The 144,179-nt window shown below is 46.5% G+C and overlaps 1 protein-coding gene across 2 annotated transcripts; it reads left to right on the top strand.

The window, feature by feature from the left end:
• Window positions 1-48,064: 48,064 nt before the first annotated feature.
• LOC148137391 (putative G protein-coupled receptor 139) lies at window positions 48,065-106,512 on the top strand. Of its 2 annotated transcripts, XM_087982720.1 has the most exons (3): window positions 48,065-48,274; window positions 94,397-94,403; window positions 105,605-106,512. In XM_087982720.1, exons 1-3 carry the CDS (start codon window positions 48,065-48,067, stop codon window positions 106,510-106,512), a joined length of 1,125 nt encoding a protein of 374 aa, XP_087838846.1. The 2 variants fall into 2 exon arrangements, with proteins under 2 accessions (XP_087838846.1, XP_087838845.1); XM_087982719.1 differs by lacking the exons at window positions 48,065-48,274; window positions 94,397-94,403 and adding an exon at window positions 65,148-65,412.
• Window positions 106,513-144,179: the final 37,667 nt, after the last annotated feature.

The following is a 144,179-nucleotide window of genomic DNA, read 5'->3' as shown; positions in this document are numbered from 1 at the left end:
CCCTACATTCTGATCCCCAGACCACTTCACCCTTCCTACCCAGGTCATTCCTACCAACACGGACATGACCTTTGACTGCTCACTGTACCCCAGACGAATGTCCTGCAGACACAGTGGCATTCTTAACCCCACTATCCTGGAATCACAGACACACTGACACCTTCTTCAATTTCCTGACTCCCCTGTGCCTATTGCTCCTTCTTCCTTCTCCCTCCCCTCCTGTTCAGTCAGGTTGGTTGTGGGGCCACAGACATGGCTCTGACTGCACTCCCCTGAGCAGTCCGCACCTTCATCAGCTTCCAAACTGGGAAACTGAATTTCGAGGGAGACATCAGGCTATTCCTGGATTCCCTGACTGTTTCTCTTCGATTGCCTAGTCCCCCATCCCTTACTTATTGCAAGTTAAAAATCACACAATACGGTTATAGTCCAACAGGTTGAACTGGAAGCACACTAGCTTTCGGAGCGACGCTCCTTCATCAGGTGATTGTGTAGGGCTCGATCGTAACATAGAATTTATAGAAAAATTTGCAGTGTGATGTAACTGAAATTATACATTGAAAAATCGATTGTCTGTTAAGCCTTTCAGCTGTTAGAACACAGTGATAGTTTCACTTCTTTCTTTCACAAAACCCATTTTTTTAAAAAGTTGCATTCTCGGATTAGCTGTTAACAATGATGATAGCTAGACAATATGTTGAAAATGTTATCCCCCTGTGTTCTCTGTCTATGACCTGATGTTTAGATTGATTCTAATCTAAAAAGTGAGATAACCGAGTTTTACATAAATTCAAGCAGTTTTTGAGCTCAGAGTTCTACATGAATGTATGCAGTTTTTGAGCAAAGTGCAATGTAACTCTGCATGCACAAATTCACCACACAAAATATATGTGGGCATGTGGGTCTTTGTCTGTCTGTGTGTGTCTGTCTGGGGTGGGGGTTTTGAGTGTGAGAAAGTGTGTGTGTGTGTGTAGTGAGCGTAGAGTGTCTTACGTCTGTGAGTGGGTGCATGTGTGGGAGTGTGTGTGTCTATAAGGGTGTGTGTAGGTATCTGTGTGCGCGTCTGTGTGTACCTGTGTCCGTGTGTATGTGAGAGAGTGTGTGTGTAGGAATATCCGTGGTGTGTGTGTGTGTGTGTGTGTAGTGCAATGGTGATCACCTGTAATGTGACATGAACCCAAGGTCCCGGTTGAGGCCCTCCCTATGGGTACCGAACTTAGCTCTCAGCCTCTGCTCGGCCACTTTCCTCTGCTGCCTGTCCCGAAGTCCACCTTGGAGGATGGTCACCCGAAGGTCTGAGGCTGAATGTACTGGACCACTGAAGTGTTCCCCAACTGGGAGGGAACCCTCCTGTCTGTTGATTGTTGTGAGATTCCCATTCATTCGTTGTCGTAGCCTTTGCTCGGTTTCCCCAATGTACCATGCCTCCGGGCATCCTTGCCTGCAACTTATATGATAGACAACATTGGCTGAGTCACATGAGCACCTGCCATGTAAAAGGTGGGAGATGTTCCCACGCGTAATACTGGTATCTAGGTCCACAATCTGACACATCTTGCAGCGTCCACCGTGACAGGGTTGTATGGAGTTGTCCTGAGAGCCGGGCAGCTTGCTACAAACAAAGATCTGTTTGAGGTTTGGCGGTTGTTTAAAGGCAAGAAGTGGAGGTGTGGGGAAGGTCTTGGTGAGGTGCTCATCCTCATTAATAATGTGTTGCAGGTCACGAAGAATATTCCTACACACACACACACATACACACTCACATACACACGGATACAGGTACACACAGACGCGCGCACAGACACCCACACACACTCTTATAGACACCCACACATGCGCGCCCTCACAGACTTAAGGCACTCTGCACTCACTACACACACACACACACACACTTTCTCACACTCACAACCCCCACCCCAGACAGACACACACACACAGACAGACAAAGACCCACATGCACATATATATTTTGTGTGGTCAATTTGTACTTGCAGAGTTACATTGCACTTTGCTCAAAAACTGCATACATTCATGTAGAACTCTGAGCTCAAAAACTGCATACATTCATGTAGAACTCTGAGCTCAAAAACTGCATGAATTTATGTAAAACTCGGTTATCTCACTGTTTAGATTATAATCAATCTAAACATCAGGTCATAGACAGAGAACACAGGGGGCTAACATTTTCAACATATTGTCTAGCTATCACCATTGTTAACAACTAACCCAAGAACGCAACTTAAAAAAAAGGGGTTTTGTGATTTACACATGAAAGAAGTGAAACTTTCACTGTATCCTAACAGATGAAAGGCTTAACAGACAATCAATTTTCAATGTATAATTTCAGTTACATCAAATATTTGCTATAAATTCTGTGTTCCGATCGAGCCCTCCACAATCACATGATGAAGGAGCGTCGCTCCGAAAGCTAGTGTGCTTCCAATTAAACCTGTTGGACTATAACATGGTGTTGTTTGATTTTTAACCCCAGCCCAACACCGGCATCTCCAAATCATTACTTATTCCAGGCTGTCATGTCTGCAGGGTGATTTCTTCTGTGTGTGTGCGCTATCCCCCTAACTCTCAGCATAACAGAGTCTCTAGTCACTGTCTGATCTCCAATACCTCGTGTTCATCTAGAACACATTTTCCATCTGACAAACATGTGCTGCCATGTCGTAAAATGCAACATGTCTAGAGTAACTTACTTAATGACTTAGAATGAAGTTAACATTCGGGACAAAACAATACGGTTAAGTCCCTTATTCAACTGTGGCTTACTGAGGGTACTTTATAATACTGGCTCAGAACTTCACAACTCCCTCATATTTCTGAGTTCAATCCTTACTTCAGAAGTTGAAAACAGATTTGCTGACTTAGAGCAATTAACTGACAGTCACTATTAACGGTTTATTATCAGCCAATGAACTTATAGCCTTTTCTGTGATGGCTCTTGCATTTCTTTCAAACAGGTCCCAGCAGCAGAAGGTTATCTCCGTGACTCTGAGGTACGTGTAATCCTCCAGCTCCCACTTCTCTCTGCTCCCTCACAGGGTCACCGTTCCTCCGACTCCCAGGTGCATGTAATCCTCCAGCTCGCACTCCACTCTGCTCCCTCACAGCGTCACCGTCTCTGTAACTCCCAAGTACGTGTAATCCTCCAGCTCCCACTCCACACTGCTCTCTCACAGGGTCACCGTCTCTGTGACTTCCAGGTACGTGTAATCCTCCAACTCGCACTCCACCCTACTCTCTCACAGAGTCACCGTCTCTGTGACTCCCAGGTACGTGTAATCCTCCAGCTCTAACTGCACTCTGCTCCCTCACAGGGTCACCGTCTCTGTAACTCCGAAGTACGTGTAATCCTCCAGCTCGCTCACAGCGTCACCGTCTCTGTGACTCCCAGGTACGTGTAATCCTGAAGCTCCCTCACAGTGTCATAGTCTCTGTGACTCGCAGGGACGACTAGGCCTCGATCTTCAGTGCTGATTTGTATCCTCTCAATTGCTGCCTATGTAGCTCCCAAGTGTGACTCGATCCTGATTTCGAGCCTCCTGCCCTGCTGCTCCTCCTACTCCAAGTCCCAGTCGGCCATGGTCCTCGTTGCTGATTTATATCCTCCAGCTCTGTGCTGCTCTCTCTCAGGTTCTCTCCCCTTGTGACTCCCAGGTAATGTTAGACCGCAAGCCTCAGCAGAGGTTTATAACATCCCATTCCGAACTGCTCTCTTACAGAATCGCTGTTGTGCCTGGAAGACAGTGGAAAAGAGAAGGATTAGACAGAGCAGAGGGTGTTACAGTGATTGAGCGAGCTGTATGTGATGGAACAGGTTATCTGGGGAGCTAGGCAGACCTGCAGCAATTGAAGCAGGTTACTGGAAGATACAGGGAGAGTTACAGACAGTGAAGAAGGCAAAGGAAATAGAGAGTTAGTAGCTTGTTCATGATGGAGCTTTGTAGAGTCTAAAGGGCTTTTTCTGAGCTGCTTACAGAGATATGTAGACTTCAACAAATGCAAATTGACAGCCAGCAAGTGTTGTATGGTACTGGAGACTTTTGGATGTTACAGAGTTAGAAGACTTGCCGTAGCTGGGGGGAATATAAACTTTTGGAGCACTGGTGGTGTACAAGGACCCCCAGGACACGAGGATGTGCAAATAATGGGAGCATTCAAAATAGTGGGATTGTGGGGGCTGGAAGTCCTGAGATGGATAAAGAGGAAGAAACGTGCCAATTTAGCACACACAACCATTGTAATGATAGAGGTTTAGGAAGGGAAACTGTGCTGTCATTGATTACAGTTATATTGAGAGTAACAGAAGCTGAAGCGGTTACAAATTTAAAAAGGGAGAGATGTTAGGTGATCAGAAGCTTAAACAAGAATAAATAAATTTTAGAGCTCTCTAACACAGTTGGGAATGGAGGAGGTGAGATATCGTGAGGAACTCTAAGAGTTATAAATCGGGGAGGATGTCAGATATGAAAGGGAGAGCTGGATTGTCTGTATGCAGTTACAGACATGAGGAGTGTTCTAGCGCCTGCTGGAGGGTACACAGATAACAACAGTTCCAATGGCTGGTGCAGTGGCTTCGGAAGGCAGCTCATCACCACCTTCTCAGTGACACCTCAAACTCAACAATAAATGCTGGCTCAGCCAACAAAGCTCATGTTCATGAAGGAATGAATGAATAAAAAATCTACAAGTAGCACAGAGGTCACTGTTTCAACAGCACTTCATAAACCCGGAACCACTATACCCTGGAAAGACAGGAGCTCCAGGTGTATGGGAACGCCAGCATTTCCATGGTGCCCTCCAAGCCACGCTCCATCCTTCCAGCACTGTGTCTGTCCCTACACCGAAGTGACAGCAGTGGGTCAGGAAGGCAGCTCACTACCACCTTCTCCAGGGAATTACAGATGGGAAGGTAATGGTGAAACTCTGCAGCCAGACAGGAAAATAAATCCAGTAGTGTGTGAAATGAAAGTTCCGTTTCAGAACAACATGCTTAGCATGGATAGAGGATTTGTCTGATTGGCATACGGCAGAGAGTGTGAAGAAAGGGGTCTTTTTCATGATGGGAACTGGTGATGAGGGGAGCTCCGCAGGGGTCAGTGTTGGGACCACATTTTACACGCTATACATTAAGAGTCTGGATAAAGGATGTGAAGGGGTACGAGAAATGGATTTCCAAGAAAGATCCCAGGGATGCAATTCGTGTCATATGTGGAGCAGGTGACGTCTCTGGGTCGCACTTGATGAAGTTTCAGAGGCGGCGGTAGAATCACATTCAATCTTACAGAATACTGAGGCACCTGGATAGAGTGGACATGGGCAAATTGCTTCCACGAGCAGGGGAGACTAGGGACCAAGGGCACAGCTTCAGAGTGAAGGGACCACCTTTTAGAATGGAGATGTGGAGGAATTTATTCAGCCAAAGTGTGATGGATCTGTGGAACTCACTGCCTCGTGGGGCATTGGATGCTAAGTGATTCAGTGTATCTAACTCCGAGATAGCTCAGTTCTTGATGAGTAAGGAGATCAAGGGTGACAGGGAGTAATTGAGAGAATGGGGGAGAAACAATTCAGCCATAATCGAAGAGTGGAATAGACCCAATGGAACGAATGGCCTAATTCTGCTCCTATACATGATGGTCTTACGGACTGCGCTTTTTCCATAAGTTTCTAACTGTGCAGTTAGCATTTCTGGCAAATCGCTTACCATACATTCCAACACATTCCTGATTCTTGCTTTCACCTCTTGGTTTCAGATCAACTGCAGAAATCTACATCACAGAGTGACTTGGGAATCCTTGTGTATAAATCTCAGAAAGGCAGCAAACAGGGCCAGCAGGACATAGAGAAGGTAAATGGAATGCTGGCATTGATTCCAAAGGGAATGGAGAATAAAAATAGGGAAGGCTAAAAACAACTATAGAGGACTCCAATCAGCCCACACTGAGAATACTGTGATCAGGTTTGGTGTCCTATCTGGAGGGAAAATGCCCTTGCATTAGAGGCAGCCCAGAGAAAGTTCACCAGGCTGATCATCAAAATGGAGGGATAGTAATGAGAAGAAGTAGAGAAAGTTGAACTTGCGCTCGTTAAAATTTAGAAAATGAGGCAAATTTATTGATACACCGAAGATTCTTGTGTTCTTTCAGATTCGATACTGAGACATTGTTTCGCTGAGCAAGGATCTGTAACTGGAGATAAAGAGGAATACAGACACCAGAGAAGCTAACAGAGAAAAACTGGGTTGTAGAGACTGGAGGATGTTACAGAGTTCGGGTTATTTTAGATCACTGTTGGTGGTTACAGATCAGATAGGTTGTCGGGCTGAAAGATGTCAGGGAGATTTACAGGGTTATCAATCCTGAAGGAGTTACAGAGATCGGGAGGAATATAGGGACCAGAGATTACACAGATAGGGGTGGTCGTTGGAGCTTCAGGAGATACAGAGACTGGGAGCATTGTCGGGACTGGAGATTACACAAATATTGGTGATAGGGCGACAGAAGTTTTAGGAGAAAGGGACGATTCAAGGCACTGGGGATTAGACAGAGTGAGTGGTATTTGGAGCTACAGGAGTTTATAAAGAAAGGGAGCATTGCATGGACTGGAGATTACAAAGATTGGGATGGTAGTTGGAGCTGCAGGAGTTATAGAGACCGGGAAGATTGTTGCTGCTGGAAATTACACTGACGTGGACAATAGTTGGAGCTGCAGGAGTGAGTGAGATAGGGAGGGGTGAAGGGGCTGAATCAGTTCACACAGCTACGGAGAAGTGTAGAGATTGGAGAAGCCAGAGATACTGAGGATTGTCGGGCTGCAGGAGTTCAGGGAGCTAATGAAGACTGTGAAGGGAGGTTTGCAGCATTCCCATCAGTTACACAGAGATGTGGATTGCTGTTCTGGAGGAGGTTACAGAAATCAAAAGGGTTGCAGATACTGGAAGATATTACAAAGACAGTGAAATGTAGTATTTGCGGAGGTAACAGCGACAGGATGCATTGAGGAGTTGGAGGCTGCTACAGGTGTTAAACATGCTGTAAGGGATCAATAACCTTACGTCGATCAGGGGGATTGGAAGCTCTGGAAATAAAGAATGAGAATAGCAGCAACTGAAGAATATCACAGAGATGGGGAGTAACATATGAGTTAGAGGAGTTGTAACATGAGATGAGCTGTATTCAATGGATCAATGGTGCTGAAAGAGCACAGCAGTTCAGGCAGCATCCCGCACCTCCGCCCTCAGACCCCACCCCTCCAACCGTAACAAGGACAGAACGCCCCTGGTGCTCACTTTCCACCCTACAAACCTCCGCATAAACCAAATCATCCGCCGACATTTCCGCCACCTCCAAAAAGACCCCACCACCAGGGATATATTTCCCTCCCAACCCATTTCCACCTTCCGCAAAGACCGTTCCCTCCGTGACTACCTGGTCACGTCCACGCCCCCCTACGACCCATCCTCCCATCCTGGCACTTTCCCCTGCCACCGCAGGAACTGTAAAACCTGTGCCCACACCTCCTCCCTCACCTCTATCCAAGGCCCTAAAGGAGCCTTCCATATCCATCAAACTTTTACCTGCACATCCACTAATATCATTTATTGTATCCGTTGCTCCCGTTGCGGTCTCCTCTATATCGGGGAGACTGGGCGCCTCCTAACTTTAGAAAACATATCCGAGACAACCGCAGCCATCACCCAAACCGCCCGGTGGCCCAACATTTCAACGCCCCCTCCCACTCTGCCGAGGATATTGAGGTGCTGGGCCTCCTCCACCGCCGCTCCCTCACCACCAGACGCATGGAGGAAGAATGTCTCATCTTCCGCCTCGGAACACTTCAACCCCCGGGCATCAATATGGACTTCAACACCTTCCTCATTTCCCCTTCCCCCACCTCATCCTAGTTTCAAACCTCCAGCTCAACACTGTCCCCTTGTCTTGTCCGGACTTGTCCGACCTGCCCAGCTCCTTTTCCACCTATCAACTCCACTCTCTCCTCCCTGACCTATCACCTTCATCCCCTCCCCCACTGACCTATTGTACTCTATGCTACTCTCTCCCCACCCCCACCCTCCTCTAGCTTATCTCTCCACGCTTCAGGCTCTCTGCCTTTATTCCTGATGAAGGGCTTTTGCCCGAAACGTCGATTTTGCTGAAACTCCTCGGATGCTGCCTGAACTGCTGTGCTCTTCCAACACCATTGATCCAGAATCTGGTTTCCAGCATCTGCAGTCATTGTTTTTACCTTGTATTCAATAGAGTCAGGAAAGATACAGGGTTATCTGAAGGGACCACAGGTGATCAAAAGGACAGTGAGGCTTCTCAGTGCAGGTGATCAAAAGGACAGTGAGGCTTCTCAGTGCAGGATTGGGGCAGATAGGGAGGATTGCAGGATGTCCACATTTTCAGAGTGTTTCAGTACTGGAAAAGGTTACACAGTTAAGGAGGGATGTTGGGATTGTGGGAGTTCACAGAGACTTGGAGGTTTGAAGGGTTTGGGGCTGTTTATGGATAGAGGGATATATTTAGGGACAGTAATATGGAAAGCAGAGAGAGAGAGTTTGGATTAGATTCCCTATAGCATGGGGACAGGTACTTCGGCCCAACAGGTCCACTCCAACTCTCCAAAGAGTAACCCACTTCTCTCTGACAATGTATCACAAGTTAGAATGGCCAATCCACCTGACCTGCACACCCTTGGACTGTGGGAGGTAACCGGAACACCCGGAGGAAACCCACGCAGAAACATGGAGAAAGTGCAACTCCACAAGACAGTCACCCAACGCTGTGAGACACCATTACTCACCACTGAGCCACCGTGTTGCCCCAAATTGCAGAATTACACAAAGAGAGAATGTTTGAGGTGCTGGGAGGGCTGTAGGGATTGGAGGAGCAAACAGAGATGTGGAATGCTGCTGTAGCTTGAAAAGTGTCTGGAGATGTTTATATAGATAAGAAGCTCGGTAGGGATGGGAGAAGGTTACTGAGGTCGTGTGGTGCATTGAGCTAGGAGGCAGGAGTGTTATAGGGCCTGCAGATGGTTACAGAGATATCATGTTCTTCTGGGGATTGAGGAAGGTACACAGGTGAGTATTTTGGCCCAGGCTGGAGAACGTTACAGAGATGGGGGCACTGTAAGTATTGGGCAAGACTACAGAAATATGGATTATTGTACGGAGGCAGGATGAGATTATGGAGATTGGGCATTTTATCGAGATTGGAGCAATTTACACATTGGGAGAGTCGTCTGCATTGGACTTTGTTTCAAATATACTGCGGGAATATGGGAGGGGTGGAACTTACAGAAATAGGAAATTTTCTGGGAATTACAAACATTCATTGGCACAAGTGAGTTGGACCGAAAGGTATGTCTCCTTGCTGTATGATTGTATCACATGACAAAAGACAGTGTGAAAGGCAGAACATAGAACAGAAAGATCCCAGGTTTCAATGCGATCTCCTTGAGGGAGGTCTGCTTTCCCCTTTGTTGTATTGATCCTCACTAAGACAGCAAAGGCCTGGATAGATAATTGTCAACTTCCTATATTGACACAGGAAGGCTCAGTACAGCAGAGATGAAAGTAAGCAAAAGGCTGGGGTTTGAGCCTGGGACCATCATGCTCTGTGTTTAACCTTTTAGCACTGTATCTATGTCATGTCTTCTGGACCAAAGTTCGATCCCTTAAATACACTCTGTTCTGTTCACTGTGAGTGATCTTACCTCGCTGTAGGGTTTACTGAAGGCTCCAGATCTCATTCTCCATCTCTCTGGCTGACCAACTGTCTTCAATGTGGTGATGAACGAAACAGGAATTGGGATTTCTGCTGAGTCAGGAGCATCCTGAGTACCTACAGGAGATAGAGAAACAGACAGAATGGGAAATTAGACTAATGCAGCAAGGGTTATACATGGAGAATGGCACAGCGTCCCACAGAGATCTGGAAAATCCCAGTCTCCATCCCTGGCCAGTGCTGCTGCGTCTCCCTGGAGTGGAAAATTCTGTTGGCTCAGGATCTGGAGTAGCTGCAAAAGGTGGAGTCACCGGCATCAATTAAACCCTCACAGTGACAGATATCACATGGAGTGAGACTGTGTGATAGCACCAGAGTGCAGGAAGGTATCAGAATAAAATCACGGTCAGGAAGAAGGTGCATTGGGATAAGTACTTAAAGATGAGGGAGCAAAAACTGGACCAGGCAATGACCTCGTGTTACTCTCACTAGACTGTTCATCCAGAATTTAATGCCGGTAACAGGGATACCCATCCAACCGCTTAATACCCTTTCAGTAAGCAAATCTGTTATAGGCTGCCAGTCTGGCCCACATTTGAATCCAGACCCAGAGCAATGGGATTGACGCTCAAATGCCCACTGGGAAATTAGCAACCACTGGCAAACCATTCAGCTTTGAGGGTGGTCAGGGTGGGCCTGCGATGCTGGCCATCCAGAAACAGCAACATGCCATGAGTGATTTAAAATCACTGCTGGGAGCAGTGTCCTGGCCAATCATGTCGGTTGGTTTATGGACAGGGCTTTAAGCTGACATGGAGGATGCAGGGACAGAGTTCAGGTGAAAGGAGCTTTCCAAATACAAAGAGAAAAGCTGAAGCCTCGGAGCAGCATGGGGATGTGGCTGAAGACAAGCAGAAAGGAATAGGAAGGGACACAGTTTAACGAAAATTGTACATCAGCAAATAGGATTGGGGCAGGACATTGTTGGAAAGAGAAAATTATAATATTAGTCTTTTTTGGAATGGACAAAGGATCTACAATATGGTAATAGACTTGGGACACAGAGACAAATGAGATTTGGTCACCAGACAAACGTGATTACAGGTTGAACAAATGTGGAATATAAATATTCACCAGTAAACAACCTTACAGATCGCAGGCAGTATCGAAAAGCAAGATGGGAAACTTGACACTGATGGATAACCAAGGCATTACAGAGAAAGCATTTGGCCTTAGATTATGCAGCTGAATCATCCTGAATGCAACCTCTGGGTGCTATGTGTCAAAAACACAAGCAGGAGAACAGGAATTCATTAGAAATTGTCGCAATGGTGGTATGATAATTTTTGGAGACTTTACTCTTTGTATAATCTGGGACAGACACATTGGCAAGAGTGATATTATCCGAGATCCTCCTTGAATATTTTTGTTAGTGTTTCTTTGAATAACACATTGTGCAAATAGCTAGGGATGTAACTATCTCAGATCGAAGGTTGGGTGATGAAGCTGAGTGAATAAGTATTATCGCACCGAGATCCTGAAAGAAATTATACCGGAATTCAAAGAGATTATGACATTTCAAAGTCACCATAAAGCACACCCGAGCATCAGTAACAAAGCCAATTACATGATTTTGAGAGAGAACTGACCAAGGTGAACAGGGGAAACAGACATGAAATGTCAGTCTGTAAAGGAACAGTGGAAAACATTTACAGCTAGAGAGTCCTAGAGACGTACAGCACATAAACGGACCCTTCAGTCCAACTCGGCCACGCCGACCAGACATCCTTTCCTAATCTCGTCCCATCTGCCAGCACTTGGCCCATATCCCACTAAACCCCTTCCTCTGGCAGTACATTCCATACATACACCACACTCTGCGTGAAAAGCTTGCCCCTTAGGTCCCTTTTAAATCTTTCATCTCTCACCTTAAACCAACTCCCTCCATTTCTGGTCTCCACTACCCCAGGGAAAAAACCTTGTCTGTTTATCCTCTCCATGCCCCTCATGATTTTATAAACCTCAAGAATGTCACCCCTTAGCCTCTGACGCTCCAGGGAAAGTAGTCCCAGTCGGTTCAGCCTCCCCCGATAGCTCAAATCCTCCAATCCTGGCAACATTGTAAAACTTTTCTAAACACATTCAAGTTTCACAACATCCTTCCAATAGGAAAAAGACCAGGCTTGCACGCAATATCCCAAAGGTGCCCTAACCAGTGTTCTGTACAGCTGCAACATGACCTCCAAACCCCTGTACTCAATGATCTGACCAATAAAGGAAAGCATACCAAACACCTTCTTCACTATCCGCTTACCTGCGACTCAACTTTCAAGGAGCTGTCAACTCCAAGATCTCTTTGTTCATCAACACTCCCTAGAATCTTCCCATTAATGTATAATTCCTGCTCAGATGTGCTTTCCTAAAATGCAGCACCTCACATTTATCTAAATCAAACTCCATCTGTCACTCGTCAGCCCATTTGCACATCTGATCCAGATCCCTTTGTAATCTGAGGTAACCTTCTTCACTGTCCACTATATCTCAAGTTTTGGCGTCATCTGCAAACTGTACCTCCTATGTTCATGTCCAAATCATTTATAAAATGACGAAATGTAGTGGAACCAGCACCGATCTTTGTGGCACACCATCGGCCTCCAGTGTGAAAAACAACCGTCCGCCACCACCCTCTGTCTTCTACCTTCGAGCCAGCTGTATCGAAACAGCTAGTTCTCCCTGTATTCCATGAGATCTAACCTTGCTAACTAATCTCCCAAGAGGAACCATTTCAAACACCTCACTGAAGTCCATAGAAATCACATGCAATGATTGGTTTCATCAATCCTTTTTGTTACTTCTTCAAAAAACGCAGTCAATTTCTTGAGACATGATTTCCCACACACAAACCCATGCTGACTATCCCTAGTCACTCCTTGTCTTTCTAAATACATGTAAATCCTATGTCGCAGGATTCCCTTCAACTATTTACCCACTACTTATGACAGGCTCACTGATCTATTGTTCGCTAGCTTTCCCTCACCACCTATCTTAAATGGTGGCACAACGTTAGCCAACCTCCAGACTTCTAGCACTTCACCTGTGGTGGTCGATGATACAAATTTCTCAGTAAGGTGCCCATCAATCACTTCCCTAGCTTCCCACAGATTCCAAGGTACACCTGATCAGACCCTGGGCATTTATGCACTTTTATGCATTTCAAGACATCCAGCACCCCCTCCTCGTTAATATGGACTCTTTTCAAGATGTCACCATCTATTTCCCCACATTCTATATCTTGCATTTCCTTCGCCACAGTCAACACTCATGTAAAAATGGGTGCTCCGGTTTCCTCCCACAGTCCAAAAAGGTGCAGGTTAGGTGAATTGGCCATGCTAAATTGCCCGTAGTGTTTGGTGAAGGAGTAAAGGTAGGGGTATGGGTGGGTTGTGCTTCGGCGGGTCGGTGTGGTCTTGTTGGGCCGAAGGGCTGTTTCCACACTGTAAGGAATCTAATCTAATCTAATCTAATCTAATCTAATCTAATCTAATCTAATCTAATCTAATCTAATCTAATACTCGTAGAGTATCGCCCCCATCTCCTCCGGCTGCACACAATGGCTGCCTTGCTGATCTTTGAGGGGCCCTATTTTTCCCTAGTTACCCTCTTGTCCTTTATGTAATTATAAAAAACACTTTGGATTCTCCTTAACACTATTTGTCAAAGCTATCTCATGTCCCCTTTATACCCTCCTGATTTCCCACTTAAATATACTCCTCCTGCCTTTACAGTCTGAGGATTCACTTGATTTCTCGTGTCTATACCTGACAATTTTTTCCTTCTTTTTCTTAAACAAATCCTTCGTTCTCTCGTCATCCAGCATACCGTACACCCACCAGCATTTCCTTCCACCGGAAAAGGAATACTATATATTGTCTCTGGAGAGCCGTTATCTCAGTTTGGAAGGCTTCCCAATCTCCAATGATAAAGGTTTCATTCTCTTAAAATGGTATCACCCCAACTCCTGCATCTCACGAAACTCTCACTTGAAAATAATAATAAAAAAATTCTAAATGAAGGCTTTGATGAGGTGAGATCTGGTCAGTCCTGTCGATCTGGAGGTTACCACATGCGCGGAGTGTGTTTTCTCCCTGAGCAGCACCAGGTCATTGTCAGGCACACAGACAGAATGGGCAAATAGATTCACATCTGACCTCACATTTCCCAGCCTGGGAATCTGAAGCTGTGCACAGCCAATTCTGGTAAACATCTGCAAACTTCGGTCATCAAGATCAGCCCAATAGTCTAATTAAAAGCAAATGAGGCATTCAGACTAAAATATCTTTCAGGTTCCACAACGCAGTCTCGGTCCCATCCTGCAGGTTATATGAATCCCGCTCCCTCTAACCTCCTGCAGGATGCCCGTCCCTTCCTATATTTGTACCATCCTCCAGGTTCTGCAGCCCATCCTACCTCCGTAACATGACCGGGACTCTACAACTCTTCCTTCCTCTGCAATGTTTCCCAGAAGGGTACTGGAGGATGATTAGAGAGGAATATCAGGCTTGGAGGACTTTGCAGTTATTAGTAATATTGAAGTGGCTAAAATTCGCTTTGGTAGTTTTGAGGGTTCACGTCAATAAAGGAGGTTACAGAACTAAGGAAGATTGTAGGGACGGGTAGACGTTTCACAGTTTATGAGTTTTGTGGGGACTGGAGGAAGGTACCAAAATACGAAGGGTTTAAGATTGAAGGATTCTGCAGAAAACCTCTACTGGGTTAAAGGCAGGATTCTTCGTAGTGTGGAGAAACAGAAGAACCTTGGGGTCCACGTCCATAGATTCTGCAAAGATGCCGGCCAAGTTGATAGGGGTGGTAAGAAGGCGTGTGATGTGTTAGTTTTCATTTGCATGGGAATTGTATTTAAGACCTGTGAGGTTATGCTGCTGGTTAGTCCACACTTGGAATATTGTGTTATGTTCTGATCGCCTCATTATAGGAAAGATGTGGAAGCTTTGGAGAGGGTGCAGAGATTTATCAGGATGTTTTCTGGATTGGAGGGCAGGTCTAATGAAGAAATGTTGGGGAAGCCAGGGCTTTTCTCATTGGAATGAAAAAGGAGGAGAGCTGACTTGATAGAGGTGTACGAGATGAAGAGAGACGTACGAGATGATGAGAGGCATACACAGAGTGGATGGCCCGAGAATTTGCCCATTGTGAAAATTGCTATAACGAGGGGGACATAATTTTAAGGTACTTGGAGGAAGGATTATGGGAGATATCAGAGAGAGGTACGTTACACAGAGCGTGGTGGGTATGTGGAATGCACTATCAGTGTTGGTGGTAGAGAGAGCAACATTAGGGACATTTAATTAACTTTTCGATATGCACATGGATTACAGTAAAATTAATTTATCCAAATGGGGACCTGTGACCTGTGATGTTCCACGGGGATCCGTGCAGGGACCACTGTTGTTTGTGATATACATAAATGATTTGGAGGAAGGTATCAGTTGCCTGATTAGCAAGTTTGCAGATGACACTAAGATTGGGGGAGTAGCAGATAGTGATGGGGACAGTCAGAGAATACAGCAGTGTACAGATCGATTGGAGAGATGGGCAGAGAAATGACAGATGGGGAGTTCAATCCGGGCAAATGCGAGGTGATGCATTTCAGAAGATCCAATTTAAGAGAAAACTAAATAGCAAAGTCCTGTGGAGAATTGAGGTATAGAGAGATCTGGGTATTCAGGTCCATTGTTCCTTGAAGGTGGCAACGCAGGATAGTAAAGTGGTTAAGGCGGTATAGAGCATGCTTTCCTTCACTGGACGGGATATTGAGTAAAAGAGTTGACAGGTAATGTTACAGTTGTATTGGACTTTGGTTCGATCACATTTGGAATGTTACGGACAGTTCTGCTCACCACATTACCAAAAGGATGTGGATGCTTTGGAGAGGGTGCAGAGGATGTTCACCAGGATGTTGTCTGGTATGGCAGGGGCTAGCTATGAACAAAGTTTGAAAAGATTCAGATTATTTTCATTTGAAAGACAAAGATCTACTGGGGACCTGATTGAGGTCTGCAAAATCATGGGAGGTACAGACAGGGTGGATCGCAAGAAGCAGTTTTCCACAGATTGTGGAACTCAATTACTAGGGGCCATGAGTTCAAAGTGAGAGGGGAAAGGTTTAGGGCAGATAAACGTTGAACAGTCTTTATGCAGACGGCGCTGCGGGCCTGGAACGCGTTGCCAGCGGAGGTGGTAGAGGCGGGAACGATGACGTCGTTTGAGATGTATCTAGACAGATGCATGAATGAGCATGGAGCAAAAAGATACAGATCCGTAGAAAATAGGCAGCAGGTTTAGACAGAGGATCTGGATCGACACAGGCGTGGAGGGCCGGAGGGTCTTTTCCTGTGCTGGAATTTTCATTGTTCTTTTCTTGTTTGAATGGTCTGCAGGTTAGTTTGATCTTAGAGTAGGATAAAAGATTCGCACATAATCAAGGGCCTAAGGGTCTGTGCTGTGCTGTACTGTTCTGTGTTCTGAATAGGGAGGGTTATAATGAGAGGAAGTGGATTCGGGAGGCTGGAGAGGATGGGATCTGAATGAATAGATACATGAGGAAGAGTTTGCTGGGATTGTCGGAGGTAACAGAGACAGCAATGGTCTTATCTGAATTGGATGACACAGACTGGGAGGGTTGTGGGGACTGGCGGTGGTTTCACAGGGAGGGAGGACCATAGAGCCATAGGGTATTACAGAAATGTGGAGAGCTAAAAGGCGTGCAGTTGTTCACGGAGATGGGGAGGTTGGGAGGGAGGGAGCAGCTTACAGGGATAATGATGTTGATAGGATGGAACAGTTTACACAGACAGGGAGGGTTTTCGGTGAATGGAGCAGATTACAGAGATAAAGTGAGTTGTACAGACTGGAGGACCTGAGATATGGAGGGTAGTCGTGACTGAAGATGTTTATAGATATAGGAAGGTTTACTTCTGCAGATTGTCAGAACTGGATCGAGAGAATCACAGGCTTTCAGCGGGTTCTGCAGATCTGGAGTGCCGCAGGGACCTGACAGGATTGCCGAGTATTCACTGAGTGATCGTGTCCTTAGAACTGGAAGAGGTTATGTAGATACAGAAACATTGAAGACAATTTGTGCCTTATTCTTTTTCTTGAACAGAGCCCCATTATCCCTCATCAGCCAGGGATCCCTAAACCTGCCAGCTTTTCCCGTCACTCTAACAGAGACATATTGGATTCTGGAGATTACACTTTTCAAAGCCTCCCATTTGCCAGTCATTCCTTACGGAGAATCCAAAGAGATCAAACAAATATACCACAAATAAAATATTAACTAGACCAGCGAATAGGACACCTTTACGATCAACAAGGCTGACTATGGCACTACGGGGGTGGGAAAGATATGCGAGTATTTCACGGCATTTTTTAAATGGAGATGGATATGGAAGCTCGAGAGTTTGGAGAAACAAACAGTGATAACTTGAAAAGTGTCCATGTTACAGAGGATGTGGTACTAGATGTGTTAAGTCGCATCAAGGTGAATGAAGTCCTGGGACATGATCAGGTGTATCCAAGAAATTTCTGGAAAGCTATGGAAGTGATTCTTCGGCTCCTCTGCAAGATATTTGTATCATTGATAGCAACAGGTGAGGTACCATTATTTTTAAAAAGGTTGTAAGGAGAGGCCATGGAACAAGAGAAAAGTGAGGCTGAAGTCAGTGGCAGACAAGTTGTTGGAAGGGATATTGAGGGACGGGATATACATGTATTTGGAAAGACAAGGAATGATTAGGGAGAGTAAATGTGGCTTTGTGCGTGCACAATCGTGTCTTACTAACTTGTTGAAGTGACAAAGAAGATTGATAAATGCAGACTGTGGATGTTGTCTATATAGATATTGAACAAGGTTCCACAAAGCAGACTGATTAGCAAGGTTAGATAACATGGGATCTCGGGAGAAATAGCCATTTGGACACAAAATTGGCTTGCAGGTATGAGACAAAGGGGGATGATGGAGGGTTGCTTTGTGGACTGGAGACCTGTGAGCAGCAGTGGGCTGCAAGGATGGATATTAAGTCCTTATGTAAATTACTTGGATGTGAATATATGAGGTATGGTCAGTAGGTTTACGGAAGACACTAAAATTGGAGGTATATTGGACAGTGAAGAAAGTCAGTTCAGAATACAACAGGATCTTCATGAGATGGGACAATGGAGAGAAGAATGGCTGATGTAGATAACTGTGAGCTGGTGGATTTTGGAAATGGAAATCAGGCTCGATCAGGCCGAGTGATATACACAGACTCGGTGCGTTGGCAAAGGTCTGGCAATGGGAGTACGCTGTTGTGTTATCCATCTTTGGAGGATTAAGCGTAAAAGGAACTATTTTTAAATGGTGAAAAGGTTGCAGCATTCTGTTGTGCAGAGGAAGCTCAGTATCGTTGTGCAGGGCTCACAAAACATTGTTTTGCAAATAATTAAGAAGGCAAATTGAATATTATCCTTCATTGCTTCAGGGATGCACTTCATAAACAGGAGGTTATGTTGTAGCTTGATATTGTGCTGGTGAGGCCACACCTGGTGTCCGTTGTACAGATTTGGCCTATTTACTTGAGACATAACGTGCTGGCACTGTCTTGGGTGCAGCAGAGTTTCACTATTTTGATTCTAGATTTGAGAGCATTGAATAATGAGGAGAGATTAAGTAGACTGGGACTATACTCATTGAAATTTAGAAGAATGAGTGGCGGGCTTATGGAAAAATAAAATTATGAAGGGAATAGATAAGAAAGAAGCAGGGAGGTTGTTTCCATTGTTGGGTGAAACTAGAACTAAGGGGAATGCCTCAAAATGAGGGGGAGCAGATTTAGGACTGAGTTGAGAAGGAACATCTTGTCCTGAATCTTGGAATTCCCTGCTGAGTGAAGTAGTTGAGTCTACTTCGCTGAATGTTTTTAAGGTAAAAGTAGATTTTGGCACAGTAAATGAATTATCGGTAATGGTGAGAGGGCGAGTAAGTGGCGCTGAGTCTATGAAAAGATCCACACTGATCTTATTAAATGGTGGGGTCAGATGGCGTACTCCTGCTTCTAGTCCTTGTGTTCTTATGGATTAATTTTAATAATTCATCTTGTCTGTATTTAAAGTGCTAGTTGAGTTGAGTTTGGGGAGCAATTCCCACTGTGTGGCTGAATGGATTTTACAAACTCCCCACATTAATTAGTGTTCGATCCCACACAGTTAGAGATAAGTTGGTTTCCCCCCCACATTTACAGCACACCATTCCCACACCACCTCTCAGCTCGCCAGAGATCTAGGAAGTAAATAGCATCCCGAGAACAAGTGCCATCTTTGAAAGCCCACAGTGCACTGAAACAAGCACAGTCCGTATGGAGCTATCCTGCACACCTCCTGATATTGACCCGATACATCGCTGGCAGGGGGACATTACTGCCCTCCTCAAACCCATATTGTGGGCAGGGGCATGGAGCTCCTCCTTGGTGAGGAGAGTCACAGGCAGGAATTCCACTTCCCTCAGGACCAGTAGTGGTGGCCATGACACCAGATCATGCCTGCCTGCTCTAAGGTTGCCCCCTCCAGGTTAGAGCAGACTTAGCCAAAGGGCCGAATGGACCGCATTGAATGGAGATCAATGTCTTTCTCCACTCCGTCAGCGGAAGGGGAGACCCAGGGAGAATCTCATCATTCCCATTGAAAATGACAAACAAGAGGCAGCGAGATTGTATTAACTTCAAGAAAGGCCTCAGGGAACAACTAACTGAATGTACCATTTATCACACCACAGCCCACGGTGCTCAGATTGCTCAGGAACAGTTTGGGTGGAGATTGGAAACAGCAAGGTGAAACAAATCAAAGGCAAAACTGCAGGGCAAATCTTGCACACGATATAAACAGGGAATTAGATACGCAAGAAATTTCTGGCAGAACTCAGCGAGTCTCGTAGCATCCGTAAGAAGAAAGCAGAGTTAGCACATAAAATCTGGGGACTCTTCATCAGAACAGATTTTGTTTCAGGTCTCCAGCATCCGCAGCTCTTTGTTTTATTTTAGCTCAGCAAGTATTGTGCATACTGCAGTATTAATGGATAAATTGATCTTGGAAGAAGGGGAAGAAGTGAGGGCTGAAGTGCAGGAGATGGGTCAGTTACAGCGGAATGCCCTGACCATCAGAGTTTGGGAGGGGGTGAATCCTCGGCTGAGGGTAAAGTAGGGCATATTGGAGGTCCCCACTGGAATTCAGCAACATCTGAAGAGATGTGTAGGTTCCAGAGAAAGTGAGAGAATGCAGTAGCTCTGAGCAGATCACTGAGAGGGCATGGTGGCTCAGTGGTCAGCACTGCTGGCTCACAGCATCAAAGACTCGGGTTCAGTCCAACCCACTGGTGACGGTGTGTAATTTGTAGATTGTCCCTGTGTCAGCGTGGGTTTCCTCCTGGAGCTTGGCTTTCCTCCCACAGTCCAATAATGCGCAGTTTCTGTGCAGTGGCGTTGCTTAGTTGCTCTGCAGTATCCAGGGAATGTGTAGATTAGGTGAATTAGCTGTGGGAAATGTTGAGTTACCGGGGTAATGTATGGGTGTGTCTGGTGGTATACTATTTGGAGTGTCAGTGTAGACATGATGGACTGAAGAACCTGTTTCCACATTGTAGGACTTCAATAATTTCTATTAACATATGTGTTTGTCACTCCTTCCCAGGTTCCTACCTGTAAGTGCTGCCTTGATTTGACTTACTGAATGTTGCACCTTCTGTTTGTCTAAAATAAACTCCGTCTGCCACTCCTCAGCCCTTTCGCCCATCTGATCAGGATCCCGTTGTACTCTGACTGAACCATCTTCACTGACCACGACACCCCTCAGTGTGGAACATTCTCATGTGGAGAAATGTCTGTGCCCCCTCTACAATGAGGGAATGATTTGCCTTTATCAGTATTTTGGTGTTTGTCTACAAACTCACTTACCATTCCTATTAAACTCACATACAAATAATTTCTGTGAATGGCAAAGTCCATGGGATCCTTGTGCACACTGCGGGGCACAGGCCTCCACCACCATCTCTGTCTCCTACCTTAAAGCCAATTGTCCTCAGCTCTCCCTGGATTCTGTGATGTAACTTTGCTAACCAGTTTGTCGAATGCCTTACTGAAGTCCATGTAGCCAACCTCCACTGCTGTATCATCATCAATCTTCGTTATCACATCTTCAAAAGACTTGTTCATGTTAATGAGACACGATTTCCCATGCATAAAGCCATGTCGAATATCTCTAATCAATCCTTGCTCTTCCACCTACAATGATCAGGTCACAGGGATTTATCTACCTTTACGCATTTTAAGAATTCCAGCCCTTCCACTTCTGTAATATGGACACGTTTGAAGATGTCACTGTTTATTCCCCAAGTTCTCTAACTTCCATATTCTTCTTCAGGGTAAATACTGAATTATTCATTTAGTACCTCACCCATCTCCTATGGTTCCACAAATAGGTGGCCTTGCTGACCTTTAAACAGACCTGTTCTCTCCCGAGTTGCTCATTTGACCTTCACGTATTTGCAGAATCTCTTTGCAGAATCTATTTGCTGAAGATATCGCATGTCCCCATGTTGCCCTTTTGATTTCTATCTTGTGTATAATCTTTCTCCCCTTGTACTCCTCGAAGGATTTACTCGATCCCTGCTATCTACACCTATTGTATGCTTCCTTCTCTTCCTTGACCATCGCCTCAATTTCGCTAGCCATCTAGCATACTCTACACCTACCAGTCATACCCTGCTCATGAATAGGAACGTACTGTCGCTAGACTCTCTAATTTCATTGGTGAATGCCTCCCACTTTCCTGCCATGAGCCGTGGAATCCTATCTCACTCTAACAGGCCCGAAAGGCTGAATGGTTTCTTCCTATCTCTCTAACAGGCACAGTGGGGGCAGAATCGCATCTTCCCGTTCCTGAGCAGCAGTCCCGATGCTCTGAATGATGTCTCACATTCATGGAAAAAGAAACGAAGGTGCACGTTAAACCAGTTGCAGCACTACACAAAGTCAATGGGCAATAAATATTGAACCCTAGATTAAGGTCTCTGGGAAGCTGCCCACCCATCATCATATGCAGCTGGTCTGTTATTTTATTCCTATCACCTTTTATAAACAGGGTGGAACATACATAACCCTGCAGTGTTCTGCCAATACTTACACATACAAGGAGGAAAGATTAAAAAGACTCGAAGACTGATGGTCTATCTCTCAGAAACTCTCATCGGTTCCGCCAGACTGAGTAAATATTCCCTTTTATTGTGAAAAGAAAAGTGGTGTAAGGAAGCGGTTAACTGAGCCTGTTCGTTCAGTGACTGTGATTAATGTCAGTCTCCATGGATTGTAATTATCCCAGTGGAGGGTTTCCAGTTTGTAATGATAAATGGGCTCCGTTCAATGTGTTATCCCATAGTATGAGTGGAAGCATCATCGATAGCACTAACAGGGATCAGCAGCTCCAGAGTGGGGGAAGAAAGATCAGGATCTGGGAGCCTTAGACAAAATGTTCCAACAATGGATCAGAATCTGAGAACAATGGATTGGCAAGTTCAAATAATGGACAGGAGTTTGTCCTGGCATGTTTGGTATCTTTCTACATATTACGATCAATTATCATTACCACTTAAGATCAAATGGGTAGTTCGCATTATTGAATTTCTTTATTATCCAATCCTGGCTATCATTGGTGCCCCTGGTAAGTCTCGTTCAATCATTAAATCTATCAATCGGGTTTGATTGTAACACTGTTCTTTTCATGACTCTACTCCGCTTATTGCTGTTATTATTCCTGCTGAGACTGTCAATGCAGATATTCTAACTGCATCAGGGAGCTTGTTTCTTCACTCACTCCCTCTTTGATTCTCGCAGTGTCCCTCATAGACTTCTGTGTTGACTTACTTAATTTCAGCTGTGAACCTTGATTCATGATACTACTACCGTTTTTACATAAGTTTTCAGAGCAGGGTGATCGCCATCTTCTGTTCTAGTTATAAACTCAATTTCCTTCCTCCGGCTCCATCTCATCCCTGGCCAATATCGAAGTGTGAAGCAGACGAGTGTCAACTATAATGTTTCTTTTGGCCATGACCTGATCTCTGACACCAGACCCTGACCATTCCTATTTTCAACTACTATCACCTTCAGAATGTACTTCATTGGTTCGTCCCATCTGCTCTTAGAAGGTTGAGCAATTAAATACAGTCTTAATGAAGCCAATGATCTGCTGCTGACCCTCCCCGCTTTCAACCTTCAGAATCAAATCGGAGTCAATACTCCATAGCTTGTATATGAACTCACACCAAAATCCCATACAACCTATCATTCCTGTGCACTCTGATCTATATTATTATCGGGTCCTGCAATGCAGTTACTTTAATATTCTCAAGCATTTCCTCATATCTGTCCATGAACGTTCCTCCGTCTCTCACTACCCAGGATTCCAATGTCTAACAGTTGTTCATATTGAAACTGAGTTTTTCCATGTGTATTCTCTCTCAGACAATGATTTTCACATCTACCACCACCCCAGACCCCAACACGCATGCGTACATAAAACCCCTTTCTCTTGAGCTGCAGCATGGAGATGCAGGGACATTAATTTGTGGGAGTCTCACTTACTGTCACTTGCAGTATGGGCTGCAAATCTTCCCATGCTTGGCAGACATCCAGTGCAAGTGGAGCAGCAATATACTGACAAAGGTTTGCAATAATTCCCATGCTAGGCAGATAGTCCAGCCTACTGAGCAATACATTGGCATAGTCTGCACAGTTCTGCATGCTGGGTTGTTACCTTGCCTCAGATTATCGTGTCTGGGCTGTTTCTGGAGATTCTGGTCTGGCGATTCAACATTAGATGTCACAGACGTTTTCGACTCACCCAGCAATGATTTATTCATGTTCTCATTCTTGTGATTGAACGCACCAAGGACTAACTCCTCCAGTTAGACACACTCCTCTGTCTTGTCTTTCCTCTCCATGTTTGCAGCATCTGAGTCTGTAATATGAACAATGAATGGAGCAGAGGCTGCAGGGAGGGGAAGCTCTGAAACCACGGATTGGTGTGTCTGGGGAAAGGGATCTGTCATATGGGCGGCACGGTGGCACAGTGGTTAGTACTGTTGCCTCACAGTGCCAGAGACCCGAGTTCCATTCCCACCTGTTACTAATTCCTTCATAACAGATTCTAAAAATTTATCTTCAATACTACCAGTTTGATCAAATCTTTCCACCCCCTAGTATGGTTTTTATTCTAATTTCTTTCTTTTCTATAACCTCTACACTCCCTTTCAATTCCTGTGTAACAGGAACAATGCTGTAAAAGATTTGCTCCAATTGCGGTGTAAGAGCCATGAGTCGCTGATTGGACACATTCTGTTCCTGCTTTACACACAGGATGGGCTGAATGGCCTCCTGGTGTGCCTACATTATAGTCTCGATGAGCTGAATGTCCTCCTGGTGTTCCAACATTACAGTCTCAATGGGCTGAAAGGCTTCTTTATAGTCTCGATTGGCTGATTACCCGCCTTGTGCTCCAACATTATGGTTTTTATGGTTGAGGGTCCAACTCCTGTTCCTGAACAAGCCGCTCAATATCACAATGTATTCCTCCTGTTGTTCATTGAAGGGTTGGGGACTTATGGAATCACCCTGCTGTTATGTCGCATTTCGAGGACTGAATTGTGCAGGCAACTTGTGTTACTCGTACTGGATAATTGAGTCGTTAGCAGTGCATCCTCACAGCGCCACCGATCCAGGTTCAATTCCAGCCTCAGTTGACTGTCCATGTGCAGTTTGCACATTCTCCAAATGTCAACGTGGGTTTTCTCCGGTTACGCCAGTTTCCTCCCACAATCCCAAGATGTGAAGGTTAGATGGAGTGGCCATGATAAATTACTCATCACGTCCTGGGATGTGCAGGCTACGTTCATCAGTCATACAGGTAAAAGGGATAGGTGAGTGGTGGGGGTTGGGGGAGGTTGTGTGGTTGGATGGGATGATCTTCGAAGGATCAGTGTGGAGTCGATGGGTCAAATGACCTGTTTATACACTGTAGCGATTCAATGATTAACCCCTTCATTGCAGAAATAAGTTGAGCGAATAATCTCTGAGTTAATCTCAATATCCTTTCCTCAGTGAGGAGATTAAATCTGTGCCCACTACACCAGATATGATACCATTAATATCGTGTACAGCAGCAGCAACACTTTACCAGCCTGCTGTAAGGTTCCCACCCAGGTTAGAGTCGTCTCAGCTCTCTGGGGGAACACATAGCAATGCTGAAAGATCATTGTCCTTCTCTACTCTACAGCATAACGGGAGATCTGGTGATAATGTCACAATGACACTTGAGAAGAACTGGTAAGGTGTGGTGAGATAACATCAATGTTGAGACCTGCCTCGCCAAACATCTCGCCTGAGTCTACCATTAATCTCCCTAGAGCCCACGTTACTCAGATTCCGTAGAATCTGGTAAGATGGTAGTTAGAAACAGCAAGGAGAAGAAAACATTGATAGGAGCTATATTTCAAAGTGAAAACTGCAATGTGAATGTTGTGTATGTTACAAAATAGGAAATTAGCTGCACACGTTTGTGGGTACTGCAGTAATAAATGACAGCTTCAAATTACATCTGAACAGTATTACCCCAAGTGCATGTTAATGCTGGGAAAATGGATTTCATGAACGTGTATGAGATGGATTACTTTAATGGATTAGGTTGAGCACCCAGTTAGAGATCAGGTGATTTTGGAATTGTTGTTGTATGACCAGGAGAGCTAATTGAAAACTTTGGTGTTAAGGAGCTTTATGGAATTGGGATCCGAAAAAAAAATAATTTTACACGACATCTGAATACAAAGTAGTTTTTATTTCTTAAATGACGTGTATATTTCTGAGTCATGCAAGCCATGAACGTATGGGGATAGGTTGGCTTCAGTAAATTTGAGAAGTACATGAAAAAGACTTAATGAAAGACAGACAATGTCTGTGACTTATAGAAACCTGCAAGGTGCACAATATGCATATGTCCCTCCCAGATGGAAATAGCACAAGGGAATGGTGACTCAACCAAGGGGGCAATCTGTATGTGAAGCTGGAGAACATTGGTAGATTGTGACATGAGAGCTTCTCATCCGTTTTACTTGGAAGAAGGAGGAGGCAGGTAATTGTTTCAAGAAGACTGGACGGGAAAGCTCTTGAGCTGGTTGATATAAGATGCGAGCAGGGAATGATGGTTTTGGCAGGTATAAAATTCGAGAGGTCCCAAGGTCTGGATGAGTTGTAACACAGGTTGAAGTGGGAGACAAGGGATGAAAGGATCTGACTCAAATGTTTCAGTAGATTCTGGTCAAAGGAGAAGGGCCAGGGGACTGGGGAGAGGGAGGTGGGTGGGAATCCTTTACAGGAAGGCTGGTGGAGCTAGACAAAGCAACTCTAGATCAGTGGGTATCAGATCAGGTCACGGAAACTATTTTTTAAAATACTGAAGAAGAAAATTGATCTTAATTTAGAAAGAGCTGAAAATGTGTTGCTGGAAAAGCGCAGCAGGTCAGGCAGCATCCAAGGAGCAGGAGAATTGACGTTTCCGGCATAAGCCAATCTTAGAAAGGCATTTTTTGATCAGGGATAGTTAGCATGCAGTTATCAGAGGGAAGTCATTCTGAACAAGTTTTATTGATTTATTCTGAAGAGGACATTTATATGGTTTCGCAGCCAGGCCTTTCACAAAGCCCACAGGAGAAACTGATAAAGAAATTACAATCTCATGATTTCAAGGGTAACTTGGTAAGTGACAGTCATATTGTCTTCGTGGCAGGAGACAGAGGGTTGTGGGAGAAGGCTGTTTGTGTGTCCGTAGACCAGTGTTCCCTGGTGTACTACAGGGATCAGTGCTGAGTCCCTTATTACTTGTGGTATTTATAAATGATATAGACATGAATATGGAGAGGGGTGGTGGGGAGAGTGAAAAATAAATGTGTGTTTGGCATACGATTGGCTGGGTGGTTGGCAGTGAGGAGGAAGTATTTATGTTAGAGGAAGGTGTGGATGGAATGGTCAGATGGGCAGATCAATGGCAGATGGAATGTAATCCTGATAAATATGAGGTGATGCACTTTGGAAGAAGGGGAATACTCAATGAATGACAACACACTAGGAAGCTCAGAGGGTGCTTCTCCACGCATCCCTGAATGGGACTGGACAGGATAATAGGTTATTTAGGAAATCACAAGCGACTGTCAGCATAGCCATTATTCATCGAGACACAGACTGTAAAAGCTATACAGGACTTTTCTTAGGCTAATATGGAATACTGTGTGCAGTCCTGGGAGCCACATTACAGGAAGGATGTGATTGCACTGTGGGTAGTGCAGAGGAGATTCACCAGGATATACCCTGGGATGGAGAATATCAGCTATGGAGAGAGGTTGAATAAACTCGGCTTGTTTAGTTTTCTGCAGATAAGGCTGAGGGGAATATGATTCGGTAGGATAACATTACGTGGGGAATGGACAGGGTGGATCGACATCAGATATTCATTTTACTCAGAGGGTCAATAACAGGGGAGCACACTTTTAAAGTGAAGTGTTTGAGGTTCGGGGAGGATTCAAAGATTGTTTTTCACCCAGAGGGTGTTGGGGTCAGGAATAAACTTCCTGAGAGGGGAATTCTGATGGGTAACCTCACAACCATTAAAATGTAATTGAGCCAGCTCTTGAAGTATCATAACGGTTGCGCTATGGATTTCATGTAAAAAAGTAGGACGAATGTAGTTGGTGCTCCTCTTCTGACAGTGCGGAGTCTATGCTTCTGCGATTGTTTGGTTGTGATCACAGAAAGTAGTTAGGAAGGTAAATGGATTGTTGACCTTCATTTCAAGGGGATTTGAGGAAAGGAGAAAGCATGTCTTACTGCAGCTATACAGGGCGTTGGTGAGACCCCATCTCGAACATCGTGCAGTATTGTGTGTAGTTTTGGTATCCTTATCTAATAAAGGACAAACCTGACATTGAGGGAGAGCAACGAAGGACGACCAGATGATCTCTGGAATGACAGGCTTGCTGTGGAACCAGAGTTTGGGGTGACTGGGCCTGTGTTTCATGAGGTTTAGGAAAATGAGTGGAGATCTTAGCGAAATATATAAAATTCCGATAGGGCGAGACAGTATGGAAGCAGGGATGTCTAAATCAAGGGGCCACCGTATTAGCTACAGACAGGCCACTGCGCATTAAGATGAGAATAAATCTCTGTACTCAAAGACTGGCGAACCTCAAGAATTCTTGACAACACAAGACTGTGGAAGACAAGGCAATGAATATAAATAAGGATTTCAAGACACTAAAGGAATGGGAACAGCGCAGGAATATGGTGTGGAATTGCAGGATCAGCGATTATTCCAAGTCGTCCTCTGTTAACAGGGAGGCTGTGTTAATGTGGAACACCATCTTATAGAAAATGGTGCAATATAAATAATGGGGCCTGTGGGAAAAAGAAGGTAAGATCGAACCCCAATAATATCAGTAAAAGTCAATAAAAAAAAGCTGAAAATGTGTTGCTGGAAAAGCTCAGCAGGTCAGGCAGCATCTGACCTGCTGCGCTTTTCCAGCAACACATTTTCAGCTCTGATCTCCAGCATCTGCAGTCCTCACTTTCTCCCCAATAAAAAAAATAGCCTGTCACAAATGATAGCACAGTTCATTTAAGTCTTTAACTCTTATATTTTAATGACATCGTGCTGTGAATGTAGCACTTTAACACAACAGTCACTGACTACAGCACTCTAACTTTGACCAAGCTCTTCACAAGAAAGCACGCGACACGACTGACCACGTGATGCTGACACGGAATTCCAGTTCTCCCCAAATTTCTCCCCTGGTTTGAAATAAAATTCCTTCTAAGTATAGACTACAATTCCCAGTCTGATGCTCAGTTTCAAGGCTTGCAGAGTGGATTACATTTCTGTTTTAGCTGAACACACTGAGGCTGCATTTTGCAGACAGAGGATCCTGAGGCTGGGATTTTCAGTTCAGCGGGTGCCCAGTCAGGAATCACATCATAGTGAACAGGAGCTCGCTATATAAAGAAAGGGGCGCCATTCACGAATTGTGTTGCAGCCAAATCATGTTTAATAAACACGCATTATTGGAGAACTACCTGTATATTGAATGGAGGAGCAAAATTGTTGGACCAAAGCGATTACTGCAGTTCCTATTTTATATGTTCGGATGTTTGAACATACCAAGGAATATGAACACACTGTGGGGAAAACTGCATTGGGAAGATTTTTTCCATGAGCTAGAATGGGGAAGGCTCGATGTGTTGTGTGACCTCCTCTTTTCCTGCTGTTGCTGTGCAGTCTGTGGGACAGCTCTGTAAATGTTGTCACAAGCTCTCAGATGTTAGGAAGGAGGCCTCTGCAGAATCAACAGGACTGTGTTTCCATTCCCTTTTCCAATACCGAGTCTAGTGCCGGCTGTTCTGTCCGGGTTATCCTTTAATATCTCGGAGCGGTTTGATACAATTGAGTGTCTTGCTCGACCGTTTCACAGACTATTGAAGAGTTTATCACATGTCTGTGTGTCTGGAGTAAGTTTTAGGTCATACCAGGAAAGCACGCATGACTCACTTCCTGAAAGTAAATTGGGGAAGTAATTTGGTGTTTACAATCTATACTGGCTTCAAGGTCACTGTTACTCATACCAGATGTTAGATCTCGATATTTTATTAATTGTTTTTAACTTCCACCAGTTGACAGAGCATTAGCCTGGCCTGCGTTAATACTCCAGTGACATTTCCACAACAGCACCATCTCCACATGGGGACCTATCAGATACCACACTGGCCTGATTATTTCGGTACTATTTTACAGCTCTGTCAAAAAGAATTCCCACCAATTGATTATCGTGATGGTACTGAGGGGGTGGCAATTGGTCAGATTGTAATTATTCTCCTCTCAGGGGACTGGACATAGCTGAGTAATTTTCCACATTGCGAGGGAGATGTCAGAGTTGGAGCTGGAATGCAACAGCTTCCCCAGGGACACGGCTTGTTGTGCAGCACAAGTCTTCAGTCCCATTGCAGGACTGGTGTCAGGGCCCATTGCCTTTGTCGTATCTACTGTGTTCAGCTGTTTCTTCTTGTCACGTGCAGCGAATAGCATCGGTTGAAGACTGGCATCTGTGATTCTGTGGGCGTCATGGTGGAGGTTGAGGTGGATCACCTACGCAACACCTCTGACTGAGAATGGTGCAAACACTGCATCCTTGTCTTTTGCACTGATGTACAGGGCAGTTCTCTTCTGTAGTATGGGGATATTTGTGGAGTTGTCTCCTCTAGTGAGTTTTTTAACAGTTCGTCAACACTTATGTCTGGATGATGCAGGACGGCAGAGCTGAGATGCGATCTGCTTGTATCAGGATCATTGCACCCTCTACATTAGATGTTAGTTCTGCTGTTTAGAATGTAACTAGCCAAGTGCGGTAGTTTCAACGGGTTGTCATCAGGTTTAGGTCCACATGGTTCTGACTCTGGCATGTTCACCCACACTCGTCACTGAACCATAGATCGGCTTGATGGTTATGGCAGATTGAGGGATTATCCCAGAGAAAAAGTTACAGATTATGTTTGAATACAATTCTGCTGCTGCTGCTGAGATCTAGAGCACCACATGAATGCCCAGTTTGAGCTGCAATATCTGTAATTCAATTCTACTGGCTGTCCTCCAGTTCGCACCAATTCTCATTCACTCATTAGCCTTGTACTCAGTGACCTAACCTGTTTTCTGATTTGGTAAGGCTTCAATTTTCATATTATCATTCTTCAGGGTCTCTCCCAAGTGTCACACCTCTAATTTGTTACATTACTCAAACACTTTAACATATTCATTTGAATCTTTTCCATTCCCATAATACCATCATCTGTGTTTGATGTGAATGTGTTTCCCTCTGGTTTTGTCCCTGCCCATAAGGAAGAGTGCTGTCGTGTCAGTGATGCCAGTCTTATATAGTTTCAGAGCCAATGGATTTGTGCACGTGCTGTGATCGTTTAATTCCGGGTATATGGTGCACCATGTTGGACAGGGCTTTTAAGAATCTTTGGCACACGTCTGTGGAACTTGATCAAAAGCAGAAATTGCTGAAGAAACTTAGCAGCCGTGGCAGCATTTTCTGGAGTGAAAGAAGAGTTGATTTTTCATGAACAGTGACCCTTCTACAAAGCTCCCGCAGTTTCTCCAGCAATATTTGTATCTTTGTTTTCAGTGTCCATAGTTATTTGTTTAATTGAAAATTTGTGATGTGCCTATTCAATTCGGGAGAAAGTAAACAGGTGTGGCCGCATCTATAGACCCAGTGAAACAGAGTTAACGTTTCAAGTCCAGTGTGACACTTCTTCAGAACTAAAAAGAATTTTAAAATTGGCTTTTTAATACCTTGACAGAGGTGGGGTGTTTGTGACGGGTGAAACAAGGATGTGGTAGAAGATAAATGGGCTTTTAAAAGTGGTGAACGAGAGGATGATGTGAAACGGCTTTAAATTAAGATGTGATGGATCAAAGCTATTTTCTCTATTAGATGCTCGATAAGGAAGACACAACCAGCAAGATCATAGGAAGACCAGGAGGGAGAACGCATGAAAAATGGAGAACAGCCATAATGGGGTCATGCTGTGAAGTTATGAATTTGTATATTAACTCCTACAGGCTGTAACGTACAAAAGTGTAAAGTGGGGTGTTAGTCAAGCTTGGGTTGTGCTTCATTTGAACATTGCAGTAGCCCAGGACTGAAATGTTAGCATGAGATCAAGGAAAGTTCTTGAAATGGGAAACAACTTGAGAGTTAGAGTTATTCCAACAGACAGGGTGGAAGTGTTCCTCAGTGCAGTTTCTGTTCGGTTCCCCTCAGTGTAAAGGAGCATTGTGAGCAGCAATGACAGGAGACCGGATTGAAACAGTACAAGTGAAATGCTGCTTCACCTGGTAGGTGTGATTGGGGCCTTGGACAGTGAGGAGGGAAGAGGTGAATTGGCAAGTTTTTCAGCTTTTCATTTGCATGGGAAGGTGCCATGGGGGAGTGCGGAAATATTCGGGGTGATGGAGGGTTCCCGTGTGAAATGCTGACAGTGGAGGGGAGGGGAAGATGTGTTTGATGGTGCTGTCCTGTTGGAGGTGGTGGAACTGGCGGAAGTTGGTTATGTGAATGTGGATTCTATTGCAGTGGGAAGTGAGGACACAGGGAGGTCTATCATTGCTCTGGGAATAAGGGGCTGGGAGAAACACGGGAGATGGGACAGTGACAGCTGAAGACCCGGTCCACCAGAGTTAGGGGATTTCTGATTTGAGGGAAAAGGCGGTCACGTCAGCGGCAGATCATTGGAATGAGGTATCATCAACTAGAAACAACAGAGATGGAGAAACTGGGAGAATGGAGTCAGCCTCCGCTGATCATGTGTTCATCCACATGCAGAAGTTCCTCCTGAATAATTGTAATGAACCAGACATTTAAATTGAAGATTTCTGTTTCACATCTGTTCTGAAGCGGGATTTGGAAATTGACCCAGAGGAAGGTCAGTGGGTGTTCAAAAAGAAGGACTCGATAAGAAGATGAACTAAAAGCTGTAAAGGATACTATTCAATCATTAGTTCATACACAGGAACACTCCAATCCCTTTAGTTTTGGAGTCCTCTTCATTAAATAACAGCCTGATTTTTGGTTCTCAGTGTCATCCCCAAACTCGGATGTATATTGCACTCATTGATGAGCATTAATGTAGAGCCTGATTTCAGAAGTTTGTTTCAGGGACCATAAACAGATGCTAGGCATGAATTTCAACTGTGCTTCCAGAATTACCCCCAGAAACGCCGGCCATTGCTGCTCTATCCTCTTCCCTTCTCATCACTCCTTCTGATTCCAGGTTCCCCCTTTCCAATTAGAGAACACATTCTCTCACATTATAGGAAAAGGGGAGAAAATGCATGATGTAGTAAATTGGCAAGAAACATAAAAGCAAGCATCCTGAGCTTTTCCGTGTATATGAAACAAAATGTCCAAGATGAGTGTGTGACATTTGGGAGAAAGAAAATGAGGAATGTATATTGAGGACATTTGGAGGGTCTGGATTGGGAACTGGCTACTGGGAACAGGCAGGTAATTTACACCAGTATTTTACATCATTCCTCAAAAGGGTAGGTGCTGTAAATATGGCAATGATATAAACAAAATGATAATAGGAGGGAAGTTCTTGAACTGTCTCTAACAAAAGAAAGAAGGTTTTTAACAAACAGATAAGGCTAAGGGTAGCCAGGTCAACAGTAATTCATAGCTGATTTTAAAGGCAGCACTTACAGAGTGGCTGGTGGCACCGTGCGAAATATTCCACAACTGTCTGGATTACAGAGGTGTTCCAGTGAAACTGGAGACCCAACAATGTGACGCCTGTCTTCAAGAAACGAACGAGACAGAAAGCTGGAACCATTTAGCCTAACTATTATTGCTGGGCATCTGCGAGTCTGTTCGTACAGAAGGAATTGCAGGGCATTTAGAAAAGCTTCACACAGAGTCAGCATGGTTCTGTGAAAGGGAAACTATATTTTGTCTGTAAAATCATGCAACGTTTTTCTGGAGATCCCTGAGAATGTAACAATCGGACATGATGAAAGGGGGACTCGTAGACATGAGGGTTTCCAAAGATTTTCCACGAGGTATCACAAAATGAAGGTTCGTACACAAGACAGAATCTCATAGTATAGTAGATACTATATTAGCATAGGATGAAGGTTGGTTAACACAGAAAAGTCGGAGAGTCAGGATTAATCGATCTTGATGTCAAAGATGTGTCCACTGGATTGCTACAATTATCAGTCCAACGGCTTCAGTTATTGACAATCTATCCTGATAGCCTGATGGAGAGAGCTGAGTGCAATATACATCCGAGTTTGGGGATGACACTGCGAAGCAAAAGGCAGGCTGTTATTTAATGAAGAGTACTCCCAAACTAAAGGGATTGGAGTGTTCCTGTATATGAACCATAAAGTCAGCATGTTGATGCAGCAAGGAATTAGTTTAGTTCATTAGGCAGGTTCCTGGGATGAAAGGGTTCAATTATTGAGTACATCAAAAATGGTGAGGCGTTTATTCAATGTGGTTGAAATGAATGAGGGTGATATTACTGAAACGTACAAGATACAGAGGGGGCTTAACAAGGTCGATGTTGAGAATATGGTTCCACACCTGGGCAGAGTCTCGAACTTGAGGGCATAGATACAGAATAAGGGATGTCGATTTCAAACTGGGATGTAATTAACTGCTTTCTCTCAGAAGATAGTGAATATCCAGAATTTGCTAACGCAGAGAGTTGTGGAGGCTGGCACACTGAATGTATTTATAGACAGGATGGATTGGTTTTTGACATATCAGCGAGTTGAGGGATACAAGGGATGAGCAGGAAAGTGGAGTTGAACCGTGGAGTAGATCGGCCATGCTCTTATTGAATGACAGTAGGCTCGAGGGCCCGAATGGCCTACTCCTGTTCCCATTTCTTACGTTATTATATTATGCTTTTGGAAAATAACTGGTTATTTCCCTGGAAGTCGTGTTGTACAATGTTGCATTCAAGGAGAGCAGAGGATTTGTTTCAGTTAACTCTGGGTGAGGTAAGGAGGTCGTATTTGCAGCGAATCTGGGTCTGTAACATGACGCATATCTGGAGCAGAAGTTACAGTGAGGGGAAGCATGTAAAGAAGGATTGGGGGGTGGGGGCTTACTTCCTGTCCAGTCTGGAGTTTCCAAGTATTTGTCCGAGACTACACCTAACCATCGGAGTAGCCTCGATCTGTTCCTGTGTAGCAGGTCCGAAGGATTGAATGGAACTTCAGAATACAGTGCTGAGGGACAAGAGGGGGCCATTCGGTCTTTTGACAGTACTCCACCAGCAAGTAAGGTCGTGGATCATCTCATTGTGGTCCCAGGTGCACTTTTCCCTCCATGCACCATTATCCCTGATTCACCTGTCTATGGAAAATCAGACAAAGCCAGCCTCGATACAATATAAAGATCTGGCCATCCCAAACATCTGGGAAACAGACTTTACACTTGAATGAAATCCCACTTTGTGAATTTCTCTTCACACCGGTTATGGAGGGTATCACATTTCCTTTTCTTGTCCCAATCCTGCACTGCTCACAACAAATTTTAAATGTAGCCAGGTTGGTGATATGGCCAATGATAAAGGTCTCAGACTAGGTCAGGTTCAGTGATAGAACAAGTCAGGCAGATTCCTTTAGTCAGCCACAAGTAAGTAATAGAAATAATGGAGGAGCATGGTGGATCTGTGGTTTGCACTGCTACCTCACATCCCGAAGGAGCTGAGTTCAATTCCAACCTTGGGCGTCCCTCTATGTGGAGTTTGAACATTCTCCCCGTGTCTGTGTGGGTTTCATCCCAGTACTCCAGTTTCCTCCAACATCCAAAGATTTCCAGCTTGGGGTGGATTGGCCATGACGGATTGGGTGGGATGCCGCTTGATGGGTCGGTGTGGATTCGATGGGCAGAATGTCCTGCTTCCACACTGTCGAGGTTCTATAACAATGGCAACAAGTTTGGACCACAAAAACACCCAGTGGGTATCTACCTGATCCACTCTGCTGAATGAATTATAAGATTCAATAAGATCATCTCTCTTTCTATGAGTAACCTGTTAAAGTATCCATAATATAAGGTTTTCATCCCTGTAATATATGAAGCGAAACATCTCTGAAATGCTTCCAATGTAATTATATCCATTCTCATGTAAGTCGACAAAAAGTAACCTTTCACTCCAGGTGATTTTTTTTTTCTCAGAGTGCTGTGAGTCTTTGGAACTATCTTCCCTACAGAGCATGAGAGGCAGAGATATGGAATATTTTTTGTGGCGCCGACAGCAAGGTTCACAAGAAACAATGTAGTCAAGGATTGTCGGGAAATAGGCAGGAATAGAACGTAGAACATAGAAAAGTACAGCGCAGAACAGGCCCTTTGGCCCACGATGTTGTGCCGAGCTTTCATCCTAATGTCAAATATAGTAATTTAACCTATGCACCCCTCAACTCACTGCTATCCATCTGCATGTCCAGCAGTCGCTTAAATGTCCCCAATGACTCTGCTTCCACCACCACAACTGGCAATGTGTTCCATGCATTCATCACTCTCTGCATAAAGAATCTGACTCTGACGTTTTCTTTATACTGGTTCTGTTCGCCGAGCTGGGAATTTGTGTTGCAGACGTTTCCTCCCCTGTCTAGGTGACATCCTCAGTGCTTGGGAGCCTACGGTGAAGCGCTTCTGTGACGATTCCTCCTCCATTTATAGTGGTTTGTCTCTGCCACTTCCGGTTGTCAGTTCCAGCTGTCCGCTGCAGTGGCCGGTATATTGGGTCCAAGTCGATGTGTTTGTTGATAACCGAGCACCCGAGCTACAAATCTTCTCACAAACTTTGTTTCCTTTATACCTTCCTCCTAATATCTTCAAACTATGACTTCTCGCACCAGTCAATCCTGCCCCGGGGAAACGTCTCTGGCTATTGACTTTATCTATTCCTCTCATTATGTTGTTCACCTCGATCAGGTCTCCTCTCTTTCTCCTTCTCTCCAGAGAGAAAAGTCCGCGCATATTCAAACCTTCTTCATAAGGCAAGCCCCCCAGTCCAGGCAGCATCCTGGTGAACCTTCGTTGCACCCTCTTCAAAGCCTCTGTATCTTTCCTTTAGTAGGGCGACCAGAACTGGACACAACATTCCAAGCGTGGTCTCACCAGGGACTTGTAGAGATGCAGCAAAACCTCGCGGCTCAGAAACTCGATCCCCCGTTAATAAAAGACAAAACACCATATGCTTTCTTAGCAACCCTATCCACTTGGGTGGCAACTTTGAGGGATCTATATACTTTCACACCCAAATCCCTCTGTTCCTCCACAATGCCAAAAATTCAGTCTTTAATCCTATATTCAGCATTCCAGTTCGACCTTTCAAAATGCATCACGTCGCATTTATCCAGGTTGAACTCCATCTGCCATTTCTCAGCCCAGCTCTGCATCCTGTTTATGTCGCACTGCAGCCTGCAGTAGCCCTCCATACTATCAATGACACCTCCAACCTTTGTGTCATCTGCAAAGTTACTAATCCACCCCTCAACCTCCTCATCCAAGTCATGTATAAAATCTACAAAGAACAGAGGTCCAAGAACAGAGCCCTGCACTTAACACTGACCTCCAGGCAGAATACCTCTCATCCACAACCACTCTCTGCCTTCTGTCAGCCAGCCAATTCTGAATCCAGATAGCCAAATCTCCCTGCATCCCATACTTTCTGGCTTTATGAATGAGTCCACCATGGGGAACCCTATCAAATGCCTCACTGAAGTCCACATACACCACACCTACTGTTCGACCTGTCTTGACATCTCTTCAAGAACCCAATAAGATTTGTGAGGCATGACCTGCGACTCACAAAGCCATGCTGACTGCTTTAATCACACTATGCTTTGCCAAATAGTCATAAATCATATCCCTCAGAATTCTTTCCAAAACCTTGCTCACCACAGTCGAAAGACTGACTGATCTGTAATTGCCAGGGATTTCCCTATTACCCTTCTTGAAAAAAGGAACATTTGCTTCCTCCAATCCTCCGTTACGACTCCTGTGGAGAGCGAGGAGTCAAATATCCTCGCCAGCGACTTAACAACCTCATTCCTCGCTTCCCGGAGAAGGCTAGGATAAATCTGCTCTGGCCCTGGAGACTTTTAATCTTAATGTTTTCCAAAATTTCTGGCACATCAACTTCATCAATCTTGATCTGGTCAAGACTGTATTCCAGCTCCTCGAAGTTTTCATTTACAACAAGTTCCCTTTCCTTGGTGAAAACCGAAGCAAAAAACTCATTTAGGGCTTCCACTATCTGCTCAGACTCCAGGCAAAAGTTCCTTACGCTATCCCTGATCGGCCCTACCTTCTCCCTTATCATTCTGTTACTCCTCACGTATGAGGAAAATGCCTTTGGGTTCTCTCTAATCCTTCTTTCCAAGCCTTGTTCGTGCCCTCTCCTGGCTCTCCTCAGTCCAATTCTGAGTTCCTTTCTAGCAAGCCAGTAATCTTCTAAAGCTGTGCTAGACCCTTGCTGCCTTCTTCCTTTTCATGAAAAGTTCCTCTGTTCTTATCATCCAAGGTTCCTTAATCTTACCTCTTCTTATCTGTCTCAGAGGAACAAATATGTACATCACTCGCAACAACTGCACCTAACAGTCTCCACTTTTCTGCTGTGCTCTTTCTCAGGAACAATTGCTCCCAGTCTGTACTTCACAACTCCTGCATGACAGCGTAATAATTTCATTTTTCTCAATTAAATATCATCCTTCGGTAACTGTTGCTTTCACTCTATAAGGCTATGCTAAATGTGAGGCGGTTGTGATCACTCTCAGCAAAGTGTTCTCCAACCACGAGATCTGACACCTGTCCTGGCTCGTTGCAGACCGCCAAATCCAAAGTGGCCTCTTCCCTCGTCGGTCTGGCCACATACTGAGTAATGAAACCCTCCGGAACACACCTGAAAAAAAAAAACGGATCCATCCAAACCATCTACACTTAGGAGGTCCCAGTCGATTTTGGGAAAGTTGAAATCACCCATAACAATAACCCTGCTACTTTTGCATTTTTCCAGAATCGGCTCACCTATGAGATCTTCAATCTCTCTGCTGCTGTTAGGTGGTCTGTAAAAAGCCCTCAATGAGGTGGCTGTTCCCTTGCTATTCCTAACTTCCACCCAATACTGACTCAGTAGACAAACCTTCCTCAACAACCTTCGTTTCTGTAGCTGTGATGCACTCTCTCATTAGCAATGCTACACGCCTCCTCTTTTTCCAACCTCCTTGTTCTTTCTAAATGTTCTAAACCCTGGACCATCAAGCAACCATCCCTGCCCCAGTGAAACCCACGTCTCTGTTATGGCCACGACATCGCAGCCTCAAGTACTGATCCATGCTCTAAGTTCGTCACCGTTATTTCGGACACTCCTTGCATTAAAGCAGACACACTTTAACCGATCCCTTTGTTTCATCGCGTGAGAAACCTTCCTGATAGATTCAATATATCCTGTCCCTGTCTCGTCTGAAACTGACCCCCTCTCAGACATATGGCTCTGATTCCCAATCACTCCCTGCCAAACGAGATTAAATCCTCCCGAATCACACGAGCAAATCTCCCACCCAGGCCATTTGTGCCCCTCCAGTTCGGGTGCAACCCGTCCTTCATGTTCAGGTTTCAACATCCCTAGAAGGTATCCCAATGGTCAAGGTACCTGAAGCCCTTCCTCCTGCACCAGTCTCACAGCCACATGTTAAGCTGCATTCTCTGACTGTTCCTCATCTCACTATCTCGGGTGGCACCGTAAGCAAACCTGAGACCACTACTCAATTTGTCCTGTTCTTCAGTTTCCAACCTTACTCTCTGCAGTCACTTTTCAAATCATCAATCCCTTTCCTCACCCACTTACAAACATCCCAGAATTCCTTCGCTCCTCCCTCGCACTTCTTGGCAAATGTTGCAGTCTGGAGGAATGTGCAGCATGGGGAAAGGCTGACAGTGGTACAAAATGACACTGCTCCAGAACATTCGGCAAAATGAAATGATAATCCAGAAAACACTTTACAAAGCTAACAATGATAGAATAAAGTTCCAAAGGATCATGCAGCTGCTCTGTCATTCGAGGGAGACCACTCGTGGTGGTTTATCCTGACAGTCACCACATCTCGGGTGATGGGGTGAGGTTGAAAGAGCATCCCCTTCATGGTAACCTCTGACAGTGTGGGGAACCGAACATGCCAATGCATCACAATCCAGCCGTACAGCCAACTGAGTGGGAGATGGTGTAACTGTTACAGACAGAAACAGGCACACGCAAAGGAAAGAAAATTTCATAACAAGGAAAAAGGTAAAATTCAGATAATGGTCAAGATAATGGCTGAGGATAAAAGCGTTCACTGCTATACATTGTATTTTATAATGAGACAAGTGTTGAGAAGCTGGCTTTGGTTGAATCCAATAAGGTGAAACAAGTGAATTAACCAGAATGACTGTTATTTGATATCGTCAAACTTAAATAAGTGCATATTTTTATTGGTCTGTGTAAAATGTGTTTACCATTACATAGAAGTATAAAGCTGATGGAATATATTGCTCACAGATTCTGTTCCCATGGGAAATGCCCTCGAACAGGCGCTTGAAGAAAACCGGGATTAAAGTGCCCGAGTGTCATCTGGATCAGCCACGATCGTATTAAATGCTGGAGCATGTTTGAAGGGCTGAATGATCTCATAATGGATTTTAGCTGAATATGATTCAAAAAACGTACATCTCTACTCCTTCCCATTATTTGTAACTTACTGGGGCACTGACGTTTTCCTGAAAATGGGAATTATTTAGAACATTTTCTGGAACATTTTATAATCGGCGTTCTCCACAACATTCTATCACTATTGTGGGTGTTGAAAGGGAGTTAGAGAGAGATGGGGAAGGTTTGGTATGCCGCAGTTAGAGTGGTGGAGCATGAGCCTTGTTTGGGGGTAGGCGCTATAACAGATATACAGTGACGGTGAGGGAGCAGAGAGAAGAAAGTGACCCTTATCCTGAAAGAGCAAGGAAGGTTATTGATGCTTATCCTATATTGCTGGACATTTTGTCAAATGACAGATACCGCACTGATCTGTGTGATGAGCTCAGACCATGCTCGGTGGGTCTGGTGGTATGGCCCACTCTGGGAAGAGAATGGTCCCCCTCTGTACTAGCTCATCCACCAGGACCTCCGTGTCTCGGTCGACAAACTGTGGTATAATTGCCCCTTATCAGCCATGCTCAGGGTAAAATGTACTGGGCAGCTCCACATTGAGAAAGCTCAACCATGTGCCCATTGGCCTTTTCAAGATGGCACAAGTACCAGGGATCACGGAATATCAAGGACTATCAGGGCCTTGGTAAGTACTTCCAGCCAAGATAGGTGGGAGAATCGCACTGGTATTGAATGAGTGAAACCATGGGGTGGGGTAGTTAGTTAATGAGGTGAGTCCGATAAGATAGCACCAGGAAACTAGCTCGGCTTTACACAGACAATCCCTCTGTCACAGTCAATGAAAATGGCACTGAGACAAATTATTCTTACTTTCAGCCCAGTGAATGGAAGACTCTGCTGACCTCAGTCGCAGTTACAAAGCTGCTGAACAAATGCTCAGATAATATTTTCTAGCATTTGAAAAGACACCAGCATCTCCTTTATCAATCATTCCTGGGAATACTGGCTCATGTTGCGGAATGCTGTCGATATATCTTCATTTCCGCATTCTGAAACCTGTGATCTTGCATGAATTTTTTTTCTCCATCTCCCTTTCGCTTTTGTCCCCAAATCCTTTTGTTTGTTTCTACTGAAACTGATTCCCCCGCCATCTCTCTCTGGCAGGGATAATGGAATAGGGAATATGGACTATGGAATAAGGACTTTCTATCAGAATGATAATGTAACTGGGCGGGTAATTCAGAGGCACAGGTTATGACTCCAAAGGCACTGTTTAAAATCCTAACACAGCCGATAACAGAGATTAAACTCGAATGACATAATTTGGAATGAATCCTAATTTCAGTCAGGGAAAACGGAAATTATCAGGATTTATTTTTATTTTTCACTGATAGCCTTTGGTAAAGAAACTGATTATTGCCCAGTCTGGACTAAGTGAATCTTCAGACTCACAACAATGTGTTTGGCTCCATATTGTCTTGACAAAGTACCTCACAGAGAAGGGAAATTAGTGATTGGCAACAAATGCTGCCCTTGCCATTGATGCTGACATCCCATGAAACAACAGCATTAAAGGTGAAATAAACCAAGGAACTGTGGATGCTGGAGAACTGAAATAAAATTCCCCAGCGTCTGAAACTGTTGGAGAATCTCAAAAGGTATAGCAGCCTCTGTGAGGAGAAACACAGATAACGTTTCCAGTACAGTGACCCTGCTTCACCACGGAAAGCAGCTGGAAAATAATATTATTTATAACAAAGAGCAAAGAACAAAGAAAATATGCTGCCCAGGAAAAGGTCCTTCAGCCCTCCAAGTCTGAGCCGATTCAAATGTACTGTCTAAATCTGTAGGTCAATTCCTAAGCATCTGCATCCCTCTGCTCCCCACCTTCTCATGCATCTGTCCAGACGCATCTTAAATGAATCTACCGTGCTTGCTTCTACCACCTCTTCTAGCAACGCGTTCCAAACGCCCACCACCCTCTGTGTGAAGTACTTGCCGCGAGTGCCCCCTTAAACTTTCCACCTCTCATCTTAAAAGCGTGACCTCTCGTTATTGAATCCTTCACCCTGGGAAAAAGCCTGTCTCTATCCATCCTTCCTATACCCTTCATGATTTTGTGAACCTCAATCTCCTTTTTTTCCAATGAAAATAATCCTAACTTACTTAACCTCTCTTCATAGCTAACACCTTCCATACCAGGCAACATCCTCGTAAACCTTCTCTGCAACTTCTCCAAAGCCTCCACATCCTTTTGCTAATGTGGCGCCCAGAACTGTACACAATATTCTAAATGCTGCCTAACCAATGTCTTGTACAATTTTAACATGACTTGCCAGCTCTTATACTCAATACCACATCGAATGAAGGAAAGCCTACTATATTCGTTCTTGACTACTCTATCCACCTGTGCTACAACCTTCAGAATACAATGGACCTGCACTCCCATATCTCTCTGCCTATCAAGTTTTCCCAAGGCTCTTCTGTTCATTCTATGATTCTCTCTAGAATTACTCTTGCTTAAATGCATCACCTCACATTTGTCTGGACTGAACTCCATCTGCCACTTTTCTGACCAACTCTCCAGTCTATCTTTATCCTTCTGTATTATTTGACAGTCCCTTATGCTTTCTGCTACTCCAGCAATCTTCGTGTCATCTCCAAACTTGCTGATCATACCAACAGTGCTCTCTTCCAGATCATCTATAGATATTACAAACAACAGTGCCCCCCAACCCCACCCCCCCCCCCCCCCCCCCCGGCGCCCCACATCGACCCAATTCTGGTATAAGGGATGATTGAGTTTGAGGGAATTTTGGGTGCAAGATTTGAAATGAATGGATGGAGGAATGGCCAGAAAGAGAGAGAAAAAATGAAAAGCGAGGAAAGGCATTGCTGATGATGAACTGAAGGGAAAGTAAAATGGCAAGCTATTCTTACATTTCCCCTTTCCCATATTCATGAATATCACGTCGATTTCGGTATATCCCAGTTTAAAGTGAGTTATGTTCCTACTGACTCTCTTCTCTGAGGGTGATGATCAACTCCATCAGCAATACTGGTGGTGCCCTTATAGTTGCTGAGATACAGAGTAACGCAACGTTCCGTTGTCAACTGCTTCTTTGGAGAGAGGAACTGTTACTGTTGGACTGTGCAGAGATACAATGGCTTTTTCAGCCAGGAAGAGAATCTGAGGAGGTGAAGATATTTTCAGCACTGAATGGGTGCACCATGGGTGTGGGGAATTGCCTTAGTCCTGTCCTTTGAAAGTCAGTGGAGTTTCTGTGGATCCTTTTCTCAGGTATGTGTTGTTAGTTGCTGGGTCCCTCCAGGGAGACCCGAGGGTCTGGTAACCCCACTCTGGACATTGCATTTACCGAGTGTCTGGGTCCACAGTAAACAAATGGAGCTGAGACTACACAGAAGAGAAGATCTGTCAACAGGGAGGAGCAAGGCACTACACTATCCTCCCTGGGATTTCCAGGAACATTTTTCTAAGTTGGACTCATTCCAAGTGTAATGTGTGAAACCAGTTTGTTTAAAATACGATATGCTCACTGCCCTGTGTCCCCTCCTTCAGGATAATCTGCAGCCTCACACCAGGGATAGGACTGTGCTGACGCTCACCATGAAGGGAATTCGATTGATTCTAGAACTTTCAAGGCAGGAGTGTGTGACTTATTCATCATCCCTGGCGTACAATCCTCCGATGAATCACTAGCTGACAGAAGCCATTTGCCCACTGAGAGGAATATATTGGTCTGTCTCCACAGAAGAAACAAATTTGGAAGCAGAGTGGCTACTGTAAAACGTGAACTACAGAAAATTAGAATTAATAAAAAAAGTATTTCTTTGAAAATCTCATTGAACTGAAGGTTTGTCAGGTGATGCATCTGATGACCTACTTGCAAGAGTATTGAGGATGTGGCAGGAGAGATAGTAAAAGTATTATTGATTGTTATTCAAAGATGCTTGGATTCTGGAAAGGATCCTACAGAATGGTAAACAGCTATTGTGAAATTAATATTTAAAACAGGACGGAGAGGGCAAACAGAAAACTGGATAGTGGATAGCTTAATGTCAGTTGTGAGGGAAAAAATCATTGTAACCTTTCATAAGGAACGTGACCACTTAACACTTGGAGAGTAATGATATGATTTGGTAGAGTCGGCCTAGATTCAGGAAAGGGAAATGATCTTTGATAAACTTGTTGGGGTTTGTGGAGATTGTCCGCTGTGACATCAACAATTGAGAAACCGTGGGATTGGAGTATTTAAACTTTCAGCAGACGTTTGACAAGAATGAGTTAGGGTGATTGGGGAATGTTAGTGCCCATGGGTAGGTAGGGATGAAATAAATACCATGGATTAAACGTGGATAATGGAGATACGAGAAGAGTCGTGTTTTTTTTCTCTGGACTGAAGGCTTGCTGGGTATCAGATAGATCACTGTTTGGACATTAGCTGCTCACAAGGTATAAAATAATTCAGATGGGAACAACAAATATAATCATTCGCATTTATATTTATGAAATGGTGAGAGATTGGGAAATGCTATTATTGAAAAAGGCCTGGATGCCCCTGGTCATAAGTCACAAACAGAATTCTTACGGGGCTGAATGCAAATGATTTGTGGTTTTTCATGCAAAATGATTGAAAAACCAGAGTTAGTATATCTTTCCCAATGGTAGTGTTTTGTTGACAGAGTATTTGGTGAATTGTGTACAGATTTGGTCTGCTTTATAAATAATGATCTCTTTGTCACCGAGACAGTGCAAAGGGGTTTCACCAGACTAAACCCTGGCATGATGGTACCATGATGTGAGAGTGCAGTAACTATGTGTTTAATCCGTAGCTCTGTGAGAGAATAACAAATTGAAACTTGAAGGTTATGGACGGACACTCATTATGTCTCAAATAGCTGAATAGGGTGAAAGTTCCATACTTTTTATTGGATGTTTGATTCCCGATAATTTACGTGCCTCTACAGAGCCCCCATGTCGATTGAGAGAGAGGTACAGGTTCTGAATGAACTCTGAACACTTTAATGCCCAGTTACTGTGTGACACGGCGTTGAATGTTACTTTGTACACAATCCTGTCAGCAGCCAAAATACCTTCATCCTGAAACAGTTAGCCATTCTGCACCAGCTTCTGACCTCTATGGACACCAAGAGCATGGTTTCTTGGAGATGGGAGACAAATTGAGGAATGGCGAAAAAGTTTGCCATCAGTCTGACTGCCAGAAAACCATGATAAAGTAACTCTTATGTACTATGAGTAATTAAGCCATGTGGATCGATTTGGAGAAATCCATCTGTTCAGGCCCTGCTCCATTTGCTTGTGATATTAGAGCATCTCTGACATCTTCCTGTTCCCCTGTTCGTGACTTGAGTAGCCGAATGACCACTTCCTGTTCCTTTTTAATGACTCCGGGTGTGAAATGGTCTCTTTCTGATCCCGTCTAAGTGACATCTGGGAGTGAGCAGACTCCACTTCCTGTGTAATTGGCAGGAGGGACTGAATGGGCTATCGTACGTCTTGTCCAATAGTTTGATGGGCTGAATGACTTCCCCATATTTCTGTGAACCCAAAATGAGGTGCTGAATGAGCTCCTCCTTTTACTGAGGAAATGTACAGTGCTGTTATATGAATGTTATCCAGACTTTAACAGCATGATATTGAAAGTTGTCCAGGTCTTGTTGCACATGGACACAGACTGATTCAAGAGCTGAAGAGGACAGCTTGTTCTGAACATTATGTAAACTTCAGTGAATATCCCTATTTCTGCTCAGTTTGGACTCAATGAACTGAATGACCTCCTTCCACACTGTAGGGGTTCTATGATGATACATTGGATGATACACTGGGCTGAGGGAGCTACACTGAGGATCTCCTGCAATGATCTCCCGCAGCTCTACATGCTGGGAGGGTAATCACTCCTGGTTTACAGATCAATGCACTGGGGTGGTGTACACAGCTGGGAGGGTAACTGTTCTTGGTTTACAGATCAATGCACTGGGGTTGTGTACACAGTACTACATGCTGTGAGTGTAAGTGCTCCTGGTTTACAGTTGAATGCATTGAGGGGTATACACAGTTCTACATGCTCGGAGGGTAACTGCTCCAGGTTTACAGATCACTTCACCGCTATGAACTCCACAGCTCCCCATATTAAACAGATACCTTGTCAACGAATATAGAGCAAAACACTGGGGTTGGCTGTATTTCACTCCATGCTGGACAGAACATTTCGTCCAGGTTTCTGAATCAATGCACTCGTGTGGTATGTACTACTCCCCGTGTTGGATTGATAGCTAGTGTATTAGTGACATCTGCACAGTATTCCATCCTGGACAGATTGCTGGTTTGTATGGAGTCTGGCCTGCACAGTGCTCCATCCTGGACAGTTAGGGGAATTGTACTGAGCCTGGTCTGCACGGTGTTCCGTGCTGAACAGATATCTCATCTAGTCTCATACGGGTCTGGGCTGGTTCTCTGAGGTGATTGTGTATCCGATATAATTCCTGAATGAGCTGTTACTCCTCCAGCTTGGTGCATTCCGCTTTCAAACCCCGTATTTCTGCAACATGTTGTCCATTACATAATTACCCAATTAAAACATCACTTCTGTCATTTTGGCTATGGACCCGAGCAGACTCCCCTCACAATACATGACGAAGGTCGCCTTGACCTGAACATATTCTTATTTTAAAGGTAATTGTGAGGTGCTGTGGTTCAGAAATAATTCGCTTGGTCACAATATTCGACATTAAGCAAAACACAATTTATTCAAACACTGCAGACAAAATATATCAAAAACAAGGGGGAAAAAGCAAATTTACTGCGGATGATGCAATCTGAAACCAAAAGAGAAAATGCTGGAAAATCTCAGTAGGTCTGGCAGCATCTGTAAGGAGAGAAAACAGCTGACGTTTCAAGTCTAACTGACCCTTTGTCAAAGCTGCCTTTGACAAATCAGGGAGAACTTTAATAATGTAATTTATTGGAAAACTTCACAGATTAATAGGTCATTTAATTACTAACTAGTAACTACTCTAATATGGTAACATCCGCGAAACACACAGTTGTCAATTAACAAATTCAGGAAACAGATTGTCTCACATGCAGTTCTACAAACCTGGAAGAAAGAACTTCAAAAGACAATTCAGAGAGAAATCTCAAAGAGAGAGTGTAGCAGCCAGGAGAGATTTCCTGCCTTCCAACCCTGCTGAGACCCCAGCAATAACTGGCGAAGGGTAAATCTAAGAATACTGGTTCTGGGAGATCTTGTCCGTCAATCCACCGGACCAGACCGTGGCTGCAAGGACCACAAGGAATGGACTGTATCTAGACCGTCTATGGCACTATAGGAGTCTATCAAAATGCCGAACTCCACCTAAGCCGTGAAATGCTGGGAAGATAAATGTCAAAGTTAAACATAAATACATAAAGTCAAACTATGCAGAAGGCTTGGTGATCAGACACAGATGGCCTGGGGAGCCCAGCATTTCCTACCCTGCCAAAATACAGGAGAATTATTGAGCCAGTGAAAAGAAATCATCGTCTCTTTCCCTCTCCTCTAACTTTATAATTGGAGATGTACAATTCACCCAATAATCAGCGATATCAACATCCCACTCAGACCAAGTAGTATTGTGATAGGTCAGGGTTGTTGTGAAAGGGGTTAACCGGAGCTGTTTGTACAGTGACTGTGATTAATGTCAGTCTCCATGGATCCTAACTGTGTCACTGGAGAGTTTCCTCTTCTATTAAAAAGGGGCTTCCTTCAACCTGTTATCCCATAGTGTCAGCGGCAGCAGCATCCTCAAGACGATTGGAATCAGCAGCGACAGAGAGAGGGAGAGGAAGAGAATCTTAGAATAATAGACTGGAATGTTTCAACAAAGGATCAGAATTTGAGAACGGTAGACTGGAATTTTCCAACAATGGATCAGAATTTGAGAACATTAGACTGGAATGTTCCAACAAAGGATCAGAGTCTGAATGCATTAGACTGGAATGTTTCAACCAGGGACAAGAGTTTATCCGATGGTCTTTGCTATCTTTCACGGGATTGGGCATGGTTCGAGTTGCGAATCGAAGCCGTACTGATAATTATTCAAGCTGGTTACTATTCCATCCTCGCTATTATTGGTGTTCCTGATAAGGCTATCTCTGTCGATTCTCTAAACGATGTTTAAGGTTATTGCTTATCCGGTTTTTATATTTAACAAATGCATAATTTGTTATCTTCAGTTTCATTCACAAACTCCACTTCATTTCCATCAATTTCACACTCCTCACTCATAAACCTCGAAGAAGTAACAACATTGTTCTGACCATTGAATCTTCCATTTACGCTCAATTGTTTCTTTATATTCTCTCTGCCATCAAACCTGCCTACAACCAGCTCTGTAATATCCCCAGTCTCCACTTCTACCTCAGTGCAGTTGTTGATATAGCTGTCATCTGCCCCTTTGGTAACTTCAGATTTTACCGACGCAGTTCTCTTCTGACATTTCTTACAATTGCGAATATTTTGAACATACACTTGCTCTTGCTTCTCCAGCTATTTCATAAGAGGGACCCCATATCCGAGTAATAATGGCACAGACGTGACCTTAAAGGCATTGTTTCAATTCTAACACAGCCGATGACAGAACTTAAATTCGAATGACAAAAATTGGAATGAAACGTCATTTTACTAATGGAAACCATAAACCATCAAGATTTCTTTCATTATTTCACTGATAGCCTTTGGTCAAGAAACTAAGTGTGGCTTCAGACCCACGACCACATGGTTGGCTCATATTGTCTTGACAAATGACCTTACAGTCAAGGGCATTTAGTGATGGACAACAAATGCTGCCCTTGCCAGTGATGCTGACATCCCGGGAAACATCAACATTAAAGGTGAAATAAACCAAGGAACTGTGGATGATGGAGATCTGAAATAAAATTCACCAACGTCTGAAGATGTTGGAGAATCTCAGCACGTTTGGCAGCGTCTGTCAGAAGGAAAAGAGATAAGGTTTGAAGTCTAGTGACCCTACAATCACACTGAAAGCAACCGAGAAATAATATTATTTATATCAGGGATAGCTGGATGAGTGAGGGGGAGATTAGTTGAATGGATGGAGAAATGTCCAGCTAGAGAGAGAAAAGAAAGAGAGCGAGAGAGAGAGACAGAGAAAGAAATGAAAAGCAAACAAATGAACTGCTGATGATGAAGTAGAATGAAAATAAAAAGGGACCTTCTTCTAACATAACCCCTTTCCCTATATTCCTGAACATCACGTCAATCCAGATATGCCTGTTTAAAGTGAGTTATATTCCCTCTATCGCTCTTCTCTGAGTGTGGTGATCAACTCCAGCGGCAATACTGGTGCTGCCCTTATAGTTGCTTAGATACAGAGAAACGTAATTTTATATTGTCAACTGCTTCTTTGGAGAGAGGAACTGTTACTGTGGGACTGTGCAGAGATGCAACGGCTTTTTCAGCCAGGAAGAGAAACATTTTCAACATGGAATGGATGCACCGTATGTGTGGGAATTTGACTTGCGCCTGTCAATAGACAGTAAAGGCAGGTTCTGAGGGTACTTTTTTCGGGTGTGTATTATCAGCTGCTGCATATATTCAGAGAGACCAAGGGTCTGGTGACCCCACTCTGGACACTGCATTTATAGAGTGTTTGGGTCCATGGGAAACAAATGGAGCCGAGACTACACAGAAGGAAATCTCTGTACATGGCGAGGGGCTGGGCATTATATTATCCTCCCTGGGATTTCCAGGAATATTTTTCAAAGCTGAACCAATTCCAAACATACAATGTGAACCTTTCAAAAATGAGGTGGTCACTGAGCTGTGTTCCCTCCATCAGTAAAACCTCTAGCCTCACACGAGGGACAGAAATGTGCTGACACTCATCATGAAGTGATCTGGATCAGTTCGAGAACTTTCCAGTCAGGAGTTGTTAACATATTTATCATCTCCGAAGTGCAGTCCTCCTAAATATTCACTGGCTGTCAGAAGTCATCTGCCAGCTGAGAGGAATACATTGACTTTATGTCCCTCAGGAAGGTACAGAAGCAAACTCCCAGATATACGAGCGAACAGCGGGACTGGCGAAAATTAGGAACTGCATGAAACTAGAATTAATGAAGAGTATGTTTTTGAAAATCTAATCAAATTGAAGATTGGTAAGGTGCTGCGTCTGCTGAGCTACATCCCAGAATATCGAGGAGGTGGCAATAGAGCTAACGAAAGAATTACTGATTATTCTTCAAAGCTGGTTGCATACGAGAAAGGATCCTGCAGACTGGAAAGAAGCTATTGTAAAACTAAACGTTTAAAACAGGACGGAGAGGGCAAACAAAAAACTAAATAACTTGATGTCAGCTGAGAAAAAAATCGTTGGGACCTTTTCTAAGAATGTGGCAACTAGACACTTGGAAAATAATGGTATGATTTGATAGATATGGCCCAGATTCAGTAAAGGGAAATTATCTTTGCTAAACCTACTGGAGTTTGTGGACTCTGTCAGTTGTGTCACTGACAATTGAGAACCAGCCGCTGTGGAGTAATTGAATTTTCAGACGAAGTTTGACATTGTTGAATGCAGGTGAGTGGAGAATGTCAGAGTCCATGGGTAGGTAAAGGTGGAATATACACCATATGTATTAAACATTGGATAATGGACAAAATGAGCAGAGTAGTGATTTCTTTCTCTGGACGGAAGCCTTGTAGGGTATCAGAAGGATCAGCTCTTCTGCAGTAGCTGTGCACAAGGTATAAAAATGTTTCAGATGTGAACAACAAATACCATCATTCACATTTACGTTTATTAAATGGTGAGAGGTTGGGAAGGGCTGTTGTTGAAAAAGGACCTAGGTATCCTTGGTTATAACTCACGAACAGAATTCGTATGGGGCAGGAAGTAATTCTTACTGTTAAGGATATGTGGTCCATCATGGAAAATTATTAAAGTACCAGAGCAAATGATATCTTCCTCAATGGTAGCGTTTTGATGAGTCAGTATTTAGCCAGTATTGTGTACAGAGAGTCTGCTTTATAAATAATGATCTCCATGTTACCGAGACAGTGCAAAGGAGTTTCACCAGACTGAACCCTCGCATGATGTTTCCATAAGGAGAAAGTGCAGTAATTATGTGTTTAATCTGCAGCGCTGTGAGAGAATAAGAAGTTGAAACTTGATGGTTATGGATGGACACTCATTATGTCTCAAGCAGTCATTGATAAGGTGAGAAATTCCATACTTTCCACAGGATGCTCGTTTCCTGATAATTTGCATGCCTGTGCAGAGACATCATTTCGTTTGACAGTAAGGTACAGGCTGTCAATGAACTCTGAACAGTTTCATGCACACTTGCTGTGTGAACCTGCACTCAATGTTAGATTGTACACAATCCTGTCAGAAGCCATAATACCTTCATTCTGAAACAGTTAGCCATTCACCAGCAGCTGCTTACTTCCAGAGAGAACATGGGTCTGCTCTCTCAGCAATGGAAAATGCCTTTGAAACTGGTTAAAAATTGGTTTCATTCCTTCTCCCAGGGTATCATGTTAAATTAACACGCATGTACTACTAAGTAATGACGCCACTATGAACAAGGTGGAGCAGTCTTATCTGTTCAGGCCCTGCTCCATTTGTTTGTGACGTTGGAGCATCTCTGACATCTTCCTGTGCCTAGTTAGTGACTTAAGAAGCTGAATGACCTCTTCCTGTTTCTTTTTAATGACTCCAGGTGTGAAATGGTCTCTTTCTGATCCTGTGTAAGTGACGTGTGGTGTTGGACAGACTGCTTGTCTTCCTGTGTGACAGGCAGGAGAGACTGAATGGGCTGTCCCTCCTTTGCACAACAGTTGTTATTGGCTGAATGACTATCCCACATTTGTGTGAAGCCAGATAGAGGTGAGGAATGAAATCCTTCGTTTACTGTGGAAATGTGTAGTGTCTGCCAGTGCTGTTCCATGAATGCTGCCGACACGTAAACTTGAATGCTGTCCAGGTTTTTTGTTGCGCATGGACACAGACTACTTTAGGACCTGAGGGATGGCGAAGTGTTCTGAATATTGTGTAACCTAGAGTGAATATCCCCACTTCTGCTTGGTGAGAACTCAATGAGCTGAGTGGCCTGGTTCCATGCTGCAGGGATTCCCCACTGACAAACTAGAGATGTCTGGACTGAGGGAGCTACCCTGGGGATCTCCTGCAGTGATGTCCCACCGCTGGGATGATTGATTAACTATGATGATAAACACCTTCCCTTGTGCTGTGAACGACTCCAAACACTGGAGAGTTTGCAATAGATTCTCGTGAAGTGCAATTTTTCTCAAGCTCCTTAATGTCATCCGCAGTTAAAAACTGCCTTGATATCGGGGTCAGTCGCTCTTAGCTAAGCCCTTGTATGATAGACAATGATTTCTTCAAGCAGAGGGTAGTGAATGTTAGGAATTCTCTATTCCAGAGAGTCAGGGGAGCTAGATCACTGGAAGATCTCTGAATGGTCTTCCCTGTTTCTGTGCACCTGGTTTTAGCAGTAAGTGGCCTCCAACTGCTCCTGCCTAGCAGGTTGGAGGGGCGGAATGGAACATTGGCACATCGCACTCAGGAGCAAGATTAGTTGTTCGACACTATGAAACTTCTCCACCAGGCACTATGTTTGTGGATGATCAGGGTGTGGTCTCAGACCCATTTTCCTGTGTGTATCCCATTATCCATGACTCAATCTCTGTCAAATATTTAATGAATTCAGTTTGAATAAATGTGAACAAAGAGGCACCACATACCTCTGGGGAAGATAATTTCCACTCAAATTGTCGTTTTAGAATTGCTCCTCATCTCTCTTACAGTGTCGTACAGCAGGAAACCCGATCCACATAAACCAGACCTCCCAATATGATCTCAACTCATTTGCCAACATTAGGCCCATATCCTTCTAAATACCTCATATTATCCTTGCACATCCAGATACCTTTAAAGTGTTGTAACGTTAGCAGGTTGAATCACTTTCTCTGACAGCTCATTCCATACACACACTACAGTCTGCATGAACATTTTGTCCATTTAATGTCTTTCTCCTCTCACCTTAAGCTTTTGTCCGATAGTTTTAGACTCACCGATCCTGGGGAAAAGACCTTGGATATTCAGCTTATCCTTTTTCCTCATGATTTTATAAACCTCTGTAATGTTACGCCTCAGCCTCCGATGCTCCAGAGTAATCAATCCCAAATCTGTTCAGCCTCTCCCTGCAGCTCAATTCCGCCATGCCCGGCAATAACCTTGGAAATCATTTCTGCACCCTCTCAAGTTTAACAGCATCCTTCTTATATCACTGAGAACCAAATAAGACACAATATTCTAAATGTCACCTCATTAACATCCTGCCCAGTTGCTATATGATATCCCAGCTTGCATACTCAATGTACTGACCAATAAAGACAAACATACCAAACTCTTTCTTCACCACCGTGTCTACCGGCGACTCCATAGAACATAGAAACATACAGCGCAGTACAGGCCCTTTGGCCCTCGATGTTGCGCCGATCCAAGCCCACCTAATCTACACTAGTCCACTATCCTCCATATGCCTATCCAATGCCCATTTAAATGCCCATAAAGAGGGAGAATCCACGATTGCTACTGGGAGGACATTCCACTTTTAAGAAACAATGATCCTGCACCCTTTCGTTCAACAACACTCCCCAGGACTCTACCATTAATTGTATATGTCCTGCCGTATTTTTCCTTTCCAAAATGCAGCATTTCACATTTATCTAAATTTAATTCCATCGTTCACTCCTTGGCCCATTGCCCCATCTGATCAAGGTCCCATTGTACGCCAAAGTAAATCTTGCTGGCCACTGCACCTCCAATTTTGATGTCATCTGTAAACCTAATAAACATCCAATTCATTTATATAAATGACAAAGGCTGTGGACTCAGCACCTTGTGTTACACCACTGGTCACAGGGTTCCAGTCTGAAAAACAGTCTTCTATCAACCTCTGCCTCCTACCTTCACTCTAATTTTGCAGTGTATTGGCTCGCCTCCCTTGGATCCATTTATGATCTAAACTTAGAAATTTGTCTGTCATGCGGAATCCTGTCGAATGCCTTGCTGAACACTGCATGGACAGTGTCTACCACACTACCTTCATTAAACTTGTTTGTCACCTCTCCAAAAAACGCAATCAATTTTTTTAGAAATGATTTCCCACGCACAAAACCATGTTGACTATACCTAATCAGTAGTAGCATCTGCAATTGCATGTAAATGCTTTCCCTCACAATCCTCTCCAACAACGTGCGCACTATTTACATCAGGCTCACAGATCTATCGTTCAGGTCACTATTCATTTCCCTCGTCCCATCCTTCCACTGCTCACTGCAAATGCTAATGCAAACGGGTTGGTGATTTGACCAACAATATAGGTCGCAGACTGGGTCAGGGTTAGGAACAGATTAGGCAGGATTCTTTAATCAGCTAAAATTAACAAATTTATCACCCAAACAAAGTTACTCAAATTACGTTGGAAAGCTACATGACAAACAGTTTGGATATTACAAATCTGAGCACCAATGTTTTTCTTTCTATAAGTACTGACACATGCACACGTTTGACGACCAATATAACAACAACATCTCGGCAGAGCGTTAATTTGGAATAACTTTGCCCAAGTATTAGTTGAACTCATGATGAAAGGGAACATAAGTGATTGTTCCAAATATCATTCAGTTTATGGAGCTATTCTGCTCTTACAAGCTACTGGTAATGGGATCACTTCCTGGAATAGGTGATTTTGCTGAATTGCCTTTACTTCAGGCAGTGGGTCAATTCCAGTGAATCCTCAACAGGAATTTGCCATGAGTGGCAAAGATGACTGAGGAGTTTTCAGCTCATACACATTGCTGGGAAGAGGAACACGGAGAGGGAGGGAGCAACAGGCTGTTCCTTCTCAGGAAGAGTACATTTCCTGCCTCTCTGTGTTGAATCACACAATACCATTAACCAGCCCCAAACTGGACCAAATGAGGTCTCTTTGGACAGTGTTTGAACTGTACGACTCCATTGCATTCCCTTCTCCACGTAGGTACATCATTGCTGCTGTCGTATGCAGAGCCAATACCTTCGTAACAAATAGCCCCATTAGACTTAATGATGTGTTTACATGTTCCGGTATACGTTTAAAGTACAACTTTTAATATCTTCATAATATCTGTATTTAAATTAACACATCTTCGTCTTAAATTACTTCTCCAGTCTATTCTCGCATGCAAGATGAAATATTCATCAGGTTATCACCAGCTTAAAATCTTATGTGGTCAATAAGAACATTTCTCATTGTCAGGCCTAAACATCTAATCGTACATAACATAATGCCTTCATCTCAAGAATGAATAAAGAGAAACATCTTTGAAAAGTTTCAAAAACACTTTGTTTTTCACTTCAGTGGAATTACAACCACATACAGTACATCAAATGCCGTCTCCGCAACGGCCTGTACAGATGCAGTAAAACATCCTTAAGATCATACCCAATACTCTTTGCAAGAGTATCATTGCATTTATTTTCCAAATCACATGCTGCATCTACACACTAACATGATGTGATTTACGTACCAGGACACAGAAATCCCTTTGTACTACCGAGTTCTGAATGCTGCATCTACAGATTAACATGATGTGATTTACGTACCAGGACACAGACATCTCTTTGTACTACAGAGTTCTGCATTCTGCCTCCAGTGACATAGTTTATGTTGTTATATTGGGTGTAGGTTTGCTCGCTGATCTGTAGGTTTGTTATCCAGACATTTCATTACATGGCGAGGTAACATCATCAGTGGCGACCTCCAAGTGAAGCGAAGCTGTTGTCTCCTGCTTTCTATTTATATGTTTGTCCTGGATGGGATTCCTGGGGTTTTTGGTGATATTATTTCTTGTTCGTTTTCTGAGGGGTTGATAGATGGTATCTAGATCTATGTGTTTGATTATGGCGCTGTGGCTGGAGTGCCAGGCCTCTAAGAGTTCTCTGGCATGTTTTCGCTTAGCCTGTCCCAAGATAGATGTGTTGTCCCAGTCGAAATGGTGTTTTTTTCTCCACGTGTAGGGTACGAGAGTGAGAGGGTCGTGTCTTTTTGTAGCTAGGTGGTGTTCGTGTATTCTCGTGGCTAACTTTCTTCCTCTTTGTCCTACGTGGTTTTTCTGGCAGTCCTTGCATGGAATTTTGTATACGACGTTGGTTTTGTCTATGGGATGTACTGGGTCTTTTAAGTTAGTTAGTTTTTGTTTGAGAGTGTTGGTGGGTTTATGCTTCCTCCAAAACACAAACTTCCTGTCACCGACATTGTACCATTCTTTTTGCTGAAGGTTTGCTCACGACCCTCCCCTGTCTGTATCCCATTGCAGACACCGTGTCACCACTTGACATCTTATGGAATGACCATTCTGGTTTCTGAGCAAATTGAGCTCCAGTCCATGCAGCCCCTTCATCAAACTAAATAATTTAGATTATCAATCTGTTGATGACCCCACACTGATCCCGGAGGAATTCCACTCGTTACAGCTTTGCAATCTGAAACTAAGTAATTATCTCTCTTCTGTATTTCCTGGTAGCTGACCAGGGCTTCCCTGTTCCTGTGTACCTGCACAGAAAGGTTGCATTGCCTCCTGCTGTGCTGTGTCGCCGAGTGTCGAATTGTTTCTGATCTCAGTGATCGTCATTCCGGCCATTTGTTGTCAGATGATCAGGTATAGTTCTCTGATCCCTGAGAGTTTAAAGATGAGCACAGAATATAGACTAAGATTTGGGGGGATCGCTACCCTGTCAGAAATGTGGTCTTTCAGATGCAGCAATGGAATTATTCTGCAATATCAATAATGTGATCAATTTTCACCAGACAGGCACCGAGGAAGAGGGGAGATTTCCTATTAGCCTGATTAACATATGCCCCCTTCACAACACAAGCAATAATCTTAATCATTAATTTCATTTTTTGTTTGAAAATTTGTCGCAGTCACTACACATTAAAATAAAATATAGTCTTTGAGAGGTGACCTTATAGATGTTTATAAAATCACGAGGGGCATGGATAGGGTAAATAGGAAAGGTCTTGTCCCTTGGGTAAGGGAGTCCAGAACTAGGGGGCATAGGTTTAAGGTGAGAGGGGAAAGATATCAAAGGGACCTAAGGGGCAACTTGTTCACACAGTGTATGGTGTGTGGATGGAATGAGCTGCCAGAGGAAGTGATGGAGGCTGGTATGATTACAATATTTAAAATCATCCAGATGGATATATGGAAAGGAATGATTTAAAGGGATGTGGGCGAAATGCTGGCAAATGAGATTAAATTACTGTAGGATATCTGGTTGTCACAGATGAGTTAGACCAAAGAGTCTGTTTCCCTGATGTATATCTCTATTACACTATGACTGAATCCTTCATTCTATTCCTATGTATCTCCTTAAAGGGGCAGAATGGGCTCCTCCTACCTCATTGCAGCGATACTGACTGGCTGAATGAAGTCTTCCTCTCCCTCTTTAGTAGGCTCAAGGGGTGCAGTGAGAGAACAACATATGAGATAGGAGCTCCAGCCGGCCTATCAGTTTATAAAGATTATGGCTGGTCTGCTTGCGGCAGAAAACTCTTTTTCCTGTCTATTGCCAATAAACACTGACTCTCCTGTTCAACAAAGGTCAGTCAAGATTAGCCTTGAAAATCTTCAATGGTCCAGTCTTCACTGTTCCCTGGGGATGGGAATACCACAGAGAGCACAACCTTAAGGAGATAGAAACACCCTTATCACAATCTTAAATGGGGGAACCTCGAAATTTAAAACTGTATGAATTTCACAGCAAGTCAGGTTCCCTTTTTGAGACATGAGGGCACAACGAATAGGAAAGAAATTGACCATTCAGCCCCTCAAACCTATCCCACATTCCCATTGACTCTGTTCAGTAAAGTACTTATCAAACTCAGCCGCACTGCTGTCTTCAGTGGACATTTCCGATAGCGTAAACCACAAAGCGTATGAAATTGTTGCATAACGAGAGTGTTTGGTTAATCGAGTCTGATCAGCTGTTCGATCTTGGCTGACATGTTTCGCAACAAAATTCTCCCGCATTCCCTCTGTAATGCTTCATCCACTTATCAATCAAATCATATCTATCTCTGCCTTAAAGACAGAACTGTGTCAGTGTCTCGGTGTGTCTGTATGTGTGTGTGTGAATCTGCTTCTTGGCAGGAGACAGAGGGTAATGGAGGAGGGTTTTCTTTTGGACTGGAGGCTTGTGACCAGCGGCGCTCCAGAGGAATTGGTGCTGGATCCACTTTTGGTTGTCATTTATATCAATAATTTAGATGTAAATAATAGAAGGCATCGTGAGCACGTTTATGGATGACACCAAGATTAATTATATCGTGGAAGGTGAAGAAGGTCCCATAAGATTATAAAGAGATCATAATTAATTGCATCAATGAATCATAGATTTGTACAGCACACCGTTTGGTCCAACTCATTCATGCCAACCAGATGTCGTAAATTAACTTTGTTTCATTTTTCAGCAGTCGTTCCATATCCTTCTAAATCCTTCTAATTCATGTCCCTATCCAAATACCTTTTAAATGTTGGAATTGTACCAGCCTCCACCAGCTTCTCTGGCAGGTCATTGCGTTTATGCACCACCCTCTGTCCACCTTACCTTAAATGTACTTCCTCTAGTTGTGGAATTCACTACCCTGGGATAAAGACCCTGACTATTCACGCGATCCATGGTCTTCATGATTTTATAAACAACTAGAATGTGCAAATGTGACTCCAATCAACACGAATGACCGTGTTTTCAATCATCCCAGGCCTAAATTTTGAAATTCAATACTGACACCTCTTTCTTCTGCATCAAATCACACTTCTAAAACCATTTTAATCAACTTGCTCAGCCACATTTTGAAACACCTCCGTGGGATTTGAATCTAGACTTTTAAGCTCAGAGGTAGGGGCACTTCAACCATTTGGCAATAATCGCTAAAGCTGCAACATTATTCTCCTGTGTGTTTGTTCATCAGCCTGTTTTGAAATACTGTGACATACCTCGTTGACAGGCAGGACTTTTTTTTTATATTAGATTAGATTACTTACAGTGTGGAAACAGGCCCTTCGGTCCAACAAGTCCACACCGCCCCATCGAAGCACAACCCACCCATACCCCTACCTTCACCCCTTGCCTAACACTACGGGCAATTTAGCATGGCCAATTCACCTGACCTGCACATTTTTGGAATGTGGGAGGAAATCGGAGCACCCGGAGGAAACCCACGCAGACACGGGGAGAACGTGCAAACTCCACACAGTTTGCCTATCAGTCGTTGATTTGTCAGTCGCCTGAGGCGGGAATTGAACCCGGGTCTCTGGCGCTGTGAGGCAGCAGTGCGAACCACTGTGCCACCGTGCCGCCCACAACATGAATCTAGACCTTCTGGTCCAGAGTGAGAGGCACGACCACGCAAGTTCAGGTATTGGAATCTAACCCAGAGCTCTGGCTCAGAGGCATGGGCGTTACCCACTTCACAAGAATTAAACAATGCCCAGATTTTGGGTCACATTTTAAATGTCAGCTTTCAGCTCGTTGTGGATTCATTAAAATTTGGTTCACATTTACTGAATTATACAGTTAAAAGAATTACATTGTTTAACAGATGAAAGGTACTCACCTCAAACATAGTTTTGGTACTGTTCGCTGAGCTGGGAATTTGTGTTGCAGACGTTTCGTCCCCTGTCTAGGTGACATCCTCAGTGCTTGGGAGCCTCCTGTGAAGCGCTTCTGTGACGATTCCTCCGGCATTTATAGTGATTTGTATCTGCCGCTTCCGGTTGTCAGTTCCAGCTGTCTGCTGCAGCGGCCAGTATATTGGGTCCAGGTCGATGTGCTTATTGATTGAATCTGTGGATGAGTGCCATGCCTCTAGGAATTCCCTGGCTGCTCTCTGTTTGGCTTGTCCTATAATAGTAGTGTTGTCCCAGTCGAACTCATGTTGTTTGTCATCTGGGTGTGTGGCTACGAAGGATAGCTGGTCGTGTTATTTCGTGGCTAGTTGGTGGTCATGGATGCGGATCGTTTGCTGTCTTCCTGCTTGTCCTATGTACTGTTTAGTGCAGTCCTTGCATGGGATTTTGTACACTACGTTGGTTTTGCTCATGCTGGGTATCGGGTCCTTCGTCCTGGTGAGTTGTTGTCTGAGAGTGGCTGTTGGTTTCTGTGATGTTATGAGTCCTAGTGGTCGCAGTAGTCTGGCTGTCAGTTCGGAAATGCTATTGATGCATGGTAACGTGGCTAGTGGTTTGGGTTGTGGTATATCCTCATTCCGTTGGCTTTCCTTTAGGTATCTGTTGATGAAATTGAGGGGATATCCGTTTTTGGCGAGTACATTGTATAGGTGTTCTTCTTCATCTTTTTTGCAGTTCTGGTGTACTGCAGTGTGTTGTGGCCCTTTTGAATAGTGTCTTGATACAACTTCTTTTGTGTGTGTTGGGGTGGTTGCTTTCGTAGTTTAGGACTTGGTCTGTGTGTGTGGCATTCCTGTTTACATTTGTGGTGAATTCTCTGTTCGGTGTTCTCTATACCATCACGTCTAGGAATAGGAATTGGTTGTCCTTTTCTTCCTCTCTCGTGAATCGGATTCCTGTGGGTGTGGCGTTGATGATCCGGTGTGTGTTCTCTATTTCTGTGTTTTTAATGATTACAAAGGTGTCATCCACATATTTGACCCAGAGTTTGGGTTGAATTTGCGGTAAGACATTTTGTTCTAACCTTTGCATTACCGCTTCTGCTATGAGTCCAGAGATGGGTGAGCCCATGGGTGTGCCGTTGATTTGTTCATATATTTGTTTGTTGAATGTGAAGTGTGTTGTGAGGCACAGGTCCAGTAGTTTGAGTATGCCGTCTTTGTTGATAGGTTCAACGTCTTGTTGTCTGTTCTGTATGTCCAGCAGGTTGGCTATTGCTTCTCTGGCTAGGGTTTTCTCGATAGAGGTGAACAGTGCCGTTACATCGAATGAGACCATAGTTTCTTCCTTGTCTATGACACTCTATACAGTTAACACAGGAATTCTTTGACATCATCAGAAATGTACACATAGACAGCTGGCCTTGCTCTGAATGAAGGTGCAGGTGGGGAGGGTGAAAATAGTGAGGTGTCCGGAGGGAGTCAGTCCACAATGATGTGTTCATGCAATGTTGTTAGTGTAGGCGGGGTAGTGGAGGGAGAGAGAAAGAGGGAAGAGAGAGAGAGGGTGAGGGGGGGAACAGAGAAGGCGATGCAATGAGAGTGGTGTAGCATGAGCCTTGTCCGGGAGTTGGTGCTATAACAGATATACAGTGACTGTGAGGGAACAGAGAGAATACAGTGACCCTTACCCTGACAGAACGGGAAAGGTTATTGATGCTTGTCCTGTATTCCTGGACATTTCCTCAGACCGCAGATACTGCACTGAGCTGGGTGGTGAGCTCAGACCATGCTCGGTGGGTCTGGTGGTGTGGCCTAATCTGGGAAGAGAATGGTCCTCCGCTGTACTAGCCCATCAACCAGGACCTCTTTGCCCCTGTCGACAAACCATCGTATATTTGCCCCTTATCTGCCATGGTTGGGGTAAACTGTGCAGGACAGCTCTGAACCGAGAAAGCTGAACCGTGTACCCTTTGACATTTTAAAGATGGTACCAGTGCCAGGGATCATGTATTATCCAGGGATATCCGGGCGATGGTGAGTACCTGCAGCCATGATGGGTGGGAGAAACAGGCTGGCATTGAATGAGAGGGACACCATGGGGTGGGCTGTGCAGTTAATGTGCTAAGTACAATAAGATAGTACAAGGAAACTAACACGACCCCGTGCAGACAATGCCTCTGTCACACTCAATGAAAATGTCACTGAGATAAGCTATTGTTAGATTCAGCCCAATGAATCGAAGTCTGTGCTGACCCTTCTCCAAGTTACAAAGCTGCAGAACAATTGCTCATCCAATACTTTCCATCATCTGACCTCATACCAATATCCCGTTCACCCATCATTCCTGGAAACATTGGCTTATGTTGCAGGGTACTGTTGAAACGTTTACATTTCAACATTCTGGAACCTGGGAACACATCCATCCATGACATTGTCTCTCAATTTCGCCCTCGCTGTATATACCCCAAACTCCGCCCATTTGTTGGTATTTAAACTGATTCCCAATCGATCACTCTCTGGCAGTCATGTTCACACCCACAGCACCCCTTATAATGACACCGTGTAGATATGGAGCTGTACATGGATGGGAGCTGCACATTCTGTCACTCCCAGCATGGGCTGCAAGTTTCCCCACGCTGGACAGTGATCTATTCACAGTGTAACTCAGCAATGTACTGGGGTGGTGGACACAGTTCCACACCCTGGTCACATGTCTTACCTGGGTTTATAGATCAATGCACTGCTATGGTCTGCATACCTTTCCACTCTGAAGAGATTATGGCTTTCATTGTACAGTACATCAGCCCGGTCTGCACAGTGCTCCATGCTGAAAACATTTCTGAACAGGGTTTATAGATCAATGCGCTGCTATGGTCTGCCCAGTGTTCCACGCTGGAACAATTGCAGGGTTGTGTTCAGCGGTACACGAGCCTGGTCTGCACGGTGCTTCATGCTGAACAGATATCTCCTCCGGATTTATAGTTTCACGGCTGGTTCTTTGAGGTGGATTGAGAATGTGATATAACTAATCATTCCAGTCGATATGGCAATGACTTTATTTTGGTTCTCATTCTTGTGATTGGACCCTCCAAATTCTGAATCCTCCGGCCAGTCCCATTCTTCAGTCGACTTGCATATTTTGGCAACTTGTTCCATGAGTAATTTTCTAGTTATAACGTGATTAACTGTCCTGTCTATTGCCCTGGTCTTTGACGTTGCTCACCCTGGAGCATCTGGATTCACTGCGGTAAACCTCAGTAAGTTCACTCCTCAGGCTCAACGCTCAAAGGATCATAGCCCTAGCTCTCCATGTAGCTCAACATCACCCGCTACCTCAACATCAGCAACATATTTGTAAATCTTTACTGCACCCTTTCAAGTTTAACAACACATTTTCTATAGCAGGGAGAACAGAATTCCATGCAGTATTACAGAAGTGTCTGAACCTAGTGAGTAGGCGAAAGTGAGTACTGCAGATGCTAGAGATTAGAATCGAGAGTGTGGTCTGGAAAAGCACAGCATGTCAGGCAGCATCCGATGAGCAGGAAAGGCAATGTTTTGGGCAAACGTCGGATTCCTTCTGAAGGTTTTTTTGCTCAAAACATTGATTTTCCTGCTCCTCAGATGCTGTCTGATCTAGCCTGCTTTTACAGCACCACACTCTGATCCCAGTGTATATCTCAGATGGCCCTCTTCTTCAAAAAATGCAATTTCCCCTCCCACATGGTCGACGATGCCCTGCAGCGTATCTTATCCACTTCCCACACCTCTGCCTTCGAATCCCACCTCTCCTAATGCAACAGAAAAATAACATCCCTGTTCCTCACCTTCCACCCCACCAAACCTCCAGATACAATATATTTTTCTCCCTCATTTGCGCTCCCTACAAACAGACCCCACCACCAGAGATATATTTCCCTCCCCACCCCTATCTCCGTTCAATAAAGACCGTTCCCTCCATGACTACCTCATCAGGTCAACATCCCCCACCAAAACACTCTCCCAACGCAGCTCCTTCCCCTGCCACCGCAGGAATTGCAAAACCTGCGTCCTCACCTCACTCCCTCACCACCGCCCAAGGCCCCAAAGGATCCTTCCATATCCATCGGAGTTTTAATTGCGCTTCCAGACACACCACCTGCTGTCTCCGTTGCTCCCGATGTTGTCTCCTCCCCATTGGGGAGACAGGGCGCTAACATGCGGCACACTTCAGAGAACATCTCCAGGACAACCGCACCAACCAACCCCACTGTCCCATGGCCAAACATTTCAGCACACCCTCCCACTCCACCAAGGTCCTGGGCCACGTCCACCACCACCTCCTAACCACCTGATGCCTCGAGGGAGAAAGCCTCATCTTCCACCTTGGGACCCTGCAACCTCACGGGATCAATGTGGATTTCACTAGTTTCCTCATTGTCCTTTCCCACACGTTAACCTTCCAACTCAGCATAGCCTCCATGACCTATCCTACCTGCCCATCTTCCTTCCCGCCTTTCTGCTCCACCGTCCTCTCCGACATATCACTTCCACCCCCAACTTCATCTACCTATCACATTCTCAGCTACCTTCCCCCATTCCTATCCCCTTCCCATTTATCTCTCAGCACCTTAGGGCTACAAGCCTCATTCCTGTTGAAGGGCTGACACATGAAATGTGGATTATTCTGCTCTTCGGGTGCTGCCTGAAGGGTTGTGCTTTTCCAGCACATTCCCGACTCTGACCTTCAGCATCTGCAATCCTCACTTTCACCCTTGAGTTAGTGTATCCAGAAATTTCCCCAGCAGACATTGTATGCAGCTGATCGGTTATTTTATCTCTGTCTCCTTTTCTAAACAGAGTGGGGCATATACAGCCTTGCACAGCTCTGGAAATTCTCCCAGGTACAAGGAAATGGTATAAAGAAAGATTGAAAGATTTATAATCGGTCCAGCAGTAACCCTCATCCATTCCATCCAGACTGAGTAACTATTCCCTTTTGTTATGTTATGAAATGTGAGGTAAGGAAGGGTTTAACTGAATCTTTTCGTTCAGTGACTGTGGTTAATGTCAGTCTCCATGGATTGTAATTATTCCAGTGGTGGCCTTTCATCTTTTACTGATAAATGGGCTCCGTCAATGTGTTATTCCACATTATGAACGGGAGCATCACCGACAGCGCTAACACGGATCAGTGGCTCCAGAGAGAGAGGGAAGAGAGATCAGAATCTGAGAACATTAGACTGGAAATTTCCTGCAATGGATCAGAATCTGAGAACATTAGACTGGAATATTCCAAAAATGGATCAGAATCTGCGAACATTGGACTGGAATGTTCCAACAATGGATCCGAATCTGAGAACATTAAACTGGAATGTTCCAACAATGGATCAGAATCTGAGAACATTAGACTGGAATGTTCCAACAATGGACAGGGGTTTACCCAATTCTGTTTGGTATCTTTCTACATATTATGATTGGTTGTCTTTATCATGGCGGATCCATTATGCTCTTTGCATTATTCAATATGTTTATTATTCTCTCCTGTCTATCGTTGGTGTCCCTGGTAATTCTCACTAACCAGATATTTTTTTTCTATAAATCAGTTATGACTGCATTTCTGTTCTTTCATATAGTCTACACTTCTTGCCACCAATAGTGTTCCTGTTGATATATTGAATCCAGTTCAATTCCTATCTCCCTCCTTGCTTCTGGCAGTGTTACCCATGAATCTCTATGTTGTCCTACTCAGTTTCAAATGTGAACCATTGTTTCTCTGCCTTGTTATTTAAATATTGGGAGCTTGGAGCTAATTTCCTCTATTGTGTTGACAAACTCCATTTCCTTCCAGAGATTCCATCTCATCCCTGCTCAATATATTTTATTTTCATTCATTTGTGGGACTTCCGTGTTGCTGGCTGACCATCATTGATAGCCCATCTCTATTTGCCCTTGAGAAGGTGAGAGTGAGCTGCCTTCTTGAATCACTGCAGTCCACTTGCTGTTGGTTGACCCACAATGCCAGTAGGAAGGGAATTCCTGGATGTTGAGCCAACGACTCTGAAGGAACAGCAGTATATTTCCAAATCAGGGTGTTGATTGGCTTGGATGGAGAGTGGGAAATGAAACATGCAGGTGTTCTTTGAAACACACGAATCACAAGATGATCCCTTTGACCATGAGCTGATTCCTGACACCATGCCCTGACCATTATTAACTTTAACTACACACTGCTCCAGAAAGTACTTCACTTTCTTAACTCATCTTCTGTTTGAATCTCGAACTGTGAAATACAGACTTAATGATGACAACAATCTGCTACTGACACTCTCGGGTTGAAACCTGCAGAAACAAATCTGATTCGAACTCAGACCAAAATACCATCCGTCTGACATTCCTGTGCACGTTGATCTGTATCGCTATTGTGTCTGGCAATGCCTTTATTTTAGTATTCTTAAGCACTTTAACTCATCTGTCCATGAAACTTCCCTTAATCTCTCTGTGTCGACTATCCAAATCCCGGCCAGTTGTTCATATTTAACCTGGTTTCCTTCAAGTGCATTTTCTCTGAGGCAGTGATTTTCACATTCAACCTCCCCAAATGCACGCCCCTGATACTGGTCCAATGGAGATCGAAATCTTCCCTTGCTGTGTGCATTTGATATGTGTATCGTTCCCATAGCATAGTAAAGGTTAGCAATACTCCTCATGCTGGGCAGATAATCCAGTTTACTGAGTAATGCAATAGCATAGTCTGCACAACTCTCCATGTTAGTCTGTCATCTTGTCCCAGCTTATGCTGCTTGAAGTGTTCTGTGAAGCCGATTCAGAATTCGATGAAATAAAGTATTTCAGCTGAACTGAAAATACTTTTATTTAATGTAGCATTCTTATAAGTTTGCTCTCTAAGGGTTCAATCCTGGGTTAGTCCCATTACCCAGTCTTTCTCTGTATATTTCCACAACATTTTCTCAGTTAATTAAATGTCTGTTTCTGTCCTTAATATGAATCTCTCTGTCCCTCTGTATCTTTCCCTGGCCTTGGTTTTGGCTCCCGAGTGTATCGAGCGCTGGCATGTTGAAGGTCAGAAACAGCGAAATGATGTGTGTCAGGCTGCTGTCCACTTCCCAGTGTGTTCCATATGGTGCTCCATGGACGGTGGGAGGGTGGTGTGTTTTGGGCTGTTGTTCACTTCCCGGGGTGATCCATGTGGTGTTACACGTTCGGGAGTGGATTGGTGCGTTGGGCTTTTGTTCCCTTCCCGGTGTGTCCTATCTGGTGCTCCATGTTGGACGTGGGGCGGGGTTGGGCGGGGCGGGGCGGGGCCTATGTCGGGCTGTTGTTCACTTCCCGGTGTGTGTCATGTGGTCCTCCATGTTGGATTGGGGTTTCAGCAGCTTTGACTCACATCTTTTAAACTTGATCTGTGCCTGTCCACTGAACGTCTGACTTCTGTGTTTGTTCCTTTGAGCTGATCGTGTGGTCAGTAACACGAGGAAGCCCCTTGAGTATTATTGTAAAGGAATAGGTACCTAAGATCTATGACAATGCTGTCACTTTAAAAAAGGTTATTTGCTCATTTTCCTTAAAGAGAGATCTGCAAGGCCGAACTGCTTACTGCAAACGGCTGAAGTAAGTAACTTAGGAGGCTTTTAGGTTTTTTTTATAAATAGTGATAACAATGGCCAGCTCACACAGACCAGCCTTTCAAGTTTTTCTGAGCTGTAACAATCACCAGGTGCTTGGGGTGGGAGAAGGTTTGGATGCTTCAGTAAATGATCCCTAGCAGCTTTTCTCTCTGATATCTGTCCTGATGCTGTTTACTCCTGGATTGGAGAACTGCATGCACTACTGACTGGCCTTGGGTGTGTCTTTTTGCCAAGGGACGAGATTATGGGATGATCGTACATTGGAACAGTTCATTCGTGGAAGGTACTATGTCTATTATTCTGTTAAGATTTCCAGTAGTTTAGTTATTCTACGTACCTCTTCTTTTTGCATGTATCTTTATGAGAGTGTTTAAATAAATTGTATTTTGCTTTAAGTTGAGTGGTTTGAATAGCTGTGTCACATCTGGAACACCCATTTCGCATCTACCTTTACGATAAGACAAAGTTGGTGTCCAGGCTGCCATCTTAAGGCAGTCTGGTCTGGTCCATAGCAAAGTGGGGACTCTTGTCCGTTTCGAAATCGATAATGCCAAATTGGGTTCAGTTTCAGAATCCCTACAGTGTGGAATCAGGCCATTTGTCCCAACACCAATCCAGCGAAGAGTAATCCACCAAGACCCATTCCCCTACCCTATTGTTCCATACTTACCCCTGACTAATGCACCTAGCTTACACATCCCTGAACAGTATGGACAATTTAACATGGCCAATTCACCTAACCTGCACACCTTTAGGCTTTGGGAGGAAAACTGAGCAAAAGAGGAAACCCACGTGGGGAGGGGGAGAATGAGCACAGGGAAATTGTTGGGCTCAAAGGCGGCGTTTGGTATTTAGAAGTGTCTTTTATTCCAGGTGTTGAATTCGGCTGGGTTGAACAGTGCTTTGTGTAGTAATGGTTCTTTCTGTCTCTAAGAGTTCTCTGGGTGTGGAAAAAATGAAGTTGGAGATTTTTAAAAAGGTGAGCAAGGCAAAGTTTTTAGAATTGTCAGACAAGCTGTAGTTGTGTTTGTCTGTGAGAAAAGGAGATAATTACAGCATAGCTTGGCATTTGAATTTTGGTGGAACACCATCAGAATCTTTGGAAATGGCTGCAATTCAATTGCAGATGAGGCATCTTGAACACAAAAAGGAATTAAAACAATGTGGAATGTGATTTTAAGTAGAATTAAGTGAAAAGGAGAGTAATAAGAAATACAGAAAAGGAAAGAAGAAAAGCAGGGAGAGAGAGAGTTTCAACTTCAAAAGTTCGCAATTAGGAAAGTCGACTTAGCAGGGTGGAGATGAAGTTAGACGGTAGGCTGAATGAGGACGATCGTGAGGATGAGCAACTCTATAGTAGCCAAAGGTCTGATGGGGATCTATTTAAATACATCCAGGCATTGTCTAAATTTGATGAGAAGAATGCAGAAGCCTTTTTAATTTCATTCGAGGAAGTGGCTAAACGGATGCAGTGGCTACTGACCAAGTGGATCTAGTTGATCCAAACAAAGCTGGTAGGTATAAGGGGTGAGGTATTTGTATCCCTATCGGAAGTGATATCTGGCCAGTATGAGGAGGTGAAGAAAGCCATCTGAAGTGTATATGAGCTTGTGCCAGAAGCCGACAGACAGTGCTTCAGGAAATTAAAAAAGCATGCCTAGTTAAATGTACATTGAGTTTTAAAGAATCAAACAAAGTAATTTTGAAAGGTGGATAAGGATATTAAAAATAAAGCAACCTATGACACTCTTAGAGAGATTCTTACTTTGGAGGATTTCAAACATTCACTTCCTGCAGTCATGAAAACTCGTTTGCTAGAGCAGAGAGTTAAAATGGCAAGCTTAGAAGCTGAAATGGCTAATGATTAGCAGTTGGTCCATAAATCAAAGTTTGGCTTCTGTGAGGGATGGAGAAGAATGTGCGAGATCATATAATTTATACCTGTGAGAGTAAGGTTTACTGCCTTAGGCCAGGAGTAGCAGGTAAAGAGGTTTCAGCATTGAGAGCTACAGAAGCATGTAAATCTTATAAGCTGAGACATGAGGAGACATGTCATTGAGAAGGACTATTGGAGAGATGAGGTTTGCTCCATTATGTAATGTGTGGTTGGAGTGTCCGGTGAAACCATTAACAGAAATATTTCCCAATTGTGCCGTGAGCTTGGTGTTGACGTTACAACATTTCAGCATTTAACTTGTAAATAACGTGCCGAGACAAATATCTATACGATCATAACTTCTAAATGTTTTTGGAAAAATTTAGGGAGAAAACTTCCGGGCTATTCAGAAAGAGGTTATTATTGTTGCCATTCAATTTGGAAGTTATGCAGGTGACAGGACGAGAAACTATACTTGCTGTCAAGTTGTCGAGACTTGGATGAAGAAAGACAGAGGCGTTCTGTGGCCGAAGTAAACTGACTGAATAGAATTGAGTTGTGAATGTTTGCATTCTTAGTGTCAAAACAATATATACGTAGTGTAGTCTACTGAAACCGTAAGAATAAGGAGTTTAAAATGAAGTCACCTTTCCATATTGATTGTTCTTTTCTTTTCCAAAGGGAAGTTGTGACGATACTATCACTTTAGAAAGGTTATTTCTTCCTGGGTTGTTTTGAAGAGAGGTCTTAAAGGCAGAGGTGCCGAACTGCCCACTGATAAACGGCTGAAGTAAATAACTGAGGAGACCTGTAGGTTTTATTAAAACGGTGGGAACAATGGAAGGGCGGAGGCCTGCTCTCACAGACCAGGTTTTCTCGCTTTGTTTTTAGCTGCAGTATGCAGAAGCTGTTCGGTGTCCCAGAAGTGTTGGAAGCTTCCATGTATGATCCATAGCTCCTAATCTCTCCGAGATCTCTTATAATATTGTATCTTTCTGGATTGGGAAACTGCATGTAAGAATCTATATTTGAGCTTATTTCTGTGCCAAGCGGTGTATACCAAGAAGGCACGGCACCTATTGTTTGTGTAAGTGTTCCAACATATAAGTTATCCCGAATTGTTCTTTGATTGTATTTTAACTAAAGCGTTTGAATAGATTATATTTTGCTTCACACTTCATGTCTACAATTAAAATCAGGAAAGGTTTGGGTAACCTTCTTAAAATATTTTACGGGGGTCTCATCTGATGCATAACTCTCGGAACTCAGGGGCTTCTGACTGACTCCTGTTATTGAAAAGTTAGTGGAGGTGGTGGGGATGGTTTGCTGGAGGTTGTGCTGTGAGCTGCCTCACACATTCAGGGAGACCTGAGGATTTGTTGACCCAACTCTGGATGGAGCATGGGGACTGTAGTTACAGTATCTGGGAGTGTAACATGAACACCAAATGGAGCAGAGGCTGCAGAGAGGGTAAACTCTGAAACCATGGAGTGAATGTGTGTGGGGAAAGGGATCTGCTCTTTCCACCCCGGGTTTTCCAAGACCAGCTTCCCAAGCTACACGTCACCCAGGAGCAGAGTGTGAGGAGATCCTGGTTGAACAAGGAACTGGTCACACAGCAGTGCCACATCCTAAAACATGACCTGCAGCCTGACACCAGTGGGAGGACGGTGCTGCCAGTGGCTGTTAGGGTCATTGTTTCAGTCAACTTCTATGATCCGGAAATTTCTGGGCAGGACTGGGTGACATATCCATCATTTCCCAGTATGCCGACATCAATGTCACCATTCAGAGACGGAGGATATATATGGTGGATTAGGTGACTACAATGTTTTCTCCCTCAGCAGAGAACTGCCGAGTGTATCCTTGTTTTCCCAGTAATGCGGGATTTGCAATGATGTACATGGCTCTGCGGGTTCCCATGTCATTGAGGAGATGGAAGGAAACTGAAGGACATCTCACTCCATTAATGTTACAGTGCGCCCATGCACAATACACAATGTTGGTGAATACCCACTGTCCTGGCAGCAGCCACAACCTCTTCATTTAGAAGCAGTCAGACCATCCCTTCATCATCGGTCTCCATGTGGAAAGAAATGAATGTATCTTAAAGGCCGTCCCCTTGCTACACGCTCCAAAACACTGTCCCCACTGCCAACCAACAACATCAAAATGTCCGGTATGCTTTAAGAGCAACTGGGCCTCTGGGAATGTCACGGAGCAGACCATCAGAGAGATGGAGCAAAACCTCCCATGTCTGAACTGGTCTGAGTGAACGCCCCAGTACACAGTAACACTAAGCCCGGTAATCTCTCTCCATTTCAGTAACATACTCCCTTCCATTCTTCCTGTAAGTGCAATGACAGGTCATATCATATTATATTTCACCTGCCTATCTTGATAATCTTACTTATCACCGAGTCATCACCAAATGTAGTTACAGTACATCTGTTGCATACTCCTGATCATTGATATAGATTACAAATAGTTGAGGACCAAGCACTGGTCATTGTGTGACTCCACTGGTGACGTTCTGTAAAACTGATTTAGACTGATTTATCCGGAGTGCCTGCTTCCTGTTTGATAACCAGCCCTCCCCCATTCCTGTGTAACACATTCGAAGTGCTAAATAAGAACGAGGAACATCAGTCAGTAATTCAGCCGCTCCAGCCTGCTCCACCACTGAATACAATCATGGCTGATCTCATCGCGGCCTCTGTTCCACTTTCCTGACCTACGCCATCCTGAAACTCTGGTCTGTTGTTGTAGATTGTTGCACATGAAAAAATATCCACTCCACATCTACACTGTCAATTACTTTTAACATTTTACAGACCTCAATGACATCTCCTTTTATTATTATAAACTTGAGACTATCGACCTAAACTGTTCAATCTCTCTTCATAAGACAAACCCCTCATCTCTGGAATCAATCTAATGAACCTCTTCTGAATTACGTCCAATGCAAATGCATCCTTCCGCAAGTCAACGCACTCAAACTGTACTCCAGTTGTAGCCTTACTAATGTCTTGCATAGCTACAGCAACACTCCCTACCTTTCTACTCTATCCTTTAAAAAAGAAAAACTGAACCTACGCTTGATTTTCCCATTACTTGCTGTAGGAGCGTGCAGGTTTTCTGTGATGTGCACGCGAACACATAGATCCCTCTGTACCTAAGCACTTTGAAGTTTCTCTCCATTTGGATAATAATTTGCCATTCTATTTCGCAGGCCAAATTGAATAATCTCATAGTTATCCTTTTAATTTTCATTGCCAAGTGTTAGCCCATTCACCCAACCTATCCATATTCATTTTTAAAACCTCTTACATCTTCATTCCGAAGTAATTTCCCACCGATGTTAGTGTCATCTGAAAAATTAGTTATAGTATTTTCTATCCTGTCAACCAAGTAATAATATTGATGAAAAAAGTTAAGGCATGAGTACTGAAATTTGTGGCACCCCACAAGATACAATTGTCAGAAGAAAATGACACATTTATTCCATCAGACTGCATTTTGTTGGTTCACCAATCCTCCATCCAAGCTAATAAATTACTCTTAAACCCATGTTGTCTGATCTTAACCCTTACTCTTCGGAGAAGCAACATATCCAATCCCTTCTGGATGACCAGATATATTCCATCTCCAGGATTCCCACAAACCACCTTGTTTGAGACATATTTAAATAACTCAAGCAAACAATTCAAACACGATTTGAAACCATGTCGACTCTGACGGATTGTGGTTTAACTTTGCAAATGTCCAGAACAATGGACTCTAACAATTTGCCTTAAATTACGATAGTTTATTGTTACGTTTTACTCCCTACTGTACACCATTATTACAAGTTCTTCCCTTTCGAAAACCTTCATGATTTCTTTGAATTCCTGTTTAATGGGCACACGTTTTTAAGGGATCTGCTCCAATTGCTGTGTAAGAGCCATGTGTGGCTGAATGGACTCATCATCCTGCTGGTGTCGACAATAGACAATACACGATAGATGCAAGAGTAGGCCATTCTGCCCTTCGAGCCTGCACCACCATTCAAAATGATCATGGCTGATCATCCTCAATCAGTATCCTGTTCCTGCCTTATCTCCATAACCCTTGATTCCACTATCTTTGAGAGCGCTCTCCAAACCTTTTTTAAATGAATCCAGAGGTTGGGCCTCCATTGCCCTCTGGGGCAGAGCATTCCACACAGCCGCCACTCTCTGGGTGAAGAAGTTTCTCCTCGTCTCTGTCCTGAATGTCTACCCCGTATTTTTAAGCTATGTCCTCTGGTTCGGCACTCACCCATCAGCGGAAACATGTTTCCTGCCTCCAGAGTGTCCAATCCTTTAATAATCTTATATGTCTCAATCAGATCCCCTCTCAGTCTTCTAAACTCAAGGGTATACGAGCCCAGTCGCTCCAGTGTTTCAGTGTAAGGTAATCCAGCCATTCCAGGAATTGACCTCGTGAACCTACGCTGCACTCCCTCAATAGCCAAAATGTCTTTCCTCAAATCTGGAGACCAGAAATGCACACAGTACTCCAGGTGTGGTCTCACCAGGGCACTGTACAGCTTCAGAAGAACATTTTTGCTTCTATACTCAATCCTCTTGTCATTAAGGCCAGCATGCTATTAGCCTTCTTCACTACCTGCTGTACCTGCATGCGTACCTTCATTGACTGGTGTGCAAGAACACCCAGATCTCTCTGTACTGCCCCTTTACCTAAATTGATTCCATTTACGTAGTAATCTGCCTTCCTGTTCTTGCCAGCAAAGTGGATAACCATGCATTTATCCACATTAATCTGCATCTGCCATGCATCTGACCACTGACCTAACTTGTCCAGGTTACCCTGTAATCTCCTAACATCCTCATCACAGTTTACCCTGCCACCCAGCTTAGTATCATCAGCAAATTTGCTAATGTTATTGCTAATAACATCTTCTATATCATTAACATATATTGTAAAAAGCTGCAGTCCCAGTACTGACGCCTGCGGTACCCCACTGGTCATTGCCTGCCATTCTGAAATGGAGCCATTTATCACTACTCTTTGTTTCCTATCAGCCCAACAACTTTCAATCCAAGTTAGTACTTTGCCCCCAATACCATGCGCCCTAATTTTGCTCACTAACCTCCTATGTAGGACTTTTATCAAAGGCGTTCTGAAAGTCCAGGTACACTACATCCACTGGATCTCCCTTGTCCATCTTCAGAGTTACATCCTCAAAAAATTCCAGAAGATCAGTCAAGCATGATTTCCCTTCATACATCCATGATTACTCTGACCTATCCTGTTACTACTATCCAGATGTGTCGTAATTTCATCCTTTATAATAGACTCCAACATCTTTCCCATCACTGAGGTCAGACTAACTGTTCTATAATTTCCTGCTTTCTCTCTCCCATCTTTCTTACAAAGTGGTACAACATTAGCCACCCTCCAATGCGCAGGAACCGATCCCGAATCTATCGAACTCTGGAAAGTAATCACCAACGCATCCACGATTTCTCGAGCCACCTCCTTCAGTACCCTGGGATGTGGACCATCAGGCCTCGGGGAGTTATCAACCTACAGACCTAACAATCTCTCCAACACCAATTCCTGGCAAATATAAATTCCCTTAAGTTCAGGTCCTTCAGCCACTGTTACCTCAGGGAGATTGTTTGTGTCTTCCCCAGTGAATACAGATCTGAAGTACCAATTCAATTTTTTTGCAGTTTCTTTGTTCCCCGTAATATATTCCCTTGCTTCTGTCTTCAAGGGCCCAATTTTAGTCTTAACCATTTTTTTGTCTTTCACATACCGAAAAACACTTTTACTATCCTCCTTTATATTATTGGCCAGTTTGCCTTCGTACCTCATTTTATTTTCTCTGCGTTTTTCCTTCTTAGTAACCCTCTGTTGTTCTTTAAAAGTTTCGCAGTCCTCCGTTTTCCCACTTATCTTTGCTACGTTATACTTTTTCTCTTTTAACGTTATATGTTTCTTAACTTCCCTCATCAGCCACGGTCACCCATGCATCCTCCTAGGATCTTTCTTCCTTTTTAGAATGAACTGATTCTGCAACATCTGCATTATACACAGAAATATCCGCCATTGTACCTCCACTGTCATCCCTGCTAAGGTATTGCACCATTGAACTTTGGCCAGCTCCTCCCTCATAGCTTCATAGTTCCCGTTATTCAACAGAAATATTGTCACTTCCGACTGTACCCTCTCCCTCTCAAATTGCAGATTGAAGCTTATTGTATTCTGGTCACTACTTCCCAATGGCACCTTCACTTCGAGGTCCCTGACTAATTCTGGTTCGTTGCACAATATCAGATCCATAATTACCTACTCCCTGGTCAGTTCCAGCACCAGCTGTTCTTAGAATCCATCTCTGAGGCACTCCACAAAGTCTCTTTCTTGAGGTCCAACACCATCCTGATTTTCCCAATCTACCTGCATGTTGAAATCCCCCATAAGAACTGTAGTAACAACTTTGCGACAGACCAATTTCAGCTCCTGATTTAACTTACACCCGACATCCAGACTACTTTTTGGTGGCCTGCAGATAACTCCGAAGAGGATCTTTTTACCCTTAGTATCTCTCAGCTCTATCCACACTGACTCTACATTCCTTGATTCTCGGTCCCCCCGCGCAAGGAACTGAATATCATCCCTTACCAACACGGCCACCCCACCCCCTCTGCCCGTCAGTCTGTCCTTACGATAGCACGTGTAGCCTTGAATATTCATTTCCCAAGCCCTGTACACTTGAAGCCACGTTCCAGTTATCCCCACAATATCGTATCTGCCAATTTCCAAAAGAGCCTCAAGCTCATCCATCTTATTTCTAATGCTTCGTGCATTCAAGTATAGTATTTGTAATTTGTTACTGCCCTCACCCTTCCCATCAACTCGTATTCCACTCAACCTTACAACATGATCCCTTTCTGAGTTTTCTGCCTCATTGACACAGTTGTCTTTCTTGACTTCCCTTGTTCTAACTTTCCCTCCATTTCCTTCTTAAACATCCAGCGTGTCCCCTCCCCCCCCCCCCCCCCCCCCCCCCCCCGCTACTTAGTTTAAACGTAGCTGTGTTGCAGTAACAAACCTGCCTGCCAGAATGCTGGTCCCTAACCTATTCATGTGCAAACTGTCTCTCTTGTAGAATTTATGCTTACCACAAAACATACCCCAATGATCCAAGAATTTAAATCCTTGCTTCCTGCACCAGTTCCCCAGCCACACATTCAAGTCCATTATCTCCCTGTTTCTGGCCTCACCAGCCCGAGGAACTGGAAGCAAACCGGAGACAACCACCTTGGACGTCCTGCTTTTCAGCCTTCTTCCTAGTTCTCCGAAGTCCCGCTCTAGTATGTTCCGCCTCTTCTTCCAGACATCATTTGTGACGACATGTACTACCACTTCTGCCTCTTCACCTTCGTCCTGCACTCTGTCTGTGATGTCTTTAACCCTGGCACCAGGAAGGCAACACACCATCCTTACGTCCCACCTGCTGCCACAAAAACCCCGGTCAGTTTCTCTCCCTATGAACTCCCCTATTACCATGGCTCTGTGCGATGTCCGACTCTTCCGCTGCCTCCACGCCATCGTTTGATTGACAGACCTTGCCGCCTCGCGGACTGGCAATGTCATCTGTCTCTACTGTTTCCAAAAGATTCAACTTGTTCCTGACAGGTACTTCCCCCGGGGTCTCTTGCACCTGTCTCCTCTCTGCCTTCCTCGTCGTCTGCTCTCTTCTGGTACGATTCGTGTAATAACCTCGCTGAAGGTCTTGTCCAGAAAGATCTCGTTCTCTCGGATGAGCCTCAGGTTCTCGAGTTCATTCATCAGTGCTGCAATATGCTCGGTCAATAGCTAAATGTGCACACACTTTCCACACTATATGAGCCAGACACACCAGAGTCGTTGACCTCCCACATCAAGCACGTAGCACACTGAACCAGCTTGGCAGTCATGTCTTCACCCTCTTCAACTGTGGCGTATTCACTTCACTCAACCTCCTTGTCAAAGACTCCTGAGCTAACGCCTCACTCTTCAATCCACAGGAACTTCCTTGGACACTCTTTTTGGGGCAAGTCTGTGGACTTTTAATTTAGGTTAGAGGAGGAAGGAGGAAGAGAGGCCCTACTTTGTAGGACCTGGGGTCTAGAACACACCCAGTCAAATAGCAATCATTTACCTTCCCGACCGGCTTTGCATTCTGCCTTCACTTCCGCCCAGCTCCCGCCGCTCTCTGATCGTACAAATTCGATTGGCTGACGTCTTTCTGGTGTTCCCATGTTGTCGTCTCCAAGGCCAGAATGACCTTCTCCTGTTGATGTGTTAGAGGGTTGGGACATTATGGAATTGATGATGAATTGCTTTCGCCCGAAACGTCGATTTTCCTAATCCTCGGATGCTGCCTGATCTGCTGTACTTTTCAAGTATCACTCTGATCAAAACGCAGAGAATAGACAGCATTGTTGAAAGATGATTGTCCTTCTCTACTCCATCAGCACAACGGGAGATCTGGAGAAAATCTCACAATAAGGCTTGAGAAGAGCATAAGTGATGTGGTGAGATCATTTCTACCACTAATCTCCCCAGAACCCACTTCACTGAGATTTCACTGAATCATATCAGGTGGAGCTCAGAAACAGGAAGGAGGAGCAAACATTGATGGGCGTTATATATCAAAGTGAAAGCTGCAATACATAGGTTGGGCATGTTATAAAACAGGAAATGGGATATATATGTTTCTGTGCTGCATTAATAATAGACCGTTTAAATCATATCTAAGCTGTGCTAACCCAACGGAATGCTAATGCTGGGAAAAATCAATTTCATGAGCACGTGGGAGATGGCTTGCATTAACATTATTTCGAGCACCGAGCTGAGATCAGGTTATTTAGGAATTGGTGTTGGATGTTCAGAAGAGCTAATTGAAAACTTTGCTGTAAACGACCGTTTGGGAGCAGTGACCACAACTTTTCTATTTGAGAGTCGATTCCCCACAGTATGGAAACAGACCCTTCGAGCCAGCAAGTCCACATCAACCCTCCAAAGAGTAATCCACCCAGACCGGTTTCCCTCCGATTAATGCACCTACCGCTATGGGCACTTTAATAAAGCCAATTCACCTGACCTGCACATCTTTGGACTGTGGGAGGAAACTGGAGCACCCGGAGGAAACCCAACCAGACACAGGGAGAATGTGCAAACTCCACACAGACAGTCGCCCCTGGCTGGAATCAAACAGTGATCCATAGTGTTGTGAGGACGGCAGTGCTAGACAATGAGCCTCGGTGCTGCCTCTATTAGTTTTCTTTTATGCTGTTTGAGTACACGACAGTTTTTGTTTTATTTGATGTAACGGTTATGAATCTGTGTCAGGCAAGCCATGAAGGTGTGAGGAGAAAGTGGGGACTGCAGTTGTTGGAGATCAGAGTCGAAGAATGTGGTGCTAGAAAAGCACAGCCGGTCAGCCAGCATATTAGTAGCATGAGGATTGACGTTTTGGGCAGAAGCCCTTCATCAGGAATGAGGCTTGTGGTCCAAGGTGGGTGAGAGATAAATGGGTGGGGTGTGTGGCGGGGGGACGTAGCCGGGAATGTGACAGATAGATGGAGGAGAGGTTGAAAGTGATAAGTAATAAAGGGAGACAGAATGCTTCATCTACGGCATCCTTTCGAACCAACGTGGTCTCCTCAACATCGGCGAGACAGGACATCAACTTGTGGATCATTTCAGAGACACACTCTGGTACAGTCACACAGACCAACTTCACCACCTTGTGGCTGAAAACTTTAACTCCCCCTAGCACTCCACCAAGGACATGCAGGTCCTGGACTTCCTCAATCGCCAAGCCCTAACCACTCGACGCATGGAGGAAGTACGCCTCATCGTCTGTTTTGGGATCCTCCAACCATAGGGGATCAATGTTGATTTCGCCAGTTTTCCCATTTCCTCTCCTCCCACCTTATCCCAGACCAAACTTCCAACTTGGCACCGCCCTCTTGAATGTTCCTGTACGTCCATCTTCCTTTCCAACTATCCAATCAACCCTCCTTTCCGACCTATCACTTTCACAATCCCGTTTCCCCCACCACTCCCCATTTACCTTTAGATCAAAGGAAGCAGGTTCGAAAAATGCCGAGTATTGTAGTAAGCCAGTTGATTCAGAGTAATGTAGGACCCAGCAAAGGAGGACAAAGAAACAGGGGGAAAAAATCAAAAAGAGAAAAAGCATGCCAACAAAAAATCAACGTAAATACTGCTAAAAAGCTTCTATCAATGTATGAAACAACAATAAAAACAAGATCAAATGTGGAACAGTGAGGGCGCTGAAAGGATAATCTATTGTAGAGAACAGAGACGTTTATAGGGAAAATAAACAGTTTCTTTGTGTCTGTCTTCATGGAAGAATATCCAGAAATTCTCCCAGAAATAACAAGTGACCATGGGACTTGTGTGAATAAAGTCTAAGATCATTGATATCTATGATGAAGTAGCATTTGAAAAGACAGCTGGATTGAGTGTTGATAAATCTGACAGGCCAGGTTTACTTCATATAAACATTTCAGTGGAAGCAACAATAGTCATGTTAGTTGCATTACGGATTTTCACATTATTTTCCAACACATTTCCGAAAGGCAGGATAAGGGACGGTTATAAATATTATCCGCCAGTTTAAGTAAGGATGAAGATGAAGAGTGGTAAACTACAGACCAGTAACTTGACATCCGCAGTCGGGTGTCTGTTGGACTCGATTACAAAAAACATGCGACTAGATATATAGAAGGTAATGAAAAAACTGGGGAGTTTTTCATGCATCGATGAAACGAAAGCCATAAGTGGAAAACATTTCTTTGGAATGGTTTGAAGATGATTCTTGTAGACGTTAACAATGAGGAACCAATGGATAACGTATTGTTGGATATTCAGGAGCATGTTTTAAGAACTCACACATTAATTAGATTACTTACAGCGCCCAACAAGTCCATACCGACCCGCCACCCACCCAGACCCATTCCCCTACACCTAACACTACGGGCAATTTAGCATGGCCAATTCACCTAACCTGCACATTTTTGGACTGTGGAAGGAAACCAGAGCACCCGGAGGAAACCCACGCAGACACGGGGAAAATGTGCAATCTCCACACAGTCAGTAGCCTGAGGCGGGAATTGAACCCTGGTCTCTGGCGCTGTGAGGCAGCAGTGCTAATCACTGTGCCACCGTGCTGCCTACTGTGCCACCGTGCTAATATCATAAGAAAAGTTAAAGCAAAAGAAATTGTGCAGGTGGGACAGTAAAAATTAGGTTTACATTCATGTGAATGTAATTGGAATATATAAGATGTCGTGCACCCGTTGCATAGCGTGTTGCTGAGACAAAACTGAGAGTATTGTGTACTGTTATGCAGTCTCCATCTAAGAAAGAATATATTGAGTACAGAGAAACTGTAAAAGGCATTCTCCAGATTAATCCCTAAGATGGCAAGATTGTCTGATTGGGAAACTCAGCCTGTGATCTCGAATTTCAAATAATGAGAGGTGATCGCAGTGAATCTTAGAAACTTACAAACATCGAGGGGACTGAATAACAGAGAGACATGGGGAAGTGCACGTAGGCGCGATTATGGAGAATGCCATGATATTCTACATGGAAAACAAGTAGAACAGAATAATCAGTGAACAGTAAGTGTCCGTCAGAGACCAAGGGGGCAATCCGTGTGTGAAGCTGGAGAACATTGAGAAATTGTGACATGAGAGCTTCACATCTGTTTTACGAGGGAGAGGGAGGAGGCAGGGACAGAATTCGAGAAGATGGATGGGGAAGCTCTTGAACAGATTGGTGTGAAATGCGAGCAGACATTTGAGGCTTTGGCTGATAGAAAATTGCACTGATAACCAGGTCTGAATGAGTTGTATCACAGGCTGTTGTGGGAGATAAGGGAGGAAAGACCCTGACTGAAAACTTTAATTAGAATCTGACCATAGGAGAGGTGCCAAAGAACTGGAGAACAGCTAAGACGATTACACTTCACAATACGGATGGGAGAGATAGACCGGGAACTATAGACAAGCAAATATTAGATTACTGTTAAGGAAACTACTGGAGAAAATAGGGAAGGAGAAAATTGAACTCCAATCAGAATGCCAAGGTTTGATCAGGGATAATCATCATGACTTTATCAGAGGGAAGTCACACCTACCGAATGTGAATTAGTTTGAGGAGGTTGCTGAAATAGTTTTGTAGCAAGGGCTTTGATTAAGTTCCACATGGGAAAATGAAAAATAAAGTAAAATCTCAAGGAATCAAGGATAACTGGACAAGTTACAACGAAAATTGTCTCAGTGGCAGGAGACAGAGAGTGGTGGGAGAAGGCTGTTTGTGTGACTGGAGACTAGTGTCCCTGGTATACCACAGGGATCAGTACTGTATCCCTTATTGTTTGTGGTATTCATAAGTGGTGCAGCTGTGAATGGAGGGGGGGTGGGTGAACAGCGGGGTGGTGGTTGTGATAAGTAAGTTTGTGTTTGCCTGGTTGGTTGGTTGTGAGGAGGTAGGTCTTATGTTCCAGAAAGATACACATAGATTGGTCAGATGGGCAGATCAATGGCAGATGGAACGTAAAGCTAATAAATATGATGAGATATTTGGAAGAAGGAACCAGGCTTGGAGGACTCAATGAATGGCAGCACACTTGGAAGCTCAGAGGGTGCTTCTCTACACATCCCCGAATGTGGCTGGACAGGGTAATACGTTAGTTAAGAAGTGGACCTTGGGTGTAGCAATTATTAATTGGGGCGTAGATTATAACGTCTATACACGGCTTTGGTGAGGAGTGCTGTGTGTAATTCTGGGAGCCACATTACAGCAAGGACGTGATAGTACTGGAGGGTGTGCGGAGGAGATTCACCGGGATGTTTCCTGGGTTGGGACATATCAGTTATGGAGAGAGGCTGGGTAAGCATGGGTTGTTTAGTTCGGAGCAGAGGAGGCTGAGAGGGATGTGATTCAGAAGGATAAGGTGATGATTGGAATGGAGAGGGTGGATAAACAACAGCTGTTCATTATAGACAGAGGGTCAAGAATAAGGGAGAATACTTTTAAAGTGAAGGGTTTGAGGTTTAGTGAGGATTAAAAGATAGTTTTCTTTCACCCGGATGGTGGTGGAGTCAGGAATTTAATTCCTGAGAGGAGAGTTATCACGGATATCCTCACACCCATTAAAAAGTGCTTGGACGAGCAATTGGAAGTGTCATAACATTCCAGGCTATGGGCCAGTTGTAGGAAAGTGGGACTACTGTAGATCACGTTGTATTTCCGACAGTATCGGATATATACTCCTGTGAGTGCATGGCTGTGCAAGGTCAGTCATTTAACAGCCTAAGGCATGAATTGATAGGTTTCTGAAGAGTGTATTCACAAGCGATATAAGAGTGAACTGTAATAGCTAGACAAATCATGTCAATATGAGAAATATGAGAATACAATTGCAGCTTCCTTACAATCTGAAACCAGAGAACAGGAATGGGGAACAGGGAAATGTCAGAACTATGAAGCCACTACCTCAGTTCTGTCTTCACAGAAATTTCTATCAATACTAGGAAAACGAATTCTGGTGTGGAAAATGATATAGTACATGGAACATAGAACATAGTAAGTACATGGTTTTGTAGAAAATATTGGGAGTGAAAGTAATGGTCATTGACAACACTAATATTGATTTATGAGATGGGAATTGTGTTTGAGAAGCAGACTGGGAGACAATTGAAATAGAAGCAATGGATGTAAAACATTTGCATTTACAGAAAAAAAAATCGTAAAGCTCCAAGCCCAGTTTACAAAATTAAATCTTTGTGGATTGGGGCGAATATATGGCCATGTTTCTAGAAAGGGACAGCTGGCAGCAAACAGTGAATAGAAATAAACAGACTCGGTAAGCAACAGCCTAACATTGTCTGAAAGGTATGATTCTGTGACAATGACCATGTTCCAGACACCCCATCTACTTCCCCAGATGTCTCCTGTCTCACCAGCAGGACAGACACGGCAGAAGTGGCGGCACAGTGGGATACAGTTGAAAGGGAATTGCTCTGGGAGTCCTCAATACTGACTCCGTTTCCCATGAAGTCTCATGGCGTTAGTTTACACATGGGAAAGGAAATCTCCTGCTGATTTCCATGTACCAGCCTCTCTCAACTGATGAGTCAGTACTCCTCCATGCTGACCAACACTTGGAGGGAGCACTGAGGGTGGCAAAGGCACAAGATGTACTTTGGGTGGGGGATTTCAATGTCCACAAAAAGAGGGGCTCGACAGCAGCATTACTGATTGAGCTGGTTGGGTCCGAAAGGATATAACTGCTAGACTGGGTCTGTGGCAGGTGGTGAAGGAACCAACAAGAGGGAAAAGACATATTTGACCACAGCCTTACTAATCTACCAGTTGCAGAAGTATCTGTCCATGACACTATCGGGTAAGAGTGACCACCGCATAGTCATTGTGGAGATAAAGTCACACCTTCACATTGAGAATAACTTCCACAATTTTGGGGGGCACTATCACCGTGCTCAATAGAACAGACTTCGAACAGATCTAGCATCTCAAATCTGGGTGTCCATAATGTGTCGTGGGTCATCAATAGCAGCAGAATTGTATTCCAGCACAACCTCATGGTCTGGCATATCCCCCTCGCAACAATTACCATCAAGAAAGAGGATCAACATTGTTTCAATGGAGTGTGCAGGAGGGCAGGAGCAGCACCAAACATACCTGCCAATGAGGTGTCAGCCTGGTGGAGCCACCAAACAGAACTGCTTGTGCACCAAACAGCATAAGCGGTAACTGATAGACAGAGCTAAGTGATCCCACAAGCAAAGGATCAGATCTCAGCTCTGCAGTCCTTCCACTTCTAGTTGAGAATAGTTATGGAAAATTAAACAAGTCATTGGAGGAGGAGATTCCACAAGTATCCCCATCGTTAATGATGGAAGAGCCCATCACTTCAGTGCAAAAGATAAAGTTCATGCATTCGCAATAATCCTCAGACAGAAGTGCTGAGTGGATGATCCATCTCAGCCTCCTCCAGCCAACCTCAGCAGGCATCAGCAAATTTTATTCAGTCCAGATTCAGTTGGAGACACCGGATACACCAGAGGGTACATACCCTGACAACATTCTGGCTATAGTACTGAAAGGTTGTGCTCCAGAACTTGTCACTGCCCTCGCCAAGCTGTTCCAATCCTATTATGACAACGACATTTCCCCGATAACATGGAAAATTACCCAAGTATCTCCTATACATAAAAAGCAGAACAAACCCAATCCGGCCAATTAACACCTCATCAGTCTACTCTCGATGAGCAGTAAAGTGATGGAAGGTGTCAGAGTTTTCAAGCAGCACCTGCTCAGCAATAACCTGGTCAATGACGCCCAGTTTGGGCTCCACCAGGGCCACTCATCTCCTGATCTCATTACCATGGTTCAAACAAGGACAAAAGAGCTGAATTCCAGAGTTGGGGTGAGAGTGACAGCCCTTTAAATCAAGCCTGTCTTAGACCAAGTGTGACATCAGGGGCCTAAGCAAAACTAGGATCAATGGTTAGCTCCACGCTGGTTAGAATCATACCTGACACGTAGGAAGATGGTCATGGTTGATAAAGGTGTGTCAACGTAGTTCCAGGACAAGTCTGTAGGAGTCACTCGGGCAGTGGCCTGGGCCCAAACATCTTCAGGGCTGCTTGATCAATGACCTTCCCTCCATTTTAAGGTCAGAAGTGGGGATATTCGCCAATGATTGCACCATGTTCAGCAACATTTGTGGCTCCTCAGGTACTGAAGCAGTCCATGTCCAAATGCGACAAGATCTGGACAGTATCCAGGCTGAAAAGTGGCAAGTAATATTCAGGCCATACAAATGCCAGACCCTGACCATCACCGCTAACATACAATCTAACCACTGCCCTCTTTCAATGGTGTTACCATCACTGAATCCACAGTGGACTGCAGCGGTTCAATAAGGCAGCTCGCCACAACTTTCTCTCGGGCACCTTGGGACAGGAAATTAATGCTAGCCCAGCCAGTCACACACAGATTCAGGAATTAAATATGTTTTTTTTGTAAAAAAAAAGGACGGTTGCTTAGTTATCATAGATATCAGTGCTCAGGCCCCAACTGTTCACAATACCCATTAAACATTAGGTTGCGGGAAACAAATACAATATATCCCAACCTGCGACAGAACTAAAGGATGTTGGATTGTGAGTGGGTGAGGAGGTTGTAAAAAAGCTTCAAGGTGACGAAGACAAGGGGAGTGAATGGGCAAATACGTGGCAGATGAAGAGCAAGGTGGGTAGACGTGACGGTGTGTCCTTTGGTGGGAACAAGAGATTCACATCCTATCGTTTGAAAAGGGATTGTTTGAAACATATTGATCTGCAAAGGCGTGCTTGCTCCTTATTGTTGTTTCCTTCTGCGCAGCCCTCCGATGTCCCTGCAGCACAGTGATGTCTGAACCCAGAAGTCAATACTGGGAATGGAATTGGCACGCTGCCCAGTGCATATAGACCCGCCAAGTGGGGAGCTGCAACATTGCAAAGGATCTGGATCGCCCTGTACACCAGTCACTGAAAGCGATATTACAGGAACTCAAAGCAGTTAGGAAGATCAATGAAGTGCTGACCTTCATTTCAGGGGAATTTGAATCCAGGATCAAGGGTGTCTTACTGCAACTGTACAGGGCCTTGGTGAGACCCCATCTCGAACATTGTGCAGTGTTGTTTGAAGTTTTGGTCTCCGTACCTAATAAAGGGCAAACCTGACATTAAGGGATAGCAACGAAGGATGACCAGATTGATCTCTGGGATGACAGTCTTGCTGTGGGAGTAGTGTTTGGAGCGACTGGGACTGTATTCCATGCGGTTTAGGAAAACGGGGGGAGATCTCAGTGAGATATATTACACTCTGAAAGGGCGAGAGAGATGAGAAGCAGGGATGATAATTCCCCAGGCTGTGGTGTATAAAACAAGGGGCCACAGTATCAGGTACAGACAGGCCACTCTGCATTGAAGTGAGAATAAATGTCTGCACTCAGAGTCTGGTGAACCTGGAGAATGCGCTTGAACCTGGAAACCAAGACACTGAATATAAATAAGGATTTAGAGACAGTAAAGGGATGCTGGGAAAGCAAGAGTACGGTGTGGAAATAAAGGGCCAGCCATCATTATATTGAATTGGGTAGCAAACTCGATGGACCAAAGGAACTACTGCACTTCCTATATTATAGCTTCCCAAGGTTAATCATATTAACGGATATATTCATTGTTTGGGATAAGTGCATTGTGGAGATGTTTGAAAATAAACAACAATGAGGAAGGCTCAATGTGTCTTTTCCCGATGTTTCTGTGCTGTCTGTGGGAAAGCTCTGTAAGTATTGTCACAAATTCTCCGATGTTAGAAAGGAGGTCTGTGCAGGGTCAACAGGACTGTGTTTCCTGTTCCCTGTTTCCTTTTCCGATACCGGCTGTGCCTGGGATTTCTGTCCAGGCTTATCCTTTACGACCTCGAAGCAGTTTGATACAATAGAGTGTCTTGCTTGACCGATTCAGAGCTGAAAATTTAGTGCTGGAACAGCACAGCAGGTCAGGAAGCATCTAGGGAACAGAAGATTCGACGTTTCGGGCACATGCCCTTCTTCAGGAATGAGCAGAGAGTGTTCAGCAGGAGAAGATAAAAGGTAGGGAGGAGGGACTTGGAGGAGGGGCGTTGGAAATGTGATAGGTGGAAAGAGGTCAAGGTGAAGGTGATAGGTCGGAGTAGGGTGGAGGCGGAGAGGTCAAGAAGAAGACTGCAGGTCAGGAAGGCGGTGCCGGGCTGGAGGGATTCGGCTGAGACAAGGTGGGGGGAGGGGGGATGAAGAAACTGGTGAAGTCCAAGTTCATTCCCTGTGTTGGAGGGTTCCCAGTCGGAAGATAAGACGCTCCTCCTCCGACCGTCGCGTTGTTGTGGTTTGGCGGTGGATGAGTCCAATGACCTGCATATCCTCGGTGGAGTGGGAGGGGGAGTTGAAATGCTGTGCTACAGGGTGATTGGGTTGGTTCGTCCGGGTGGCCCAGAGGTGCTCTCTGAATCGCTCCGCAAGTAGGCGGCCTGTCTCCCCAATATAGAGGAGGCCACACCGGCTGCAGCGGATGCAGTAGATAATGTGGGTGGAGGTGCAGGTGAATCTGTGGCGGATATGGAAGTTTCCTTTGGGGCCTTGGAGAGAAGTGAGGGGGGAGGTGTGGGCGCAAGAGACCATTATAAGATTCAGAGACCATTATAAGGTTTATCACATGTCTGTGTGTCTGGAGTCATGTTGAGCCAGACCAGGAAAGCACGGGAGACTCAATTCCTAAAAGCACGATGGGGAAGGAAATTGGTGTTCACAATCGACATTGGCTTCAAGGTCACTGTTTACTGACGCCAGATTTTGCATCTTAATGTTTTATCAATTATTTTTAACTTCCACCAGCTGCCAGAGCATTAGCCTTGTCTGGATTAGTAATCCAGTGACATTTTCACAACAGCACCATCTCCACATGGAGACCTATCGCAAACCACACTGAGCAGGATATTTCTGTGCTGCTTGACAGCTCTGTCAAAAATAACTCCCACCAATTGACTATCGTGATTGGACTAAGGGGGTGGTAATTGGTCAGATTGTAATTATTCTCCTCTAAGGGGACAGGACATAGCTGAGTAATTTTCCACATTGCCAGGGAGATGTCAGAGTTGGAGCTGGAATGAAACAGCTTCCCTAGGGACACGGCTTATTGTGCAAAATAAGTCTTCAATCCTATTGCAGGAATGGTGTCGATCTATTGTGTTCAGCTGTTTCTTCATGTCACGGGCAGAAAATCAAATTGGTTGAAGACTGGCATCTGTGATTCTGTGGGCATCATGACGAGAGTGAGGTGGATCATCAACTCAACACTTCTGGCTGAGAATGGTGCAGATACTACATCCTTGACTTTTGCACTGGTGTCCAGGGTAGTTCTGTTATGTAGTACGGGGATATTTATGGAATCCTCTCCGACAGTCATTTGTTTAATCGTCCATCACTATTTATGACTGAGTGTGTCAGGACTGCGGAGCTTCGAACAGATCTGTTGGTCAAGTGAGGTAGCTTTAATGTGTTAGCATCAGGTTTAAGTTCACATTATTCTGACCCTCACATGTTCACCCTCAGTCGTTACTGAAACATGTGTCGTGTTGATTGTCATGGCAGACTGAGGAGATTATCCCAGGGCAAACATGTTACAGGTTGTGGTTAATGCTGTTTGCTTCTCCTGCTGCTCTAGGCTACAACATTACATGAATACGCAGTTTTGAGTTGCAATATCTGCAGTGCAATTCTACTGTCTGTCCCTTAGTTCACATCGGGACCCATTCACCCATCAGCCCTGTACTCAGTGACCTACTCTGGTTTCTGATGTGGAAATACTTTCATTTTCATACTCTCATTCTGCTGATGGTCTATCCCTGGGTCATGCTTCCAATCTGACACATTCTGCAAAACCAATTAACGAATTTTAATTCAATTGTTTAATTAATCTGTATCCTTTTTTTCACTTGAGTAATACCATCTTCTGTATTTAACATGAAAGTCTTTCCCTCTGTTTCTCTCCCTGATCATGATTAAGAGATTTGTAGTGTCAGTGATGCCAGCCTTATGTAGTTTCAGAGCCAATGAATTCACTGGATTCCCAATCATCTTCACCACACTGTTTGTTTCCTCTTTTGGTTTGATGCCTTATCACTCATGACTGCCTTGTCCTCCCATGAGTATGTTTCATGTCCTTTGGGATGGATTTATGATATCCTCCGAATTATCCCCAGACACTCCTCCCATTGCTGCTCCATGGTCTTTACTGCTCGGCTCAACTCAATTAACTCTGGCCAACTCCTGCCACATGTCATTGTAGTTACATTGCTCAATTATAATCACATTACATCAAGAAGACAGCAATAGATAGAAACCGAAAGAAGGAGTTTTGAGAGATTGGACACAAAGCATAATTGGCAGATTTCTTAACTAGATACAAAGAGAGAACGAGAGAGATGATATAGATGAGGAAATGTGAAAAATGAGAAAGTGTTATTATTGAAAGATTTAGATGTACATCCCTCAATGTTTTGGCAATGCCTGTGCTGTGTTCCTTTGTATAGTGCATGTACAACAGAGCAATGTGTTCAAATGCTGGGTCTGATGGCAGAATTTTTATCTCCAATGATATGGCAGACACTAACTTTGGAAAGAACCCAGCAGGCCAATATATTGAATTCCCTGTAGAAAGTGGATTAACTGAAATAAGTTGGGATACCAGAAGCATGAATTTATAACACACTTCCTGATAGGAATGAGAGATTAGAGTAGAGAATTCCAGAAATGGAGGGAACATTGAGAGAAGGGGAAAATGTCACTTTAGATGAGAATCAAACAATGTTTTAATGTTTTATAAATTTTATACATTATGTGCATCATTTTTCGTTAACTGTGTCTCTGTTGTTCATTTAAAAAGTGTTGTGCACATATGAAAAATGCTACTTATCTGCACACACACATTGATTAAACAGTGTACATAAAATCATTTTTCCGCCATTGAAATGGTCCTGTTGTTGTGTTACCAGGATACATGAACACCAACTGGCCACCAAAAGACACGACCCACTATCACTATGTTCCATAATACAGACAAAGAAAGGCACCACTTTGATTGGGATGCCACACACACATCTTAAGAAACGCAAGGACATTATTAGAGGAATGGCATTCTAACCAGAAGTCCATCAATAAACACATTAATTTAGATCCTATCTACCTTCTCTTGTAAAACAAAATAACCGGAAATGACCCACCCACCTTAAGAAACCAAGACCTATGAATAGAGAGGCGGGACATACCATCAGTGCTTCAGCAGAGACGCTCATTGATGATGTTACCTAGTGATGGTGTTGAAACATCTGAAAACAAACCTTTAAGCATAACGAGCTAACTTGCATACATATAAACTTATTTTACTTTTATTAGTGGAATTTGGGAGTTCTCATGTTTTAACAGATTATGATATGAGGTGAGCTTTTCTGGTTGTGTGGCTTTAATTAACAGAGGGGTTCGATATTTATGTCATAACAGTTTGGGGCCTTGCCGTATGGGATTTGGACAGAATTAAACAGAAATGAGATACAAAAGCTCCCAGCAGATTCCAACACGTGGCAATTAGTGACCTAGATCTTCAAATAAAACCGTGGGAAAATTCATTTAATTTTGTTTACCTGTGGTTGGTTAAATTACAAGTGAAAGAAATGGCTTTTAATATGACTAAAGAGGTTCCCAAATTTGCCAAGGAAGTTTAGAAAGACAGAAGTACATTTTTTTTAAAATTAGTAAATAGGTTGGAATTGGGTTTATCCAGCGACAAAAGGAGTTGAAATGGAGTTGGTCAAGCATTTTGATGTATCAGAGAAACAGACAAGCGCAGTAGAGTTAGAAAAAAACTTAAATTGCAAATATGGCAACTGGAGTTAGAAAATAAATAAAGAGATGGAAACAGAGAGAGAGAAGAAAGAGAAAGAGAGGTAAAGAAAGAGAGAGAGTATTTGAAATTCAGAAGTTGGAAATTAAACAAGAAAGTTAAATTAACAGGATTAACAGTGAAGGGAGAACTTAGGGATGTATACAACTATGTTAATACCTTGCCATATTTCGGTGGAAAAATATATCAAAACCTCTTTTATTTTTTATGAAAAAATGGCTCAGTAGATGGCATGTCCAGTGAACTTGTGGGTAATGTTAGTTCAGACTAAGCTGCTGGTGAAGTTTAAAGACTCACTTCCACAGATGGGAAGAATTCATTTGAATGAACTAGAAAGTTCAAGAAGTGAGAAGCGCGGTAGAAATGGCAGGTAAATATGCATTGGTGCATGAGATGAAATTTAGCTTCTGGGAGGATTTTCATCCTGTGAAGGGATTAGAAATTGGGAGAAGGGGAGATCCTACACTGCAAGACATAGAGTAAAGCACACTGGCAATAGTTTACCACAGGTGAAAAATAAGCTCAAGCGGGTTGAAAAATGGTGAAAGGCCTCATGTGTTCTCACTATAAGGGAGTGGAACACATAGAATTACAGTGCCAATGGTTGAAGAAGGACACTGGGAAAAGGTGTTTTCACTGCAGTAAGCTGGGACATACAGTGCTGGGCATTGAAGGAAGACACTTTGGGAAAAGATGCGGTAAAAAGGGTGAAGCCAGTGGCATTAGTGAACCTGATAAAGAAGACCCGAAGTCTCCAAGGAGCTGTAGGAGAGTGCACAGCCTAGGTATAGAGTCAGTGCCTGGTCTCTATAAAGAATTCGCCTCTGTGGATAACGTTTACTCAGAAGGTGTGTGTGTGTGTGGGGGGGGGGGGGGGGGGGGGGTGGGGGGGGGGGTGTTGTGCAGGGGAGGACAATAAATTATAATTTTGTGAGATACGGGATCTTCTCGGTCTCTAATGGTTGAGAAGTGAGGTGCCAGAAAAGCACAATAGATCAGGCAGCATCCTAAGAGCAGGTCAGTCGAAATATCAGGTATAAATCCATCAGCAGGAATGTGGCGGGGGGAAAAGGGGGCTGAAAGATAATTAGGAGGGCAGGAGCTGGGATGGTGGGAGGGTTACTGGGAGGGCGACAGGAAGATGTAGTTGGGAGTGAGAGTTCTCTGTCGGAGGGGAGTGTGGAGTTGATAGGTGGGAAGGAAGATAGAGAGTTAAGACAGTGCAAGGGGCGGTGCTAAGTTGAATGGTTGGGTCTGGGATGAGGTTTGGGGAGGGGCGATTTGGAAATTGGTGAAGTTGATGTTGATGCTGTATAGTTTGAGGGGTCCACCTGTCCTACCACCTATCCACTTCACCTTCCTCTCCGACCTATCACCATCACACCCCACCTGCAACTAATTATCGCCTTCCAAGCTACCGTCCACCCAGCTCCACCCTCACCCTCCTATTTATTTCTCAGCCCCCTTCTCCCTCCCTTACACCGCACATTCCTGATGAAGGACTTGTGCCTGAACCGTCAACTCTCCTACCTCCTGGATGCTGGCTGATCTGCTGTGCTTTTCCAGCCACACCGTTTTCAACTCTGATCTCCAGCATCTGCAGTCCTCACTTTCTCTCGGCCTCTGATAGAAGGAGAAGGAAGTATTTTCACTCTTTCTGACATATTATTCAAGAGCGTGATAATTTGTGGAATGGAGACTGAAATTAAGCATTCCCTTATGTAACATCAGGTTGGAGTGCCAAATCAAGGTTGGGGAAGTAACAGTGAGTGTGAGCGACAGAGTGTTAGGAATACAGTTTGTTCTTGTAGTTGGGATCCAAGACGGGAGAGGCACCCCTTGTGGTGGAGAAGACAAAGGAAGACTAGGGAACTGGGGAGTTAATAAAAAAACATACCCAGGAATTTTTCCAGACAGTGTAGTAACAAGATCCCACTGTCATAATTTACAGCAGGAAGGAAAAACGAAAAAAAGATACAAAGGAGTTGATGTTCAGTTACCTGACACCCTGTTTGATGTGACGGCGCAGGAAAAACCTGAACAGGCAGAGGGTCAGGCAGGGGTGCTTAGTCCCAAAACGCTAATGGACGTAGAACAGACACACACACACACACACACACACACACACACACACACACACACACACACACACAGACACAGACACACACACACACACACACACACACACACACACACACACACACAGATATACACACACACACACACAAAATGATTTTAAATATATTGTCGAACGTTATTCATTTAAAGATAGAATCAACCACAAGGGATGAATACAGATTTCTCCAGCTTCCTCATTTTCCCTCCCCCCACCTTACTCAGTCCCAACAATCAGACTCAGCACCGCATTCTTGACCTGCAATATTCTTCCCGACCCCTCCGCCCCACCCCGTCTCAGGCCTATCACACTCACCTTAATCTCCTTCCACCTATCGCATTTCCAACGCCCCTCCCTCAAGTCCCTCCTCCCTTCCTTTTATCTTAGCCTGCTGGACACACTTTCCTCATTCCTGAAGAAGGGCTCATGCCCGAAATGTCGATTCTCCTGCTGCTTGGATGCTGCCTGACCTGCTGCGCATTGTCAGCAACACATTTTTAAGCTCTGATCTCCAGCATCTGCAGTCCTCACCTTCTCCTCCTTCATTGTAAGATGATTCGAGTACATAAGTAAAGTCATCTTCCTGCTGTTGTAGAGCCTTGCTGAGAGAGCATTTGGGGCACTCTATACAGATTTGATCTCCTTTGTAAGGAATGATCTCCTTACCACAGACACGGGTGATGGTAACATGAGGGTGGAGTGAAGAAGCTGAGTGTTTAATCTGTAGAGCTGTGAGAGATGAAGAAATGGTGATGCTGAAACACGAGGTGTGGCAGCGATCACTTCATTCCAAAAGGGACATTGATAGGGTCAGAAATTCCATACTTTAACCAGGATTGGTTGGTTTGATTTATTGTCACGTGTACCTCAGTACAGGGAAATACTTTATTTATGAGCAGTGGAGGAAGATCATAGTAAGCATGGCCAGACAGACCATAGGGTGGAAATAGACTTGTGCAGAGTAAGGCATACAGGTTATACTGCACAAGACAAGCACTCCACAAGATCAACATGAGCAAGATCAGCATTATTTGATCTTAGAGAATCCATTTATCAGTCTAACGTGACTTTTCTAATAGTTTATTTGCCTAAATTAACTCTCCCCACATTATTGTGCAGTCAGCGTGTGAACCAGTACTGTATGCCATATTGCTTACAATCCTCAACAGCAGCCACACTTCCTTCTATCTGAAACAGGTAGCCATTCCCACCAGCTTCCGCCCTACATAGAGAACACCAGGCTGGTTTCTCGGAGATGGAAGGTGCCTGCTTGAGACTTCACACAAGACATATGGCTTCCCTCCTCACCGCTCGAAAACCACGTTAAGGTCCCACGTGTGTTTCATGAGCAATGGAGTCACGAGGAACAACGTGGAGCAATCTGTCTGTGCAGCCTCTGCTCCACTTGTTCATCGTGTTAGAGCATCAATTAGGAGACAGTGAGGGCTGCCGATGCTGGCGATTGGAATAGCGAGTGGAAAAGCAACTGATCAGGCAGCATCCGAGAAGCAGGACAATCCACGTTTTGGGCATCAGCCATTCATCAGGAATCAGCATACATTACCTCATTCTGTCCCTTTGTAAGTGCGTTGAGGGGGGAATGGCCTCCTCCTGTTCCTGGCTAAGAGACTTCAGGGGCTGAATGGCTTCATCCTGTTCCTGTATAAGTGACTCAAGGGGCTGAATGGCCTCCTCCTGTTCCTGTGTAAGTGACTCAAGGGGCTGAATGGCCTCCTCCTGTTCCTGTGTAAGTGACTCAAGGGACTGAATGGCTTCTTCCTCGTCCAATTGGACTGGGTCAAGGGCCTGATTGGTTACTCCTGGTTCCTGTTTTACAGCTCGGTGTGCTGACAAGTGTGATGATGCTGCAGCTTTAAGAGGTTATTTTGTCCTCATTTCTTTTCAGAGAGAGATTGAATAATCGTCACCAAGCTGGATAGTTAAGACCACTGAGTAAACACCGAGAGGGGCCTTGGGTTTATTTTAATGCAGCCTGAATGGGTGTGGCCAGCTCTCACAGATTAGGATCTCTGGGTTTTGGTTTCTCAGTAACATCAGAAACTATTGGGGTCTCCACAGATTTGGAAGCTTCAGGGAGTGTCTCCTTGCTGCTACTCTCTGAATTTTCTTTTGATGCTGTGTTTAATTCCTGGATTGGAGAAATGTCTGTGACAATCTGTGTCTGAATATTCCTTTTTGCCAAAGGCTGTGTTTATGCAACTTTCCGATATTGGAACAGTTTATGCGTAATGGTTCCGAGAACTAGTATTCTGTTAACTTGTCCAATAGAATTACGTTATTGTAAATTCCTCTTTCTTTGGTTTCATTTTATCTTTTGTGTTTAAATAAATGGTGTTTTGCTTCACACCGTGTAGTTTGACCAGGCACATTGCATCTGGAACCGACACTTTACATTTCCATTAAAATACGAAAACATTAGAGTCTAGGCTACCGCCTTCAAATAGTGTAGCCCATCACACTATACTCCTTCTCTTCCTGAGTAATAGGCTGGAGGCACTGAATGGGCTGTCCCTGTTTTTCTCCAATAGTGTTAATGGGCTGAATGACTTCCTCATATTCCTGTGAATCCAGCGTGAGGTGCTGAAAAATCTCTTGTTTTACTGTGGCAATGTGCAGTGCCCGCCAGTGCTGTTACATGAATGTTATGCACCCTTTAACAGCACACGCCTCAATGGAATCTGGGTCTTGCTGCACATGAACACAGACCAGTTCAGGAGCTGACGAGAGTCAAAATGCTGTGAACATTGTGGAATCTTCAGTGACCATCCCCACATTCGGATCTTATGTTGGGGAGGATGGGGGCGGGGAGACATTGATGAAGCAGCTGAAGATGTTTGTGAAGAGGAAGCCAACCTGAGGATCTCCCAGAGAGGTGACCCAGGACTGAGACGATGAACATCTCCCTTTGTGCCATGTTTGACTCCAAACTCTGATTCCCATGATGTCCAGTTTTGTTAAGCTCCTTGATGTCAACAGAAGTTAACCATTGCCTTGATATCAGGGCCAGTCATTTTTACCTGAACCCTTGTGTTAATCACTTATGTTCGCATCAGTAGCCCATGATATAGGAGCAGCAAGTGTTTTCTTTAAACAGGGTGGCATTGAATGTCCACTCTTCTCAAGAGTGTTGGGGTAGCTAGATGTCTGAAAGTATTTGAAAAGGAAGTAGATGGATATTGACCTAGTACAGGCACAAGTTGCAGAGAGGGGAAGCTCTGTGAAGAGAGATGAGGGGCCTCTTTCATACCCGTGCCTGGATTTTCCAATTACATTTCCCAAATCACCTCAAAGCGTGTGTCAGTCTTGAGGGGCTGAATGTTTCTGTGCACCAGTTTACAGCAGTAATTACCCTCCAACTGTTCCTGTCTAGCAGGTTTGAGGGGCTGAATGGAGCACAGAAACATGGTACTGAGTAACAGGAGTGGGTCATTAGACACTTTGACGCTTCTCCCCCAGGCACCACAACAAAGAGCACCCGAGCTACAAATCTTCACCCAAACTTTGAACTAAGATTGTGGCTGAACAGGTTTTGGCTCATCCCCACTTTCCTATCTGTGTCCCATTATCCGTGACTCACTTTCCTGTCAAATATTTAACTAACACAGCTTTCAATCAATGTGATCATAGAGGCACGATAAACTTCCAGTGAAGACAATTCCCACTTGAAAGGTACTTTCAGAATTTTTCGTCATCCCTCTTATAGAATCAGAGAGTCATGCAGAACGGAAACAGACCCGTTAATCCAATCTGTTCACTCCGATAAGATATCAAATCAGATCAGTCCCATTTGCCAGCATTTGGCCAATATCCCTCCTCTTCCAGAAACTTCTAAAATGTGCGATTGTAACTGCCTTCACCACTTCCTCAAACAGCACTTTCTGTACACACACCACTCTCTTTGTGAAACATTTATCTTCAGATCCCTTCTAATTCATTCGCCCTCTCCCCTTCAACCTATGCCCTCTTGTTCTGGACTCCCCTATCCCGAGGAGCAGAACGTGGCTGTTCAGAATATCCATCTCCCTGATGGTTTCATAAACCTTTACAATGTCACACCTCAGCCTTTGCCACTCCAGGGGGGAAGCACCTCAACCTAATTAACCTCTCCCTAATGCTCAAACCTACAGTCCTGGAACAACTGTGTTCTGGTACACAGTATTCCTAAAGTGGCCTCAGCAACACCCTGTACAGATGCAACATACCACCCCACCTCCTATACTCAATGCTTTGACTGATTAAGGGAAATGTGCCAAATGTGTTCTGTCCCACTCTGTCTACCTGCGACTCAATTTTCATGGAACTATGCACCTGCAGTCCTAGGTCCCTTTGTTCTGCAACACTCCCCAGGACCTTACCACCAAGTGTATAATTTCTGCACTATTTGACTTCCAAAACTGCAAAACCTTGTATTTATCTAAATTAAACTTCAAATGTCACACCTTGCCCCTTTGTCCCATCTAATTGTGGTTTCGTTGTACTCTGAAATAATCTACTACACCACCTTTCTGATGTAATCTGTAAACTTACTAACTATGGCCCCAATATTCACATCTAAATCCTTTACATAAATGATGAAATGCAGTGAACTCAGTACTGATTCTTGCGGCACACTGCTGCTCACAAGCCTCCCGTCTGAAAAACATCCCTCTTCCTTTAAGCCAATTGTGACTAGCTTCTTCTGTAACCCATGTGATCGAACCTTACTAATCTGTCTACCAATCAGAATGAAATACTAACTATGAAGAGAGGCTGAGTAGGTTAGTTTTATTTTCACAAGTATAAAGGAGATTGAGGGTGGACCTCATTGAGGTTTGCAACCTCATGAAGTATATAGACACGGTGGATAGAGACAAGCTTTTTCCCAGGGTGAAGGATTCAATACCGAGAGGTCGTGCTTTCAAAGTGAGAGGTAGAAAGTTTATGGGGGTTACACGCTGTAAGTACTTCACACAGAGGGTGGTGGGCGTTTGGAACGCGTTGCCAGCAGAGGTGGTAGAGGCAAGCACGGCAGATTCATTTAAGATGCGTCTGGTCAGAGGTATGGGTAGGTGGGGAGCAGAGGGATGCAGATGCTTAGGAATTGACCGACAGATTTAGACAGGCTTGGAGGGAGAAGGGACTGTTCCTGGGTTCGAAATTTTCTTTGCTCTTTGTTCTTTAAAGGAACACCTTGCTGAGGTCCATGTACACAATGTCTACCAAACTGCCTTCATCAATCTTCTTTGTCACCTCTTCAAACAACTCAACCAAATTAATGACCCATGATTTCCCATGCAGAAAGCGACGTTGTCTTCTCCGATCAGCCCTTGCCTTACCAAATGTATGTAAATGCTATCCCTCAGAATCCCCTCCAACAACTTACCCACCACTGACATCAGGCTCACCGGTCTATAGTTCCCCGGCTTTTTGGGTCACTGTTTCTTTTTCTCGTCCCACTCTTCCACTGCTCACAACAAATGTGAGCAGGTTGGTGATATGGCCGATGATATCGTTCTCAGACTGGGTCAGGGTCAGTTTTAGGAACAAGTCAGGTTAGTTTCTTTAATCTGCTAAAACAACACGTTTATGATCCAGAGCAATGTTACTCCAACTATGATGGAAAGAGGAATAGCAAACTGTTTGGGTATTGTAAATATATAATTAATATTTCCCTTTCTAAAAGCAATGACACACAGAGAGACCGATAAACAAAATCTCTGCAATTTTAACTGAATGAACTTTGTCCAGATATTATTGTAACTCATGACAAAAGGCAAAATTGTGAGATTGTCCAAAACGTTATTCTGATTCTGAAGATATTGTACTCACACAGCTGCTAGCAATGGGATTTCATCCTGGGAGAGTTGGATTTGGCTCAATTCCCTTTGTTTTAGGCAGTGGGTAGATTCCAATGAATTGTTTTCAGGGATCACCCAAAGGGTAGCACGGTGGTTAGCACTGCTGCCTCACAGCACCAGGGACTTGCGTTCGATTCCACCCTTGGGTGACTGTCTGTGGGGAGTTTGTGCATTCTCCATTTTCCTGTGTGAGCTTCTAATGGGTGATCCAGTTTCTTCCCACAGCTCAAACTGTGGAGGTTCTGTGGATTGGTCATGATAAATTGTCTGTAGTGTTCAGGCATTTCTAGTTGAGGTGCATTAGTCAGGTGTATATATAGGTGACTGGTATGGACTTGTTGGGCCGAATGCCTGTTTCAACACTGCAGGGATTCTATAAGAATGGTAACGATGACTGTAGATTTTTTTTTGTTTAGCTCGCACACATTGCTGTGATGAGGAACAATGAAGGACTGAGAGTGCAATAGGCCATTCCTTCTCGGGCAGACTACATTTACTCCCTCTCTGAGCTGAATCACACAGTCATGTCATCCTCTCCCACACTGGACCATGTGAGGTCCCTTGCACATTGTCCACACTATGTCTTTATCACATTCCCTGTTCCATGTAGATGCATCATTGCTGTTGTCATGCACAGAGCCATACCCTTAGCAGAAAATGGTCTCGGTCGATTTGAAATATGTTTACATGGCCCTGCGTCATTAAAAAATAAAATGCTTAATTTATTCAGAACACCTGTGTTAAAATGAATGCATTTTTTAAAGAAATACAGAAATTGCTGGAAAAGCTCGGCAGGTCTGTCAGCATCCAGATGCCTTTTACATGCTGTAGTTCTACCAGCCTCCACCATTTCCTCTGGCAACTCATTCCATACGCACACCACCCTCTGCGTGAAAAGGTTCCTCTTAGGCCTCTTCAAAACCTTTCCCCTCTCACTTTCAACCAATGCCCTCTAGTTTTGGACGCTCCTAACCTGGGAAAAAACCTTGACTACACACCCTATCTATGACCATTCTGATTTTATAAACCTTTACTGCTGCGAAATGTGACTGCAATCAACACGAATGGCTGTACTTTCAGTCATCCTGGGCCTAAATTCTGAAATTCAATACTGACACCTCTTCCTTCTCCATCAACTCACAATTCTAAAACCACTTTATTCAGATCTATCATGAGACACTTCTGTGGGCTTTACACCTAGACCTTTGTGCCCGGAGGTAGGGACACTAGCAACACTCTCCAATACCCATAAAGCAATAACAGTATTCTCCTGTGTGTTTGTTCATCAGCCTGTTCTGACATGCTGTGACATGCCTCTGCACCAGACAGGACTTGAATCCAGGCCTTCTAGTCCAGAGCTAGTAAAACTACCACACAAGTTCAGGAATTGGAATCAAATCCAGAGCTCTGGCTCAGAGACAGGGACACTACTCACTACACAACCATACCCAGGTTTTGGGTCATATTTTAGTGCCTGTTTTCAGCTCGGTGTGGATTTATTGGTGGGCGGCACGGTGATGGGCGGCACTGTGGTACAGTGGTTAGCACTGCTGCCTCACAGCGCCTGAGACCCGAGTTCAATTCCCGCCTCAGGCGACTGACTGTGTGGAGTTTGCATGTTCTCCCCGTGTCTGCGTGGGTTTCCTCCGGGTGCTCCGGTTTCCTCCCACAGTCCAAAGATGTGCAGGTCAGGTGAATTGGCCATGCTAAATTGCCCGTAGTGTTAGGTAAGCGGTAAATGTAGGGGTATGGGTGGGTTGCGCTTCGGCGGGTCGGTGTGGACTTGTTGAGCCGAAGGGCCTGTTTCCACATTGTAAGTAATCTAATCTAATCTTATTATAATCAGGTTACCATTACTGAATTACAAAAAACACTATTATTAAACAAATGCAAGATATTTGTCTCAACTGTAGGATGTTGAGTGCACGTGCTGTGCTATCGAAATTAACTATGAATGTCTTTAATCGCTATTATCTTTCGTCTGCAATATTAGGAAAAGAAATCCTGCAGACACACTCTGCACAATGGAGGGTCTCAAATGGATATGTATTACTGAACACCAGAGACGAAGGAAGAGCTTAATTTCTAGTCCCAAAACACCAATCACTACTACCCACCTCTAACGTGCGTCTGCCCTCTTCGTAAAACCATGAAATGATACCAGGCGGCTAATTACTGTCCAGCCTTTCCTCCCCACTGACTGTGTCTGCAATCTGTCCCTCCTCCCTCTAACCACACAAGGCAAACGAAGCTCGGGGTCTTTGTGAAAATCAAGGCCGGAGTGTGCAGGCATCCCGGAGAGGGAGATTGGCATTTTAAAATTGAAGGGGGAGAGTGAGGTGGCAGTAATATAACACACTGGGCTGAGGGGTGGCAGGTGGAGTTTAGTTTGGATTAATGCGAGGTATTGGATTTGGTAAATCAAACAACAGCAGGACCTATACAATTAAAAGTAGGGTTTTGGCAGTGTTGGAGAACAGAGACCTAGGCCGTCAGGGATAATTCTTTAAAATTTGCATTTCATAAATATAGTGTGATTAAGAAGGTGTTTTACACATTTGTCTGCAATGTTCAGACCTTTGAGTGTCAGAATTGGGACGTCATGTTATGGTTGTACAGGATATTGGTGGGACTTCTTCTGGAATACTGTGTCCAGTCTGGTCACCCTGCCCGCTCATTCCATAGGCACACCACCCTCTGTGTTAAACGGCTGCCCCTTAGGTCACTTTTAAATGTTTCCCCTCTCACCTTAAGCCTATGTCCTCTAGTTTTGGACTCCCCGTACACTTAGAAAATACCTTGACTATTCACCCAGATATTACTGACCTTGATATTGTTAAACTGAAGAGGGTTTAGAAGAGATTAACCTGGACGTTGCTGGGAAAGGAGGGATTGAGCTATAAGGAGAGGCAGGGTAGGCTGGGGCTTTTTTCACTGGAGAGTATGAGATTAAGGGGTAATTTTACAGAAGGTTATAAAATGATGAGGGGTACAGATAAGCTGAAGGGCTAATGTCTTTTCCCTAGAATTGCGGATTCAAAACTGAGGGATATTTTAACTGCGAGGAAAAAGATTTACAAAAGTCATGAGAGGTAAATATTTTAATCTGGCTTGTGTGTGGAATGAACTTCCAGAGGAAGTGGTGAAAGCAGAGACAATTACAACGTTTAAAGGACATTTAGATCAGTACATGGATAAGACATCAGCTTGGATGGTGCTGTGAGCAGCTGCCCTCTCCCTCCCCATCTCTGAATGAACGGTTTTCACCTTTTGCCAATGCCTGTGCAGTGGCGTGGGGAGGCCAGCAGAGGTTGGTATTGCATCACTTTAAGCAACACAGTGACTGCTAGACCTGCCCCACACAGAGACACACAGATACACACACGGGAATGGTGAGGACCCTGCGTGAAGCTCATCTGGTAACTTAAATGAAACATAAAGAAATGCTCAATTCACCTCGTAAACTGCTGAAATATGAGGGACAGATCTACCAAATTCCACTGCTTAAATAAAAACATTAATTTATTTTTTGACTCTGAAAGTGAACATTTTACATCAACTATTCACAACTCTGGGACCCTCTTTCTCGCTGCTTATTACCCGACTCCAGCTCTCTAGCAATATACTGTATCTGGGTCTGCCATCCTCTCATATCTCAGGTGCTTGTAAGCTCTCAGTTCAGAACAGCATTCCCTCTCTCTTGAAGGTATAGTACACACTTTCAACTTCATCACATTATACCCTGATGAATATAGATAAGTGGAACCTATCCAGATTTCTCTTGCTCTGTGGATTGTCAATATTTCATCTACTCCATCACATAAGTGTCAGGATTTTTGTTGCTCCATTGACAGCATTCGACTCTCTCCGTGGGAATATAGCAGTCTTTCACTTGCTCACACTCGTGTATGCGGGGCAGGATTTCAGTTGTTTCATGGGGACTGTGATGCTATAACAATCTCAATGTTTGTAGATGGCACCGAACCTGGAAGAACTCTGAAGTCTATGGAGGACAGTGTGGAACTCTAACAGGACAATCACACGTTGGTGTAGTGTTCAGGTTTATGGCAGATGGGGATCAATGCAGAGCAGTGTGAGATGATACACTTTGGTAGGAAAGACAATGAAAGACAGTTTAAAACAGGCTGTGCATTATAAAGGGGCTGCAGGAACAGAGAGCGCTGGGTGGATATGAGCACAGATTGTTGAAGATGTCAGGACAAGTGGGGAGGGCAGTAACTATCACAGATGAGTTTCAGTATCTGAGCTGTTTACAGGAGGAGGTGTGGGAGGGAGTCACCATGCTTCCTTCCTGGGAGGTGGTGGTGAAGATGTGTTGTGAGCCCACCCTCCTGCCCACCGAGACTGTGGGGATTCCATTTGTACCAGCTCGACACAAAAGGGAGATGGCATCAGGGCCATGGCTTCTAAGTTCTGCCGGGAGGAAACGGAGCTACCAGTGGGTTTAAAGTGAGAATTGCCCTTCACTGAACATTGCTCCTTACTCGGTCGGTGGGACGTGGATGTTTTAGAATCTCCACACGAGGGGTCCCTGTCCTCTCCGGCTCGTACCATGGTCCTCCCCCTCCCCCCGCATGGCGGGGGGAAGGGTGTGTGGGAACGGATATCGGGCACTCCACCACCCGGCTTGGCCCTTTCTGTCCTTTTCCAGGCTGTTTCTCCGGGAATGGGAGAAAGGGAGGGAGGGAGTGGGGGTGGGAGTGGGTGGCCCTGCTGTTAGTGGGGGAGGGGGTCATGGTGAGGGGTCCGGAGGGAGTCAGTCCCCAGTGTTGTATCTATGCAGTGTTATTAGTGTGGGGGTGAAGTGGAGGGAGGGGGAGAGAGAGAGAGAGACAAAGAGACAGAGAGACAGAGAGAGCAGGTGCTGTATGCGGCAGTGAGAGTGGTCGACCATGTTTGGGGGTCGGTGCTATAACAGATATACAGTGAGTGTGAGGAAGCAGAGAGAATACGGTGACCCTTATCCTGACAGAGCGGAGAAGGTTATTGAAGCTTGTCCTGTTTTGCTGGACATTTCTTCAGACCACAGATACTGCACTGAGCTGGCTTGTGAGCTCAGACCAAGCTCGGGGGGTCTGATGGTGTCGCCCCATCTGGGAAGAGAATGGTCCCCCTCTGTACTAGCTTATCCACGAGGACCTCCGTGCCCCTGTCGACAAACTGTGGTGTAATTGCCCCTTATCTGCCATGCTCGGGGTAAACTGTGCAGAGCAGCTCCAAACGGAGAAAGCTCAAACATGTGCCCATTGGCTTCTGAAAGATGGCACCAGTGCCAGGGATCAGGGAATATCCAGGGGCACCCGGGCGATGGTGAGTCATTCCAGCCATGATGGGTGGGAGAATCGGGCTGGTATTGAATGAGGGGGACACCATGGGGTGGGCTAGGTAGTTAATGAGGTGAGTTCGATAGCACCAGGAAACTAGCTCAGCCTCGTGAGGACAATCCCTCTGTCACACTCAAGGAAAATCAAAGAAAGATAAATTATTGTTGGAATCTGCCCAATGAGATGTAGATTCTGTTGAAACTAATTCCAGTTACAATGATGCAGAACAAATGATCATCAGACTTCACACCAATATCCCATTTTCCCATCTTTCCTGGGAAGACAGACTCATGTACAGGATGCTATCGAAGTGTCTACATTTCAGCATTCAGAAACCTGGGAACACATCCTTCCATGACACTGTCTTTCGGTCTTCCACTCTCTGACTATACGACAAACCCCTCTCATGTGGTGATATTTAAACTGACTCCCCCGCCTGGTCTGTCTGGCAGTGATGTTCACACCCACAGCACCCCCTTGTTCGGCACAATGGAGATATGGAGCTGTAAATGGGTGGGAGCTGCACATCCTGACACTTCCAGCATGGGGTACAAGTTTCCCCACGCTGGGAAGAGATCTAAAACAGTGTTACTGAGCAATGCACTGGGGTGGTGTACACAGTCCTATATGCTGGGAGGATAACTGCTCCTGGTTTACAGATCAATGCACTGGGGTGTTGTCCCCGGAACGTTCTGTTCCCAACATTCTATACCTGACATTTCCCAGAACGTTCTGCCCGCGACTTTCTATAACTGACACCCCCCGGACGTTCTGTCCCTGACGGCCGGACGTCAGTGAATTGAACAAATGATAAGATGCCGAGGGAAGAGATCCCGTTCCGGGGAGAAGGAGACACTGTTCCGAAGGCCCCGCAGGCACTTAAAGGGGTGAATACGTTTTCCCTGCGTTTAAATTTCTCCACGACTCCGGATCGACCACAATTTAGACCAAAATACAGAAATTCCCAAACACCGTTTGTCTTCAGATAACTGGGAGAGAATCCTTCAGGACAGCAACGTTTCCACCCTCCGTATTAGGAACTGGGAAGGAGTGACCTATGTCTGCTCTCGAGTGATCGAGTGTGTGGGAATGTTCTAGAAACCATCTGTCCTTATGGATGTGTCTCTGTGCGTTTGGGGAGGGAGAGTTCCTGGTGGTTTATGACCTACTTTGTCAGTAATTCTGACCTTCCCATTTGTTATTCCAGCTCCAATTATTTTAATAAATCCCTGAATAGAGGGAACACATTTGAAAATCTCACTGGGTCCCTGATCAAACGGGTCCCTTTGCCTCCAGGCTGATGGATAATGGGTTTGTTTTCCTTCCTCACAAGTGAACGTAGTGACCATCTATGTCCTGCTTTATAAAGATTGTGGATTGTCTCCATGTGTCAGACGTTACCTGGGGGCCATGGCAGCGGCGGATCTCCTGGTCATTATCCTCGACCTGATACTGAGAAACATTCCCATTGTTTATCGGCAACAGTTTTATTTCCTGTACTCCGTCCCCATGTGTAATATCCACGCCGTCCTGGTTTATGCAGCCACTGACTGCTCTGTCTGGTTCACCGTCACTTTCACCTTTGATCGGTTTGTGGCCATTTGTTGCCAGAAGCTGAAAAGTAAATATTGCAGTGAGAAAACGGCGGCTGTGGTTCTGGGAGCATTGACTGTGCTGAGCTGTTTAAAGAACATTTCCTGGTATTTTATGCTCACGGCTCGGTATCGGCTGATGAATACCCCCTGGTTTTGTGATGTAACAGACGCTGTTCTATTCTCCATTGTCTGGGTCACAATCGAGCTCCTCCACCACATTCTAACCCCGTGTGTCCCATTTCTCCTGATGCTGCTGCTCAATGTTCTCACCGTCAGACACATTTTAGTGACCAGCAGAGCTAGCAGGAGACTCCGCGCTCACACCAATGGGGACGCTCAGTCTGACATTGAAATGAGAAACCGAAAAAAATCCATCATTTTACTGTTTGTGATTTCGGCCAATTTCATCATGTTATGGTCAACATTAATGATGTATTCTATATGGAAACGGATGTATTTGATTGGGTATTACTCTGTGTATCTTCATTACTTTGTGCAGGAATTGGGCTTCATGCTGCAGCTCCTCAGTTGCTGCACAAACACCGCGATTTATGCCGTGACCCAGACTAAGTTCAGGCAGCAGCTGAAGAATGTGCTGAAATATCCCTTCACCCAAATCCATCCATCAATCAAATTCCCTCATTAATCAATCCATCCGGGATTTTCTCATTTCAGTTCAGTGTTTCAGCGATGTAGAAGCCTGTCGCTATGGTAACAGACTGAGGGTAGCGCTGATTTGTCCATCCTTATCCCACAGCGGGGTTACAGGGACACATTTCAATGTTTCTCACAACTCAGGGGCCAGTGAGAAAGGGCACAATCCCACTGACTGTATCCATCGCTTCCATTTGTAAACAACAAAAATGTTGATTAAAGTGTGCCGAGCAGCAGAGTGACTGATGTCGTTGTGTGTCTTAGTGTTGGAGAAGCTGAGCTGGATAGAGACAGACTCAGCCCGAAGTCCTGGTCCTCAGGGAAGGGGAGGGCACCGCGCTCTGAGCTCAGGACCTGGGTTTAACTCCCTCTGTCCTTACTGTCCCTTCCAGGTCTCCCACTCCAACTTGGCTCTCAGCAGAATTCACCTTGCTCCCTTTGTAACTCTCCCTCCTTATATCCCTCCCACTCTCACACTGCACTGCTATTTCTCTCTCCTTTTCCCATTTACACACTCAATTCCACTGTCCTTGCCTTCCACAATCTTATTCACTCTCTCTCCATCCTGCGATCATAACCTCCCAATGTTACTGACTTCCTCGAACCCTTCGGTGCTGGGGGAACAGAAGAGGGTTGTCGATCTTCAGTCCGATGCTAGGGAACAGAGATTGGGATGGCATATCAGGCCATTGTCAGCGCAATTGTATGGAGCTTGGGCCAAACGCCATTACTCAGGGACATAGTAAGTGTGAGAACACCAGTCGTTACTAGGGGGTAACCGTAGGCTGTGGCTGAGACTGGTACAACAGGATATCACAAACAGAACACATTGCGTGGGACATACTGTCTGTTACTCAGGGAATAGAATGGGGATGGGGTCAAAGGCCATTTAGAGGAAATCAACTGGGTTGGTGTTCACAGGCAGGAGCTCAGTTGAAGGTGTGATGGTGGGAGACTGCGTGGGCGTGTGAGTGTGATGCTGGGGCAGTGTGCGAGGGAGTGAGCGTGATGGTGGGGAAATGTGTGGGGGAGAGAGCGTCACTGAGGGGGAGAGTGTGAGGAAGTGAGAGTGACGGTGGGGGCGTGTGCAGGGAAGTGAATGGACAATGGGAGTGTTTGGGAGTGGGAGAGTGATGTGGGGGAGTTTGCAAGGGAGTGAGCGGGGCAATGAGAGTGTGTGGGAGAGTGAGCGTGACGATGGGGGCATGTGCGAGGGAGTGAACGGGACAATGGGAGTGTGTGGGAGAGTGAGCGTGACGGTGGGGGCGTGTGCGAGGGAGTGAACGGGACAATGGGACTGTGTGGGAGACTGAGCGTGACGGTGGGGGCGTGTGCGAAGGAGTGAAAGGGACAATGGGAGTGTGTGGGAGAGTGAGCGTGACGGTGGGGGCGTGTGCGAGGGAGTGAACGGGACAATGGGACTGTGTGGGAGAGTGAGCGTGACGGTGGGGGCGTGTGCGAGGGAGTGAACGGGACAATGGGACTGTGTGGGAGACTGAGCGTGACGGTGGGGGCGTGTGCGAGGGAGTGAACATGACAATGGGAGTGTGTGGGAGAGGGAGCGTGATGGTGGGGGCGTGAACGGGGTGTGAAAATCAGGTTGGGGCTGTGTGTGGGGAGTGAGCGATATAGTGGGGGAGAGTGTGCTTGAGTGAGTCTCATGGTTAAGTATTGTGCAGGATGAGTGAGCATGACAGTGGGGCATTGTGTGGTGGAAAAATGTGCAGGAGAGTGAACATAATGGTAGGGTAGTGTGGAAAGAATGGTGGAATGGATGGAGGTAAGCGTGACGGTGAGAGTGGTGTGGGGTTGTGTGTGAGAGAGTGGTGGAGTGTGTGCGGGTAAGCGTGACGGTGAGAGTGGTGTGGGGTTGTGTGTGAGAGGGTGGTGGAGTGCGTGCGGGTCAGTGTGACGGTCGGGGTAGTGTGGGGCAGTGTGTGGGTGTCAGCGTGACGGTGAGGGTGGTGTGGGGCAGTGTGTTGGTGTCAGCGTGACGGTGAGGGTGGTGTGGGGCAATGTGTGGGTGTCAGTGTGACGGTGAGGGTGGTGCGGGGCAGTGTGTGTGATGGTGGTGGAGTGTGTGGGGTGAGTCTGACGGTGGGGGGTTTGGGGCAGTGTGTGTGATGGTGGAGGAGTTTGTGGAGGTGAGCGAGATGGTGGGGGTGCGGTGGTGCAATGTCTGTAGGGTGGTGGAGTGTGTGGATGTGAGCACGTGGCTGGAACTGCAGTGGGGCAGTGTGTGTGAGGATGGTGGATGGTGGGGGCGTAAGCATGGTTAAGTATTGTGCAGGATGAGTGAGCATGACAGTGGGGCATTGTGTGGTGGAATTGTGGGCAATTGTGTGTGACGGTGGTGGTGTGGGAGGGGCGAAGACGTGACGATGAGCGTGGTGTGCTGCAGTGTATGTGATGGTGGTGGAGAGTGTGGGGGTACGCATGAGGGTGGGGGTGGTGTGGGGCAGAGTGTGTGATGGTGGTGGAGTGTGTGGGGTGAGCATGAGGGTGGGGGCTGATGTGGCGCAGTGTGTGAGAGGGAGGTGGAGTGTGTGGGGGTGAGCGTGACGGTGGAGGCGGTGTGGGTCAGTGTGTGTGTGATGGTGTTGGAGTGTGTCTAGGTGAGTGTGATGGTGGGGATGATGTGGAGCAGTGTGTATAATGGTGGTGGAGTGCGTGTGTGTGTGTGTGTGCGTGACGGTGGGGATGGTGTGGGGCAGTGTGTGTGATGGTGGTGGAGTGTGTGGGGGAGAGTGTGTCGGTTAGGGTAGTGTGGGGCAGTGTGTGTGATGGTGGTGGAGTGTGTGGGGGTCAGCGTGAGGTGAGAGTTGTTTGGGGCAGTGTGTGTGATTTTGGTGCAGTGTGTATAGGTGAGTGTGATGGTGAGGTTGGTGTGGGACAGTGTGTATAATGGTGGTGGAGTATGTGCGTGTGCGTGACGGTGGGGATGGTGTGGGGCAGTTTGCGTGATGGTGGTGGAGTGTGTAGGTGAGTGTGACGGTGAGGCTGGTGTGGGGCAGTGTGAGTGATGGCAGTGGAGTTTGTGGGGGTGATTTTGACGGTGGGGCGTGGGGCAGTGTGTGTGATGGTGGAGGAGCGTGTGGGGGTGAGTGTGACACTGGGGGTGCTATGGGGCAGTGTGTGTGAGGGTGGTGCCTTGTGTGGGGTTGAGCGTAACGGTAGGGGTGGTGTGGGGCAGTGTGTGGGTTTGTGTGGAGTTGAGCGTGACGGTGGATGTGGAGAGGGGCAGTGTGTGTGATGGTGTTGGATAGTGTGGAGGAGAGCATGATGGAGGGGAAGGTGTGTGTGTGGGGGTGAGCGTGACGGTGGGGTATGAATGGGACAGTGTTTGTAATAGTGGTGGAGTATATGAGGGTGAGCGTGATGGTGGCGGAGGAGTGGGACAGTGTGTGAGGGTGGTGGAGTGTGTGGGTGTGAGCGTGACGGTGAGGGTGTAGTGGGGCAGTGTATGCGAGGGTGGTGGTGTGTGTGCGGGTGAGCGTGACGTTGGGGTTGAAGGGGGCAGTGTGTGTGATGGTGGTGTAGTATGTGTGGGGTGAGCGAGACGGAGGGCGAGGTGTGTGGCATTGTGTGTGAGGGTGGTGTGGGGCACTGTGTGTAATGGTGATGGAGTGTGTGGATGTGAGTGCGACGGTAAGGGTGGTGTGGGACAGTGTGTGTGAGGGTAGTGAAGTGTGTGGGACTGAGCGTGGCATTGGGGGTGGTATGGGGCAGTGTGTGTGATGGTGGTAGAGTGGGTGTGGGGTGAGCGTGACGGTGAGGGAGTGTGGGGCAGTGTGTGTGATGGTGGTGGAGTGTGTGCTGTTCAGCGTGACGGCGGAGTGGGTGTGGGGCAGTGTGTGTGATCGTGGTAGTGTGTGAGGGTGAGCGTGACGGTGGGGGTGCTGTGGGGCAGTGTGTGTGATGGTGGTGGAATGTGTGGGTGTGAATATGACGGTGGGGCTGCAGTGGGGCAGTATGTGTGTGAGGGTGGTGGAGTGTGAGGGAGCGAGCGAGAAGATGAGCGTGGCTTGGGGCAGTGTGTGTGATGGTGGTGGAGTGTGTGGGGGTGAGCGTGAGGGTGGGGCTGTTGTGGCGCAGTGTGTGTGAGGGTGGTGGGGTTTTTGGGCGGGTGAGCGTGACGTAGGGGGTGGTGTGGGGCAGTGTGTGTGATGGTGTTGGAGTGTGTGGGGGTCAGTGTGAGGTGAGGGTGGTGTGGGGCAGTGTGCGTGATAGTGTTGGAGTGTATGTAGTTAAGTGTGATGGTAGAGGTGGTGTGGGGTAGTGTGTGTGATGGTGGGGGAGAGTGTGGTGGTGGGTGTGACTGTGAGGGTGATGTGGGGCAGTGTGTGTGATGATGCTGGTGTGTGCAGTGGTGATTATGACGGTGAGGGTGGTGAGGGGCAGTGTGTGTGATGGTGGTAGTGTGTGTGGGGGTGAACGTGACTATGAAGGTGCTGTGGGGCAGTGTGCGTGAGAGTGGTGGAGGGTGTGGTGGTGAGCGTGATGGAGGGGGTGGTGTGGGGCACTGTGTGTGAAGGTGAACTGCGACAGTGTGTGTGATGGTGGAGATGTGAGTGGGGGTGAGAGTGGTGTGAGGGTGATGTGCGACAATGTGTGTGATGGTGGTGGTGTGTGCAGAGGTGAACATGATGGTGTGGATGGTGTGAGGCCGTGTGTGTGATGTTGCTGCAGTGTGTGGGAGTGAGAATGACGGTAGGGGTGGTGTGGGTCAGTGAGTGTGTTGGTGGTGGAGTATGTGGGAGTGAGCCTGATCGGTGAGGGTTGTGTGGGGCAGAGTGTGTGAGAGTTGTGGAGTGTGTGGGGGTGAGCGTGACGTTGGGGTGGAATTGGGCAGTGTGCGTGATGGTGGTGGAATGTGTGTGGGGTGAGCATGACGGAGGGGGAGGTGTGGGGCAGTGTGTGCGTTGGAGTGTGTGGGGGTCAGCGTGACGGAGGGGGAGGTGTGGGGCAGTGTGTGTGATGGTGGTGGAGTGTGTATAGGTAAGTGTGACGGTGAGGGTGGTGTGGAATAGTGTGTGTGATGGCGGCAGAGTGTGTGGGGGGTGAGCGTGACGCTGCGGATGGTGTATGGCAGTGTGTGTGATGGTGGTGGAGTGTGTGTGGCATAAGCGTGACAGTGGGGGTGGTGTGGGGCATTGTATATAATGGTGGTGGAGTGCGTGTGTGTATGCGTGACGGTGGGGATGGTGTGGGGCGGTGTGTGTGATGGTGGTGGAGTGTGTAGGTGAGTGTGACGGTGAGTGTTGTGTGGAACAGTGTGTGTGATGTCGGTAGAGTGTGTGTGGGGGGAGCGTGACGATGGGGATGGTGTGGGGCAGTGTGTGTGATGGTGGTGGAGTGTGTGGTGGTGAGCGTGACGGTGAGGGTGGTGTGGGGCATTGTGTGTGAGGGTGGTGTGGGGTAGTGTGTGTGATGGTGGTGGAGTGTGTGGGGGTGAGTGTGACGGTAGGGGTGGTATGGGGCAGTGTTTGTTTTGGTGGTGGAGTTCTGGGGGTGAGCATGACCGTGAGGGTTGTGTGGGCCAGTGTGTGTGAGGGTGGTGGAGTGTGTGGGTGTGAGTGTGACGGTGGGGTTGGAGTCGGACAGGGTGTATGAGGGTAATGGAGTGTGTGGGTGCGAGCGTGACGTTGGGGTGGAATGGGGCAGTGTGTGTGATGGTGGTGGAATGTGTGTGGGGTGAGCGTGACGGTGGGGGTGGTGTGGGGCAGTGTGTGTGATGGTGATGGAGTGTGTATAGGTGATTGTGACAGTGAGGGTAGTGTGGGGCAGTGTGTGTGATGGTGGTAGAGTGTGTGTGGCGTGAGTGTGATGGTGAAGGTGGTGTGGGGCATTGAGTGTGAGGGTGATGCGGGACAGTGTGTATAATGGTGGTAGAGTGCGTGTGTGTGTGCGTGACGGTGGGAATGGTGTGGGCAGTGTGTGTGATGGTGGTGGAGTGTGTAGGTGAGTGTGACGGTGAGGGTGGTATGGAACAGTGTGTGTGATGGCGGGACAGTGTGTGTGGAGTGAGCGTGACGGTGGGGGCGGTGTGGGCCAGTGTGTGTGCTAGTGTTGGAGTGTGTGTAGAGGAGTGTGATGGTAGAGGTGATGTGGGGCAGTGTGTGTGATGGTGGTGGAGAGTGTGGTGGTGAGCGTGACTGTGAGGGTGATGTGGGGCAGTGTGTGTGATGGTGTTGGTGTGTGCAGTGGTGAGTATGACGGTGAGGGTGGTGAGGGGCAGTGTGTGAGATGGTGTTAGTGTGTGGCGGGGTGAACGTGACTGTGATGGTGCTGTGGGGCAGTGTGCGTGATAGTGGTGGAGGGTGTGGTGGTGAGCGTGATGGAGGAGGTGGTGTGGGGCATTGTGTGTGAGGGTGAAGTGTGACAGTGTTTGTGAAGGAGGTGGAGTGTGTTGGGGTGAGCGTGACGGTGGGGATGTTTTGGGGCAGTGTGTGTGATGGTGGAGATGTGAGTGGTGATGTTGGTGCAGTGTGTGGGGGTGAGCGTGATGGTGGGGGTGGTGTGAGTCAGTGTGTGTGATGGTGTTGGAGTGTGTAGGTGAGTGTGACGGTGAGGGTGGTGTGGAACAGTGTATGTGATGGCGGTAGAGTGTGTGTGGGGTGAGCGTGACGATGGGGATGGTGCGGGGCATTGTGTGTGATGGTGGTGGCGTGTGTGGTGGTGAGCGTAACGGTGAGGGTGGTGTAGGGCATTGTGAGTGAGGGTGGTGTGGGGTAGTGTGTGTGATGGTGGTGAGTGTGTGGGGATGAGTGTGACGGTGGGGGTGATGTGGGGCAGTGTGTGTGTTGGTGGTGGATTATGTGAGGGTGACCGTGATGGTGAGGGTTGTGTGGGGCAGTGTGTGTGAGGGTGGTGGGGTGTGTGGGGTGAGCGTGACGTTGGGGTGGAATAGAGCAGTGTGTGTGAAGGTGGTGGAATGTGTGTGGGGTGAGCGTGACGGAGGGGGAGGTGTGGGGCATTGTGTGTGCGGGTGGTGTGGGGCAGTGTGTGTAATGGTGGTGGAGTGTGTGGGGTTCAGCGTGACGGTGGGGGTGGTGTGTGGTCGTGTGTGTGAGGAGGGTGGATTGTGTGGGGGAGAGCGTGCCAGTTGTGATGATGTGGGGGCAGTGTATGTGATGGCGGTGAAGTGTATGGGAGTCAGCGTGAGATGAGGGTCGTGTGGGGCAGTGTGTGTGATGTTGGTGGAGTGCGTGGGGTGAGCGTGGTGATGGGGATGGTGTGGGGCAGTGTGTGTGATGGTGGTGGAGTGGGTGGGGCCGATCCTGACTGTGAGGATGGTGTGAGGCAGTGTGCCTGATGGTGGTATTGTGTGCGGGATTGAGCGTGACAGTGGGGGTGGTGTGTGGCATTGTGTATGGGGGTGGTGGAGTGTGTGAGTTTGAGCGTGATGGTTAGGATGGTGTGGGGCAGTGTGTGTGATGGTGGTGGAGAGTGTGAGGGTGAGCGTGACATTATGCATGGTGTGGGGCAGTGTGTGTGAGTGTGGTGGAATGTGTGGGGGTGAGCATAATGGTGAGAGTGGTGTGGGGCAGTTTGTGTGACGGTGGTGGAGTGTGACGGTGAGAATGGTGTGGGGCAGTGTGTGTGAGGGTGGAGGAGTGTGTGGTGGTGAGTGTGACTGTGAAGGTGGTGTGGGGCAGTGTGTGTGATGGTGGTGGAGTGTGTGGGAGTGAGTGTGCTGGTGAGGGTGGTGTGGGGCAGTGTGTGTGATGTTGCTGGAGTTGGTGGGGATCATCGTCAGTTGAGAGTGGTTTGGGGCAGTGTGTGTGAGGGTGGTGGATTGAGTGGCGTCAGCGAGATGGTGGAGGTTGTGTGAAGTCGTGTGTGTGATGGTGGTGGAGTGGGTGGGGTTGAGCGTGACTGTGAGGATGGTGTGGGGCTTTGTGCGTGATGGTGGTGGCTTGTGCTGGATTGAGCGTGACAGTGGGGGTGGGTGTGGGGAATTGTGTGTGGGGGTGGTGGATTACGAAAGGGTGAGCGTGACGGTTAGGATAATGTGGGGCAGTGTGTGTGATGGTGGTGGAGAATGTGAGTGTGTGCGCGACGGTGTGGATGGTGTGGGGCAGTGTGTGTCAGTGTGGTGGAGTGTGTGGGGGTGAGAATGATGGTGGGGGTGGTGTGGGGCAGTGTGTGTGTGATGGTGATGGAGTATGTGTTTGTGAGCGTGACGGTGAGCGTGGTGTGGGGCAGTGTGTGTAAGGGTGTTGGAGTGTGTGGGGCTCAGAGTGAGGTGCGGGTTGTGTGGAGCAGTGTGTGTGAGGGTGATGGAGTGTGGAGGGGTGAGTGTGGTGGTGAGGGTGGTTTGGGGCAGCGTTTGTGAGAGGGTGGTGGAGTGTGTGTTTGTGAGCGTGACGGTGAGAGTGGTGTGGGGCAGTGTATGTGATGGTGGTGGAGTGTGTGGGGGTCAGCGTGAGGTGAGGTTGGTGTGGGGCAGTGTGTGTGAGGGTGATAGGATGTAGGGGTGAGTGTGACGGTGAGGATGGTGTGGGGCAGTGTGAGTGATGGTGGTGGAGTTAGTGGGTATCAGCGTGAGGTGAGGGTGGTTTGGGGAAGTATGTGTGATGGTGGTGGATTGTGTCGGGTCAGCGTTACAATGGGGGTGGCGTGAGGCCGTGTGTGTGATGGTGGTGGAGTGTGTGGGGCTGAGCGTGACGGTGAGAGTGGTGTGAGGCAGTGTGTGTGATGGTGGTGGAGTGTGTGGGGGTCGGCCTGAGGTGAGGGTGGTGTGGGGCAGTGTGTGTCAGGTTGGTGGAGTGTGTGGGGGTGACTGTGACGGCGTGGATGGTGTGGGGCAGTGTGTGTGATGGTGGTGCAGTGTGTGGTGGTGAGGGTGACGGTGAAGGTGTTGTGGGGCAGTGTGTATGATGGTGATGAAGTGTGGGGAGTGATCGTGATGGTGAGTGGTGAGAGGCAGTGTGTGTGATGGTGGTGGAGTGTGTGGGGGTGAGCATGACGGTGGGTGTGGTGTGTGGCAGTGTGTGTAATGGTGGTGGAGTGTGTGGGGTCAGCGTGAGGTGAGTGTGGTGTGGGGCAGTGTGCGTGATGTTGGTGGAGTGTGTGGGGTTGAGTGTGACTGTGGGTGTGATGTAGGGCATTATGTGTGAGGGTGGTGTGGGGCAGTGTGTGTGATGGTGGTGGAGTGTGTGGTGGTGAGCGTGACGGTGAGGGTGGTGTGGGGCAGTGTGTGTGATGGTGTTGGAGTGTGTGTGTTTAAGCGTGACGGTAGGGTAGGTGTGGGGCTGTGTGTGTGATGGTGGTAGTGTTTTTCGGGTTGACCGTGATGGTGTGGAAAGTTGTGCGGCAGTGTGTGTGATGGTGGTGGAGGGTGTGGCGGTGAGCGTGACAAAGGGGGTGGTGTGGGGCATTGTGTGTGAGGGTGGTGTGGGGCAGTGTCTGTGATGGTGGTGGCGTGTGTGGGGATGATGTGACGGTGAGGGTGGTATGGGGCAGTGTGTGTATTGGTGGTGGAGTGTGGGGGTGAGCGTGACGGTGAGGGTTGTGTGGGGTAGTGTGTGTGAGTGTGGTGGAGTGTGTGGGGGTGAGCGTGACTGTGGGTGTGATGTAGGGCATTATGTGTGAGGGTGGTGTGGGGCAGTGTGTGTGATGGTGGTGGAGTGTTTGGTGGTGAGCGTGACGGTGAGGGTGGTGTGGGGCAGTGTGTGGGAGGGTGGTGGAGTGAGTGGGGTTGCGTGTGACGGTGGGGTGGAGTGGGAATGGGTGTGTGAGGATCGTGGAGTGTTTGGGGATGAGTGTAACGTTGTGGGTGGTGTGGGGCAGTGTGTGTGTGATGGTGGTGGAGTGTGCGGAGGTGAGCGTGACGGTGAGGGTTGTATGGGGCAGTGTGTGTGAGTTTGGTGGAGTGTTTGGGGGTGGGAGTGACGGTGAGGGTGGTGTGGGGCAGGGTTTGTGAGGATCGTGGAGTGTGTGGGAGTGAGCGTGACGTTGTGGGTGGTGTGGGGCAGTGTGTATGTGATGGTGGTGGAGTGTGCGGAGGTGAGCATGACGGTGAGGGTGGTGTGGGGCAGTGTGTGTGTGTGAGTGTGCTAGAGTGTGTGTAGGTGAGCGTGACGGTGAGGGTGAAGTGGGACGGTGTTTGTGAAGGAGGTGGAGTGTGTTGGCGTGAACGTGACGGTGGGGACGGTTTGGGTCAGTGTGTGTGATGGTGGTGATGTGAGTGGGGGCCCGAGTGACGGTCGGTGTGGTGTGGGGCAGTGTTTGTGATTGTGGTGGACAGTGTGGGGGTGAGCGTGATAGTGTGGGTGGTGTGGGGCAGTGTGTGCGATGGTTGTGGTGTGTGCGGAGGTGAGCGTGATGGTGTGGGTACTGTGGGGCAGTGTGTGTGATGGTGGTGGTGTGTGGGGGCGTGATCGTGACGTTGGGGTGGTGTGGAGCATTGTGTGTGATGGTGGTGGAATGTGTGGGGTGAGCGTGAGGGTGGGGCTGGTGGGGCGCAGTGTGTGTGATGGTGGTGGAGTGTGTGGGGGTTAGTGTGACGATGGAGGTGTTGTGGGGCGTTGTGTGTGATGGTGATGTGAGGCAGTGTGTGTGATGTTGGTGGAGCGTGTGGGGGTCAACGTGATGGTGGGTATGGTGTCGGGGTGTGTGTGATGTTGATGGAGTGTGCGGGGGAGCGTGACGGTGGTGGTGGTGTGCTGCAGTGTGTGTGAGGGTTGTGGAGTGCATGGGGATGAACATGACGGTTTGGGTGGTGTGGGACAGGGTGTGTGATGATGGTGATGAATGTGGGGGTATGCATGACGGCAAGGGTGGTGTGGGGCAGTGTGTGTGAGTGTGGTGGAGTGTGTTGGGGTGAACGTGACGGTGGGGGTGTATTGGGGCAGTGTGTGTGATGGTGGTGGTGTGAGTGGGGGTGAGAGTGACGGTGGTAGTAGTTTGGTGTAGTGTGTCTGACGGTGGTGGAGTGTGTGGGGGTGAGCGAGTCCGTGAGGGTGGTGTGCAGCTGTGTGTGTGATGGTGGTGGAGTGTGTGGGGGTGAGGGTGACGTTGGGGGTGGTGTGGGTCAGTGCGTGTGAGGATGGTGGAATGTGTGGGGGTGAGCGTGACGGTGGGGGTGGTGTAGTGTATTGTGTGATGTAGTCAGTGTGAGGGGGTCAGTGTGACGGTGATGGAGTGAGTGTGAGGTGATCAGGGTGAGGATGATGAAGTGAGTGTGAAGGGGTCAGATGACAGTGATGGAGTGAGTGTGATGGGGTCAGTGTGACGGTGATGGAGGGAGTGTAAGGGGTTCAGGATGATGGTGACGACGCGACTGTGAGGGGGACAGGGTGATAGAGATGGATTGAGAGAGAGTTGGTCAGGTTAACGGAGATGGAGTGAGTGTGAGGGGGTCAATGTGACAGTGATTGAGTGAGTGTGAAGCGGTCAGGGTGAGGGTGATGGAGTGAGAGTGAGGGGTCAGGGTAATTGTGATAGAGTGAGTGCGAGGGGACAGGGTGATGGTGATTTAGTGACTGGGAGGGGGTGAGGGCGACGGTGATGGACTGAGTGTGAGGGGGTCAGGGCGACTCTGACGGAGTGAGTGTGGGTGGTCAGGGTGACAGAGTTGGAGACAGTGTGAGGGGGTCAGGATGACGGTGATGGAGTGAGTGTGAGGGCATCAGGGTGACGGTGATGGAGTGAGTGTGATGGCTTCAGTGTGACGATGATTGAGTGAGTGTGTGGAGGTCGGTGTTACGGTGATGGAGTGAGTGTGAGGGGGTCAGGGCGACGGAGATAGAGTGAGTCTGAGTGGACAAGTGTGATGGTGATGGATATAGTGTGAGGGGGTAAGCGTGACGATGATGCAGTGAGTGTGAGGAGGTCCGGGTGATAGTGATTGAGTGAGTGTGATGGGTTCAGTGTGACGGTGATGGAGACAGGGTGAGGTTGTCAGGTTGAGGGTGATGGAGTGAGTGTGAGAAGGTCAGGGTGATTGTGATGGATTCAATGTGGGGGGTCTGGGTGATGGCAATGGACTGTGTGCGATGCGTTCAGTGTGATGGTGATGGAGTGAGTGTGAGGTTGTCAGGGAGAGGGTGATGGAGTGAGTGTGAGGGGGTCAGTATGAAAGTGATTGAGTGAATGTGAGGGGGTCAGGGTGATGGTGAAGCAGTGAGTGTGAGTGGATCAGGGTGAGGGTGATGGATCGCGAGTGAGAGGGTCTGTGTGATGGTGATGGAGTGAGTGTGAGGAGTTCTGGGCGACGGTGACGGAGTGAGTGTGAGTGGGTTAGTGTGACATTGATGGATATAGTGTTGGGGGGTCAGGGTGACGGTGATGGAGTGAGTGTGAGGAGGTCAGTGTGACGGTGATGGTGTGAGTGTGAGTAGTTCAGGGTGACGGTGATGGAGTGAGTATGAGAGTGTCACGGTGAGGGAGATTGAGTGAGTGTGTTGAGTACAGTGTGACGGTGATGGAATGAGTGTGAGGAGGTCAGGGTGACAGTGATGGAGTGAGTGTGAGTGGTTAAACGTGACGGTGATGGAGTGAGTGTGAAGGGATCAGTGTGCAGGTGATGGTGTGAGTGTGTGGGGAGCAGGGTGATGGTGATGGACCGAGAGTGAGGGGGTCAGCGTGACGGTAATGGCGTGAGTGTGAGGAGGTCAGGGTGATGGTGATGCAGTGAGTGTGAGGGGTCAGGGCGACGGTGACGGAGTGATTGTGAGTGGGATGGTGTGATGATGATGGAGGGAATGTGAGGGATTCAGCGTGATTGTGATGCAGTGAGTGTGAGGGGGTCAGGGTGACTGTGATGGAGTGAGTGTGAGGAGGTCAGGGTGACGGTGTTGGAATGAGTGTGAGGGGTTCAGATTAATGGTGATGGAGTGAGTGTGAGGGGGTCAGTGTGAAAGTGATTGAGTGAGTGTGAGGGGGTCAGGGAGACGGTGATGCAGTGAGTGTGAGGGGATCAGTGTGACGGTGATGGCGTGAGTGTGAGGGGGTCAGTGCGACGGTGATGGCATGAGTGTGAAGGGATCAGCGTGATGCTGATGGAGTGAGTGTGAGGGGGTCAGGGTAATGGTGACGGTGTGAGTGTGAGGGGATCAGGGTGAGGGTGATGGAGTGAGTGTGATGGGTTCAGGCTGATAGTGATGGAATGACTGTGACGGGGTCACTATGACGGTGATGGAGTGAGTGTGAGACGTTCAGGGTGACAGTGATGGAGTGAGTGTGAGGCGGTCAGAGTGACGGTGATGGAGTGAGTGTGAGACGTTCAGGATGACGGTGATGGAGTGAGTGTGAGGGGCTCAGTGTGACGTTGATGGAGTGAGTGTGAGGGTGTCAATGTGACGGTGATGGAGTGAGTGTGAGGGGCTCAGTGTGACGTTGATGGAGTGAGTGTGAGGCGGTCAGAGTGACGGTCATGGAGTGAGTGTGAGGGGGTCAGAGTGACGGTGATGGCATGGGTGTGAAGGGATCAGCGTGATGCTGATGGAGTGAGTATGAGGGGGTCAGGGTGATGGTGACGGTGTGAGTGCGAGGGGATCAGGGTGAGGGTGATGGAGTGAGTGTGATGGGTTTAGGCTGACAGTGATGGAGTGTGTGTGTCGGGGCCAGTGTGACGGTGATCGAGTGAGTGTGAGGGGGTCAGGGTGATGGTGACGGAGTGAGTGTGGGACGTTCAGGGTGACCGTGATGGAGTGAGTGTGAGTGGGATGGGTGACGGTGATGGAGTGAGTGTGATTGGGCTGGGTGACGGTGATGGAGTGAGTGTGAGAGGGTCAGTATGACGGTGATGGAGTGACTGTGAGGGGGTCATGGTGACGGTGAAGGAGTGAGTGTGAGTGGACAAGTGTGACAGTGATGGAGTGTGTTTGAGGTTGTCAGGGTGAGGGTGATGGAGTGAGTGTGAGGGGGTCAGTATGAATGTGATGGAGTGAGTATGACGGGGTCAGTATGAATGTTATTGAGCGAGTGTGAGGGGGTCAGTGTGACGGTGATGCAGTGAGTGTGAGGGGAACAGGGTGACAGTGGTGGAGTGAGTTAAGGAGGTCAGGGTGACGGTAATGGAGGGCGTGTGAGGGGGTCATGGTGAATGTTATAGAGTGAGTGTGAGGGGGTCAGGGTGAGGGTGATGGATTGAGTGTGAGGGGGTCAGGGTGAGGGTGATGGAGTGAGTGTGAGGAAGTCACAGTGACGGTGATGGAGTGATTGCGAGGGGGTCAGGGCGTCGGTGACAGAGTGGGTGTGAGAGGGTCATGGTGACGGTGATGGAGTGTGTGTGAGGAGATCAGGGCGGTGGGGATGGAGTGAGTGTGAGGTGGTCAAGGTGACAGAGATGGAGTGAGTGTGAGGGGATCTGGGCGGTAGGGATGGAGCGAGTGTTGTGAGATGAGTGTGACGGGGATGGAGTGAGGGTGAGGAGGTCAGGGAGACGGTGATGGAGTGAGTGTGAGTGGATGAGTGTGACGGTGATGGAGTGAGTTTGAGGGGGTCAGGATGGGGATGATGGAGTGAGTGTGAGGGGGTCAGGATGTCGGTGATGGAGGGTGTATGAGGGGGTCCGGGTGAGGATGCTGGAGTGATTGTGAGTGGGTCAGGGTGATGGTGATGGAAGAAGTGTGAGGTGGTCAGTGTGACGGCGATGGAGTGAGTGAGAGGGGGCTCAGGGTGACGGTGATGGAGTGAATGTGGGAAGGTCAGGGTGACTATGATGGAGTGAGTGTGAGGGGTTCAGCGTGACGGTGATGGGGTGAGTGTGAGTTGGTCTGGGTGACAGTGATGGAGTGAGTGTGAGTGGGCTGGGTGACGGTGATGGAGTGAATGTGAGTGGGCTGGGTGACGGTGATGGAGTGAGTGTGAGAGGGTCAGTGTGACGGTAATGGAGTGACTGTGAGGGGGTCATAGTGACGGTGAAGGAGTGAGTGTGAGTGGACAAGTGTGACAGTGATGGAGTGAGTGTGAGGTTGTCAGGGTGAGGGTGATGGAGTGAGTGTGAGGGGGTCAGTATGAATGTGATGGAGTGAGTATGACGGGGTCAGTATGAATGTGATTGAGCGAGTGTGAGGGGGTCAGTGTGACGGTGATGCAGTGAGTGTGAGGGGAACAGGGTGACAGTGGTGGAGTGAGTTAAGGAGGTCAGGGTGACGGTAATGGAGGGCGTGTGAGGGGATCATGGTGAATGTTATAGAGTGAGTGTGAGGGGGTCAGGTTGACGGTGATGGAGTAAGTGTGAGGTTGTCAGGGTGAGGGTGATGGAGTCAGTGTGAGGAGGCCTGGGTGACGGTGATTGAGTGAGTGTGAGGGAGTCTGGGTGACGGTGATGGTGTGCCTGTGAGGAGGTCTGGGTGACGGTGATGGAGTGAGTGTGAGGAAGTCAAGGTGATGGTGATGGAGTGAGTGTGAGAGTGTTAGGGTGATGGTGATGGAGTGAGTGTGTTGAGTTCAGTGTGACGGTGATGGAGTGAGTGTGAGGGGTTCAGGGTGATGCTGATATAGTGAGTGTGAGGAGGTCAGAGTGACGGTGATCGTGTGAGTGTGAGAGGGTCAGTGTAACGGTGATGGAGTGAGTGTGAGGGGATCAGGGTTGTGGTGATGGAGCGAGTGTTGGGAGATGAGTGTGACGGGGATGGAGTGAGGGTGAGGAGGTCATGGTGACGGGATGGAGTGAGTGTGAGGGGTTGAGTGTGACGGTGATGGAGTGAATGTGAGGGGGTCAGGGTGAGGCTGATGGAGTGAGTGTGAGGGGGTCAGGGTGACATTGATGGAGTGAGTGCGAGGTGGTCAGCGTGACACTGATGGAGTGAATGTGAGGGAGTCAGGGTGATGGTGATGGAGTGAGTGTGAGGGGGTCAAGGTGACGGTGTTGGCGTGAGTGTGAGGGGGCCATGGTGACGTTGATGGTGCGAATGTGAGCCGGTCAGCATGACCAGTGTGAAGGTGATGGAGTGAGTGTGAGGTTGTCAGGGAGAGAGAGAAGGAGTGAGTGTGAGGGTGTCAGGGTGGTGTTGATGGAGTGAGTATGAGGGGGTAAGGGTGACGGTGATGTAGTGAGTGTGAGGTGGTCAGTTTGACGGTGATGGAGTGAGTTTGATGGGGTCAGTTTGGCGGAGATTGAGTGAGTGAGGGGGTCAGGGTGACGGTGATGGAGAGAGTGTGAGGGGGTCAGGGTGAGGGTGATGGAGTGAGTGTGAGGGGGTCAGGATGACGGCGATGCAGTGAGTATGAGGGGGTCAGCTTCTTGGCGATGGAGTGAGTGTGAGGAGGTCAGAGTGACGGTGATGGAGTGATTGTGAGGGCGTCAGGGCGTCGATGTCTGAGTGAGTGTGAGGGGGTCAGTGTGACGGTGATGGATTGTGTGTGAGAGCGTCAGGGTGACGCTGATACAGTGAGTGTGAGGGGGTCGGCGTGACGGTGATGGAGTGAGTGTGAGGGGATCAGGGCGGTGGGCATGAGTGAGTGTGAGGTGGTCATGGTGACGGAGATGGAGTGAGTGTGACGGGATCCGGGCGATGGGGATGGAACGAGTGTTGGGAGATGAGTGTCACGGGCATGGAGTGAGAGTGAGGAGGATCAGTGTAACGGTGATGAAGTGAGGGTGGGAGGGTCATGGTGACGGTGATGGAGTGAGTGTGAGGTGGTCATGGTGACGGAGATGGAGTGAGTGGGAGGGGATCCGGGCGGTGGGGATGGAGCGAGTGTTGGGAGATGAGTGTGACGGGGATGGAGTGAGGGTGAGGAGGTCAGGGAGACGGTGATGGAGTGAGTGTGAGTGGATGAGTGTGACGGTGATGGAGTGAGTGTGAGGGGGTCAGGATGAGGATGATGGAGTTAGTGTGAGGGGGTAAGGGTGACGGTGATGGAGTATGTATGAGTAGGTCAGGGTGAGGATGCTGGAGGGAGTGTGAGTGGGTCAGAGTGACGGCGATGGAGTGAGTGAGAGGGGGCTCAGGGTGACGGTGATGGAGTGAGTGTGAGAAGGTCAGGGTGACTGTGTTGGAATGAGTATGAGGGGGTCAGTGCGGTCGGGATGGAGAGACTGTTGGAAGATGAGTGTGACGGTGATGGAGTGAGTGTGTGGGGACCAGTGTGTAGGTGATGGAGTGAGTGTGAGGTTGTCAGGGAGACAGAGAAGGAGTGAGTGTGAGGGGGGTCAGAGTGACACTGATGGAGTGAGTGTGAGGTGGTCAGGGTGACACTGATGGAGTGAATGTGAGGGAGTCAGGGTGATGGTGATGGAGTGAGTGTGAGGGGGTCAAGGTGACGGTGATGGCGTGAGTGTGAGCGGGTCATGGCGACGGTGATGGAGTGAGTGTGAGTGGACAAGTGTGACGGTGATGGAGTAAGTGTGAGGTTGTCAGGGTAAGGGTAATGGAGTGAGTGTGAGGGGGTCAGTATGAATGTGATTGAGCGAATGTGAGGAGGTCTGGGTGACGGTGATGGAGTGCGTGTGAGGAGGTTAGGGTGACGGTGATTGAGTGAGTGTGAGGAAGTCAGGGTGATGGTGATGGAGTGAGTGTGAGGATGTCAGAGTGATGGTGATGGAGTGAGTGTGTTGAGTTCAGTGTGACGGTGGATGGAGTGAGTGTGAGGGGTTCAGGGTGATGCTGATATAGTGAGTGTGAGGAGGTCAGAGTGACGGTGATGGTGTGAGTGTGAGGAAGTCAGGGTGACAGTGATGGAGTGAGTGTGAGTGGGACAGTGTGACAGTGATGGAGTGAGTGTGAGAGGGTCATGGTGTCGGTGATGGACTGAGTGTGAGAGGGTCACTGTAACGGTGATGGAGTGAGTGTGAGGGGATCAGGGCGGTGGGGATGGTGCGAGTGTTGGGAGATGAGTGTGACGGGGATGGAATGAGGGTGATGGAGTGAGTGTGAGGGGATGAGTGTGACGGTGATGGAGTGATTGAGAGGGGGTCAGTGTGAGGCTGATGGAGTGAATGTGAGGGGGTCAGGGTGATGGTGATGTAGTGAGTATGAGGGGGTCAGGATGAGGATGCTGGAGTGAGTGTGAGTGGGTCAGGGTGATGGTGATGGTGATGGAATGAGTGTGAGGGGGTCAGTGTGACGGCGATGGAGTGAGTGAGAGGGGGCACAGGGTGACGGTGATGCAGTGAGTGTGAGGAAGTCAGGGTGACAGTGATGGAGTGAGTATGAGTGGGACAGTTTGACGGTGATGGAGTGAGTGTGAGAGGGTCAAGGTGATGGTGATGGCTTGAGTGTGAGGGGGTCATGGTGACGTTGCTGGTGCGAATGTGAGCTGGTCAGCATGATGGTGAAGGAGTGAGTGTGAGGGGGTCAGGGTGGTGTTGATGGAGTGAGTATGAGGGGGTCAGGGTGACGGTGATGGAGTGAGTGTGAGGTGGTCAGTTTGACGGTGATGGAGTGAGTTTGATGGGGTCAGTGTGACGGAGATTGAGTGATTGAGGGGGTCAGGGTGTCGGTGATGGAGTGAGTGTGAGAGGGTCAGGGTGAGGGTGATGGAGTGAGTGTGCGGGAGTCAGGATGACGGTGATGCAGTGAGTGTAAGGGGGTCAGGTTGAGGGTGATGGAGTAAGTGTGAGAGGGCCTTTGTGACGCTGATGGAGTGAATATGAGGGGTTCAGCTTGATGGCGTTAGAGTGAGTATGAGGAGGTCAGAGTGACGGTGATGGAGTGATTGTGAGGGGGTCAGGGCGTCGGTGTCAGAGTGAGTGTGTCGGGGTCTGGGTGACGGTGATGGAATGAGTGTGAGCGGGTCAGGGTGATGGTGATGGAGTGAGTGTGAGGGGGTCGGTTTGACGCTGATGGAGTGAGTTTAATGGGGTCAGTGTGATGGAGATAGAGTGAGTGTGAGAGCATCAGGTTGATGGTGATGGAGTGAGTGTGAGTGGGTCAGGGTGATGGTGAATGAGTGAGTGTGAGGGGATTAAATTGCTGGTGAAGGCGCGAGTGTGTCGGGGTCAGGGTGACGGTGATGGAGTGTGTGTGAGGGGGTCGGTTTGACGCTGATGGAGTGAGTTTAATGGGGTCAGTGTGATGGAGATAGAGTGAGTATAAGGGGGTCAGTGTGACTGTTTTCGATTGAGTGTGAGGGGGTCAGAGTGACGGAGATGGTGTGAGTGTGAGAGGGTCCGAGTGACGGTGATGGTGGGAGTGGGAGTGGGTCAGCGTGAGGGTGATGGAATGAGTGTGAGGGGGTGAGTGAGATTGAGCTAGAGTGAGTGTGAGAGGGTCAGGGTGAGCGTGATGATGTGAGTGTGAGGGGATAGGTGTGACAGTAATGGAGTGTGAGGGTTTACTGTGACTGGGATCGCGTGAGTGTGAGGGGGTCAGGGAGACGGTGATGGAGTGAGTGTGAGGTTGTCAGGATGATGATGATGGAGTGTGTGCGGGGACCATTGTGACGTTGATGGAGTGAATGTGAGAGGGTCAGGATGACGGTGATGGAGTGAGTGTGAGGGAATCAGGGTGGCAGTGAGCGAGTGAGTGTGAGGGGTTAGGGAGACGGTGTTGGAGTGAGTGTGAGGGAATCAGGGTGACGGTGACTGAGTGAGTGTGAGAGGGTCAGGGAGACAGGGATGGAGTGAGCGTGAGGGTGTCAGGGAGACGGTGACGGAGTGAGTGTGAGAGAATCAGGTTGACTGTGACCGAGTGAGTGTGAGTGGTTCAGTGTGACCGTAATTGTGTGAGTGTGAGGGGGTCAGGGAGACGGTGATGGAGTGCGTGTGAGGGGATCAGTGTGTAGTTGATGGAGTGAGTACGAGAGGGTCAGAATGAGGGTGATGGCGCGATGGGAGAGGGTCAGGGTGACGGTGAAGGAGTGAGTGTGAGGGGGCCAAGGTGACGGTGATGGCGTGAGTGTGAGGGGGTCATGGTGACGTTTATGGTGCGAATGTGAGCCGGACAGCGTGACGGTGAAGGAGTGAGTGTGAAGGGGTCAGGGTGATGTTGATGGATTGAGTGTGAGAGTGTCAGGGTGACGGTGATGAGGTGAGTGTAAGGGGGTCAGTGTGACGGAGATGGAGTGAGTGTGAGGGGATCAGGGTGACTGTGATGGAGTGAGTGTGAGGGGGTCAGGTTGATGGTGATGAAGTGAGAGTGAGGGGGTCAGAGTGACGGTGATGGAGTGAATGTGAGGGGATCAGGGCGGTGGGGATGGAGTGAGTGTGAGGTGGTCATGGTGACGGAGTTGGAGTGAATGTGAGGGGATCAGGGCCCTGGGGATGGAGCGACTGTTGGGAGATTAGAGTGACGGGGATGGAGTGAGGGTGAGGAGGTCAGGGTGACGGTGATGGAGTGAGTGTGAGGGGGTCAGGGTGATGTTGATGGAGTGAGTATGAGGAGGTCAGGGTGACCGTGATGAGGTGAGTGTGAAGGGGTCAGTGTGACGGTGATGGAGTGAGTATGAGGGGGTCAGGGTGAGGATGCTGGAGTGAGTGTGAGTGGGTCAGGGTGATGGTGATGGAATGAGTGAGAGGGGGCTCAGTGTGACGGTGATGGAGTGAGTGTGAGAAGGTCAGGGTGACTGTGATGGATTGGGTGTGAGGGGGTCAGGGCGGTGGGGATGGAGTGAGTGTGAGGGGGTGAGTGTGACGGTGATGGAGTGAGGGTGAGGGGGTTTGTGTAACGGTTATGGAGTGAGTGTGTGGGGGTCAAGGTGACGGTGATGGAGTGAGTGTGAGAGGGTCAGTGTGACGGAGATGGAGTGAATGTGAGAGGGTCCAGGTGACGGTGATGGTGTGAGTGGGTCAGGGTGACGGTGATGGTGTGAGTGTGAGAGGGTCAGTGTGACGGAGACGGAGTGAGTGTGAGAGGGTCCGGGAACCGGTCATAGTGTGAGTGTGAGAGGGTCAGGGTGAGAGTGATGGAGTGAGTGTGAGGAGGTCTGGGTGAGGGTAGTGGTGTGAGTGTGGGGGGTTCAGTGAGATTGAGATAGAGTGAGTGTGAAAGGATCAGGGTGACCATGATGATGTGAGTGTGAGGGGATAAGTGTGGCAGTAATGGAGTGACTGTGAGGGGATCAGGGTGAAGTAGATGGAGTGAGTGTGAGGGGTTCTGTGTCACGGTGATGGAGTGAGTGTGAGTGGGTCAATGTCACGGTGATGGAGTGAGTATGAGGGAATTAGGGTGACAGTGACCGAGTGAATGTGAGGGAGCAGTGTGACTGTGATCGCGTGAGTGTGAGGGGGTCAGGGCGACGGTGATGGAGTGAGTGTGAGCGAATCAGGGTGGCGGTGATCGAGTGAGTGTGACGAGTTAGGGAGACGGTGATGGAGAGAGTATGAGGGAATCAGGGTGACGTTGACTGAGTGAGTGTGAGGGAGCAGTGTGACTGGGATTGCGCGAGTGTGTGGTGGTCAAGGAGACGGTGATGGAGTGAGTGTGAGGGGGTCAGTGAGACAGTGATGATGTGAGTGTGAGGGTGTCAGGGCGACGCCGATGGAGTGAGTGTGAGGGAATCAGCGTGACGGTGACCGAGTGAGTGTGAGGGGTTCAGTGTTACCTTAATCGCGTGAGTGCGAGAGGGTCAGGGAGATGGTGATGGAGTGAGTGTGAGGGGATCAATGTGATGGTGGTGGACTGAGTGTGAGGAGGTCAGTGTGACACTGAAGGAGTGAATGTGAGGGAGTCAGGGTGATGCTGTTGGAGTGAGTGTGAGTGCGTCATGGTGACAGTGATGGAGCGAGTGTGAGGGTGTCAGGGTGACGGTGAAGGAGTGAGTGTGAGGTGGTCAGGGTGATGTTGATGGAGTGAGTGTGAGGAGGTCAGTGTGTCGGTGATGGAGTGAGTTTAATGGGGTCAGTGTGACGGAGATTAAGTGAGTGAGGGGCTCAGGGTGAGGGTGATGGAGTGAGTGTGTGTGGGTCAGTGTGACGATGATGGAGTGTGTGTGAGCGTGTCAGTGTGACACTGACGGAATGAGTTTAATAGAGTCACTGTGACGGAGATGGAGTGAGTGTGAGGGGTTCAGGGTGATCGTGGTGGAGTGAGTGTGAGGGCGTCATGGAGACGTTGATGGTGCGAGTATGAGCGGCTCAGGGTGACGGTGAAGGAGTGAGTGTGAGGTGGTTAGAGTGATGTTGATGGAGTGAGTGTAAGGATGTCAGTGTGACGGTGATGGAGTGAGTGTGAGGGGGTCAGTGTGACGTTGACGGAGTAATTTTAATGGGGTCAGTGTGACCGAGATTGAGTGAGTGAGGGGGTCAGGGCGACGGTGATGGAGTGAGTGTGAGGGGGTCAGGATAACGGTGAAGGAGTGAGTGTGAGGGAATCAGGGTGGCGGTGATCCGGTGAGTGTGAGGGGGTCAGGGAGACGGTGATGGAGTGAGTGTGAAGGAATCAGGGTGCCGTTGACCGAGTGATTGTGAGGGAGCAGTGTGACTGGGATCGCGTGAGTGTGAGGGGGTCAGGAAGACGGTGATGGAGCAAGTGTGAGGGGGTCAGGGTGACGGTGATGGAGTGAGTGTGAGGGGATTAGTGTGATGGTGATGGAGTGAGTGTGGGATTGTCAGTGTGATGTGGTGGCGTGAGTGTGAGGGGGGCAGAGTGATCGTGATGGAGTGAGTGTAGGATTGTCGGTGTGGTGGTGGTGAAGTGAGTGTGAGGAGGTCAGGGTGATGGTGATGGAGTGAGTGTGAGGGGATTAGTGTGATGGTGATGGAGTGAGTGTGGGATTGTCAGTGTGATGTGGTGGAGTGAGTGTGAGGGGATCAGTGTGATCGTGATGGTGTGAGTGTAGGATTGTCGGTATGGTGGTGGTGAAGTGACTGTGAGGAGGTCAGGGTGATGGTGATGGAGCGAGTGTGAGGGTGTCAGTGTTCGGTAAAGCAGTGAGTGTGAGGGAATCAGGGTGGCAGTGACCGAGTGAGTGTGAGGGGGTTAGGTAGACGGTGATGGAGTGAGTGTGAGGGAATCGGGATGATGGTGATGGAGTGAGAGTGAGGGGGTCAGGGTAACCGATATGGAGTGAGTGTGAGGGGGTCAGGGCGACGGTGATGGAGTGAGTGTCAGGGGGTCAGGGTAATGGTGAAGGAGTGAGTGTGAGGGAATCAGGTTGGCGGTGATCGAGTGAGTGTGAGGGGGTCAGGGAGACGGTGATGGAGTGAGTGTGAGGGAATCAGGGTAACGTTGACCGAGTGATTGTGAGGGAGCAGTGTGACTGGGATCGCGTGAGTGTGAGGGGGTCAGGGTAACCGTGATGGAATGAGTGTGAGGGGGTCAGGGTGACATTGATGGAGTGAATTTGAGGGAGTTAGGGTGATGGTGATGGAGTGAGTGGGAGGGGGTCAGGGTGATCGTGGTAGAGTGAGTGTGAGGGGGTCAAGGTGACGGTGATGGTGCGAGTGTGAGCGGGTCAGGGTGAGGATGAAGGAGTGAGTGTGAGGTGGTCAGGGTGATGTTGATGGAGTGAGTGTGAGGGGGTCAAAGTGATGGAAAAGGAGTCAATGTGCCGGGGTGAGGGTGACGGTGATGGAGTGAGTGTGAGGATGTCAGTGTGACGGTGTTGGAGTGAGTGTGAGGGTGTCTGTGTGACGGTGATGGAGTGAGTGTGAAGGGGTCAGTGTGATGCTGACGGATGGAGTTTAATGGGGTCAGTGTGAAGGAGATTGAGTGAGTGAGGGGGTCAGGGTGATGCTGATGGAGTGAGTCTGGGGGGTCAGGGGGACAGCGATGGAGTGAGTGTGAGGGGGTCAGTGTGACGATGTTGGAGTGAGTGTGTGGGTGTCAGTGTGACGGTGATGGAGTGAGTGTGAGGGAATTAGTGTGATAGTGATGGAGTGAGTGTGGGATTGTCAGTGTGATGGTGGTGAAATGAGTGTGAGGAGGTCAGGGTGATGGTGATGGAGCGAGTGTGAGGGCGTCAGTGTGACGGTGAAGGAGTGAGTTTGAGGGAATCAGGGTGGCAGTAACCGAGTGAGTGTGAGAAGGTTAGGGAGATGGTGATGGAGTGAGTGTGAGGGAATCAGGATGACGGTGATGGAGTGAGAGTGAGGGGGTCAGTGTGACGGAGAGGGAGTGAGTGTGAGGGGGTCAGGGTCACCGTGATGGAGTGAGTGTGAGGGGGTCATGGTGACACTGATTGAGTGAGTTTGAGGATGTTAAGCTGACACTGTTGGAGTGAATTTGAGGGAGTTAGGGTGATGGTGATGGAGTGAGTGTGAGAGGGTCAGGGTGATCGTGGTGGAGTGAATGTGAGGGCGTCATGGTGACGTTGATGGTGCGAGTGTGAGCGGGTCAGGGTGACGGTGAAGGAGTGAGTGTGAGGTGGTCAGGGTGATTTTGATGGAGTGAGTGTGAGGGGGTCAAAGTGATGGAAAAGGAGTCAATGTACCGGGGTCAGGGTGACGGTGATGGAATGAGTGTGAGCGGGTCAGTGTGACGGTGATGGAGTGACTGTGAGGGGGTAAATGTGACGGAGATGGAGTGAGTGTGAGGGGGTAAGGGAATGAGTGAAAGAAGGAATTTCACCAGAGCTGCAACTGCCTCACTTCCCCACTCGCCCTCCCCGTTTACATTTTCCTGCTCGTCAGTGATTTAAAGAAAACCAAATGGATGCGATGTCATTCTGTAGCCTCTCTGTCGATTCCTCCGTTTCAGTTCCAACGTGGCTTAGATTTCGGGGCGCACCTTAATACTAGCGACGCTATGAAAGCACAGGTCCAGAGGTTCCTCTGAGAGTGTAATTTCTTTCATTGCTGTTGCTCATTGAATGAGCCACTAACGTGCGAACTGCTCCGAAATATGATTCAGGACCTCTGGTGACAACTCTCGCACGTTGAATAATGACAGACAGCTTTCAAACGATGTATTTCAGAGACGACGTTTGGGGTACATTTGACAGACAGACTAGTTCAGAAATCCGTGGTGCGCTGTGACACCAGCGCATCAGCTTCTTCCCTGTCTTGGAAACGGGCCGCCTGCTCAACGAATGCAAGTGCGGTACTGCTTTTCGTGGAAGGATCAGAAAGCGGTAAGAATAAGAATGGGCCAAAAAAAGTGAATTTCACCAATCACAGTCTCGATTAAATTACCTTTCCCTTCCGATGTCTTCAGGACGGAAATGAATGAAAGGGGAGCAATTTAAGAACATGTGACATCGGAATTCGTTTGAATTATGTTCGCACTCGCCAGAAAACCAAATAACGACGAGGTGTGTCACCGCAGGACTTTGTTTCACAATAGCGATGAAATAACAGTTTCCATTCGGTTCCAGTAAAAACGTAACTTGCCTGGAACATAAAGCAGCAGTACAGCTGCTTGCGCTTTTCCGTGCGGGAGGCGAGCACTACCATGACACTTTGAGAAAATCTGCACTCTCCCACACCACAGTTCACTCTCCAGGAATCATAACCAATTTGTTAGAACCTCAACTTGCCTGGAACTTAAAGCAGCTTGAGCCCGCGATTTACCGTGTGGGAGGCGAACATGATCATGACAAGATGGACACAGGCCCCTGTCTCCACAAAGCAAACTCCCGGTTTTGCTCTTTATTTGAACACACCGCAGCCACAGAAATTGCAGTGGCGGGACTCGAGCCTCAGCTTCTTTAGTAATTGAGTTCTGAAGCAGGCGCCTCCGGCTTCCCTTCATAGGGCTGATTCAGTTCGAATAGTGAAATTTGCTGTGTCTGATCCGCAAGACACCCTGCAGGATTTTCAGACAACACCATCCTCCCTGTGACATGTACGTGCTGGATAACTTTCTGTTGTGTCATGTGTCCGGGCTTTGCCAATATCACCGTTCTTTAACTCCCTACATCCTGTTGGTCGAACTGTGATTCCAGTCAGAATGACAAATGTGTAACAAAACACCTTAGCTGGGCTGGCTCTCTACAGAGATAAATATGCTTCTCTTTTCGTATAATTCTCTTGCCTTCTCCCTTTAACTCTGCACATTTTTAGTTCCAACATGAACATTGAATGAGTTTTTCACAACTCGATTGAAACTGCGTCTTTGTCAATGTCAGACCCTAACCATTCCCTCTGTGAAAACGTTTCTCCTCGTGTACATTTTTCTTCTTTTATTAATGTCTTTAAAACTCTGCCGAATCGTTCTCAATTCTTTCAGGCGTCGGGATCCTTCTCCCTTCCTTTTTTTACCTCTGTCTAACCCACTCATGTCTTGGAAAGGTTTAACAAGGCCAGCGATTGGCCTTCTGCTCTTCAAGGAGACCTGTTCCAACTTTCCAAATGACCTTTATTGTTGACATTCCTCAAATACCACACCATGATCAACAACCTGTTCAGTGCTGTTTTCAATCATTTCACGTTCCCACTTCCTAAAGTTTCACGCCCAGATCTGTGCGAATATCCAGATGGTGGATTTACTCAGAGTGTGATTCTGTGGGTGAACATCCTCTAACACTTGTTTCCCTTTTACCACATGTGGTACTGTGCCATACCCACTACAATGACACTTCTGACCCCAAAACTCCAAAGGAATTTGAAAGGGTAGAACTAAATGATTTACATCTATTTATCAATCAGTTGATAGGACGTCCGGGCAAAAGTGAAATCAAACAACCAAGGCTCGATGGCGACTTGAAGAAAGACATTCTCCCGTGCCAGTATTAACACAAGCTGCTAAGCGAAGATCATGCCCTAGACACTCTTACATTGCCAAACCCAAACCAGTTGAGATTCGGTCAGGTGCAACCACATCCCAATTTGTTCTCAGATTTCTAAGCATCAAAGTGTTTTAAGAATATCGCCTTGTAATTTTGTCTCCTTGTTCACAGGCCAGTGCTGTTCATCCATGGACTTAGTTGTCTCCATCGGCAGAGTATTCAGCTATTTCCCTCCACCGGCAAGCAGTGTGAGGAGAGGCAAGTGCGGTTACACTCTGAAGTTCACTCTCATCGGCACAGCCATTTCCATCAAGTGCTGGGAATCAGCAAGTTTGATTGGGAACTTCCTGCAAAAATATCATTTATCTGAGAAGTGATAAAGATTTTGAGCTGGTTGGTAAGACATAAATGTAATCCGGACTCTCTACCCTCAGGTAAATTCGTGTGAGGGCATTTTTGTGCAGCCTGTTTGCTGTTCAAACTTCACACAACAATCCTGCAGAAAGGTTTTTGATACAGTAACATCGGCTTCTTTGCTGCAATCGGACAGCAGTTAACATCTGAGTCCCAACTTTCCCAGATAAACACAATCCGAGTGAAACCCTCACTCACTGAGAGCCATCCCCACGTCCCTGTGCTGCGGGGCTGCAGACAGGGTTTAACACAGAAGATAAGGTTAACAATGAGACTTTATTTCACCATCAGCCACTCTGTCCCAGAGACAGGAAGAGGGACAGCATCAATGTGTGGCGTCACTCATGCATCAGCAGAAGCTGTTCAGCCCATCGATTCTATAGCGACTCTCTGACGCTTGTGTATCCCGTGGTTATTCATACTTGGTGATGTATACCCTAATAATGCGGAGCTGTGCATGTATCGCAATTCTGTCTCCAACAAATGGATCCAATTGTAATTCACAGCTTTTCATTTCACAGGAAGAACACTGCTGTGTGAAACGGCGTGGGGAATAACTGCAGGGCGTCATACGCATAGAACACTCTAAAACTGATGTATCTCACCTTCGTCAATTTATTCCCAGCTCTGGCAAGAGGTTTTGCGAATCAGATCAGAGCACACCAACAGAGAACAGGAAAAGATCTTCCAGAACTTCACAAGTGTGTTTCCTCATTTGTGTAAATTTCCAGTGTGTATCGGTATGAAATATTCATTTCAGGTACATTGAATGAAAGGAAGCGGAAAGTGAAACAGCACGCAATTCGTAGAATGGAAATCTATTATAGAAAAACACTGGAGGGGGCAGTACATACACTGAAACATGGAATTGGCATCGAGTAGAGGATGTTTTCAATCCATTAATTTCATGATTATGAGCCCAATACGCTCCAGCTGGGCCGCTCTATTAGCGCTGACTATAGCAGTTTCACACAGTCTTTAGCTTTTCGTCTGGCATGTGGCATATACCTCAGAGGATGATTTCAAATGGTCGTCACTATTATTGTGTGACACATGTGGCGCAGATGTGTCCCCGCTGTGTCAATGTAAACTGTGACTAACTTGCCACATTCTGTTGGCTTAACTGTGATTTCACTCAGAATCACAAAATATGTCACCGTGCAAAGTAAGGCTATGCAGCCCCCAAACAATAAGGAAATGTCTATGTCGGTCGATTGATTGACTTTATTTGATTGATTGATTGATTGTCACATGAACCTCAGTACAGTGAAAAAAATTGTTTGTTATTGATAAAGGCAGATCATATTAATCAAGGACATGTAGATCACAGCATAAGTAAAACAAAATTTTGGACAGATTAAGGCTTTCAGGTGACTCCGCACAAATCCACATTAACAGGATCAGCATCATTTGAAGTAAGGGAATTCATTTCTCAGTCTTGTGACGACCTCCAAGAAGTTGCTGTTGTGTATCTTTAAGCTTCGGTACATTGTTCTGAACTCGAACTCATCAAAATTATACACTCTGCGTCAAACATTGAACCAAATGCAAAACTCTAGTGCTCAAGTGTGACTTCTCGCACGTACATCACCCACCCGAGGCGATATCATACCCAAGACCAAAAAGCCAGAACCGCAACAGAAGCATGATCCATAAATCAGGGGAGTTTCCTTGTTTATAAAATAGGGGTTTTCTGGTGTTTCAGAGGGTAGGCCGTACTGAGCTTTAATAACAGCTCCTTGCCATTCTGACTTCTGGTTCCCCGGAGGCTGTGCTAGCCACTTCTTTTGCGAGCGGACTCCCATCATTGGCAGCTGGACGAACTCATCTTCAATTGGCAATCAGTGTTATTTGAGAGAAGCATGATTCGCTTTTCAGCCCACTATCAAACTGGAGCGCGGAGGGGGGGGTGGGGGGGTTAGATGTAGTGGAAGTTATGGAATGTACAAAAGAGAGATTGCGCATCCACAGGACTTAATATTCTTTAGGAAACCTTGTGCAAATAACGCCATCTAAGACTGATAGAAATGTGAAGAACTGTAGGGAAAGAGAGAATCTCTCCCAGTCATCTGTGTCTGTGTCCTTCTTGAAGTCACAGCGAAGGCTCTGCTGTCTAAATCAGCATGGAATGTTACTGCAGCGAGTCCTGTCGCTCAGGCACGTTGCACCTGATGTGTATAAGTTTTATCACGTTACAGCCAGCTCAGAGAACAGATTTCACAGCTCACATCATCCCAGAGTGACAGGGAACAGAAGAAAGTGATTCAGACCATCATCTTACCACGGATGTGGGTGAGTAGACAATCTCGACCAGTGCATGTTCCCAGCATTTACAATCTTGGTCTGTGTGACAACAAAAGCAGGAACCAGGAACTGTTTATCTTGCTTCTTAAAACAGGCGTGAAAATTTGCAGAGCATAGATACATCTACATGCTGTTAGTGAAATGATGAACAGCAGAGTACAGTTCACAGAGTATGGTCTGCCCTCTGGGTGATGGGCTCAGCTCCAATTGTGACCCTCTGCTCACCGGATTTGAACACAAACAAAGAAATGACTCAGTGACGAAATCTGTGGAAACGGATTCTGTGAGGAATTGAAAGCGATGGAATGAAAAGGCCCTTGAGAGGGGGATGTAATATTATCTGGGATCGTTTTCTAGACTTGGGGAGAGTGCGCAGTGCTGTTTCCATGGGTCAATATCAGGATAGATAGATTGAATAAGCGTCAAATGTTATTGTCGGGATCCCTGTCGCTTAGACACACTGCACCTTTTGTACAATGGTACAAAAGCACGGACGTTTTGTGTCGAGGGGGCAACTTCAAAATCGTTACTGAGGCAAAATGCACAAATGAGCGAAAGAACAAAGCAACCACAGAAACTGGTATTACGTTACGGGGTAAACCCCCTCTGCTAATGTAAACCAGCAACACAGAAATGATTCACCGCCGTGCTGTATTCTGTTAAAATTCCAGAGGCAAAAACCAACCCAAAAATCACTACTTAAAGTTAAAAATAACAAATTTATTGCTTTTTATTGACAGAGAATAATCAACCTACAACTCCTTTCTCGAAACCTTCTGCTCTACAATGTCTTCCCTCACTCCGATTCCAATAACATTTACAAAATAGTTCAAATTTAAAAAGCAGATAGTTGTCGAAGGTTCTCTTTGTATATTCCTCTGTAGATTTTTTCTCCAGGTCGGTGTTTATGCTTTTTTTCTATGCAATCTATTTCTCCAGATAAGCACCTCTTGGAGATTTTACTAGCATCCTACATCTATTGGTCTTTTAACTGCTCTCTTTGCTGTTCTTTGTCGCTCTGGGTAACTGTTCCAAATGTCCGATATTTGTCCCACAAAACGTCGGACCGTTTCATTTATTTTAACATTGTAAAAATACCAAATTCAAACTTGATTGGGACATAATTTAAACTGATTGGCCGAATTCAAATTTGATTTTTGTATCCATGTAACACAGTTCTTAGTTGTTTTCATCAAATGTCATGTTGTTGCCTTGTTCTGAACTCTTTGTGCAGCCAGGCATTTCAGCACCATTAAAAGTACATTACACCCACAACTTCCTAACAACGGCATTTGCCAAGATAGTTTATTTCTCTCAACATCGCTCTCTATCAATCTCATGTGCCTGAGATTTGAACAATCTGTGGTTAATGTTAATCAAAACTGCCCTATTCTCAGAGCCTCAGATTTAACACGCCACCTTACTTCTGTCTAACAATATTAATTTATGTCGCCGTATATTTCTTCAGCACACGTTGAGAAGAAATAAAAATGAGAAAAACAGTCACCTGTTTGACTGTGATTTGACCCAATGCTTTTGCAGCCAACAGATTTCAGCTTTAAGTGAAATAGCCTTCATCTTTCCTGTACCAGTAATGAGATTGCATAGCATTGTGGTAAGTTTTCATGAGTTGAATGAGATCCAGCATCATTTCTCGGGGCGAAATTTACTGATGAAATACACGGAGGTTGGGGGGTTCAATTTGGTTAGGAAGGGCATGATCAGAGTTCCCTTGATACAAAATCGTTAGAGACGATGGAAATGAGATTTACTGGGAGGTATAGCCACGAGAAAGAAAAGAAGTGATTTAATGAGATGGTGGAATAGATGAAGATTCACATAAATCAGGAATGACGGAGTTGTGTCATAATGGAGGTTTTCCTGCGGATGTGAGGTTGGTAAGGGTAAATAAGAGGGAAGTTACCTCGTTGAGGTGAGTGTATAACTAGAGGTTAGAGCTTCAAAACCAGCGAGGAACGACAACGAAGTTTGCAGCAGGTACTTTTTATTCTGAGTTTTTGAAATCGGAGATTACTTTTCAGACAGAAAATAAAATTAGAAGATGATTCCAGCATGTTTCAAAGGCCAGTTGCAGACACACAAGGAGCGAATTTAACAGGGGAAGAGACTCTGGGCTTCCTGGATTGCGAGGCAAAAGTGACACACTCACAAATTATTTAGCGGTCATCAGAAATAAATTGCATAATATCTGCAACTGAACATGTTAAGTGTAAGAAGAGCTGGTGGTGTTGAAATGCGTCGCAGCTAATTCGACGTGAACTACTACAAATTGTTAATGTACTGAACTGTTTGTTTAGCTTTGCATTAAATGGAAGCCGGTTAGCTCAGTCCGCTGGCTAACTGGTTTATGGTATAGAGTGAGACTAACAACGTGGGATTAATTGCCGCTCTCTCTCAGGTTGACATAAGGATCATCATCTCCACTGCTCATGCGATCTGTAATACAATTGTGACTCTAGTGAGTAGGAATGGACCTGTCAATGTCAAGCAAAATTATATTTACCATCTGTTGCCTTGAACATTTGGTCACAATGACCAAGAACGGGACTGAGTCCATTTAATACTCACTGATCTCCTCCCGAAAAATCCAGCGACAAGACTCGTCCTTATTCCTGCTGGAACTCTCTGTTCTGCACAGCAGCAAAACTATTTGTCATGACTTTCCCAGATTCACTGACAACATTCAGTCTACCGAAAGAGAGAAATCTAATTACTTTCTAACCGTTTAATGACCTGTGTGAATTTGCAGCAAACAGGGTTATTTGAACCGAGTTTAACAGCCTTTTCAAGAATGTAAATCCAGTGCAGTGTCAGAGATTTGAAAAAGGTCAAGCTAAAATATCACCTCTGTTTCGCGATCCACAGATAATTACCTGGGGAATATGTGCAGTTTTACAGTAAATAATTGATAACTTTCCCAAAGACAGAACAATCCCACAAATCAGAAACTGGAATTTTAGAATAGAAGCTGCTTTATTCGACATTATTCTTCAACTACGCTTCAGTCTGATGCTCCAATAATTTCTGATCAACGTCAGTAAAACCAGCTTTAGATTAGGATTGAAATTACAACTGCGGCATTTTAACACACTGTTCAGTGCCAAGCGCTGATCGTTTGCTCCACTGGAACCGCGGACAGCAATCCTACAAAGTGCCCTACTCGTACCTTCGACCCGCCTGTTCTACTTTTGCTGTGGTTCTGAAATTAAAGCTAAGGCAGAGGAGGAGGAACTGATATGGAACTGTGACTTTTCGAGCAACAGGTTCAGGAAATGGGACACAGAAAACTGATGTACAAAGTAGACTTGATAGAAAACAGGGTTTCTGTGGGTCACTGCGTTGTTTACAGACGATGTTATATTATCGCTGTCACAGGACTTCTCATTCTGCCCTCATTATCAATCTTAACCCGGCTACATCCAAGGACATATTACTCAGTTTTCATGAACACTGAAGATATAAGAATATCATGCAAGAGTAAATTGATTTTCGGTTTAAATTGTAAAGTGATAAGAATCCAAAGTGAGATAGATAATGCCCGAAATTCATGTTTATTACCGTGGCCAGAACGCTAGCCAGGAAAAGGGAAAATCTGTCCATGAATCCCGAATATCCACACGCTTGCTTGCTCCATGTGTCCAGTGGGAAAGCTGTGTGAAGGAGCATGCAGTCTGGCAGAGCGCCTGGGAGAATCCTCCACTGTCTGATCTAAATCTACAACAGGAGCTGTGTATTCCAGCTGCGGGAGCACTGGTATAAAGGGGAGGTACTTGGTATTCCATGCTGTAGATTTACAGTGTCCTCATCATGTTATTGTTATAACCCTCTGTCACAAACAGCACAGACAGAGAGGATAAAGAGGGGGCCATTCACACGCCAGCACTACCCCACCACTTGATATTATTATGGTTGACCGAACACGTCAATGTCTTTTAGGAGAAAGTGAGGTCTGCAGATGCTGGAGATCAGGGCGGAAAATGTGTTGCTGGAACAGCACAGCAGGTCAGACAGCATCCAGGGAACTGGAGAATCGACGTTTCGGGCATAAGCCATTTTTCAGGAATGAGGAAAGTGTCCAACCAACCCAACCACCCTGTGGCTCAACACTTCAACTCCCCCTCCCACTCCACTAAGGATATACAGGTCTTTGGACTCCTCCATCGCTAGACCACAACAACACTACGGTTGGAGGAAGAGCGCCTCATCTTCCCCCTGGGATCCCTCCAACCACAGGGGATGAACTCGGATTTCACCAGTTTCCTCATTACCCCTCCCCCCACCTTATCTCAGTCAAATCCCTCAAACTCAGCACCGCCTTCCGAACCTGCAATCTTCTTCCTGACCTCTCCACCCCCACCCCACTCTGACCTAACACCCTCACTTTGACCTCTTTCCACCTATCGCATTTCCAACGCCCCTCCCAAAGTCCCTCCTCCCTACCTTTTATCTTTGCCTGCTGGACACACTTTCCTCATTCCTGAAGAAAGGCTTATGCCCGAAACGTCGATTCTCCTGTTCCCTGGATGCTGTCTGACCTGCTGTGCTGTTCCAGCAACACATTGTCAGCACGTCAATGTCTTTTCCCAGCCCATCCACATCAACCTATCGCCCAAAGGGAAAAAAGACACTGAATAAACCGAAAAACTCTGTGCAACTGTGGGAGCAAAATATGTTTAGAGACAGTGAGCTTATGCAATGGGATTCTTGGTTGATCATGTTTCAAATGATACGATTCCATCAAAACTTACCACCAAGAAGGTGAGGAGTCTTCTCTGGTCAGTAGCAGAGACGAGAACTCCAGGCGATGGGAACTGATGATGAGTCAGCAGAACAATCATTGATTCAGCTGAAATCTGAACTGCACTCCGATTCTGGTGGGACTCAAACCCACAAACTTTGAATCGCAATCTTAACAATGCAGTAGAGGTCCAACATGTCTTTCATTCGGCTGCAGATGAAGGTGAGGGAGAATGTGATAGTTCAGAAGGAGGATTGATGGACGGATCCGGACAGCAGAGCCTAGTTGGGACTGGGATAATGTGGGGGGAGGCGAAATGAGGAAGCTGTTGAAATACACATTTATCCCGAGTATTTTCAGGGTCCTAAGTTGGAATATGAGACGTTCTTCCTCCAGGCATCGGCTAGTAATGGAATGGCGGTGGCTCGTGCCCGAAACATCAATTCTCTTCTCCTCAGATGTTGTCGGACGTGCTGTGCTTTTGCAGCACTACACTCTCGACTCTGAGCTCCAGCACCTGCAGCCCTCACTTTCGCTTATCTTCGCAGAGGGAATGGTCTAGCTCAGGCACCACCTTGGTAAATCTACTCTGACCACGCTCCCATGTAAACACACGATTCCTTAAGGCTGGCAATCAGAACAGAACAAAATTATCCGAAGAAAAGCAGAAATATCTGAACCAAATCAGCAGGTTTAGTGCATCTAGGAGAGATTTTCGAGCCAAACGAATGAATGGTATGTGTAGGTGGGGTAGGAACGTGAAAGAAGGTGGACAGGGTCTAAAATGATTGAACTCGATGTTGGGTATTGAAGATTGTACGGTCTGTCAGCAGGAAATGACGTGCCGCTCTCCCAACTCGCGCTGTGCTGTGCGGGAGCTGTGCAGCAGACCAAACTGAAATGGAGACATGGGAACACATTGGGCTGTTGCAGTGACAGGAACCTGGAGGCTCAGGGTCATTTTTTGCTTGCAGACAGAACGTAGGTGTACACGCGTTTGCCACCCGCTATGTGTTTCCCCAGTCCAGACGAGATTACATTATGAGCAGAAAAAACAGTTTGCTAAATTGAGTGATGGGCAGATAAATCACTGGAACCTTACACAATCAGGAGGGACATCATAACCGTGCAGCATTACACCTTCTGAGATTTCGTGGAATGGTGCCATATGGGAAAGTGTTGGGGGTCAATGAGGATTGGACGAGGATGTACAGAGAGAAGTTGTCCCGCATTGTGCCGGTATTCAGTTATATGGGCAAGTGGGGAAAGGGCAGTAGAATGCATATCTTCCTGAGCTTCCAGCTATAAGCAAATACCTAGTTACGGAGCAAAACTACTTAATGATTTTCATGCAAACACCGACACTAGGTACAGCTGACAGAAGTCACGTGCTTACACGGTCACTGTCAGTCTGTCTCCCTGGGAGCAGTACTACTCCCCCATGCTGATTAAGACAACACAGTTCTTCCTGTGATATATCCCGTCGAGAATGGAAGGACAGCTATTAATAAGCTGTACTTAGAACGGAGTATCTGTATTGCTCAATAAGAATCGCGTAACTATTCTAACTCCTTTTTAAAGTCACTTGACCCATAGCCTTGTATGTCTTGGCATCACAAATTCACATCTGAATACTTCGGAAAGTTATGTGGATTTTTGCCTCTCCGAGTCTTGCATACACTGTGTTCGAGATTTCAACCACCCACTGTTAGAAAACGTTTTTCCACGCGTTTACTATAATCTTTCCGCCTCTGACATTAAATCGGTGCCCCCCTCCCCCACCCTCCCCCCCCCCCCCCCCCCCCGTGATCGAAAGCTCTATCAAAGTAAAACATTTATTTCAGTCTACGCTATTCATATCCCTCAGTACTTTGTACATCATAATCATGCCGCCACCCCCACAAGGGAATCATTTGGACAGAAGTACGTACTGCAGATTTTGGTAATCAGAATCAATATTAGAGTGGAGCTGATGAAGCACAGCAGGACAGGCAGCATCCGAGTTGCAGAAAAAATGACGTTTCGGTCAAAAGCCCTTCATTAGGAATAAAGCTGCGAGCCTCGAGGGTGCAGAGATAAACGGGAGGACTGGGTCTGGGAAGAATTTAGCTGAGAGTGCAATAGGTGGATAGAGGTGGGGTTAAAGGTGATAGGTCGGAGGAGAGGGTGGAGCGGTTAGGTGTGAAGTAAGATAGACAGGTGGGACAGGTCAATATGTTGGTGCCAATCTAGCAGCTTGGAACTTGTTTAAGGTGGGCGTGGAGAGATAAGGAAGCTGGTGAAAACCACATTGATGCCCTGGGCTTGAAGGGTCTCAAGGTGGAAGATGAGGCGTCGGGTGTTGAGGCAATGGCGGTGGAGGAGGCCCAGGAACTGCATGTCCATGGGAGAGTAGGGTGGGAGGGAGTTGATGTGTTTGGTCATGTGGAGTTGGGGTTGAATGTTGTAGGTGTACTGGAAATGTTCGCTGAAGCGCTCTGCGAGAAGGTGTCTGTTGGCCCCAATGTAGAGGAGACCAACAGATGCAATTAATTACATGTGTGTCATGCAGTTGCACATTTGATGGATGTGGGAGGATCTATTGGAGCCTTGAAAAGATGTGATGGGGAAGATGTGGGTGCAGGTGTTGCAATTCCTGTGGTGGCAAGGGAAGGTGCCGGGGTGAGGGGGGTAATTGGAGAGCGTGGACTTGACTAGGTAGTCGTGCAGGAAACAGTCTATGTGAAAAGTGGATAGGGGTGGCGAGGGAAATATATCCCTCAAGTTCAGTGTTACTGACACCTTTTACAAACCCACTGACTCCCAAAGCTGTCAAGATTTTTCCTCCTCCCACCCCATCACTTGCACAAATGTGATCCTATATTCCCAATCCCTCCACCTCTATCGCATCTTTTCCCAAAGGAGAAGCACAGCGTTTCAGGCAGCATCCGAGGAGTAGTAAAATCGACGTTTTGGGCTGAAGCCCTTCGTCAGGAATACAGTCAGAGGGCCTGAAGGTTGGATAGATAAATGAGAGGAGGTTTGGGGTGGGGAGAAAGTAGCATAGAGTACAATAGGTGAGTGGGAGAGGAGATGAAGGTGATGGGTCAGGGAGGAATGTGGAATGGATCGGTGGAAAGGAAGATAGGCAGGTAAGACAAGTCATGGGGACATTGCAGAGCTGGAAGTTTGGAGCTGGCGTGAGGTGAGGGAAGGGTAAATGAGGAAACTGGTGAAGTCTACATTGATGCCCTGGGGTTGCAGTGATCTGAGGCTGAAGATGAGGTGTTCTTCCTCCAGGCTTTGGTTGTGAGGGAGTGGCGGTGTAGGAGGCCCAGGACCTCCATGCCCTCGGCTCAGTTGGAGGGGGAGTTGAAATGTTGGGCCACTGGGCAGAGTGGTTGATTGGTGCGTGTTGCCCAGAGATGTTCCATAAAGCGCTCTGCTAGGAGGCGTCCTGTCTCCCCAATGTAGACTAGACCGCATCGGGAGCAACGGATACAATAAATTATATTGGTGGATGTGCAGGTAAAACGTTGATGCCGGTGGAAGGCTCCTTTCGGGCCATAGATGGAGGCGAGGGAGGAGGTATTGACGCTGATTTTGCAATTATTGCGGTGGCAGGGGAAGGTGCCAGGACGGGAGGATGGGTTGTTGGGGGGCGTGGAAATGACCAGATAGTCACGGAGGGAACGGTC

The sequence above is a fragment of the Chiloscyllium plagiosum genome, unplaced genomic scaffold (genome assembly GCF_037043375.1).
Source record: "Chiloscyllium plagiosum isolate Xiang-an unplaced genomic scaffold, Cpla_swu_hap1 HiC_scaffold_44, whole genome shotgun sequence".
Lineage (NCBI taxonomy): Eukaryota > Metazoa > Chordata > Chondrichthyes > Orectolobiformes > Hemiscylliidae > Chiloscyllium > Chiloscyllium plagiosum.
This window is presented reverse-complemented; position numbering and strand designations above follow the sequence as displayed.

Coding starts and splice junctions, on each gene's coding strand:
- LOC148137391 (XM_087982719.1), top strand. CDS start 65,148: ATGGATCAGAATCTGCGAACATTGGACTGGAATGTTCCAACAATGGAT. Junction 65,413..105,604: donor GTCTATCGTTGGTGTCCCTG/GTAATTCTCACT, acceptor CTTCCTCACAAG/TGAACGTAGTGACCATCTAT.